At 49.9% G+C, this 116,540-nt stretch overlaps 2 protein-coding genes and 1 long non-coding RNA gene across 3 annotated transcripts; 2 read left to right on the top strand and 1 right to left on the bottom strand.

Moving 5' to 3' along the window:
- The first annotated feature begins 5,607 nt into the window (after positions 1 to 5,607).
- Positions 5,608 to 16,377, top strand: LOC122374840. The gene is made up of 4 exons (XR_006255296.1): positions 5,608 to 6,565; positions 8,247 to 8,348; positions 14,649 to 14,824; positions 15,308 to 16,377. It is a non-coding gene; the product is annotated as an uncharacterized LOC122374840 (long non-coding RNA).
- A 5,691-nt stretch (positions 16,378 to 22,068) lies between these two features.
- LOC122374839 (nephrin-like) lies at positions 22,069 to 57,987 on the top strand. The gene is made up of 12 exons (XM_043353846.1): positions 22,069 to 22,269; positions 22,890 to 23,044; positions 23,412 to 23,556; positions 23,899 to 24,029; positions 26,119 to 26,290; positions 26,866 to 27,023; positions 35,844 to 35,979; positions 51,162 to 51,494; positions 54,477 to 54,591; positions 55,765 to 55,937; positions 56,439 to 56,557; positions 56,996 to 57,987. Exons 1-12 carry the CDS (start codon positions 22,164 to 22,166, stop codon positions 57,128 to 57,130), a joined length of 1,878 nt encoding a protein of 625 aa, XP_043209781.1. The 5' UTR covers positions 22,069 to 22,163; the 3' UTR covers positions 57,131 to 57,987.
- A 6,487-nt stretch (positions 57,988 to 64,474) lies between these two features.
- On the bottom strand, positions 64,475 to 112,999 carry LOC122374841 (potassium voltage-gated channel protein eag-like). Its single transcript, XM_043353847.1, has 12 exons — positions 112,905 to 112,999; positions 96,709 to 96,841; positions 95,729 to 95,857; positions 95,247 to 95,371; positions 87,708 to 88,103; positions 83,054 to 83,256; positions 81,554 to 81,774; positions 77,753 to 77,952; positions 74,961 to 75,213; positions 68,590 to 68,786; positions 67,827 to 67,987; positions 64,475 to 67,567 (listed from the first exon to the last, which is right to left on the bottom strand). Exons 2-12 carry the CDS (start codon positions 96,836 to 96,838, stop codon positions 66,589 to 66,591), a joined length of 2,994 nt encoding a protein of 997 aa, XP_043209782.1. The 5' UTR covers positions 96,839 to 96,841; positions 112,905 to 112,999; the 3' UTR covers positions 64,475 to 66,588.
- Between the last annotated feature and the right edge of the window lie 3,541 nt (positions 113,000 to 116,540).

The raw sequence follows: 116,540 nt of genomic DNA, 5'->3' as shown, positions 1-116,540 counted from the left end.
TACTAGGTTAGGTTGTAGATTTAGGTGGTTTAGGTGGTAGATTCTAGGTTGTAGGTTGTAGGTAAGGTTAGGTTCAGTTTGGTTTGGTTTGGTTCGATAAGAAAGCAACTTTGGGTAGAGCGCCTTTCCTTGGTTGAAAAAAGAAGTGTGACGCCTGCTTTACGACTACCTTCGTAGATAACCTGCATGGTTAAAAAACTTAAACAATTTTGTTTTTACTGCCTGTAATCATTTTATTATTTACATTAAGTTGTATGGATAGGTTCTGAAATCATGCTTACAAAATGTCATTTGTATTTTCTTACCCCATCAAAGAAGATAAATGAAAATCTAGCAATGGCTCGGAATGCTCGGAATTGCCTTTAAGAAATCCACTTAGCTCTTGGACACTGCTGTTATTGCTATTTTGACATGTTTGGCCAATTTCTTAGTTGTGACTTATGCTACTGCACAAATTAATTGCTTACATTTCTCCTTTACTAAATTAGCACATGGTCACTCCCTATATGCTTATAAATTTGGCATTGGTAGGGCAGACATAGCACGAGCTACCATATGTGATGCTGTAGATTGTAGGTTTTAGGTTGTAGGTTGTGGTTGTAGATTGGGTAATTTCTTCCAGTGATTGAAAGACTTTACTTTCGGCGAATTAAACTTTGTGATTGTTGTGGGCTGTGGCTGGGTAATGCTTGTTTTGTTACATTACATTTATTTCTAACTCAGTGGACACTTAACTTTTGACTGGCATGCTATCGTTATGGGGTTTACCCATTGATTTCAGTTTCCCTGAAAAGTGAGTACAAAATTATATTTTTTTCTATGATGAGTACTGAGTACAAAAATCTTTGGTGTCTGGAGACACCAATCAGCGGCAACTTTTGCAACACTGGAACATAGGGTACACCAATGGTGGGCAGGTGGGTAAGTGCCCACCCACTTTTCGAGTGGGGGCCAACCATGTGTTTTGGCCCACCCACTTTTTACTCTAGGCCCTCGTCTCGATTTGAGAGGACGTCGTCACCTCCCATAATAAACAAACTTGGTAAAAATAAGTTCCACGAATCCCCACGCACGGACTCCAAGGTGCCGTGATGGATCCAAGGAGGCCCTCTATTCATACTTGACAGTCGAAGCGCCTGAGACTGATGGCCTGAGAGGCCCTAGTGGATCTGAGGAGGCCCCAATATCCACACTGGTCTGGGGAGGCCACTGACACCGGCGGTCTGGGAGGCCCCTTTATCCACACTAGTCGGAGGTCTGAGACTGGTGGTCTGGGAGGCCCCTCCCCTCCATCCACACTAGTCAGAATAGGCCCCTGACACTGGCGGTCTAGCCGAGGCCCCCTACCCTCACTAGTCAGAGGAGGCCCCTCTATCCTCAATAGTCAGAAGAGGCCCCTGAGACTGATGGTCTGGGAGGCCTATCCATCTACACTGTAGTCAGAGGAGGCCTCTGAGACTGATGACCTGAGAGGCCCTTATAATCACACCAGGCAGAAGAGGCCCATGAGACTGATGGACTGAGAGGCCCTTCTATTCATACTGGCCACAGGAGACCCCCCAAAACTTTCTGTCTGGGACTGGGAGGTCCCTCAATCCGGCACCAGTCTGAAGAGTCCCCTGAGACTGATGGCCTGGGAAGCCCTTATATTCACACTAGGCAGAGGAGGCCCCTGAGACTGATGGTATGAGAGGCCCTCATATCCACACCAGTCAGAAGAGGCCCCCGAGGCTGATGGCTGTGAGGCCCTTCTGTTCATATAACTGGCCACTGGAGGCCCCTGAAACCGGTGGTCTGGGAGGGCCCTCTATCCAAACTAGTCAGAAGAGGCCCCTGGGACCGATGGTCTGAGAGGCTCTTATATTCATACTGGCCACAAGAGGCCCCTAAGACTGATAGTCAGAGAGGTTCACACCTAATGAATCTGAGGGGGCCTTCTATCCACATTTACACTTTTCTAGGGAGGCCCCCGAGACTGATGGTCTGAGAGGCCCTTTTATTTATACTGTCCACAGGAGCCCCCTGAGATTAATGGTCTGAGAGGCTCTTCTATTTATACTAACCAGAAGAGGCCCTAGGATTGATGGTCTAACAGGCCCTTCTATTTATACTAGCCAGAGGAGGCCCATGAGACTGATTTTCTGAGAGGCCCTTCTATTCAAACTAGGCAGATGAGGCCCCTGAGAATGATAGTCCGAAGAGCCAGGTGGCGGCAACTTGCCGTGGCCATATTTCGGCTCGGTAGAGCCCCACAGAGCACATGAGAGCACCTCAAGGGGTCCTAAGTAGACACGCTTATTCCCATAAGGGTGCCACGCCGGCTTCTGAAGGCTCCTTGTAGGCATCTAAGGGCCCTTTCCGGCCTCTAACGGCTCCACCCGCCTGTGATGGCTCCACACCAGTGTTTATGAGCGCCACACAGCGGCGCCTTTGAGGGTCATACTAGTGTCTCTTAGGGCCCTATATCGGTGGCTCTGGGGGCCCCACACCGGCGCCTCTGTGGGCCACCACACCTGTGCATCTCAAGGCTCTATAAGTACATATGAAGGACCCACACCGACACCTCTGAGGGCCCCACACCAGTATCTCGGAGCTCTGAAGGCCCTACACCGGTGACTCTGAGGACTCACCGGCTCCTGAGAGCACCATGTTGAATGTTGATGTCTAACGGCTCCACAAGGCCACTGAAGGCACCACACAAGCCAAGCTCTCACTGAGCTCTAATGTCCATGTACCGGCCTCTGAGGGATTTAAGCCAGCGCATTCATAGCTCCACACCAGCAATTGTAAGGGCTTCACACTGAAGTATCTGAGGGTTCCACACCGGTGTCTCTAAGGGCCACATACCGGCATCTCTGAGGGCCCCATACCGGCGTCTCCGAGGGTCCACATCTGGCGGGCACCCATCATCGACTGAAGGTCCCGACTCCGAGAGCCCCATCTGCGTCTGGGAGTAACATGCCGTCTTAAGAACCACAGCGGCTCCTCTGTCGAAAGATGGGCGTCTGCATGCCAAAGGGGAGCGGTTCTGAGACAGTAGGGCACCTACGTGCAATAGAAGGGCGCCTATGAAGCCCTTAGGTGTGCCTTAATGCGAAAGAGGGGTGCCTCTGAGGCCTACATATATGGGCGTCCACATGCAATAGAGGTCTGCACTGCAATGGATCGATGCCATGAGGGTGCATTCATAAGAAACAGGGGCGCCGGCATGGCAAAGAGAGGCGCCTTCAAGTGTCCATAAAAGAGAGACGCCTATGATAAGCGCACATTGTATGCGACAACGGGGCGACTGTGGGACATATAGGGATGTCTCTGATGACTATACATAGGGCGCTTATATGCCAAAGAGGGCGCCTATAAAGCTAATGGGGGCACCTGGGAAACGAGGAAGACATTTGTGTAAGGGTTTTCAGGGGTCATGCACCGTTTGCGGCATATAGATTCTAAAAAAAAATCGGAGGGAGAATAAGTTTTAAAAATGGTGCGGACTTCCCGCACTGTTCGCTGAAGCGGTTACGCCCCTGGGTACATCTGCTCGATCTCAGAAGCTAGATTTGGAGGTCATACTTGAAAGCAGCCGGCAGGACGAGGCAAAAGTTGGAGGCCCCTGAAAATAGGAGGCCCCCTGGAAAAGGAGGCCCCTTGACAGGGTGGCCCACCCACTTTTCATGACGTTCCTACGCCCGTGTTCCCATCAAAAGGTTCGGACTAAATTTATTTTTAAAAAATCAAATCAACATGACAAATAGTTGTTGGATTAACTATGCACGATGTACGTCAGACACGTACCCAGGATTTCGCCCACGAGGGGATCACCTGCTCTTGAAGGGGCCCGCGAGTCACCCGGGGGCCCGGGGTCAGCCCAGGCAGGGACGTATCCAGGACCTTTCGATGGGAGGGGGGCACGGTGGGTCCGGTCCCACTGGCAGACAGGCCTCTTTAAAACGGTCTGCCCTGAGAAAATGTTAAAAATTGGCACGTAAAAATACCATTTATGCCCAAGGAGTGTGCCTAATGTGCATGGTATTTTACGAGCAAACGAAGCAAGCGAGCTCCTCAGTCACCGGTGTGAAAGGCCGTCAGATGCGCTGGTGTTGAGTCCTCACAGCCGCCGTTGCGGGCCGCGGGGCCTTAGGGCTTAGAGACACTGGTGGGGCCATCATTGGCATGTGCGTGGCCCTGCACAGTGGCCTGAAAGTGGAAAGTGGCCTTTCATAGTTCATAGACTAAGACTGGCAAGGACACTCAGAGGCTGGTAAGAGGCCATCACTGGTACTGGCCCAGTCACTGGTACGTGGCCCTCAGAGACGCTGGTTTGGGGACTCTCAGAGCCGCCGATGTAGGCCCTTAACCCACGTTCGTGTAGGGGAGGGGTCGAACGGCCCCCTCGGTTTTTCGCGAATAACTCGCGTAAAAAGCGGCCGATCGCGACGAAACTTTCAGTACCCTCGGGTTATTCAATTTTACACCTACCCTAAAAATTTCATGACCCTGACCTAAATGACCTTTGACCTGTGACCTACTTTTCGAGCCCATGTTTGGCCGGAATCGCGGTTCGGCGTATGTCGGCTCGCATTAGCCGCGCGTTTCCAGTCTTTTCGTGGTTTCAGGCGTTCAAACATGTGATATGATGTTGCCCCCATGCATTAGGGTGGGTGTCAAGGTCACCTGAAGGTCTGGTCAGGTCATTGACCTTTGATGACCTCGGTTCACTTTTTCGAGTTTTACATGTTTCTAGGCTAGTTTTTGGAGCTGAATTCGAATTTAGCAACCATATGAACATTAAAGGAAGGGTGCCACCTTTTGGACACAACGCAGTTTTTACAAGATTAGCCTCACATGAACCTAAAAACCGGCTTCACTTACCTATGCTCGAGACGGTCAGCATTGAATCCGCACGTGAAGTTATCATTTGCGAGTTTTGCTGCCAGCATTCGGGCAGGCAAAAATCTTCAGCACTATTTCCTCGTCGTGTTAAGGGTATTTTATAAAACATGAAATCAGCAAAGGTATGTATAAAAGTTATACTTTTGAAGCATGTTTTATCATTTTGAAAGGGTATATTTTTTCTTTATGGTATACACTTAAGTTTTAAAATTTTAATTGGGAAGTTTTTCTAGTAAGTTGCATGAAGGGTGAAGGGTTCCATAGATCTCTTAAACATTGTAAAGGAAAAACCTTTACTCGACTTATTTGATGTATTTATTTGATGTATTTATTTATTATTATTATTATTATTTGATGTATTTATTTGATGTATTTTATTGATGTATTTATTTGATTTGATTTTTGTCTCAGTTGCGCCATCAATGCAAATGGCAGAATGATATGTTGCCATGACAACAGGATATGCCAGCCGTCCTAGCTGCCACATCAAACGACCTTGAGTTGTAGTGGTGATATAAACAACGATCTTTTTTTTTGGCCAATGTATTAAATGCAATGTTTCGGTTTTTTGTATATTGTGGACGCGCTAACCACGTCTAAAAATTCAAATAAGTAAAATAGATTCATAGAACAAAAATTTCGGAAGGTGGCACCCTTCCTTTAACGAAGTAGTTTTGGTGCCTTCGTAACATGTTACGAAGCTGTCAGAGGCGGTTGACACCTACTGCGAAGACCCGGCAGGACCCCTACTGGTTGACCTGACCTGACCTGACCCGGCCCAGTTAAAATGCATGAGGACATCATCTGTGATCAAAATTAACATGATATTCGTGATCAACACCCCGAAAGCCCCCATATCAGCCACACTGCCACACTACGACGTTCTAACAGGTCCCGATTTTCCCGACTTCTGGGTCTTTGACCTGACCTGGAAGGTCAACCAATGAACTAGGACCTTAATATTGGGTGTCATCGGTTTCCTCTCGTCACGGGCAACACGCTCGTTTTTTTTTCTGCGAAACTAGCTCAATCATAGGCGAAACGGCAAGGGGGGGGGCAACGGGCCCCGCCCCCTTACCTATACGTTCGCGGCTGGAAAAACACCAATACGGGCGAGGGTTAATGTTACTACAATACGGCGAGGGTTACGGGCGATGCGCTGATGTGGGTCCCTTGGAGATGGCGTGAGGGGCCTCGCAGGTGCCGATGTGGTGGCTTTTAGAAACACTGGTGTGGGCCGTGGGGCTATCACAGACGGGTGTGGAGCCATTGCAGCTGATCCCTCATTGGCCGTTACTAGGGCCCTCAGAAGCCGGCAAGGTCTCTCAGAAACCGGCGCATTGGTCCTTTATGGAGATAAGTGTGGCTACATAGGAGCCCATCTGACTCATTGAGTGGTCTCCAGGCCTTGACACAATTCTATTCGACCGACCTCCTCGTACAGGAGATTCTTCTCCGTCTGACAGCCCTCGACCGAGAGGGAACATCAATCACTTTTTGCTGGATCCCTAGTCATGTTGGTGTTGCTGGCAATGAGCGGGCGGACGGATGTAAAAGTTTCAATGATACAAGCGGCAATATTTAGTGTATGCACCTCTCACACCTTGACTGCCAATAACACTTGTTTTCAGGTTGGCGTCAGTCTCCACTATCCAATCACAGATGGATACCAAACGAGGTGAGTTACAGTCACTGTCGAAGTATTCCTTGGTTTGCAGAATATTGGAATCCATAATCTAGGGGAAAGTGGTAGAATCTTTGGATGAAAACAGTGTGATAGGCAATATCCAGCATGAGTTAAATAAAGGCTGTTTATGTTTAACCTAGACTTTTTTGAAGCTGCGACAGATACAAACACTTTTGGCAAAGAAAGCAGTTTGATGTAGGTAGCATACCTTGACCTCAATAATGCGTTTGATAAAGTACCACACATAAGGATAGTATTGCAATTGAAGCTGCAAGGCATGAAGGGGAATATACTAGACCCGGTTGACAGGACGCCAGCAGCGTATAGTGCTAAATGGGTGAAGGGCAAGGTGGGAAAAATGTTCTGATTGGGGTTCCTCAGAGCTGTATTAGGTCTCATGTTCAAAATTTATGTAAATACAATCGACGAAGGCATAGCTTAGTAGAGTGCTCAAATTTGCAGATGCTATTAACCTGCGCCGTGCTGGTGGTCTGAGTTTTTAATGTCATGCTGGGGGCTCAGCGGTCAAGGTGGGCGCATGACCGCCACTGAGGGACCCTCAGAGGTCATTGTAGGACCCTCAAAGACCGGTATGGGAGCTGTGCGAATAGCTGGCGTGTGTTTCTTGAGCCTCGTGATAATCGAATAAGGGCCAGGGCCCATACCCCCATGGGGGCTCATCGGTTAGTTTGGGGGGGGGCAATAAATGCTATGATGCCCATGATTTGCCTTGGGGGGGGGGGGCAGTGGCGCGGGAGCCGGGGGGGGGGGGGCTAGGGGGTGCTGAGCCCCTCCAACTTTTCGGCTGGGAAGGGGGGCTCGTAAGGTATTTGAGCCCCTCCAACTGGAGGGATCGAAATCGGAAATATACCAACATAATTTCATAGATTCATACATAGGCGCGGGAACCGGGGGCAGTGGGGCAGCTAGCCCCCACAACTCTGGGGCCGTGGGGGCGGTGCCCCACAACTTTTCATAAGGTCAGGAACCGTTGGGGCAGCTTGTCCTCCCCAAATTAGGGGTTGTGGGTCACAAAGGAAGAAAGCATTTAAGTGAAAAATCCAATCACATTAACGCATGACATTATCTTATAGTTAACTCCGTAACGTTGTCAGCATCGTGTGCTTCATTCAACTCAGTGTTGGCTGCCTAATTATTGGCCGGCCGCCTCTCTCTCTCTCTCTCTCTCTCTCTCTCTCTCTCTCTCTCTCTCTCTCTCTCTCTCTCTCTCTCTCTCTCTCTCTCTCTCTCTCTCTCTCTCTCTCCCCTCCCTCCCCTCCCCCTCCCCTCCCCTCCCTCCCCTATGTCCTATTCACCGATCCTCACTGCTCGCTCGGGCCGCGTAGAGTGAGGCTCTGCCGACTCGCTCTGACCGCCCGCCGGTGACGTCACGGCCCCCTCCGGCAAGGTCAGGTCAGGCCACCGCTCGCTAGTGCCGGCCGGACTTGTCGGTCCGAAGCCATACTAGCTCCGGAACGCTACGGCAAAGACTGGTTAACCGGAATAGAGCCATATCGACCCAAACTCTTATTCCGACGGCGTTCCGTTTACACCGGCCCAAATCTGGCGTGCCGGAGTCGCTAGGGCAAAACGGACTTGAGCCAAACCAATTGCTGGCTGGGAAACTTCCTTTAGTATTTTATGTTAGCTAATAGCTATCAATATTTGACAGGGCGCATAGCTGGATCATATGGGAAGAGGATGCTGCTTGCTGCTCTCCACTCCCGTGGCAGACATAAAGGCGCGCAGCGTCACTCACGTAAAAATGGACGAGGTAAGACGTGACTATGGTGCCTACATTTGTGTTGTTACCAGTTACTCAGTCCACCCAAATCTACTTGTATCTATGCTAATCAACACATCATAATTCAATCATTTTTCTGGTTTTTCTTTAGACATTGTTCTTTTTTTGGCTCACTACCTGATCCTACATTTTAAAATCACTCGCCGAATCACTGGTGATGGTTAAAAATCAAGACAGCATTCATCCTCCTACCGCCATGCTTCCTTATGCGTTGCCATATCTTTTCTTTCCAGAAGTCCTCCCTTCATCTCCTGGGTCAGCCGGCCGCGTGGATGAAACCCCTCCTCACACCACTGAGTATCATGTATACCACAAATATCCTGGACTTGACTTGACTATGACGACTCATGAGCTGCGACCGGCTACCCATGCGATGGACGGAGCTCCGCCGCCCGTCCTGACCCCGGACGCTAGAAGGTGGGATGCTCATCATCTGCGTGAGACTTCTGAGACTGCGACCGGAGCCCCGCCGCCCGTCCCGACCTCTGACGCTGGAAGGTGGGATGCTCTTCATCTGCGTGAGACTTCTGAGACTGCGACCGGAGCCCCGCCGCCCGTCCCGACCCCGGACGCTGGAAGGTGGGATGCTCTTCATCTGCGTGAGACTTCTGAGACTGCGACCGGAGGCCCGCCGCCCGTCCCGACCCCGGACGCTAGAAGGTTGGATGCTCATCATCTGCGTGAGACTTCTGAGACTGCGGCCAGAGCCCCGCCGCCCGTCCCGACCTCTGACGCTAGAACGTGGGATGCTCATCTGCGTGAGACTTCTGAGACTGTGGCCAGAGCCCCACCGCCCGTCCCGACCCTCTGACGCTGGAAGGTGGGATGCTCTTCATCTGCGTGAGACTTCTGAGACTGCGACCGGAGCCCCGCCGCCCGTCCCGACCCCGGACGCTAGGAAGATGGGATGCTCTTCATCTGCGTGAGACTTCTGAGACTGCGACCGGAGCCCCGCCGCCCGTCCCGACCCCGGACGCTGGAAGGTGGGATGCTCTTCATCTGCGTGAGACTTCTGAGACTGCGACCGGAGGCCCCGCCGCCCGTCCCGACCTCTGACGCTAGAAGATGGGATGCTCATCATCTGCGTGAGACTTCTGAGACTGCGACCGGAGCCCCGCCGCCCGTCCCGACCCCGGACGCTGGAAGGTGGGATGCTCTTCATCTGCGTGAGACTTCTGAGACTGCGACCGGAGGCCCGGCCGCCCGTCCCGACCCCGGACGCTAGAAGATGGGATGCTCTTCATCTGCGTGAGACTTCTGAGGACTGCGACCGGAGCCCCGCCGCCCGTCCCGACCCCGGACGCTGGAAGGTGGGATGCTCTTCATCTGCGTGAGACTTCTGAGACTGCGACCGGAGGCCCGCCGCCCGTCCCGACCCCGGACGCTAGAAGGTGGGATGCTCATCATCTGCGTGAGACTTCTGAGACTGCGGCCAGAGCCCCGCCGCCCGTCCCGACCTCTGACGCTGGAAGGTGGGATGCTCTTCATCTGCGTGAGACTTCTGAGACTGCGACCGGAGCCCCACCGCCCGTACCGACCTCTGACGCTGGAAGGTGGGATGCTCTTCATCTGCGTAGACTTCTGAGACTGCGGCCAGAGCCCCGCCGCCCGTCCCGACCCCGGACGCTAGAAGATGGGATGCTCATCATCTGCGTGAGACTTCTGAGACTGCGACCGGAGGCCCGCCGCCCGTCCCGACCCCGGACGCTAGAAGATGGGATGCTCATCATCTGCGTGAGACTTCTGAGACTGCGACCGGAGGCCCGCCGCCCGTCCCGACCCCGGACGCTGGAAGGTGGGATGCTCTTCATCTGCGTGAGACTTCTGAGACTGCGACCGGAGGCCCGCCGCCCGTCCCGACCCCGGACGCTAGAAGATGGGATGCTCATCATCTGCGTGAGACTTCTGAGACTGCGACCGGAGGCCCGCCGCCCGTCCCGACCTCTGACGCTGGAAGGTGGGATGCTCTTCATCTGCGTGAGACTTCTGAGACTGCGACCGGAGCCCCGCCGCCCGTCCCGACCCCGGACGCGGAAGGTGGGATGCCTACAAAGGGGTGAAGGTGACATGATCTTGGGAAGGAAGTCGGACCAGGCGTCCGTGGACGACTACGTGCCATGTCCTTACTGCTATCTTTTTGTGGTTAAAACCAACATGATGCAGCACATAAAACATCACTGTGTGGCTCGCAAAACAGAATGCCCAGACATTCCCACGGTGCTGGCAGAGAGCCGGACGCTCCTGAGTGACGGCCAAGAAGAAAATACTGGGTATCACAAGGACATATTGTCTCGTATGCACGACGATGCAGTTACGAAGACCATAAAGAACGATGAACTCCTGAAGAAGTGGGGTGCCAACTTGCACGCGAAACTTGGAAGGTCGGGTTTTGCGCAGATAAGCCAGCGCCTAAGGATGATGGGCGAAGTTGTCCAAGCAGCCGGAAAGAGCATGCAAGAGCTGATCAATGGCGAAGGATTTGATACGGTTGTAAGTGCCACCAAATCCGTCTGTGGGTTTGAGCAGGACAAGCTAAACGCCCACACGGGGCTGCCCACATACAAAACTCCTTCAAAGGCCATGCGGATTGGAGGCGTGTGCGGTGCCCGTGAAACACCCCTCAGGGTCCTTTACAGCTGCCTCTCGAACCTTCTTCTCCGTTAGCGGTGATAGGTGTTCGCCCCTGACGCAGATGACGACCTTTTCCTCATCGGCTTCTTCTACGGGCCCTGTAGTGGACAGCCGCTGGCGTGACAGTGCGTCAGCGACAGTGATCCTGCTGGCAGGGGCGCTCGTCACTTCGTAGACGTACGGTAGCATTCGAGCCTACCACCTAGCAACAGGTGCTCCCGCCCAGTCTGAGAACTTAGGCGAGGAGCGTGTTCATCACGGACTGGCCAGTCCGGAGTGTTAAACGTCGCCCTCAGAGGTAGACGTTCCACCGCTCCATTGCTTGCACGGCACTGAGGGCCTCACGGTCGGACAAAGAGCACCGCTCGTCAGGACAAAGCACTGAGCCGTCAGGACAGCTGTGACATGATGGCACCAGCACCCAGCAGTGCTATCAAATGAATGATTCGGATGCGCGTGGCCGTGACGTCACCACTGTCGGTAGGTCTCGGTTTAAGGGCGTCAGAACCGGGCTGCTCGGTACCATTTTTGATGGTCTGGAACCTTGACTCTTCCCCCATCCACTCGAACAGCACTCCTTCCGTAGAATCACAGCAAGTTGTCGGATGTAAGCGCAGACTGGGATGGAGCGATTCGACCAGCAAGTCAGCGAGAGGAAACTTCTGAGCTCCCTAACAAGTTGTGAAGGAGATTCTGGCAAGCAGAGTCTGTCGAGACCAGGCCGGAGGTGATTTGCAGAAATCGTATCAACTCACCGTGCGAGATGAACGCTGATGTTCCTGCTCTCCGGATGGGGTTCCAGTTGCTCACATGCCGACCGGAGATCGATGTTGCTGTAGACTCTGCCATGAAGTCGAGCCTGGTACTCTTCGATTGTCGAAAGAGGATATATCTCAGCCACAATATGTGAGTTGGGCCACCTGATGTCAACGCTGCCCGTTGAATTTGCGAGAGAAGACCTGCGGGTTCACCCATGAGGACGCTTCAATCTTCTCCACGATGTCTTCCGCTCCTCCTGCACCTCATCTCGAACAGAGAGCAAAAGACGGCGCAGCTTGTAGTCCGTGGGCTTAGGGACGAGGATGGGACATTTGGGACGAGGATGCTGTAATGCTGGTAGCCATTGATGGTCGGGAGAATCGCATCCCCCTCCTCTTGTATGGTGAAGACCTCACCTGATGTTGGGAAATGGTGACACCCAGCTTTGCATCAGACCCAGGCCTGTGATGGCTTCCGCAGCGGCCATGTATCCACCAGGAAGAGGCTGGCATCCACCGACTGGTACCGGGCTGTGGCACGCAGACGTCGCAGAGTATTTACCTGTCACGCTGAAATGCATTCTCCCGAACCTGAGGAGGTTGGATGTGGATGGCTCGTAAGTGCATCCCTAGAGACGGCAGACGTACTCTGCACTAAAGTCTCAAGGTCGAGCAGGTTTCACCAGCATCCACCGTAAGTGTCATCGCTTGCCTACGCCTCTCTGCCTCCAGGATGACAGGGCCGGTCACCTTACTTACTGCAGGTGTTTACCTTGCACTGCAACACATGAAACGCCATGGTGGCCTTCTTCACTCGTGTTAACTTCCTCTTTCCGACTGCAGCATAGTGACTTCCTTCCACAGACGCGTCAGGTCACTCGTCTGGCAGGACACTGAGGGGCCCTGGCTGTTGGCATGGTCAGCGAGCCCCTAGCTCCCGCATGGCCTTCTACAGATGCTGGGTGTTCTGTCAACCGCGGCTGTCGGCTGATATTAGCCACTGCGTTGTGTTCATGACGAGCCATCAGACGACTGGAGGATTGAACGCTCGTAGGCTTCACACAAATCGAGCACCTTCTCCAGGGTGAGGGCACCGTCTTGCAGGAACTTCGCTAGATGATGATGCAGGATCTGTTCCACCACGAGGTATCTGATCGTCTTATCTTCAATCGTCCTGAAGTTGTTGCTCTTGTTCTCCGCGGGTCGGCTCATGGCCGGCCGTAGCCCAACGGCTCTCGGTGACTGAGGTAGCCGCGGCTGAAGGCCGCCACGACACCGCCGTCCCAAAGCTGCGTAGGGTCCGATCATATGTTTCCGAGTAGTTGGAGCCTCGCTCCGGCCAAGCATGGGCACCCGAGCAACACGCGCTCCGGTGTGTCCGGACCCTCGCGGCACACCAGGCAGCGCGCCACTGCACTGGGCAGGCCAGGTCGCTGCACTGTGGACACTCGCGCTCGGGGTGGCGTCCGATCCTGCGCAGATAACTCTACGAGTGGCTCCAGTGTCCCGCCCGCAGCTGGTGGACGTTAACCGCCTCGTCCCGAGACACCAGAAGCACCGGCATCGGCATCCGGTCTCCCATAATGTTTTTTGAAGATGCTGTCTGTCCAGCTGCGATGCCATGCCTTGGTGGCGGAGCGGCCAAGGCTGACAGCCTTCACGAAATTAATTCGTATATGATTGTCCAATTCAATTGTCCAATTCAAACAATCAGCCTTTACGAAGCAGCGGACGTCCATCGGGACGGCGGCTTGCGACATGCTGGAGGCCACTTTAGCCAGCACGTCCACCCTTTCGTTGCCGGGTATTCCGCAGTGTGCCGGGATCCACTGTATGAGGACTCGGAGTCAGGAGCAGTCGCCATACGGCGGCACCGAGTGCCGTCGGTCGTCTGACTCCCAGCACCACTCGCCAGCGTGGCGAGCGCCGCCTGCGAGTCTGAGCAGACGATGACTGGGCTCTCCGCCGGGCCGCCTTCCAGCTGTAGCAGCATCTCCAGAGCCCCGCGGATCGTCACCAGCTTAGCGCGGGTACTGCTGCATATCTTGACTGCGGGGGCTCGGAGCTCGTGTTCCTCGCCCGAGGGGAGGATTATCAACGCTTCACTCCCTCTGGCTGAGACACCTCCCTCCGCCGAGCCGTCGCTCCATACCTACACGGCGTCGTCTGGAAGGGTGGCCAGATGTTCCTCCGTTTCCGAGCGCCGGACGTCGGCTGGTGCTGTGCGGCTGATGTGGCTGCCGATGTCTAATTTATCGTCCTGAAGTAACATATATTGGCTAGTGCTCGCAAAGCGGACACATATTCTGTAGTAGTCTCACCAGGCTGTTGGCCTCTCCGACGGAAGATGAGATGCTCTACCGCAACACTGTTTGGACGCTCTAGGTAGGCCCGTTTACCCGGTTGATGCCCGCTAAGCAGTGCTGAACTAAACAACCATGTCTGCTATTTATCACTAAATCACCCGGAGCAGACGAAAGTATATCATGCGGGTATAACAGATGTAAAGTCGGTATCACACCGGGCGTCAGTGTTTCCGAATAAGTATGTAATTAGAAAGTTAACTCTTTGAAACAAAGGTGATGGCCTGAGGTTAAATATTTTGTGCTGTGAGAAAATCATTTAAAGCAACCAGTAATTGGTTGTGTTTTACCTTTTTGTCTATCAGGAAGTTCGTCAACGGTGTCACAATAGAATAATTTTCACCTTTGACAACGTGTATAACTGTAGGGCGGCCCATTACCTGACTAGAAAGGTTGTGAATGCACCCTTGTCCTTCCATCGATGTATTGTGATTGGAAGAGCGTCACGGCGCTGGTAAAAAACTTGCCTCAGGCTAGTCAAGGCGTATAACAGGGTTAACATTTCTTTATTTTTTCAGAGCGATATGTAAAGTGGTCTGTGCCCGAAGTGCAGAGACTGCGGGCGATACTGAAAGCCCGCGGTGGGCGGGTACCCAGTATGGATGACCTCAGAGACCTGTACAAGAGGGAGCCGTTCAACGGCCATAATCTGAATGACATAAGATGCAAGATGTACAAACTTAAACAGAAGGCAGTAAGTATTGACAATGTATTGATGCACTTCTTTGTACTTGGCGCGTATGTTTGTTGCGATGCGCTATATTCGGTTGCTTATTTTAGGCGTGCAAGGGATGATTCCTCCTTGATACTAACTGAGTCAATCGTCAGTTAGTTCTTCAATGTTCATTGTCATAACTATGTAAGTGTGGATAAGGTGACCTATTTTTGAGTTCATAGAACTGGAGCCAGCAGAGCTCCAACCGCATTTTTTTACTTCAATAAGCCAAATTCCAGCGGTATTAACCCTCGCCGGACCTATTGGTTTTCTACATACGCGCCGGCCGAGGGGGGTACTACGACCCCCTCGCCGTTTCGCCCCTGGTGGAGCTAGCGCGTCGCTGAAAAAACGCTTTTGAAAACCGTAATAGGCTCAATATTGTATTTCCTTCACATAGCTCCATGACTCCGTCCGATTTCACGGCGTAACTAACATCAGTTCGGTGGTCCCTGCCCTCAGGAGTGAGCTGCTGGAGCGGCCGGGCCGGGCTGTTCTGGGTTGGGTCCGGACGGGACTTGGGGACCGGCGCCGCCCGCGGCGTCAAATACATGTGTCTGCCCGCGCCCCAATGCCGCCCGCGGCGACAATACATGTGTCTGCCCGCGCCCCGATGCCGCCCGCGGCGACAATACATGTGCCTGCCCGCGCCCCGATGCCGCCCGCGACGTCAGCAGTGCTCTCTGTGGCAGCCAGTGAACAGCCGCCACATGGCCTATGTCAGGATCGCTCGAGGCGCTGCAGTAGGTCCTGCTGGCCGTGTCCGGTGTTTGGTTGTCAAGCTCTGAAGCACCGTTTTTGTTGAGTTTGGTTATCAAGCTCAGAAGTCAGAGGCACCGTTTTTGCTGCGTGATACCGATGGCACGGACGCATGTACCATGTTCGGTTGTGTCTCGTGTGCCTGGTGTAAGTCTAGTGATTGTGTTGATCCGATCGAGTCTGTGCTAGGGTCCAGTGGCAGCGCCCGATGCCGTCGGTCCATGTGTGGTCGGCAAAGGGTGGCCAGCGGCCTAGCGTACGTCGGAGTCGTGAGCGTCAAGATGGCGTGTGAAGTGTGTATGGGTTGTTGTGTATCTCGATAACGTGTTTCCTCATAATGGTTTCGATGCTGTAAGTTCTCGTAAGTCCGTTGTCATCAGTTGTTCTCTGGTGTCCGTCCTTCCCTGTTCGGCACTGGCAGCGGTGCCCGGTGATAGGGCTGAATCGGGCCGGGGGCTGGGCTGTGCTGGGTTGGGTCCGGATGGGACTCGCGGCCCGGAGCCGCCCGCGGCGTCAGTAAGTACATACATTGAGTTTTACATTGAGACAGAAGCACCGTTTTTGTTGAGTGACACCGATGGCACGGACTTGAGTACCATGATCCGTTGTGTGTTGTGTGCCTGGTGTAAGATTGTGTTGATCCGATCGAGTCTGTGCTAGGGTCCAGTGGCAGCGCCCGATGCCGTCGGTCCATGTGTGGTCGGCAAAGGGTGGCCAGTCCGGCAGCTGCATTTTTGTGTCCTTATTGAAATACACTGTCAGTCGTCAGAAAATGAACCTTTTTGCACCGTAGCGGCATGCTGCCGTTGGCGTGACGCTGCACATGTCCACACGGAGCCCGTCGGTGGGCGAGCTGCAGGCGGGGCTGGCGCTGACGGGCGGCGCCAGCCCGCGGCTCGACGGCGCGCTGGCCGACCGGCTCGGCTCCTGCCGGACGCCGCTGGTGGCCTCTCAACTGCTCTGCGCCGTTGCATACCCGTTATTGTCCATTATGTTTTACCGTTCGTGTCTGATTCTGGTCTCCATGGTTGATCCTATGTCGTTCGTGCCAGGTTATGGTAACGTTCTTTCCTGATGTACATACCATCGCGCCATATTCTGGAACCGTTCGTGCCTGGTGACGGTACGCTCTCCAGTCCAAAATGGTGCCGTTTGTACCAGGTTCTGGTGCCGGGTCTCATAACTGTTCGTGTTAGATTACGGTAGTTACTAGTTATGCTTGACTGTTCTGTAGTTCGAGCCTGAATTGCCTCACCATTTGTACCAGCTTATGGTGCTGAGCCTGACGCTGATGCCGTTCGTTCCAGCATTGGATCCCGTTCGTGATATACAGTTGCGCCAAATTCTGGTCCTGCTCGTGCCCGATTTTGGCCACATCCGTGCCAACGATTATCTCAGTTGGACTTTATCGTCATATTGCCTTCATTATTGACCGCAGAAATGGTCCATTGAACTTCGGCACCTTACAAACATTTTATTTGTATGTGCTTGGATTGAATTTATGTGATTTGATTGATTTTATTTATCTTGGATTGAAGCACGCTTTACTCCACTTCGAATGGCGTATCGCCTCTCTCGTTACACATGGGCTCGCGTCGTTTTTTTTCAGCGTGACATTGACCTTGACCTTTGATTTTGAGCACATTTTCGAAATCCTCAGGTTCTCTTCTTTCGTTTGACACCCAATTTTTCCGGTTTGATGCTGCCTGCGGCCTGCCGTCCTCTAGAAGGCTTACTTTGAGATCACTACACATGTGCCGGTTTTTGCCTTTGACCTTGACCTCTGACCTTGAAAATTGACCTGAGGTCAAAATTTTAGGTGCTTTAGAATCGTCTCGTAAGGACCTTTCGTTTGGTATCGCTTCTGTTACCGTAGCTCCCTTATTTACGGAGTTAGACAGGGGGGGGGGGCGAAAAACGCCCCCCGGGCTGCGGTGGTTGGGATTACCCCCCGGGCCCGGCCGGGTTAAGGTGTAGACCTCGAGTCAAGGTCAGGTCATGGAGCCCCTCAGGCCTCAAGTCACGAAGTTGATCAAAGGATATCATATTGCATAGCATTCGATTCTGCAGGTCTTCCCGAGTCCAATGGTGTCTTTCCCGACTCTCTACTTAAATTTGATCGGGAGTTATTGACGAAAAACTCTTATGACCCTAGTGACGTCGTAAATGACGTCACGCAAGGTCAACAATGCAATAGTGAAGCATCGGACCTTGCAAGGAGTGCATGAAATCACGATTCCATGCAGGGACGTACCCAACGGGGGGCGTCCGCCCCCCCCCCTTGGGTTTTTTAGGAGGCCCCAGATGGAATCAGGGCCCCGTGGGCCGAAGGTCCACGTTGGTTAAAATCACGTCGGAGGCGAACGAAATTCACGGGAATCCCCCCCCCCCAAAAAAAACACGTCAGGACAATCAGGGCCCTCTGACCAGCCTGACAAGTGACAGCTAGGGTCCTTCTTACTTCCTGGGGCCTCCTGTGAATAACCGTTAGTGTCTGTGTCTGACCGCTAGGGCCCCTCTGACTCCTCAGTAGAGAGGAGGCCTCTGAAGGTAGGAGGCCCTCTGTAAAGAGGAGACCCTCTGTAGAAAGGAGGCCCCCTGTAGAGAGGAGGCCCCTTTAGAGAGGAGACCCTCTGTAGAAAGGAGCCCACCCGGGATTCCTCCGCCCCCATCCCTTGGCAAAATTCTAGGTATGCGCCTGATTCCATGTGCTTGGGATAGTTTTAGATCATTCCCGGCGCCAAAATAGCAGTTTTCATATTTACCCATTGACTTAATAATGGTGAGGTCACGTAACCGACCTAACCACGTGTGACCTTTAGGAAAAGATCAGAGATATATACAAGTTGTGAGACCTCTGAAGGTCTCACAGATAAAACTTACATCTTCGTAAGTTTCATCTCCCTGTGAAAGTTCCTCTAGCACTGAGGGCGTTGCGAAGTTGCGACATCTGAGGACCGTGCATAGGTTCACTTATGTTATAGGTCACGTCACTGACCTGACCTGAGCTGAAAATACGGCTGATCTCACAAGATCCGGCTTGAGTCAAAGGTCAGGTATGCCAAGTTTCAGCTCTCCATCGCGGGCGTGTTCCGAGCTATTGCCAAAAAAAAAGTATGGGGGCGGCACCCGCCCCCCCCCCCCTTGGCCGGCGAGTGCTCGACTTCGACTATTAATTGATGGGAACATATGCCACAATATGCGAATAAACGTAAGATAAGCACCGAATCTGTCCATCGTGCACCTGATAGGTACACCTCAAGAATTATTGCATGTCCGTCCCTCCAGCATCTCAACCTCCGTGCCTCACCGGCGAGCGACGCAGCGATTCAATCCATGAAGGAACATATCCGAATTTTTTCTTCCTAGATAGGCAAAACCTTTCATTAAAAGATGCACAAGTTTATTGCAACATCCTAGATGATGCAATAAATCGAGGCAAAAATGTTGCGATAAACATGTTGCGATAAATTGAAATTTGTTCATCTTGTGTTACGATAAACGCGAGAAACTAGTATGTATGCTTTGGTACCTCCCAATGCAGCAATTATTTGAAAGCCGACTCAATAAATCATGTGTAACTGTGCTGGTAATGGTCATACAGTTATACCCACACTTCAAGGACAATCATGAACAGAGGGTCCCGACACGGTTTTATTTGCATAGCAAAATGTAGCCCCGTAATGGAATCGACTCCTATATAGTTGTTTTCTTGGCAGTAAATCACCAGTAAGTCCGCTGAACGTAACAGAGTTAATAAAACGACTCCTTTGGGGCGATAAATCCCAGACTCATCACAACACGCCAGTGATTGTCTCATTGTTCCATGGGTGCTGAGATGGTAATTGAATAATTGATGGAATTGTCAAATATTCTACTAGATCTGTCGTAAAATTATGTTTCATCATAATCATATTGTCTTCACATGTCTTGAATGATAGAACAGAGCTGAATTATAGAGTGCTGAGTGAACGAGACTTTGACGGGTTGAGAGGTTAGTGGACGCTACTCAGCTGGTAACCCTCCTTCTTCTGGCACTTATAATTCCAACATGTTACCCCTCGACTTATTGTATGATAATATCTCAGCTTTAAAAAGCTTCTAATTGATTGAATCGACAGAAATGTTAATAAATAAGTTTTCCACACCTAAATTCGCCATCCTCTTATTGTGTTAGCTGTTCCTACGTGACGAAGTGCAGCTTTAAAAGTCAGTTGTTTTGCTGCCATCTCTGGCGAATGGAGATAAGGTAGGCCTTTAAGTAGTTGGTAATGTCTTTTAACTAGCCTGCAGATGAGAGCGCAAACTTCAACACTAAATTTTGGCGTGTTTGTATTGATAACTTTTATATTGGTTGGTAGGTATACGATGACAATTTGGCAAGACGTCGGACTCGTTCAACGTGTTAACAGTTGAACATCAGGGCCGTCAAAGTTGAGTTTGTCTGTACCTAATACTTTATTATGAAACATTGCAACATCGAATAACGAATCTCTCCCTTTCTCGCTTTCACTCTCTCTCTCTCTCTCTCTCTCTCTCTCTCTCTCTCTCTCTCTCTCTCTCTCTCTCTCTCTCTCTCTCTCTCTCTCTCCCTTCCTCCCTCTCTCCCTTCCTCCCTCTCTCCCTCCCTCCCACCCTCCCTCCCCCTCTCTCTCTTTCTCTCGCTCTCTCCACAGTGCCTCCCGGAGACCCAGTCATCACTCTGGAGGGGCGGCCGGTGACGGGTCTGCTGGGTCCGCTCCGGCTCGGAGAACCACTCACACTGGTGTGCTCGTCTCGTGGAGGTGGGTGAAAAGTCACACTTATGCGGGATTGTGTGTTTGAGCACCCCGGTGTACACTGTTCAGTGTTCATCGAGGTATGTGCTAAAGCAGACTCTCTTCTCTCGAGGACTATAAATATTAGAATCTTCGAAAATGTGGAGACGTGGAAAATGTGAAAATGTTCAACTGAAAAAGGCGCAAAATGAAACATGATGTCAGCCTGCAGACGACTCCAACTTCCGACATTTTCTATCAACTTTCACGTTATTCCCAGCGTGAAAATCCTCACGAAGTGAGTGGCGACTACCTGCAATGTCGACTTACCGGCCCAGGTGCCACATCTCGACGGCCTTGCCACCGCCGAACCAATGCATAAGCTATGAGCTGCTGATTGAGACCCGATGGGTGGGTCGCCGGGCCGGCGGGCAGTCGCCATTTAACCCTCAGTCGCCGGCGCACAGTGTGAGTCCGTGGACCGATGGACTGTGGGTCGAGCGACAGGCCGTGGGCCGACGGGCCAGGTCGCCGCAGGTCGCCCGCCACGCCGCCCCGGTCGGCCAAGAAATATGGCAGTGGCCCCCCGGGCGGACGGCCGCGAGCGCGCCGCCCAAAGAGACGCATTCGTCAGCGTCGCTGGGGGCGGGTGGCGCAGGACGTATCGGCGTGCGCCGCCGTCGACCTTTTACGGCCGCCGAGTGGCAGGGGGCGGTACGGCGCGGCACACGGGCCCGCGGCAGACAGAAACCGGTGGTAACTGATGGCCAGAGCGACCGCCCGCGGCCGGAGCGCCTCAGCATTACTGACGCTTGCCATCAGACCTCTCAGCAGCTCCGGAGACCCAGACAAACGCGCACTGACCTGGCCAACGGGGTCTGGTTATGAAACTAGCCCGCCGTGATGAGTTTTCAGACTGAAAGTGGCGTAATTTAATCAGCGCGGTCGGCTACTCAGCCGTCTTGAGGATACACAAGTGGCTCATTAGTTCCACTCGACTGGGCGTTTCGAGCGTTCTGTGCACTCCAGGGAGAGCTTACCTGAACGGCTATGTATACCCAATTATATACTGCGTCCGGGGCTCACAATGCGCACTGCACTTTGCGCAGAAACTGAATCCGTGCCATGTCGGTGTTCCTCAATGTTCCTTATTGCGATACCATCGGTCACCATGGAGTTCATGCTGACTTAGATTCCACGCATGTATAGTTTCATATCAACGCTGCACACTTGCTTGCTTATTTTTTTCCGAGTAATGCTTTCCACGAACATGCCAATCGGCTTACAGCTATACTCACAACATCCGACAGAAGCCGTGTTCAGCTGTTTTTTTTTATAGACTAGGCTCCGGAGCAATAAAAGATATTATTAAGTAATTTAATTCAGCTAGAAAGATGTTCGTGGTGCTTTCGTCGACGGAAGGTCCATGCCTCGTTGATTTCGCGACGATGTCGATTGGCGTTGCAAAGAACAACGAAATTTCTGAATGCTGGTGAGTGGTGAGCTTATGTAGGAATGTTATGGTATAACCTCCACGAGCAGGTTTAAATGTCTGTCGTTCCTACTACATATCAATCACGAAGAGAAGTACAAAATAATGCTTTCCATTTTTCACCATGATGCAGATTTCTGTCCGCTGAATTTTGGCAAACAGTACCTGAAAGTTAGACGGCCCCGCTGACCTCTCTGACCTGATCTCAGGTCGGCCGCGACCCCGGTTACGCTGGCTGCGTAACGGTCGTCCACAAGAAGCAGAGGTCAGTAGTGACCCCGGGTCAGGTCAGGTCACTAGCGTGCTGCGGATGGAGAGGCTGACCCGAGATGACCTGCACGCGCGCCTGCAGTGCTCGGCAGAAAACAGCAACGTGACCCAGCCGGCCACGACCGAGGTGCTGGTTGACCTCAGCTGTGAGTAGATAAGGGTGGCCGGGAAACAAACAATGAGACTGGCCATTGAGTGAGCTCCCACGCACCGTTCGAATCAACTACATCTTATCCTGGCTTTGGATTTTTTACTCTGTTGTTGCCTTTTGCTATTTGACTTTTACATGGCATTTTACTCGACATTCGTGAAATTCTGACTGACTTTTGAATGTTCTCGTCATTACATGCAGAGACAGAGACCTCAACAGACCCCATGCCCTTAGGTTCCTGATTGACCTCTCTGTCGACTCTATTGTGTAGGGGTTTTAACAGCTGAACGATAACGAATTCGTTTAACTTTAATGGATATTTATTTTTCTGGACCTACAGACCTTTGAACCCCAGTGTACAGAAGCCTTTGTTAGACCACACAACTAGTTTTCTGTCGATTATAAATTAAATAAACTAATGAAACGACGTCATAATAGTCCATCTACTCTAAAGCTGTAGAAGAAGCAAGTATAGAAAGTTGACACTTTCGAGATGCTATTGTTTTTCTTTTCTTACAAGCTGACATATTAGGAGCTGTCAATTAACAGGTGAAAGCTTCTTTGACAGATGACGGATTGTTTCTTACACTTGCTCTCGGTCTTTTCAACTCACAGTTCCGCCACTCTCTGTGACGATCCTTGGCTCGCACCTGACACCGATGACGGCCCAGTGGAACTACAGTCTCGTATGTCGCAGTCAGGGCTCTCGGCCAGCAGCCAACATTACCTGGTGGCTGGACGGGGAGCGGCTGCGCGGCCAGGCTGACACGGTACGAACCGACACGTGCGCGGAAACCAGAGATCACCTGGCGGATCGGTAGCTACTTCATTACAATGAGTTTCTTATGTGATTGTGTATGCTTTTAGTTGTGATCACATTTTGCATTCGTACAAAATATGATCATAATAAGGAATATGATCATAATGTATGAATAACAAGGAAAATGTGAACATAAGGGACAAGGAGCAAAAACAAACTTTCCGAGAACAAGAAAGTAGCTAATTACATTGTTATCGTTGATTATCAACAACAAGCGGATCAAGATAAACCGTAGCGAAGTATTTATCTTTAAGCAGAAGAACTCGCCCTGGTAGAAGCAGTTTTTACGTTTAAATAGCGCCCGACTTCTCCGTCAGGTTTCCAAGGACGGTTCAGTAACAACCAGCACGGTGCCATTCAGACCAGAAACACGTGACCACGGCCGCCAGCTAGTGTGCCGGGCCGAGAACAGTCACGTGACCCCGGCGGCCATGGAGGCGAGGCGACTGCTCGACGTGCGATGTGAGTTTCAGATGCGCCAGTATCAGCTCAAATATCTGCTCTATGTCCTTCTGATTTAAAAAACAATTTTTTTTTCACGAAAGGCCGCGATAATAAGATAATATTCGACCAAATTTGTGCCCAATATTTTCATATTAGATACTTTTATATTTCAATTCGACAGTGCTGATGGTGCTCCAAAAGTTCAGCATATTTTATCGCAAGTACCATCGAAAAAGATGGTGAGGAAAGCAGAGGGTATGCTTCTACGTTGACTTCTCACCCAGCTGTGCAGAGTTATGTCCCAGTGTCACTTCAAACAAGTCATACATACCTATACCTAAGTCTGCTCATTGTTTTCAGATCCTCCTACCGTCAAAATAAGTCTTGGAAAGGCTCTTGACCCGACCGGCATTCGGGAGGGCACTGACGTCTACTTCGAGTGTAGCATTACCGCCAACCCGGCTGCCTTCACCGTCACCTGGCTACACAACGTGAGTGAAGTCGGAGAGTGAGTGAGTAAGTGAGTGAGTGAGTGAGTGAGTGAGTGAGTGAGTGAGTGAGTGAGTGAGTGAGTGAGTGAGTGGGGTCAGATAGCGGGTGAATGAGTAAATGAATGAGTGAGTGAGTGAGTGAGAGAGTGAGTGAGTGAGTGAATGACGCTGGTCAGTAGCGAGATAAGACGCCAGTGCAGAATGACCCAGTGACGTCTACCCTGGTCGGGCTCACTGGCAAGGGCACTGGTGACTGGACGCAGTCAATAATTGCGCCATCATTCATAGCATAAGCATTAAACACAGCTATAATCTCTGCCACATGTAGAACAGCATGCCGTTTGCACATATTCATATTTCATTCATCTAAGTCCAATAACTATTCTTGCACATTCTTGCATGTATTTCATGGCAGGTAGTTTGCACCCACGTCCCACATTTCATTTTACGAAAGCCTATTCTTGCAGTCAGATGTTTGCATCGTGCATGTTTTTCCAGTCACATGTGTTTTGCCAGCTCATTCTTTTCGCTGCGTGCCGGTCCACATAACCACCGGTCTGATTAGGCGTAGTTGGCCCTAATTTGGCCAACTCCAGAGTCACAACCGAGTAACTACACAATAAACCACGCTTAATGGGCCCAGTGGGCAATTGAAATTATTCACTATCGTGTTCACTGCTAGTCTTGTTTGTAACATTTACTAACTTCCGTGTGTGAACAATGCAAGACGACGAATCGTTTCCGCTTGGCTAGATTCGGCTCCCTTATAATTCGTTTTAATTTAAGCCATAAACAAGCTCGGCTACAGGGACAGTGCGATTAACTTATAATTGTAAATTTATTTCCGTAGCAACGGGATAAACAAAGGATCATGTTTCCAAAGTGCTGTTCGCTAAACTGACCCTTGGAAGAATGACTTGCTCCTTTAAAGCTCATATTCTAAGTTCATATATCATACATTTTGCGCCGGTGCTATAGTGTACTGATCGGTCTGTCAAGGATTCGACACCGCGTGCCGCGCGAGACCCGTAAGCTCCTGATTGAAGCGCTAGTCTTCCCGCTAATAACGTACTGCATGTCTGTATGGGGCGGTTGCACAGTCACACAGCTCAGGAGACTGCAGAAATGCATAAACTTCTGTGTCAGAATCGTAACGAACCTCAGGCGTTGCGACCGTGTGACAGCGTCCCGCAAGGAACTGGGATGGCCTGCTGTACAGGAGCTACTGCGTGAGCATGATCTGCATGTTATATTTAAACTGATGCATGACTCGCATGCCCCTGATTCGATCCGCAGCCGCATCGTCCACCGTACTGCGGTGTCGAGCCGCAGCACTAGGGCAACCAGTGACGGTCAGCTTCATGTCCCGCGCGTGCGAACTGAGCTTGCCCGGCGCTCATTCATCTGTCGCGCAACTCGTTCATGGAATGAGTTGCCTGCGCCTGTTCGAAGCTGCACCGGTCTGGCGGCGTTCCGTAAAAAGGTTAAGAAACGGCATGTTTAATCCGGCTGCGCTAGGTCAATGTGGTCAGTTTATTATGTGTGGTGTGTTTTAACCTCTATAGAATCTGTCCTGTATGTATAGGTGTGATTGAGTTTTATTCACGATCGATGGCAACACAAGTCAAATTCCTAAAACCAAATTGGTTTCGTATTAAAATCAAATTGGTTTTAGGAATTTGACTTGTGTTGCCATCGATCGTGAATAAAACTCAATCATGTCTGATCATTTACAAACGTATAGGTGTGAGTTTTGAACTACTGAATGTATGACGTGGTTTACTGAAAACCCAATTTCTTGGATGTAACCGAAATATATGAGTATGAGTATGAGTATGAGTATTCTTTACGGTGCCTCTTGTCTGATATCGCTAGCGACATTGCTGTTATATCGATAATATTTCGTATCTTGCACCCGAGACGATTAATCAATCAAGAAGTATGTACAACCGAGTGTCAAAGCCCCATATACCAGTCGTGTACCTTCAGATGCTCGTCTGCAATCATTGAGCCATATTATGATCCCAAATAGCATCATGTTTTCCAACTGTGTCAAAACAGCTCCCCTCTCCCATCCTGACGCCGCCAGGGTGAGAAGCTCCAGCCGTCTCTGCGACCCGGCGCCGGTGACCAGGTTACCATCAACGCGCGCAGTCTGGTGATCAGAAACCTGACGCGCTCAGCGGCAGGCAGCTACGCCTGTACGGCAGTGAACCCCGAGGGTAGTGGGGAGAGTCCACCGGTGCAGCTCAGCGTCCAGTGTGAGTCTCACTCCGGCTGGGAGGAGTGCGAGCATGGAACGTGTGTGTTGGTGGTTGTAGTGAGACACGGGGTTCAAGTGAGATGAGCGGAACGAGTGATGACCCAAAGAGAAGCCAGGCAGGGAGAGCAGGCTGCCTAACATTTGTCGAGGGATGTATTGTTGCCACGATGGCTTTGTATCGTTTACTTAATTGCTTACCTTTAATGAAAGGACAAACAAATGGGATTATGGGCATACGAGTATATTTGGTGCTTTTTATTTTAAAGGCTTTTATCATTTTTTATGAATAGTCGGGATTAACTGTTTTGTGTGTGTGTGTGTGTGTGTGTGTGTGTGTGTGTGTGTGTGTGTGTGTGTGTGTGTGTGTGTGTGTGTGTGTGTGTGTGTGTGTGTGTGTGTGTGTGTGTGTGTGTGTGTGTGTGTGTGTGTGTGTGTGTGTGTGTGTGTGTGTGTGTGTGTGTGTGTGTGTGTGTGTGTGTGTGTGTGTGTGTGTGTGTGTGTGTGTGTGTGTGTGTGTGTGTGTGTGTGTGTGTGTGTGTGTGCATATCACGCCCCTACCGTCCCGCTCGACAGACGCGCCCGTGTGCTCGCCCGGTCAGCGGCTGCAGTACGCCGTGACCCTGCACCAGACCACCCGGGTGACCTGCCAGGTGGAGGCCGTACCTCCCGAGGTCACCTACAGATGGCAGTTCAACAGCTCTCTGGAGACACTCGACCTGCCGTTCTCTATGGTAAGGAACGAGTGTAATAAAACATCCACTTGGTAGCTACATATGCTGATGCTGTGATTTGGTTCAGCCAAGCGGTTGCTGATTTTGCGACTATATCTCTATCATTTTACGCACGCGAGTCATGATACATGGCTAATGCATAGCCTTAATAATCCATATTTCCATCACAGCTCCGGATTGCGATTACGCAGACCGACCGTAAATCGGCACTGTAGCCGCCTGTACACCCAGACGATGGTTGTCGGAACTGGTTCTTGTATTGTACCGTTTCTGCAAGCGAAAATATGGCTCACAATCGACACACAGGCCACATACACAGAAGTTCTTGCGGCCACCATCATCTATTATCGTGTACACCAGCGTCACTATCGTAACACATCTATCAAATAGACGCTCAATTTACCAACACGAGCATTTATCAATGAATATCTTACCGACTGTCGCGTTTCGTCGGGCCTGCTCGCCTCCCACTACTCCGACAAGGGCAACCGCCTATATTAAGGCGAATCAAAAGACAAACAAGTTCTTCATCACGGCCCGTGACCGATCTTGGACCAAAAATGCCTGCACTCGCCCCGCTCGCCAACATGGCAGCCAATAGAGCGCGGCGGCGCCGCTGGATCTACGCAAAACAAATACCAGTACTTCGAAACATGAACAAAGCTTGACGAATCGCGCGCTATTGGTATTACAAATAAGGCTCAAAGGCCCAAAGTTCGCAAAATCATAGGCATAGAGTATCAGATACCCACAAAAGAAAAGAAACAAACATTGCAGCCTCACAGTACTTAGCTCATCCCCGGCACAAGCCCCCCGCCCACCACTAGGGCGCGGCCGGCGATCAGCTGATCGGCAAGGTCAGCCACCGGCCCAAGGGGGGAGGAGGGATGCGCCGGGGAGGGGAGGGCCGGCCGCCCGCAGGAACAGGCTACTAAACCGCATGGCGCCTACACCGCCCCCTTTGAAGGCACGCGCATTCAACACTGGTCTTAGCCTATTTCAACAACCCTAAACTAACACATGAGACGAGACACGCGCAGTCAAACACAGTCCTAGCGTTCACAATACTCGTTTTCGCACATGAGGACCAGTTTGTTGACAGGGCGGAGTATCTCTGCGCCCTTTGCTCTCAATCTAACACTACGAACCAGGCCATCCTTGCCCGGAAAAGTTTCAATGACGCGGCCCAGGGGCCAGCGAGACCTGGGGAGCTCCCTATCGGCTACCAGGACGACGTCGTTCACCATGAGTGATCTCGTAACACGAAAGGCCTTCTGCCTCTGCTGCAAGAGTGGAATGTATTCTTTGATCCACCTGGACCAAAAAATGCCGGCCAAGTATTGCGCTTGGCGCCACCGTCTCCTCAAGTACAGGTCACCCGCTCCGAATACTCCCACCGGGACGGATAGCGCGCCTCCCGCCAGCAAGAGATGGTTGGGAGTCAGTGGCTGTGGGTCACCGCTATCGCTGGACACGTACGTCAGTGGTCGACTATTTATAATAGACTCGACTTCGCAGAGGAGAGTTGTCAGGGTCTCTTCGGTGAGTACTTGTTCTGTCATCAGTGCATCTAGAACCTTCCGTATGGTACGAATGACTCTCTCCCAGACACCCCCATGTGACGAAGCTTCTGGGACGTTGAAGTTCCACTGAATCTTCCTCTGCAGCAGGTTCTCATGTATGACGTCCTCACTCCTCGAGAGGTGTTCCCATTCTGCTTTCAGTTCATTGTTTGCTCCCACAAAGTTCGTGCCACGATCTGATCGGATGGTCTTAACTTGCCCGCGTCTAGCAAGGAATCGTCTCAGAGCGCAGAGGAACGAATCGGTAGACATCGACTCAACTACTTCTATGTGTACTGCCCTCGAGACGAGGCACGAAAAAACGATTCCGTACCTTTTCTCCTGTCGTCGTCCCTTCTTGACGTAGAAGACGCCAAACATATCCAGCCCGGTGTTTGTGAATGGTGGCTCATCCGGGGTCACCCTGTCCTCAGGCAGGTTCGCCATCTTCTGGTTCAGGAACGGGCCCTGACGACGACGACAGCTGACACAGCGACTGAGGACGCGTCGGACAGCCGAGTTTCCGCGCAGGATCCAGAATCTCGAGCGCAGCAGCGACAAAGTGTGCTCTCTTCCAGAGTGACCTGCTTCTTCATGGATGCTCTGAATAATCAGATCGACAACATGATGACGTCTGGGGAGGACAGGAGGGTGCACCTGGTCTTCCCGGATTGGTGCGTGGCGTAGACGTCCGCCTACCATGATCATCCCGTCGTGCAGATACGGGTCCAGCCGTGCGAGAGGACTGGTGATTCCGACGGCGCCCTTCCCTTCCAGCGAGGCGAAATCAGCGGCAAACTCACTTCTTTGAATCCTTGTGACTATTGCCCTCTCAGCTGCTTCAAGTTCTGGTACAGCAAGCCGCTGTCTCACCTGAGCCTTCGGCTCGGATCCGAGTACGGACACCTTACGGCATCGTTCTACCAGGCAGCGCTTCAGGCGAAGGATCCATGCTACAGCGCGCACGAGTTTGTACCAGACAGAGTAGTGAGAAAACAGCTCCTCCAACGGGTCGCAGCCAGCGTGTGCGACTGCAACGCTGGTGATCTTCACCTCTGGGTCGTTTTCTACTCGACGATCGAGTCCAGCCGGGGGCTCAGGCCACTCATCCCGTCCCTTCCACAAAAAGGCCGGAGCATCGAACCACCGCGGGTTCGCGATGAAGTTGTCCGCTAATTGTCCCCTCGATGCATCGTCTGCCGGGTTGTTCGCTGAGTCAACGTACCTCCATTGTGCCGGAGAAGATACGTCCCGTATCACGGCCAGACGGTTGGTGACGAACGTGTGAAAACGTGTCGTTTCGTTCTGGAGGTAGCGAAGCACTGTTGTGCTGTCCGTCCAGAACACACTTTCATCAATCTTGACTTGCAGAGCGCGTCGCAGTGTGGCTTCAATGCGAGCAGCCAGAGTGGCTGCTGTCAGCTCCGCTCGTGGGACGGTGAGCTTTCCATTCAGGGGCAGAACCCTCGCCTTGCCGAAGACGAACGCACAGTGAACTTGTCCGTCACAACAGACAATTCGAAGGTAGGACACCGTGCCGTACGCGACAGAGCTTGCATCTGCGAAGTGATGGAGCTCTCGGGTCTGAATAGGTCCAAGGCCAGCTGGCTGTACACATCTAGGGACGCCGATGGTCGAAAGTAGTGCTCTGCCGCGGATCCATTGCTCCCACTGAGCTTGAATGTCCTCCGGTGCCGGGTCGTCCCAATCGTAGCGTCGTCGTGTTAGTTCCTGTAGAATGATGCGACCGCACACGACGAATGGTGCAGCCATCCCCATCGGATCGTACAATGATCCGATGACCGACAACATTCCCCTCCTCGAGCATGGCATACTCCGATCTTCCGTGGTTGAGAAGCCGATGACGTCCGGGTTGACTCGCCACTCAACCCCCAGTGTCTTCTCCAACGGAAGTTCTTTCTCGAGGTTCAGTTGCTTCACGTTCTTCCCTCTGTCTTCTGGTGGGATCGATTGTAGGACTTTCCTCTGGTTACTGACAAATTTGGCTAGGTGGAATCCACCCCGGCTGCACAACTCTCGTACCTCCCTGACCAGGTCGATGGCTTCGTCGATCTTCGTCACCGACTTCACCAGGTCATCAACGTAGATGTTGCTTGCGATCGTCTCACAGGCTGCAGCAGAGTGTAGGTCGCCAAAGTCGACGGCTGTCCGTAGAAGGGCGTAGCTCGCACAGCTCGGGCTGGATCTCAACCCGAACGGATGCACCGTCATGCGCCAGACTTCCACGTCTTCAGCAGGGTCACCGTTTCGCCACCACAGAAAGCGGAGCAGGTCGCGCTGGTCGGCTGGTACAGACACCTGATGGAACATTGAGTTGACATCGCCCATGAAAGCTACTTCTTCCTGGCGGAACCGCAGTAGAACGTCAATCAGGGGTGTGCAGAGAGACGGGCCCTGCAGGACTGCGTCATTCAAGGAGACGCCCCTGAAGGTGCTCGAACAATCAAAAACAACTCGGAGTTTGTCTTTCTTCCCGAAGACACCGTGGTGGGGAATGTAGTTGACAAGTCCATCGTCTCTTGTCAGGTCTTCTGCCCTCACTCTCTCCACGAATCCGTTCTTCGACATGTCCTTCATCACCTCGCTGTATCGGTCGGCAAACTTCTGGTCTCGGAACTTCCTTTTCAGTCCTTGTAGCCGTCTCGTGCAGATCTCTCGGTTGTCTGGTAGCATGGTTCCCTCCTTCTTCAGTGGGATGGGAACCTCGTAGTGTCCGTCCTTCATGATGCAACCAGCTTCCACTTTTTCCATCCACATATGGTCTTCGATCGACCATCCACGTTCGTCAGCTGCTAGACCCTCGTCCTGGTAGAGTTGCCTCTCCAGCAGCCTGATCCTGTTTGACGTTGCCCTTACTTCAGTCAGTTTTCTGGACCGGACGGGGCCGTTCACGACCCAGCCGAGGCGAGTTTTGACAGCGAAGGGCCCACCGTCACAGCTGGGAACGAAGTCGAGGGGTTCAAAGGCCTCTGGTACGTTCACGCCTATCAGAAGGCCTACTTCTGCTTCGATCTCCTCTGGAAGCACGTCCCTTACGTGAGGCCAGGGTTCCACGTCCTCGGCCTTACAGAGCTCCGTCCTACTGACTGGGATCTTGTCGATGACGAACACTTCCGGAAGCTGCATTTGCTCGTTTTCGTCCATGTCACACATTTGGAGGTTGTCGACGGCTGAAGTATGAAGCTCGACTGGTTGTTGTGCCATCGTGGTTAGAGTAAGCTGATACTTCTTTGCTGTTGTGATGCCCAACTGGCTCAAAAGCTCCTTGCTCAGGAACGTCAGGCTACTTCCACTGTCGATAAAAGCGTACGTCTCCACGATAGGACCATCTCCATACCGCACCTTCACTGGTACCGCCGGCATCCTCGTTGACGTCCCGCTGTTGGACATGACGCTCACAACGGCTGGTGCAGGTGGCGCTTCCCCTGCCGTTGGTACTCCCATTGAAGCCACCTGGAAGACATGAAGTACAGACGGGTGCTTCCTTTCACAGACGCCACAGGTGAGTCTCATTCGACATTCCCTCGAACGGTGCCCAGGTTTCAGACACCCAAAACAGAGGCGTTTATCTCTGATGAGCTGGCGTCTGGCATCGAGAGGGCGCTTCGCATACGCAGAGCAGTTCTCCAACGTATGAGCTTCATCACAGCAGGGACAGACTGGCTTCTTCACAATCTCTCTTCTCTCGCTCTCTTCTTGGCGAACAAAATTCACTTTGGCTTCTTTCTCTCTTTGCTTGGTGTTTCCTGTTTTCTGGAACATGTGTCTCCCAAACGCGGAATTTGATGCCACTCTCGCTTCGATTTCGACGAAGCGCACCAAGTCAGAGAAGCGCACGGCACGACCCTTCCGAACTGTAAGATCGTCGACCTCCCTTCTCCACCTCTCCTGTAACGCGTAGGGCAACTTTTCCAGCAGTTTTCTCAACGTCTTTGGATGGTCCAACTCGTTCAGGCCTTGCTGGAGACTTCCGACTGCGTTTTCACACGTCCGGAGCTCCAGTGCGAAGTTGTCGAGTGTCGTGACGTCATCAGCCCTCACAGTAGGCCGGTTCATCAGCTTGTTCACGAATGAATCAGCTATCTTGTCTCGCTCTCCATATCTCTTCTCGAGCAGAGACCTCGCTGTTTGGTAGCCTCCAGTGGCCATGTTCATGCAACTTCGGACGATGTCGCGTGGCACTCCGCTCGTAAACTGCTCCAGATAGAACAATTTACTGTCGTCTTCCTGGACAATGTGTGCAACTCTGTTGTCAAAGGCTCGGAGGAACTGAGTGAATCTAGTCACATCTCCAGAGAATACTGGGATATCAGGTCTTGGGAGCAGGCTGGCGGTCAGAAGTTTCTTGATTACCTCCTGCTCTCCATCATGCTGAGGTTGAGGGGGCTGAGCTCTGGTTGGTACGGGTTGAGGGTTTAGCTCAGCAGCGCCATTCGATCGGGGCTGCTGTTTCTTCAACTTGTGTGCCACACCAGAATGGGAGCTCGCTTGGCTTGCCATCGCAAATGCCTCCTCCTTGGCCTCTGCTTCTGCAATCTCCTCTTGAAGTTTGAGTTCTTCTCGTTTCATCTCCAGCTCTCTCTCTTGGGCTTCCAGACGATGCTTTTCCTTCAGGAATCGAAGCCTCACTTCTGCAGCAGCACGTTTGGCAGACTCCTGTGCACGTAGGGATCGCATCGAGCCCCCTGAGCACCTCGATCCACATGCAACTGAATGTTCCACTTGGGGTCCAGCTGCCAGCTGTGAGGCGCTATCACCAACCTCTGATACATCTTGAACGTCTCCATCTGGTGGCTTGGTTTTCACGTGTGAGGCACCATCTTCAGCCCCCTCCACGGTAACTGCCCGCAGCTCACCAGCAGTTCTTGGGTCAGTTGCCATTTCAAAGGCTTCTTCCTTGAGGACCAGGTTCAACCTCTCTTTCAGAACTTCCTTTGATCCTCTTGTATCTTGTCCTCTCTTTTCAAGCTCATCCCTGAGCTCTTGCACTTTGAGCCGCTCAACATTCAGGTCCATGTTCAATGAGATTAAGGAGACAAGTTGAAGACCAAGCAAAATGAAGATCAATGGGTGACACGCCTTCAATCTCTGAGAGCTCATGGATTATCAATGTGCAAGTTAAACAACCATGGAAGTAGACTAAATAGGTTCAGCGTGGCCAGCTTCAGGAATGTGTCAGGAATCCGAAGCTATCAGTGAGTGCCCTTAATCAATCAGTTCTGTTCTTGCTTAGCAACCTATAGCGAATGTATCCAGACTTTAACTATCAAATTCAAAGCAATCTTCTGAAGCCTGGTGGTGTGAGGTCCAACTTCAATGCGAGGTCGACGTAGCAAGATAATAGTAACAAATGGACGATCAAGATATTTGTCCTGGACAGGAATGATGTCACTCGCCCAATGGCCAATGTGATAACAGTCAAGGGTTCCCCAAAGTTGGAAACTACGTTCAATGCTATCACACCAGTACCCAATAGCAAGTTCAAGGTTCGAATCCTACCCAACAATCAACGGCAACAGGCATAAACAGTAACACAAGTCAACGTCAATACATTTACAGATGCACTTCTCGTGTCGCTGATTTACTCAATCATGTGCGTAGTGATAGCACACCCCCTAGCACAGTTCAGCTGCAAAAGCTCTAGAGTCCAGGGTTCAACCTTAGCACCATACCCACTGCTCACTGTTCTCCGAGCGGGTGCAGTGCCAGCCGCCAGGATGCAGATCTGCTCGTCCACGTCCAGATGTGCAGCAGTTGCAGTAAGGTGTGTGGCAGCAGCTGCTGTAGCTGTAGCTGCTCGTGGTGCAGAAGAACTCTCCAGAAGCCAGGAGGGAGCAGAGGTGCAGCCGACTCAGAGGTCGAGTCGAAACTGTAGCCGCCTGTACACCCAGACGATGGTTGTCGGAACTGGTTCTTGTATTGTACCGTTTCTGCAAGCGAAAATATGGCTCACAATCGACACACAGGCCACATACACAGAAGTTCTTGCGGCCACCATCATCTATTATCGTGTACACCAGCGTCACTATCGTAACACATCTATCAAATAGACGCTCAATTTACCAACACGAGCATTTATCAATGAATATCTTACCGACTGTCGCGTTTCGTCGGGCCTGCTCGCCTCCCACTACTCCGACAAGGGCAACCGCCTATATTAAGGCGAATCAAAAGACAAACAAGTTCTTCATCACGGCCCGTGACCGATCTTGGACCAAAAATGCCTGCACTCGCCCCGCTCGCCAACATGGCAGCCAATAGAGCGCGGCGGCGCCGCTGGATCTACGCAAAACAAATACCAGTACTTCGAAACATGAACAAAGCTTGACGAATCGCGCGCTATTGGTATTACAAATAAGGCTCAAAGGCCCAAAGTTCGCAAAATCATAGGCATAGAGTATCAGATACCCACAAAAGAAAAGAAACAAACATTGCAGCCTCACAGTACTTAGCTCATCCCCGGCACAAGCCCCCCGCCCACCACTAGGGCGCGGCCGGCGATCAGCTGATCGGCAAGGTCAGCCACCGGCCCAAGGGGGGAGGAGGGATGCGCCGGGGAGGGGAGGGCCGGCCGCCCGCAGGAACAGGCTACTAAACCGCATGGCGCCTACAGGCACTGTCTCGGACAGCTGGACCGGCGGCGCTGAATTAACCTTGGCTAGCCGCTATGGGAGCCATATAATTCGCATCGAGCGAGGCCTGTCAACGGGCGAGACAGAGCCGCAAATTCTGACGCAATAAATTAGTGGCATAGTTCATCATAACTGTTTTCAAATGATACTAACATTTCTTAATGTTGGCTGTTCAATGGACCGTGAATATGTCTCATTTATCTCATCTTAGTCACTCTAGCTGATTTATGTTTATTTACTTGCCATACATGCATCTTCTTTCACAATAGCCAATGGTGTGATTTTGCGGTCAGCGGCGTTACATCGAGCTGACCCGCATAATCATCATTGATCTCTGTCAACTGTCCTTAGCCAGTCCAGTTGGCCACTATAATCGTGTCATCATCACCAATTTCTGGTCTCCTACCCACCTCTAGTCCCTATTCCTCTCTTTCCATCTCTCTGTCTCTTTCTCTCAAGTCTCTGTCTCTTCTCTTTCTATCTCTCTACGTCTCCATGTCTTTCTATCCCCTTGTCTTTCTCTCTTTCTCTATCTATTTCTATCATTTTCACCCTCCTTTCCTTATCCATACTTTCTCATGCCGAGTGTTCTGCTCTTCCCACAGAGTTCCGCACACGGCCTCAGCAGCACGGTTTCCTATACACCGACCACAGAGCTGGACTTTGGTCAGCTCCTCTGCACGGCGGAAAACAAGATCGGCCGCGCCGCGGCGCCCTGTGTGTTCGACGTTGTTCTGGCAGGTCAGTGTGTAGGAGTAGAGGTCATTCACTCGGGTCGTTAACGATAAGCAGACAGTGCAGAGTGCAAGGTGCACACAGTGCACACACATCTTCAAACTTCTGTTACGGCATTGTCGTTACTGCGTTGTCGGGCGCAAAGTCCAGCTGGTGTTTCACCGCGTTTAGAGTAGGTAGTGTGTGCCGCCATACACGGCTCCGCTGCGGCACAGTCTAACCTCCAGTTTTAGATCACCGGCAGCACGGCTCGGCGCCGAAGGTGTATCAGCTGCTTACCATAGGTGGAGCTTTTCCAGGAAAGTTGATTTGGCAAACAGTTGTCAAACAGTAGCGGCGGAACATCTTCAATTAAGGGGGGAGGGGGAGGCACTGCCGACTTTTGGTCCCATTCTTTCCATGCAACGCCCATAGGGCTAATGTTAACCCGCGCCCCACTGGGGGGGCTATTTATAACCCCCCCTCCCGTTTTTCTGCAATAACTTCCAAACCGCTTGACGTATCGACGCCAAACTTTCAGTACCTTCGGCTGCATCAATTTGACACCTTGTGTCAAAATTTAAACTTCGTACCTACCATAGGTCGGCCGGAAATGACGTCAGAGTGACGTCATGTTCGGCCGATTTCGACGCAAAACATTGAACCACGGCAATCGCTCCCAAGAGCACAGTTTTTAAGCTAGATCCAATTTCTTTGCATGAGAGGACTCAGAATAGACTGCGCTATCAAACTGCTATCTCGGATTTTCGAAATTTTGAACATTTCGAAAATTTTATATAATAAAATTCAAAATTTATATTTTTACACTTTTTTCAAAAACTTTTTGACTTTTCGAAAAAACCGGAATATATGTGATAGAATGCATTATTATGACTAACTCTAGCAAGTTTTAGCTAAATATCTTCAAAAATGACCAAGTTATACGCATTATTGCAAAGAATTCACAATATTAATTTTTCAAATCAATTTTTCAGCACGAATTTGACATCGTACGCCAATATAAATAGCACCATCGTGTTCCTGAGCTCAAACTGCATCCAATAGACACCTTTTTTGTTGAAAAATTTTAACTTCAAAATTTGACCTTTTTTGACCTGAAAGTGACCTGACCTGAGCTAAATTTGACTCAAAATGACCTCGAATGACACAGACGACATCAAATTCGAAATGTTTGTCCTAAATGGACCATAAAACATGTGTCACGTGACCGACGGATGATATAATATTTTCGTGACCTGTGATGACCTGACCTTGACCTGAAAATCAAAGTACAAGTTTGGTACCCTCAGAGTATCTAGAGCATCTGTTCACGAGTGTGTGAACCAAAAATGAGCCTGATCTGACATGTAAGACAGCGGCCAGAGCCCAAAACGTGAAGAATCCAAAATGCTAATAATTTTTACTTTGACCTGACCTGTGACGTCATCGGTGACCTCGAGGTCAATGAAATTAGGTTTCGCTCGACAGTTTTTCCGGGGCTATCAGACGCCGTTTGAATTTTGACGATCGGCCCAGTAGTTTCGGAGTTAGGAGGGGGGGGCTATGAATAGCCCCCCCCCCCCCCCAGTGGGGCGTGTTATACGCAGACCCCAGTGGGGCGCAGGTTAATGTAGCACGCTACATCTTGAACATTTAACGTAGTATCTTTTCGGCACGGCTCGGTACGGCAGTTCCCCCCCCCCCCTCGCAGTCCGGTCACAGGCCTAGCCCTCCATTCACACACCCGTCGCTGCTACCGGGTGACGCACAGCTGAGCGGAGCGCTGCTGCTGCGCTCTCCTCCCCTCTCATTATTCACTACCCCCCCCCCCCCCCGTCACCAGGCCCGCCATCCCCATTCAGCACTTTTCCCCAACTCCCTCAACGAGCACTGTCCGTGAGAATAGCCCGCAGTAGACACATCTGCGAGAAGACGATGCCGGTCACATCAGTACGAACCGCCGAGGCACAGCTGAGTCAACAAGCTACGTCAGAACTGCGGCCGGCGGCGGCGGCGAGCGAGCACGTTAAGGTACTCTGTCACTTGTCACGTACTCTGTCAGGTACCACAACAGCTGCGCCGCGCTGAGTCCCACGGAGGGAATGGCAAAACCAGAAAGATCCTACGGCAAGCAAAAACGCTGAAGTTCCAGAGGTCTTCGCAATGGGCAGCCGTTAAACTCTCATTACGACGCTCGCCTATGGAGACAGCTACCGCAGGATGAGCGATCCGAGCCTCCTCAAATAACGCTGGATCAGTAAGATATGTCAACAGATCATGGAGCAGTGTCAAGGATGGATGCCGGCTGGAGCACACAGCCTCCTTTGTCGGGCACAGCAACCCAGGGTGAGTGAACCTGGCAAAACAGCCGGGTGACCGACCTCACAATGGCCTCATGAGGTAGTTCCAGAGATCTCCGCAGAGGAAGAAGGCGCTGACTTACGGCCACGCCCCGGTACGGTGGGCGGAGCAAGAGTGACGTCACAGGGGCGTTGGCGGCAGACGAAACGGAAGGAAACAAAAGTTTGAATAAAATGAAATTGAAGAATCAAAATTAAAACTCGAAAATCACAAACCTTTCGGGGATTGTTTTATGCCAGCGATTACTAAAATGATAAAGCACTCAACACGAAGACGATTCGAGGGCCAAAAATTGCAGGCACAGAGGAGCAAGGTGACTAAACAGGACAGAGGGCGCCATCTTACGGCCCCACCCACCAGAAGAAGGCAGAGGAAGATGACGTCGCAAGGGCGTGGCAGTCACCCCTCCCCCCCCCCAACTATAAAAGGGTGCGCCACCCAACCAGAGGGAGAATCACAGTCGAGCAGCCGAGAGTCACAGTCTGCAGCTGGAGCCGGGGACGCCTTCTGGGAGCCGCCGTCAGTCCGGGGTCACCCGCGAGAAGCCTCTTCAGCTCGAGCGATCAGAACCGAGGACAGCCGCCGACGCTTGCGACCACACTGAGAAGCGGAAGCACAGAGAAACTCCAGAATGTGAGTGTTGTTGAAAAGTCTGCTCAATCCCGATCCTTGACCCCCCCCCCCCTCTACCCAGCCTGCCGTGCCGTGACGACTGCCAAACATTTTCGGTTGCCATAAAATGCACTCTCAATTGGAATTGGGAAACTTAAATTACTTTGAACTTATTGGTCCAGACACCCTAGTAGCACATTAGAATCTGAATTGTGAAGTCATGCAAGAGCCGCCAGCAAATACCTATGTTATTGTCAGTTGGAGTTCACGATTAGGCCGGGAGCGAGATGCTAAAATTTGAATAAGCAGCTCATTGTCACGAACGTTGAGATTGATGACATGATGCGTGTCAGCATTGAATAATGAATATGTCTTTGTGTTTGGCCAAGCTGGTTCGTTTGATTTATTCTCGGCGGTAGTCAAGTGCGATTTGAGGTTGGAATGTTGGTTAAAATAAGGGTGTAGATTCGTGCTGTACTCATTAAAAGTTGCACTGCGAAATCATTGGTAATATTGCTATAGGAATTAATTGTGGAGTCGAAATCAATTATAGAACAGGTAAATACGGTTGGAAAGAAATGTAATGGTTTAAGGTGGCGACTGATTCATGCAATCGATCTATGAATATGGCTATGGGTTATGATTATCGACAGATACGAATGCTTGAGTTTACGGCGGAATTTCTTCTGTTACTTAGGTGCAGAGTTGAGAGTAGTGGTTTGAGGTCGACGGTTTGACACTTTACGACTTTAGATGGTTTTTGTAGTTTGCGTCATTGCAGCTGCGAAATGTCGAGTAATAAGTAGATGTAGAATTGTTTGTGGTTTGAATTAATATGCGACTAATATAGGTAGCGATCGTTGCGCTTTTGTAGAATAAATACTAGAAAAAAACCATCTTTGTTGGGAACGATTAAATGGGACAGGAATTTAATTATTTAAAAAAAAAACTTACGTGGAATGGAGCTGATGAGATGTCGAACAGGGAGATATTACAGCGATATTTTACCAGATTCACACTCACTGACACATCCGGTGAATCTACCGGCCAGAAGAGCCAACACGCACGAGCACTGTACCGCGAGTGTTGACGCGCCCATAGCGGCGTGACTGACTGACGGGGTCGACGCGGCGCCGGCCGGCGGTCGTGGTAATCGTCGTTCCCGACGCGGGCGTTGAGCCGCCAGAGGGCGCGAAAAGCAGCCACAACAGGGGCAGTGGGTTAGCCGTAATTGGGGCGCGGGCGGTAGGTGAAGGTCACGTATAGGAGCCTGGTTAGTTGCGGAAAGTTGCAACGGGATAAGAACGTAGACAGTTAAATATGACATGCTATATGATATCTAGGATTGCACTTCGTTTGATGCGCATTGTTTACTGCTAATAGGATGATTTAAATTAGATTCCCTATGAAAGGCTAGGGACCCTATGACAATATTCTGGCACTCTATAAAGATAATTTGTTTAGGTAACTAGTAGCCCATCAGAAGCTATCGAACGAGTTTCAAGGAGTCATTTCCGTTTGAGCATTCAGCAATTCACTATGATACGGTGGATCACAACCAGACGACAGATCGGTGCGTACTAATTGGTTCTAGATCATTTGATTAAATCAAGAACGGTTCAAGGTTTGATAGGATTGCATACGAGAACTGATGATTAGGTTCACGCGTGCAGCAGCAATTAGGGCTTGAGATTACGATTTGGTTGGATAAATAATGCGTTTTTGTTCTTCGCGTTCTTGCGAGTTAGCGCCAATAATTACTCCACCAATATTGGCACAGGGCATTTTGAGGCACAGACGGCTTGTTTGCCCGTCTCCTATGGCGTAACGTTTACCAGCATGACCGTATGAGACACAGATGCACTTCTCTAAACCCACGTCCAGACCGGAATAATAAGAGGGACATGCCGTCACGTACGCAGGGCATATGCACGTTTTCCGCCAGTGGTACCGGCCACTGTTAATTTTCCCGCTTAGGTAACACTGGGTGAGAAGGCAGTGAGAGGTTTCTACGGCAGGGGAGAGGGGGAAGATTGGCACAGTATGCAGTGGAGAGTAAGTTATGCCAAAGGCAAGAAGCCGAAGGTCAGGGGTGAGTCACCCAAAGGGCGGATAAAGCGAGCCGTAGTGTCCCGAATAAGTCCTCATACTTATTTCGTAAAGGTACTCTAATCGGTACTGGACAGCCTCAGGGGAGGGAAGAATGTACTCCAGGACACGTAAGGCCTTGAATAGTAAATCCCATGGTTTAAGGATAGTTCCAGGATATGAACTGTGGTCCCTGGGTCGTGAACGGGAATGTTACACGCGGACCGGAAGAGGGCATAGGTAATCTCTCCCGGTAGAGAGATAAGTCGGATATAAATCGTGTATATGTGTACCATAAGTCTATCGGACGTGTAGTGAATTCCATAAATTAGTAGGGTGGATATTTGTGCAATTATTCTGGACGGCCCTGCGATAAGTATCTTTGTCGCCGGTTAGCGGAGCATGCATATGGATTTCGGAAAGAGACATTTATCTCGCCGGGGAGATCGTTGTTGATCCGACGCCTAACACTATCGGAGGGAATTTCGAGGGCTACGAATTAAATTTGGGTGAATGCATGAAAGGTGAATGTAACGCGAACAAGGGTGTGAGAATGGTGAAGGATGAATCTTAGAATAAGGCCGATAGGAATTGCGTAGAATTCGGTTACGGCAGTCGAGCTAGCAACCCTCGAGGGCAACTAAACTATCGCAACGCTAATACGAATTAAGTGGGCAATTTTCGTAATGGGGAGGCCAGTGATATAGGGATGGGTGACTGGACGAATGATCACATTCAATTTATCAATGTAATTACCACCCTTAAGTTTGGCAGTGGTCATCGGGACTTCGAATGCCCTGTCCTTCACCTGCCCAACTGTGCCGCAAACCCAGCTGATCGGATCCCTCTATCCCTAATCCGAGCAGTGAAGAAGCATCTCGTACATCATGGTCTATACAATGAACAGAATCATCAAGCCTCTAAATTAAAAAGCATCTTCCATCAGATGTATTTGTATGCAAGGTGGATCTGGACTTACATCTCTCCCAGGTGGACGACATCTCAAGATCTCTATCACGATCCCTATCTCGAGATCTCATCAGGTGGATCTATATCTACATCTATCTCAGGATCTCATCACTATCTGGATCTCTCTCTAGATCTATCTCGGGATCTCTTCAACGACTCTCAAGTTCCCCTGTATCACAAGCTCTACTAACGAGTTCCTTCCAGCAGCGAATTATTCTCCGTCTTCTTGTACAACCAGCTGAACGACAGAGGACCGCGGTGCAACGACAACCGCAAAGATGCATAAGCAGTTCCTTTCTCTTATTTCCCTTGCTACAAATGGCGCCCAACGTGGGGCTTTGATAATTCTCAAATTGTGAAGCTGGTAGACTGGCACAAGCCGCCGAACCCGAAGTTGATGAATTGAAAGTCAACCGTATGGAGAAGAGGAAGAAGTTGAAGAATAGAGCAGGTGTTCGAAATACTGGCAGCAGTGGAAATGAGCGTGCTGCAGGGGTCGATATGAAGAAAGAGGATGAGCTAAAGAAAGCTGTGTGAAGATGATGAAGCTTATGATGGTGGCTGATGACAGGAAAGTTGAAGAATTGAGCAGGTGTTCGAAATACTGACAGCAGTGGAAATGAACGTGCTGCAGGGGTCGACGTGAAGGAACTGATGAGAGGAAGCGGTCTTACGAATACTGAAAAGGACATAGAAGAAGTTGTTGAAGATAAGATAAGGAAATGAAGCTGTCTCATGAACAAAGGATCAGACTAATACAGAAGACAGGCCGAAAATGCTTGACAATTGTTTGCATCAGCATATCAATTCTTCTACGTTCTGCTGTACAACAAGTCCAAGTCACGGTCAGCTGCTGTATTGCAAAGGAGAGCTCGAACTTTCTAGAGTATTGAGGATAAAAGGACAGCAATATCAAAAGCAGAAGAGGAAGAAGAACAGGCGGAATGCTCGTGTTGTACTGAATCAAAATCAAACACGGTCGTCTTCACAACACAGCCAAGGCGATTATCATGTTGGTGAACGAGGAGAGGGTGCCAGGATGCTGCAAGACCAACTGCCAAACGATCCATTCAGATGGGCTGCTGCAGAGATCACCCACCTGGGCTGCTGCGACGGCTGTCACCTGGTCCGCCGAAAGGTCGCTACCTGAGCTGCCACGGAGGTCACCTGTGCTGCCACGGAGGATGCATTGCCCTCGCGTGCTGCCTCGGAGGTCACTCATCTGAGCGGCCGCGGAAGTCGCCTACCTGAGCTGCCACGGAGGTTGTCACCGGGTCTGCCACGAAGGTCACCTACCCGGGCTGCCATGGAGGTCACCCACTTGAGCTGCCGCGGAAGTCGCATACCTGAGCTGCCACGGATGTAACCTGTGCTGCCACGGAGGATGCATTGCCCTCGCGTGCTGCCCCGGGGGTCACTCAACTGAGCTGCCGCGGAAGTCGCCTACCTGAGCTGCCACGGGGGATGCATTGCCATCGCGTGCTGCCTCGGGGGTCACTCACCTGAGCTGCCGCGGAAGTCGCCTACCTGAGCTACCACGGAGGCTGTCACCGGGTCTGCCACGAGGGTCACCTACCTGGGCTGCCACGGAAGTCGCCTACCTGAGCTACAACGGAGGCTGTCACGGGTCTGCCACGATGGTCACCCAACCGGGCTGCCACGGGGATGCATTGCCCTCGCGTGCTGCCTCGGGGGTCACCCACCTGAGCTGCCATGGAGGTCGCTCACCTGAGCTGCCACGGAGCCTGCCACCCGGGCGGCCACGGAGGTCGCGGCAGGGCCGGCCATGGAGGTCGCCTACCCGGACTGCCACGGAGGTGTCGTCCACCTGGGCTGCCACGTAGGCTGCCCACGCGGGCCGCCGTGCAAGCTGCCCACCCGGGCTGCCATGGAGGCTGCCACCCGAACTGCTGTGGAGGCCGCCCACCTGGGCTGCCACAGAGGTCTTCACCCTCCTAAGAAGCCGCTTACCGGACGACAACCGACGACATCGGGCTAACCAAAGTGGTTGGTGCCCGTGACCCGGATCTGGTGAACGACAAACTGAGGTGGGGACGAGGAACAACAGGTGCGTGTGTGTACTGTACTAGGTATACGATGTCATGTTGTGGGCATTGCGGAAGCTCACATGATTGTGTAAATTTAGATGAGTAAGGGGTGTGACTTTTTTTGTATGAGTTGCGAGGACGCAACTAGGGTTGTTTGGACTGAAGATGTAGCACGCTACATCTTGAACATTTAACGTAGTATCTTTTCGGCACGGCTCGGTACGGCAGTTCCCCCCCCCCCCCTCGCAGTCCGGTCACAGGCCTAGCCCTCCATTCACACACCCGTCGCTGCTACCGGGTGACGCACAGCTGAGCGGAGCGCTGCTGCTGCGCTCTCCTCCCCTCTCATTATTCACTACCCCCCCCCCCCCCCCCGTCACCAGGCCCGCCATCCCCATTCAGCACTTTTCCCCAACTCCCTCAACGAGCACTGTCCGTGAGAATAGCCCGCAGTAGACACATCTGCGAGAAGACGATGCCGGTCACATCAGTACGAACCGCCGAGGCACAGCTGAGTCAACAAGCTACGTCAGAACTGCGGCCGGCGGCGGCGGCGAGCGAGCACGTTAAGGTACTCTGTCACTTGTCACGTACTCTGTCAGGTACCACAACAGCTGCGCCGCGCTGAGTCCCACGGAGGGAATGGCAAAACCAGAAAGATCCTACGGCAAGCAAAAACGCTGTAGTTCCAGAGGTCTTCGCAATGGGCAGCCGTTAAACTCTCATTACGACGCTCGCCTATGGAGACAGCTACCGCAGGATGAGCGATCCGAGCCTCCTCAAATAACGCTGGATCAGTAAGATATGTCAACAGATCATGGAGCAGTGTCAAGGATGGATGCCGGCTGGAGCACACAGCCTCCTTTGTCGGGCACAGCAACCCAGGGTGAGTGAACCTGGCAAAACAGCCGGGTGACCGACCTCACAATGGCCTCATGAGGTAGTTCCAGAGATCTCCGCAGAGGAAGAAGGCGCTGACTTACGGCCACGCCCCGGTACGGTGGGCGGAGCAAGAGTGACGTCACAGGGGCGTTGGCGGCAGACGAAACGGAAGGAAACAAAAGTTTGAATAAAATGAAATTGAAGAATCAAAATTAAAACTCGAAAATCACAAACCTTTCGGGGATTGTTTTATGCCAGCGATTACTAAAATGATAAAGCACTCAACACGAAGACGATTCGAGGGCCAAAAATTGCAGGCACAGAGGAGCAAGGTGACTAAACAGGACAGAGGGCGCCATCTTACGGCCCCACCCACCAGAAGAAGGCAGAGGAAGATGACGTCGCAAGGGCGTGGCAGTCACCCCTCCCCCCCCCCAACTATAAAAGGGTGCGCCACCCAACCAGAGGGAGAATCACAGTCGAGCAGCCGAGAGTCACAGTCTGCAGCTGGAGCCGGGGACGCCTTCTGGGAGCCGCCGTCAGTCCGGGGTCACCCGCGAGAAGCCTCTTCAGCTCGAGCGATCAGAACCGAGGACAGCCGCCGACGCTTGCGACCACACTGAGAAGCGGAAGCACAGAGAAACTCCAGAATGTGAGTGTTGTTGAAAAGTCTGCTCAATCCCGATCCTTGACCCCCCCCCTCTACCCAGCCTGCCGTGCCGTGACGACTGCCAAACATTTTCGGTTGCCATAAAATGCACTCTCAATTGGAATTGGGAAACTTAAATTACTTTGAACTTATTGGTCCAGACACCCTAGTAGCACATTAGGATCTGAATTGTGAAGTCATGCAAGAGCCGCCAGCAAATACCTATGTTATTGTCAGTTGGAGTTCACGATTAGGCCGGGAGCGAGATGCTAAAATTTGAATAAGCAGCTCATTGTCACGAACGTTGAGATTGATGACATGATGCGTGTCAGCATTGAATAATGAATATGTCTTTGTGTTTGGCCAAGCTGGTTCGTTTGATTTATTCTCGGCGGTAGTCAAGTGCGATTTGAGGTTGGAATGTTGGTTAAAATAAGGGTGTAGATTCGTGCTGTACTCATTAAAAGTTGCACTGCGAAATCATTGGTAATATTGCTATAGGAATTAATTGTGGAGTCGAAATCAATTATAGAACAGGTAAATACGGTTGGAAAGAAATGTAATGGTTTAAGGTGGCGACTGATTCATGCAATCGATCTATGAATATGGCTATGGGTTATGATTATCGACAGATACGAATGCTTGAGTTTACGGCGGAATTTCTTCTGTTACTTAGGTGCAGAGTTGAGAGTAGTGGTTTGAGGTCGACGGTTTGACACTTTGCGACTTTAGATGGTTTTTGTAGTTTGCGTCATTGCAGCTGCGAAATGTCGAGTAATAAGTAGATGTAGAATTGTTTGTGGTTTGAATTAATATGCGACTAATATAGGTAGCGATCGTTGCGCTTTTGTAGAATAAATACTAGAAAAAAAAACCATCTTTGTTGGGAACGATTAAATGGGACAGGAATTTAATTATTTAAAAAAAAAACTTACGTGGAATGGAGCTGATGAGATGTCGAACAGGGAGATATTACAGCGATATTTTACCAGATTCACACTCACTGACACATCCGGTGAATCTACCGGCCAGAAGAGCCAACACGCACGAGCACTGTACCGCGAGTGTTGACGCGCCCATAGCGGCGTGACTGACTGACGGGGTCGACGCGGCGCCGGCCGGCGGTCGTGGTAATCGTCGTTCCCGACGCGGGCGTTGAGCCGCCAGAGGGCGCGAAAAGCAGCCACAACAGGGGCAGTGGGTTAGCCGTAATTGGGGCGCGGGCGGTAGGTGAAGGTCACGTATAGGAGCCTGGTTAGTTGCGGAAAGTTGCAACGGGATAAGAACGTAGACAGTTAAATATGACATGCTATATGATATCTAGGATTGCACTTCGTTTGATGCGCATTGTTTACTGCTAATAGGATGATTTAAATTAGATTCCCTATGAAAGGCTAGGGACCCTATGACAATATTCTGGCACTCTATAAAGATAATTTGTTTAGGTAACTAGTAGCCCATCAGAAGCTATCGAACGAGTTTCAAGGAGTCATTTCCGTTTGAGCATTCAGCAATTCACTATGATACGGTGGATCACAACCAGACGACAGATCGGTGCGTACTAATTGGTTCTAGATCATCTGATTAAATCAAGAACGGTTCAAGGTTTGATAGGATTGCATACGAGAACTGATGATTAGGTTCACGCGTGCAGCAGCAATTAGGGCTTGAGATTACGATTTGGTTGGATAAATAATGCGTTTTTGTTCTTCGCGTTCTTGCGAGTTAGCGCCAATAATTACTCCACCAATATTGGCACAGGGCATTTTGAGGCACAGACGGCTTGTTTGCCCGTCTCCTATGGCGTAACGTTTACCAGCATGACCGTATGAGACACAGATGCACTTCTCTAAACCCACGTCCAGACCGGAATAATAAGAGGGACATGCCGTCACGTACGCAGGGCATATGCACGTTTTCCGCCAGTGGTACCGGCCACTGTTAATTTTCCCGCTTAGGTAACACTGGGTGAGAAGGCAGTGAGAGGTTTCTACGGCAGGGGAGAGGGGGAAGATTGGCACAGTATGCAGTGGAGAGTAAGTTATGCCAAAGGCAAGAAGCCGAAGGTCAGGGGTGAGTCACCCAAAGGGCGGATAAAGCGAGCCGTAGTGTCCCGAATAAGTCCTCATACTTATTTCGTAAAGGTACTCTAATCGGTACTGGACAGCCTCAGGGGAGGGAAGAATGTACTCCAGGACACGTAAGGCCTTGAATAGTAAATCCCATGGTTTAAGGATAGTTCCAGGATATGAACTGTGGTCCCTGGGTCGTGAACGGGAATGTTACACGCGGACCGGAAGAGGGCATAGGTAATCTCTCCCGGTAGAGAGATAAGTCGGATATAAATCGTGTATATGTGTACCATAAGTCTATCGGACGTATAGTGAATTCCATAAATTAGTAGGGTGGATATTTGTGCAATTATTCTGGACGGCCCTGCGATAAGTATCTTTGTCGCCGGTTAGCGGAGCATGCATATGGATTTCGGAAAGAGACATTTATCTCGCCGGGGAGATCGTTGTTGATCCGACGCCTAACACTATCGGAGGGAATTTCGAGGGCTACGAATTAAATTTGGGTGAATGCATGAAAGGTGAATGTAACGCGAACAAGGGTGTGAGAATGGTGAAGGATGAATCTTAGAATAAGGCCGATAGGAATTGCGTAGAATTCGGTTACGGCAGTCGAGCTAGCAACCCTCGAGGGCAACTAAACTGTCGCAACGCTAATACGAATTAAGTGGGCAATTTTCGTAATGGGGAGGCCAGTGATATAGGGATGGGTGACTGGACGAATGATCACATTCAATTTATCAATGTAATTACCACCCTTAAGTTTGGCAGTGGTCATCGGGACTTCGAATGCCCTGTCCTTCACCTGCCCAACTGTGCCGCAAACCCAGCTGATCGGATCCCTCTATCCCTAATCCGAGCAGTGAAGAAGCATCTCGTACATCATGGTCTATACAATGAACAGAATCATCAAGCCTCTAAATTAAAAAGCATCTTCCATCAGATGTATTTGTATGCAAGGTGGATCTGGACTTACATCTCTCCCAGGTGGACGACATCTCAAGATCTCTATCACGATCCCTATCTCGAGATCTCATCAGGTGGATCTATATCTACATCTATCTCAGGATCTCATCACTATCTGGATCTCTCTCTAGATCTATCTCGGGATCTCTTCAACGACTCTCAAGTTCCCCTGTATCACAAGCTCTACTAACGAGTTCCTTCCAGCAGCGAATTATTCTCCGTCTTCTTGTACAACCAGCTGAACGACAGAGGACCGCGGTGCAACGACAACCGCAAAGATGCATAAGCAGTTCCTTTCTCTTATTTCCCTTGCTACATTAATATGCCAAAATCAAAGGGAGCACGGTACCCCGGTGCCCTCCCCGTTCCGCCGCCTATGTTGTCAAACCTACAATCTCCGATTGCTAAAGGTTAAAGTAATAATATAAAATACAACAATTAATTTTTAATTACAGAGATAATATTTTGCATTAAACAGACATTTCAAAGCTCCTCAATTCGAAAAAGGTTGGTTTGCTAAGCAGCAAAGTCCTGCAAAGCAGCTAAAGTTGGTGGGGCAAATCGCTTATTGGTGGGGCAAAGTGGCCAGCCCCACCAACACTATAGGAAGCAGGGGTGTCGATTTTTCAAAATGGTTGGGGGTGCTCAACCCCTGCACCGGGTGAAAGATTGTAGCTTTGCCATGGGGCACAACCGTACCTACAAGGCATGGTTGTGTATCCCCATAAGGTACTGATAAGCCCGGGATTTCCACTAATATTTCCCAAAGGTTGAACGTTCTTCAAAATCATTCTGCTCGTCCCAGTACTTGGCTACCTCATTACATAAACATCTTTCCGAAAAAACGCGTACATTTGCCGGCAGCTCGGCAGCAGCCCCGACACCTCTGTAATAAGGTGACAGAAACCGATGGCCGCGATTAGCACCGGTGCAGCAGCCCCTGCGGTCCGCAGGGGCGGACATTGCGCGGGAGGCAACGGTATAGCTACGAGGCTCTGGCGTTTATCAGACGATCACAATAATCGCTGAAAAAAATAACAAGTGATTGCAATTAGATATTTATGGGTTTACGATTTTCCTCAGTGGCGTAGCCAGGTGGGCCCGTGAGCCCCCCCCCCCGCCCCATCAGGTTCAGGGGCCCATCGGATTATTCGGGCCTGAGGGGCACTGCGGCGCCAATTGGCCACTGAGGGTCCACGTTGGCTATATTTGGACTCAGAAGGGCCCCACAGGGCTCGTAAGAACACCTCATGGGCCCAAAAGTACTAACATTAAGATCTCCATAAGGGCCCCAAGCCAGCCTCTGAGGGCCACTTGCCGGCCTCTGGGGGTCTTAACCGGCCTCTAGGGGGCCAGCTCTAGGAGCTGCACACCCGCCTGTAATGGCCCCACACCCATTTCTCTGAGGGCCCCTATAACGGCGACTGTGAGGGCCCTCACCGGCGCCCCTGAGCGCCACACCGGCGTCTCTGAGGGCCCCACACCCCTAACTCTGAGGCCCTATACCAATGCCTTTAAAAACCCTACATGGGCGGTTCTGAGGGCCCTTGACAGTTACCAGCGACCCTGCGGCCCCACACAGGTGACACGGAGGGTCCCAGCGGCGTCTGAGCGCACCATGCCAGTCTCTGAGAACCCCACAAGGCTCCTGAAGGCACCGGTGACCTCTTGATATCTTCTTGTCGGCCTATGAAGGATCCGTTCCGTAACAGCAGTTCTGAGGGCCCAACGCGCGCCTGTGATGGCCCTAAACCAGTGTCTCTGAGAGCCCCCACACCGGCGCCTACAGTCCGAGGGCCCCACATTGCCATATCTGAGGGCCCCACACTAGTGCCTCTTAAGGCCCTATATCGGCGGCTCTGAGGGCCCAACATCGTAGCTTCTGAAGGCCCCACAAGTGCGCATGTGACGGCCACCCTGCCACCGGTGACATTTGAAGGCCCCACACCGGCGACTCTGAGGGCCCCATCAGCGCCTGAGCCCGTTCCGGTCTCTAAAGATGACCCCACAGGATTTCTGAAGGTACATACCACCGGCCTCTGATGACCCTTTGCCGGCCTCTGAGGGCCCGTCGCCGGTCTCTGGAGCCCCCTGCCGGCTTGTAAAGGGTACGCGCCAGCAGCTCTAAGGGTCCGACACCCGTGTACGACGGACCCACACCATCTTTGCAACTTAACGTTTTTTTTCGACCTTCTTCTTAAATCTAAATTTTCTTTTCTTTACATCTTTATTTCATGCCTTGTAAATTGCGTAATTGTTTTATTTTTAGTAGTGAACTACTGCAGAACAATTATTTTCCTCAAGCAGAGTTATTGAGGGACAAAACCATTGGGGGTGCCCGGAAAATCATTGGGGGTGCTCATTTGAGCATTGGAGGTGCTGCAGCACCCCCACAGGTATACAAATCGACACCCATGCTAGGAAGCTCCGCCCCTGCTGCTTATGTAACCGGTGTAACCATTAGCATGATTGCGGCGCTATTCTCTGCATACCAGCGCCACACCCGTCTTCATTATGCAGTGTCGGCCAGTCACATCTGGCCCGTACATACGTGTGCTACAGGTCCTCCGAGTGCTCCGGCCAACTGTTCGCTGCTCAACCAGACGTCCGAGTCACTGCTGGTCGCCTGCTCCGGAGGAGGTCCCGGTCACAGCGACGGCACCGCGGCCGGCGCTCGGGAGAGGTCATTCGTGGCCGAGCTGTATGCCGTTCCCGACGGCCGCCTTCTGCAGAATGTGAGCTCGCCAGTACCGAGCTTTGAGCTGCGGCGGCTGCCGGCTGGCCTGGAGCTCCGGCTGGAGCTGTATGCGGTCAACAGGCACGGAAGGAGTGCGGCGGTGCTACTGGATGGATTCAGCCTCAAAGCTGCAGAGAAACGGATGAGAGCCGAGACTGGTGAGTCGGGAAGAGAGAGAGAGAGAGAGAGAGAGAGAGAGAGAGAGAGAGAGAGAGAGAGAGAGGGAGGGAGAGAGAGAGAGAGAGGGAGAGGGAAAGAAAGAGAGATAGACTGATAGAGGGATAAATGCTCTGAATTAAGATATATTTAGTTAATCGAACGGAGAAGTTGGAGGGAATGATAGTTTTGGCCGTTGATACGATTTCGATTCTATTACATACATTTGTATCCTCCATTGAGGGACAATCCTCATGATTCAAAGCAAAATTCTAACTTCTACACTGTCTGAAGGAAAATGGATTAATTGCACTACTGTTTTGAACAAAGCAATCATGCTCCGTACGTCATTGACATTAAAAACAACGGTAAGTAAATTTTATATACTATATATAGGTAACAGGCTTATAACTTACGTATCTATAGCTGACCTCTTTGACCTTTGACATGTATCTAAGTAGCTAGCCCCAGAAATGGGGACAATGAGGCTCATTCACGACAGACTATAGTAGACGAGTTCCACTGTCCGAACTCGAGCAAAGCTCAACACTGCGAGACGATCACAAATGGTTCGGAAAGCTCGGGCCATAAAACTGAAACTCGACATTAGGCAGGTGCAGTGGTATCATTTGTTCGCTGGAGTTTGAAATGGTAGCAATGATTTCTTGCATTTCACGATGCATAAAACGGCTCTAGAAGACTCTTCAAACATACATGCCATGGCTGAGGAGCAATGGTCTTACTCAACTTCAGTCATTTGCTGTCTAGTCATGATGCTACCTCCTCTCAAGCTCCGAGTTCATGCATCGAGGAATGTAGTAGTTAGCGGATCAGACTCTTACCAATCTCTCTTTCTCCCTCACTCCCCTTTCTCTTCTCTCTCTCTCTCTCTCTCTCTCTCTCTCTCTCTCTCTCTCTCTCTCTCTCTCTCTCTCTCTCTCTCTCTCTCTCTCTCTCTCTCTCTCTCTCTCTCTCTCTCTCTCTCCCTCTCCCTCCCTCCCTATCTCTCTCATTCTCCTCCTCCTCCTCTCTCTCTCTCTCTCTTTCTATCTCTCTCTCTCTCTCTCTCTCGCTATGTTCCTACTCCACCACTCCTTTGCCGCCCCGCTCTCTCTCCCCCAGCCTCAGTTCTACCTTTACTCTGGCGTGACGTAGTTCCGCACTCAAAACTTTTTTACTACCTCCTGGAGAGTTCATTTTCATCAAACCCGCAAGATAATAGTATATTGAAAGGGTAACTCGCTGCTACCATTATGTGCATAGTAACGGTACGTGGTTAATATGAACTTATTCGCCAGCGAAGAGCATTATTACCATGTAAATATCAATATTACTCTCGCGATCCAGAACATCACGAAAACTCTTTCCTCCTGGGTATCGTGACTCGGGTACAGATAGTCGTTTCATGCGTGGATCTTGTTTACCCTCGAGAAGATGATATTTGAAATGGAAACAATCAGCCAATCAGAAACGAGATCGGCCGTTTGCGGTTTGAAGGCCGCGCGCATCTGTCAGTTTTCGGCCGTTGGTCTCCGAGAGCGGATGTGAGCAGTGTCGGTGCCGCGCGGCGTGGCCGTTGGTGATTGTGCTTGTGTGTTGTTCATCGCCTATAGAGCCTCTGTGGACATTTTATTGTAAGTACCGATGTGCTAAGAGCATTGCGTGCCGTTGAGTGGTGCTAATTTGACCTGGTTAACAGGACCCCGTGCACGGCCACGTGGCCTAGTGTTGTGAGTACGTACATTAATTTTGTTGTGATGCTACAAGTTTATGCATTTTGTTGGTGACTTTGAAAAAGCCTTGCACTGTAGTGATCCAGTCTCATTATCTCACGCAGACGGGCGACCACCCAGGAACGCCGTCGCTCACTTCAAATATTGTGCGCTCTGCCTAATCCAATATGAGGGCGCTGAATGTCTTGTATTCATATTCAAATTGCATTCAAGTTGTATCGTGGTGTTTATTTACCGCTTGTGCATTGCTGAACGCTTTGTATAAATTTGTATGAATAAGTGAAGAGTCTCACAATGTTCATGGTTGGTGTGCCCCTCGTATTGTTTGTACGGAAGCCAAATATACCTACATTGTTGCTCTTGAAACATTTTTTTTTTTTAGTTGGTGAGCTCCGGTTAACAGAAGCTTCGTGAAGCTTCTGAAGGAAGCGTCTGTGGGTCTGTTACCATCCTCTGGGGGGTTTACACTAAAGGAAAGAGTAAACATTACCATGTGACAAAGGGTAGGCCATAAGAATATACTCTCTGTAGGAGGGTAAAGCACAGAGTAGATGATGCGTTACTCCCTAAAAAAGGGTTCCGTTAAAGATTTACCCTTTCAAAGAGTGTAACCCAAAAAATCTTACACTCTAGACAAGAGTAAATCAAAAGAGTTTACCATTCAGAAGATGGTAAAAAACGTCTGTGTGTCATGTTACCCCTCCCTGGCGAGTTTACTCTTCATGAAAGAGTAAAATTTACCATCTGGAAGGTGGTAAAAAACGTCTGTGTGTCAAGCTACCATGCTATGGCGGGTTTACCCTTCAGGAAATGGTAAAAAAGTTTTCAGTGCAGCCCATTTACTGTAACCAAAGGCTGAACGTGGCCACGAGCACGCAGGTACACAGTTACACACATTATAGTACACACGTAAATATATAGCCTGTATCGGACCCCTGATACGCACACCTACAGGGCCGTGTGATTGTGGAGATCAGAGGTAATCGGAGCTAATTGGAGTATCGCGTGGTAGTGCGCGGGAATTGTTGACGCAACCGCACGCAGCCCGATGGCACATATTGATTACGCAGACGGCAGAACACCCTTTCATCTTAACACTGATATTTACTGATACCACAGCTGAAAGTTGATACTCTCACAGGATTACAAATCAGCGATGACTCAGGCTGTTATGCCACTGATCCCAGGGAGCTGCTCCAAATATCGCCGTTCAGTGCGCTAAGTCTCCGTTTTTTCCTCGTTTTGTCGCAGGGGACCAGGCCGAGTCGGTTGTGCCCCTGACGCCGGCCCTGGCCTGTCTGGCCGGTGCCGCCGTCTCGCTGGTTCTCGTCACCGTGGGGGCCGTCATCTGCACACGAAACAGCCGGTGAGACAACGGCATAGAATACACCAGTAAAACGCCTTTTGGGCGAAGAACGAGCGAGCGAGATAGTGAGCCCTGCAGGCTGCACGTGCGGAAGGGCGAGAGGGTACTTCCAACGGGCTTACGCAAAGCACCCTTCTAACCGGTCGCTAGCGGTGTACCAAATTTGAACGCAATCGGCCCAGCCGTTCCTGAGATCTGGAAGCGGCATTCTGCACGTGCGCACGTGCAAACGGGGTCCAAACTGACTTTTGCACGGCACCCTACTAACTGGTCCCCAACCGTGTACCAAATTTGAGCGCAATCGGCCCAGCCGTTCTCGAGATCTGGAAGTGCCCCCTGCACGTGCGCACGTGCAGTAGCACCTTAACCGCAACACATGGGAATGCATTGCCTGTTGGGTGCCTACCTGTATGTCAAGTTTCAGCGCAATCGTCCCAGTAATTACCGAGTTATTAAAATGGGAACAAATTTGACACCTCTTATTGTTGTATTTTGCACGTGCACTGGGGGTGACCCACATGCATCGAGAGCATCCTATTTTTGGTAGAAGGGATGCTGCTACCCTACAAAAATTACCGCAAGTTAATCGCCCAAGCGGCTGCTGAGATATGAGCCTCTCAAAATCACTACTTTTGCAAAACAGCTTGGACACCCTTGACTTTTCACGTGGCACGTGCCACGACGGTCACTGAGATGTATCAAAAGTAGTCAATTACGGGGTAGAAGGGATGGGGCTACCCAGCAAAAAAGACCGCAGGCCAATCGGTCCAGCGGTTGCTGAGATATAAGCCTCTCAAAAGCGTTACAGGCCGGGCTGGGCCGGGCCGGGCCGCTCATACTGAGATTTTTCCGTTTTTGAGATTTCATACTGAGGTTTTTCCGTTATATTGAAAAGACTTCGCTTCGCTCGCTGCGCTCGCTCGCTCGTAATAATCCTACTCATCATTTTCGTGTAATGAATGCTCCTGTGCGTTGCGGGCTGTCTTTTTTTCATTCCGCTGATATTTGTGTGCCTGAATCCAGCCTCGTCAGGTGGCAGCTGACCAAACCAGTCGAGTCGTTAAATGTCCGGACGCAGAGCTGAATCACCCAGTCTGACAAAGTTTCACGGGTGCTGACCATTCCCCGTTGGCTTTTCAACAACCGATCTGAGAGCGTGCTCTGGTCTTTCAGCCGCAGGTCGCACCACACGGTGGCCGACAGAAGTTCGGACCAGCACATCCTGCAGAAGGCGCTCAGCAGCGGCTTCGAGCGCGGTATGGACGATGCCGAGGCCGAGCCGGCGCGGGTACTGACTGTCTGTCAACTGGAGGACAGCAGTCCCGACGTGGTGCCCTGTCGACCGGGTGGGTAGCCGGCTGGGCACTTCTTTTTTCTCTCGCTCCCACTTCCTCTCTGTTCCTCTTCCTCCCTCTCCCTCCTCTCTCTCTCTCTCTCTCTCTCTCTCTCTCTCTCTCTCTCTCTCTCTCTCTCTCTCTCTCTCTCTCTCTCTCTCTCTCTCTCTCTCTCTCTCTCTCTCTCTCTCTCTCATTTTTCTTTCTCATCGTTCCTTCCTTCATAGCCTCTGGATTTTCTCCCTTCCTTCCATCAGGTTAGCCAGAGTTCGATGCCGTGCTTGGGATCTCTCATCAATTTTCTTGGTATGCAGTGCTCTTTCTGCATTGAAGCTGGCTTTCTGGAAATTTTGGCATCTAATGTCTCCGTGTCAAGAGCATTTACCGGAAATTGAGACTGGCCGGATACCTTGGAGTAAACCAATAATCGAATGTTCTAAAAACTGTTTCTGAGTGTACTCATTCGTCGTAAAATGAAGCATTTCATCGATCGAAATTCGATTTTGTTCACAGAACACCATCACGGGCCATGCGAATCGGCCCATCTGTTGAACCACATCAGTACAGAGGCCCCGAACAGCTTCATACCGGAGCAGGGCGTCGCAGCCAGCAGCAGAAAACTGAGGCACACGGTCAGTTTTCGATACTCGTTTTCCATCAGACCGCCGATCTGTCCTCTACACGACTAGAACATCGGAATAGACAGGACTGAAAGATAGTAAAATTTAAAGCTTATGTACGTACATACATATAGCATTCAACCCACAATAAGGATTGGATGCCTACATTTCTAATAATGACATAGGGATAGCCGACATGGCTAACTGTTGAACAATCTTCCATTCTTTAGATTATCGCATACCTACGTCCTGCGCTGGTAAAAATACACGTAGGCACTTCGAGTTCCCCTGCGTAAGTCAGCCCCCTGTCTTGCTCTAAGCATGGCATAACGACCGACCTCATTACCGATTCCCGTCGTCAGGGCACCAGGCGGGCAGCCCCGACACCCCTGATTGTCGGTTCGGGTGCCGGCTCGCCCGCGTGTCCAGTGACTGTATACTTACCCGCAGGGTGGTGGAGGTGGGGGCTCACGCGAGCGGTCGGCGGTGCGGGTCGAACGCAGGACACCGGCTGCGCACGACGCCGGAGAACACAGTCACCTGGCGGCTGCCCTGCTCAGCAGCCAGCATGAGAGCATTGTGTGATACGGCAGTGACGAGATTGAGTGGATGGGGAACGGGATTAGTGTCAGATCTCAGTGAATATGCGAAACTCAAACTCATATGAGTGAACAATTGGACATGTGTTTGGAAGGGGACCGTGAATGGCGCTAAAACTCCGTGGACATGAAACTCTGCGGTCTCTCGGGAGCTGAGGATCGGGAGGGGTGCCAGAAGTTTGTAAAAAAATGTTTAACTCAGTGTTGATTATTTCTGAACAATGTAACGGCATGGAGTCGTGTGATACTGACAAAAGACAATGCTGAACAATCGACGTGATACTCGTCCTAGTCACCAGTAGCGGCGGAACACCTTCAATTGGGGGGGGGGGGGCACTGCCGACTTTTGGTCCCATTCTTTCCAAGCAACGCCCATAGGGATAATGTTAAAATGGCAAAATCAAGGGGGGCGGGGGGGGGGGGGGACACGGTGCCCCGGTGCCCCCCCCCTCCGTTCCGCCGCCAATGCTAGTCACCAGCAGTGATTTGGTCACCATTGACTGCCAGTGACCCGAAAGGTTTGATGCATAGCTTCTGGAATAAAATACAAATTAGGAGCAAACTGTAATTGGGATTGGAATGATATCTAACATGAAATTACAAACTCTCAATAGATGACTTAAGACTAGAGCGTTTTTCTTTATAAATAAATGTTTTGTGTGCTCTGTAATAGGCATAATTTAGTGTGGTGATCACGCGAAGATATTTGTCACAAATGCCATACAGTTGGTAAGCTTGTATTTTTGTGCCTACTGCCTAGTTCATTGTGACGTGGATGAACTTCATCGTTGCTGTTACGTGGCGCTCACCCGTTTGTATTTGTAATAAAAGGATGAATTACTTCATCGTTTGATGCTTACGTCTCACGTAAAAGCAAGCGTGCGTATCATTGCATGTTAACTACCATGTTAAGAGGAGAAAACAGCACCTAGCAGTGCCGCCAATTGTTCGGATGAGGAGCTATTCGTCCAAAGCCTACCCTCTCAACGATCCCAATTTTCCTCTTCCGGGCTGGAGGTCACACAACAGATACCACCGCGTTGACGGCAGCCCCCATGGGAACATTTCACTTCGAGGTGACTGTTTAACTATAAGCTGTGTTACCCATGGTCACCGGCAAACTTCTGTCCAAACGGGATAGGCTCAGCCTCTGCAGCGCACCACCCGCGCGGTGGCCGGGCCAGCCCAATTAGCACATGAACTGAAGTAAATCCTTAATACGAACATATTTTGTATTGTGCAATGTATTGTGATGTGTTCATATCTTGCGATACGGATTGACCCCAGCGCCATGCGCCAAGCGCAAACCAAGGAACGCCCTATTAGACCGATAGTACTCATATAATTGATAAGAATCATGATGTATTTTCACATACTGTCTTACAAGATTCGAGCCATTAATAACGAGTAAACGAGGAACTAACTGCGTTACAGTTCCCTTCGAGAGACATATCTCCGCGGCTGCATTAATCACTTGGGCGATAATTCTTGATGAAATGATTCCAAACGGAACTATAGCAGCCGGGACATAAAAGGAATGGACATAACTCGGTCATATCTTATAGGGATGATTATTCTCAGTGGGCGACACGATTCAAAGCTGTATGTAGCAATGACTCTTGACCTGGCTAGAAGAAGTCTGGAGACAGGAGCAGAAATCATGCTGTCATGGCACAACTTGGCTAACACTTGTATCCTTTAAAGGCATAGCCCTGGTTAGTCTTAGTCATATTTATACGGCTATTACTCTTCATTTCACATAAGGACGTCAATGCATGCCTCAGTCCCACGCAAAAATTCACCACGCCCGAAACATTGTCTTTAACCTGCGCATGACTAGAGCCCCCCCCCCCCTTCCGTTTTTCGGCAATATCTTCTAAACCGTTTCACAGATCAACACGAAACTTGTAGTAGGGTAAGTGGCTCCTATGACGCACACTTCCTAAAAGCGCACACCAAGAACTTTTTTTAATGTAGTTCCTTCAGCAGAAGCCAGGAACGAAAAAATCAGCTGTCAATCACTTCCAGCGACATTTGTGCTGCGTGTGGACGGCGGTGGGGTGTTGTCGGCTCAAAAGGTGAGTAGTTATGGCGGATATTGTGATTGAGGTGCAATGTTTCTTCAGCAAAAAAGTGCCTGAAGCAATAATGCATGTTTTAAGACGCATGCACTTCTCGCGTAAACCTGAATAGGCCGGAAAGATCGATGGGCACTGACCGGATGGCAATGAAACGGGGCTCAGTTTAGGCATGCATGCACTGGCGGATCCAGGGGGGGGCCACGGGGGCCATGGCCCCCCCAAAGGCCTAAAGTGGCCTGTTTGCCCCCCCCCCCAAAACGTAAGAAAAATTGCTATATAAGAAAATATACCTTGATGGAGGTTTTTAGCCACTTGGTGAAGTGAAGCTTTCCACAGCATAATATGGAAGCAATATGGTAGCAGTGAGGGTCAGTCAAAAGTTGCGCGAGTGGAGTCGACCTTCAAAAAAGACTTGTTGGCACGTGTTTATGGCGCGGTAGCTGGGAGTTGGCGGTGTTTCGCGTGGTGTGGCATCACTGGCGGATCCGGGGGGGGGGGGGGGCACGGGAGCCTGAGGTGCCCCTGACAGACCCGTGGTGCCCTTGGTAGGTCTGTGGTGCCCCTGGACCCTGGCAGGCCTGTGGTGCCTCTGGCGGGCCTAGGGTGCCCCTGCTAGGCTGCTGATGCCCCTGGGACCTGACAGGACTGTGGTGCCCCTGACAAGCCTAAAGTGCCCCCAACAGGCCCGTGATGCCCCCGACAGGCCCAAGGTGCCCCTGCGTGATGCCGTGATGCCTGCGAGGCCGGTGGTGCCCCTGCGAGGTCGGTGGGGCCCCTGACAGGCCCATGGTGCCCCTGCGAGGCCGGTGGTGTCCCTGCTAGACCGGTGGTGCCCCTGGCAGGCCTGTGGTGCCCCTGCTAGGCCGCTGGTGCCCCTGGGCCCTGACAGGACTGTGGTGCCCCTGACAGGCCCAAGGTGCCCCTGTAAGGCCTGTGGTACACCTGCTAGGCCTCTGGTGCCCCTGACAGGTCCATGGTGCCCCTGCAAGGCCGGCGGCGCCCCTGGCAGGTCTCTGGTGTCCCTGACAGACCTGGGGTGCCCCTGACAAGCCTAGCCTGTGGGGCCCCTCACAGGCCCGTGGTGCCCTTGTTAGGCCTGTGGTGCCCCTGGCGGGCTGGTAGTGCCCCTGCTAGGCCGATGGTGCCCCTGACAGGCCTGTGGTGCCCCCGGGCATCAAGGGGGGTCATGACCCATGTGGCCCCCCTTGGATCTGCCACTGGTACATATTATATTGATTTGTAATGGCGTTATGGCTTATGCAATATGCAATTGCAGGCACTTGGTATCCCTCACTTATCCCTCATTGGGGGCTCTGGCGGGCTCCTGAGGGCCCACGTCTATCTCCGGGAGCCCTAGACAGGCTCCTTTGGGTCCTTTCAGTCCACTATAGCATAAGAGGTCTCCATGCGAGTCCTATACATCTGAGGACGTACCCTGACGTCTGAGGTACTCAACTGCAGCTCCAATGGTCTCTTACACTGGCGGATCCAGGGAGGGGGCATTTAGGGCCATGCCCCCTTCCCAGAGGCCTAAAGTGGCCCGTTTGCCCCCTCCCCCAAGCGATAATGAAGCACAGTTCAATCAGTGCCTGGCCCAGGAGCCGAGTTAGACCACCTCCCGTTTTACCACCTCCCGGCCCGCAAAGGGACCCAAGCACTGACTCGAAGCGGGTTAACTGGTCGACAAAAGCAATAGTAAGTGTTTACAAAGTAATATAAAGGCATGGGTCGGGTGGGCTACCATTTATATATTTTTATTTTTAGTTAAAAAAAAATATTCATAGTGTCAGGGCTGTGACGAAAAATAAGTGGCCTAAATCCGATGAGAAAACAGGATTTGGGGGGTACCCTAGGTTTGGCTCCTGCATGAGTTGGCCCCCCCAAAAACGCAAGTCTGGATCCGCCAGTGCATGCATGCTTTACCCAGAATGCGTCAGTGCTGACGGGAGGGGGCTGAATGTCAGGTGTGCGTGTTTAGGGCAACTGGTTCTGCAATGACGCACACTTTCAGTGCCGCAAATGCGCACAGTACATCTGATGATTATCTAGCCTTCTTTCTTACAAGGAGCAGCTTATATCACGATGAATTGACATGTTAGGCATTGGCACAGTGTAGAATGCGGCATTGAGCTCCACTCCCGGCGGTGGAGCTGGCAAAACGGCGGTGGAGCTGGACGCCGGGCCCGCGCGCTCGGCTGGTGACGCCGGACCCGGGCGCTCGGCTGGTGACGCCGGGCCCGGGAGCTCGGCAGGTGACGCCGGGCCCGGGCGCTCGGCTGGTGACGCCGGGCCCGGGAGCTCGGCAGGTGACGCCGGGCCCGGGCGCTCGGCATGTGAAGCCGGGCCCGGGCGCTCGACTGGTGACGCCGGGCCCGGGAGCTCGGCAGGTGACGCCGGGCCCGGGCGCTCGGCTGGTGACGCCGGACCCGGGCGCTCGGCTGGTGACGCCGGGCCCGGGAGCTCGGCAGGTGACGCCGGGCCCGGGCGCTCGGCATGTGAAGCCGGGCTCGGGCGTTCGACTGGTGACGCCGGGCCCGGGAGCTCGGCTGGTGACGCCGGACCCGGGCACTCGGCTGGTGACGCCGGACCCGGGCGCTCGGCTGGTGACGCCGGGCCCGGGAGCTCGGCAGGTGACGCCGGGCCCGGGCGCTCGACTGGTGACGCCGGACCCGGGCGCTCGGCTGGTGACGCCGGGCCCGGGAGCTCGGCAGGTGACGCCGGGCTCGGGCGCTCGGCAAGTGACGCCAGGCCCGGGCGCTCGGCTGGTGACGCCGGGCCCGGGAGCTCGGCAGGTGACGCCGGGCCCGGGCGCTCGGCAAGTGACGCCAGGCCCGGGCGCTCGGCTGGTGACGCCGGGCCCGGGAGCTCGGCCGATGGAACATCTCGTGCTGACTCCGTATCCATGCGGGACGACGAAGAACTAGATAGAAGTCTGCATGACGTGATGCCAACCCCTCGCGTGCAGAGCAAAGTTAAGCGAAGGGCAGTTAATAGAGATGCTGTGCTGGGAAAGAGGGCATTGTTTGAGTCCGACGGTAACAAGGAAAAAACAAAGAAAACAGCCAAACATGGACACGTGAAAATAAAACAGGTACCTAAAGCCCAATGAAGACCAGTCATCAGGAAGTGAGACGACATGCATATACTGCTGCATGAAGTTCTCACGATCGTGTGAAGAGTGGATACAATGTCAAGTGTGCACTGGCTGGGCATGCGTGCCATGCACTGACGCTGAAACAAAACAGACAAGTTTCACTTGTGACCTCTGCCGACAGTAGATACTGAGTCAATGAAAAGGTTTCGAGTTCATGATGTGTTCATGATGCGTACATGTTCATGGTGTGTTTCATGATGTGTCGAGTTCAAAGTTCATGATGTGCTCATGGTGTTCAACTTTAAAATAAAGTGATTTGATCAATACCTCGACATGTTTATTAAACCTAAAACCTGTTGGAATTGTTCTTGTGCGCATTTGAGGCAGCTGAATGTGCGTCATAAGAGCACCGGTGCTCTATTAGCGCACGTCGGACGTTGGTGGATGTTTTGCCTTATATGTCATAAATGATGAAGGAACGCTGGAACGTAAAAGTCAAATCAAGAAAGCAAATGCTTATGAAAACTGCTTGTGACCATTTTGTCAGCAAAACAGGTTTCAGTAAGTCTCAAACAGGGGCGTCGACGCGTAAGGAAAACTGGTCCGACCTTTTCTTCGGGGGCCCCCACCGGTGGGGGCCCCCAGGGGCCCCCGTGGCCGCAGCAGGGGCCCCTGGCAGGGGCCGCAGCAGGGCCCCCCGAGAGCCCCAACAGGGGCCCCCCGCGGCCGCAGAAGGGGACCCCGCGGGCCGCAGCAGGGCCCCGCGGTGTCTAGCAGGGCCCCAGAGGCGCAGCAGGGCCCCGCGGTCTCTAGCAGGGCCCCCGAGCCGCAGTAGGGCCCCCGCGGTCTGCAGCAGGGGCCCCCGCGAGTCACAGCAGGGCACCGCCTAGTCGAAAAAGTGGTCCGACTAGTCGGAAAAGTCGGACTGGTGTCGACGCCCCTGGTCTCAAAAGCAGTTTTCCTACTAGGTGTGCGTGATAGGAGCCACTTACCCCTCAGCGACATCAATTTGACATCTTGTATTAAAGTTTTAACGTTCTAGCTACCATATTTTGGCCGAAAATGACGTCAGAGTTACGTCCTGTCGGCCGATTTTGATGCAAACTATTGAACTACGGCAGACGCTCTCAAGAGCTTAGTTTTATTAAAGCTAGATCCAATTTCTTTGCATCAATGGACTACAAATACACGTAGCTATCTAACTACTATCTCGAAAATATGTTTTACAATTATAAAAAATATATTTTCTGATTTCTTCAAAATGTTTTTGCTTTTTCGCAGAAACCGGAATATATGTGATATAAAACACACTGATGAACTACTCTAGCAAGTTTTAGTCTAATATCTTCAAAAATACCCAAGTTATTTCCATTAGGTATTGTCAAAATTTTACAATTATATATTTCTCAAAACCATTTTTCAGTACGTTTTTGACATCCCACAACAGCATAAATGGCACCATCGTGTTCCTGAGCTCAAACTGCATCTGATAGGCACCTTTTTTGTTGAAAAATATCATTTTCAAATTTTGACCTTTTCCGACCTGAAATTGACCTGACCTCGGGTAAATTCAGCTTTAAATGACCTCAAATGACACAGACATTGTTTTCGAAATCTACATGTAAAATGGACCATAAAACATGCGTCACGTGACCGATACCTGATATACAATTTTCGTGACCTAGGATGACCTGGCCTTGACCTGAAAAATTCGAAGTAAAAGTTTGTTACCCTCAGGGTATCTAAGGCATATATCAAGGAGTGCGTAAACCAAAAATGAGCCTGATCGGACTTGTCAGCCGGCGGCCAGAGCCTAAATTGTAAACAAGCAAAAATGCCGATAATTTTTACTTTGACCTGACCTGTGACGTCATCGGTGACCTCGAGGTCAATGAAAATAGGTTTCGCTCGACAGTTTTTCCGGGGCTATCAGATGCCGTTTGAATTTTGACGATCGGCCCAGTAGTTTCGGAGATAGGAGGGATAGGAGAGCCCCCCCCCCCCCCGTCAGTCACTCGCGTTATGGAAAATACCCAAGTCATGCACGGATTCATCAGTGTTCCAGGACCGCAAAACGAAGAGAGGGAGGAAGAGTGCGGAAAGGGGAATGTGATTTGTAGGAGAGGGGATAGGACTTAATAAAACGCACCACGGAATGTATCGATAATCTATTACAACGGTGGTCAAAGTATGAATATATACAGTGACACGATGTAATCAAGAACTACATGTCAACAATTGGTAAGGGCGTATGCGTCCACTTCAGCACTTGTATACCAACGCGGGCGTCATTGTTTATGTCTAAATCACAGATACGTTTTGAATATTCCACATCAGACATCGTGAGTATTGGGACAGCCCGGTACGGGCGGTGCACATGCAATTCGACAGGTTCAATTACGGCACCGAATCTTGGCCGGGAATACAAGCTCAAATGTAGTAACGGGTCCCCACCAAAACGTAGCCAGAGTAGCCTTTTCTTACCAATATTTTCCTATTAATAATGTCACCGTTTTCCAGAATAAAACTGTACATTTTCTTTCGCAATTAATGTACACACACACTTGTCAGGTCTTCGAATGGAGTCGCAGCCCCGGCGCAACTCCCCGTCTGAGATTGTTATTGCTTATATCCGTTTGTGATTTGGATGGGTGTGCCTGCCGGGCGGGGCGGCACCCAGTGATATGGCGTCTGAGGAAGCCGCACGGCCCACCAGCCACATCGTGACGAACCGACGTCCTGCCACGCACCTAACACACGCGCACGCTCACCGTTACCCCACGACAGCCACGCACCTAACACACGGGCGCACGCTCACCGTTACCCCACGACAACCGCTCTCACACAGCCGAATCACTTATACCTTCACAAACGGACACCTTCAAACGGTCCAAAGTCCAGCGCACAGCGGATGTCGGGCATAATAAATAATCCTAAATCAGCTGCCAACATTCAATTATTTAAACCAATAATCAAATAAGACGACTGCTGACATGTTCAAAAATAACTAAATAAGCGCTTCACTTTCCTGTAATATCCAGAACAAAGTTAACCGGCAGATTCACATCCACCTGACCTGAAATTGTTGACTCGTATCACACCAGCATGTAAGCACATTTCACATAGGATCAAAATGTACCTAACATATACGCATGGAACCAACAGCAAGAAGAAAACAACCCTGGACAATCCTGCAAAATCAGTCCACTTGCCAGCTTTCCGAAATGTTTCGCCGATGGCGAACCTAAATTGTCAAAGTCAGTGCATACATGCAACGCGTCCTGAGGCAGCTAACGCTTTTGTTCGGCCTTCAAGGAATGTTTCAACTATTAACTCACAAGTTTAATAGGAGCAAATATTCATGACATGGTATCAATATACGAGCAGACCAAAATTGCAGGACCAGCATGAATGTTTCCGTGTGACATTCCCGAAAACCGTCAAACATAAACGAATCTATAAGAAAATAACGCACAGGCAATAGGCATGCATACTATTTGGTAGTAGTTCATGTCACGCGCACTTTGAGGGGAAGGTGATCAAGTTAAGCATCATCGTTAACAGTATAAGGAACATGCGTCGCAAATTACCCATCCCACTTATAATACTATATAGTTGTGCACGATGCTTGGTGTATCGTATTGTGATAACAGAGACAAAGTAATTAAGGGATTTCTCTCTTTCTCTTTCGAATTAAAAATGTAACAAAATGTGTCAGTATTCTGCCGTTAAGACCGGTATACAATTCGTCATGCTTCAGTTAATATATCTTAACGGTGGCCATCGTAATGTTGAAGTCGCAGTACTAAATTTCGGACACCCTGCTTTCTGGAGAAGCCGAACGTCGCAAGCGGACCTTGGGAAATGTTCTTCGCGTAGTCATGCAAGATCAATCAGTCCGATAAGTGATCATATCTCTCCTAAATCTCATGGAAATCCTTCAATCATATGACATCAAAATCTCCCAGAATAATACTTCCTATCAGTAATCAACATGGCCGATATTGAAACGATCGGCGAAAATTCATTCGATATGAAATATACACTCGACCATGTTCAGAAGAATGAACATGGAGGCAAAAACGAATGTTATATACCTACAAATCGCCTTAACAACAGAGTGAAGTGTGAACGCGTTCGTCGCAGTCTATCGTTGCTCCGTCTAGCGGACAGACTCGGACAACCTCGAGGACTTGGTGCGGAATTGCAGAGAAGGCAGAAGGTGCTGAGAGGCTGGCGTATACTGACACCTGGCGGCGATCGGCGGCACTACAAGTACTCCTCGGGCGAGCCGGGCCGATCGTCACCGTAAATGGGGTGCCGCCGCGGCGAGCTGTCGCCCGGCCGTCCGATCTCGTCCTCCAGCATTCGCTGCACCATCGAGTCCGTCGGACTGTCCTCACTCACCCGCGCCGTGGCCGACTGACACCGCGGCCTGCTCGGCCGTTTGCCGGCCGCCGCCTCGGCCCCCGCGACGGCACCGGACGGCCGAGTCTGGTTTTGCACAATCGCCTTGTCCGCTGCGGCGCCTCTATCGCTCCGCCTGCCGGCGCCACGGTCTTTGGATGGCCGCGAGCCCGGCGCCGGGCTGGCCGCGTACGGCACGCGTCCGCACACATCGGTTAGAGAGTCCTCTAGTCGACCGATCCGCTGGTGCAGCTTCTGCATCTCCAGCTTGAGGTCCACCTTGAAGTCCATCAGACTGGAGAGCAGCTGCTGAAGCTCAGACGGATGCGTGGCGCCGGCTACCAGTTGCACCGGATCGACCACCTCCAGCCGTTTGGCGGGCGCCGCCGGAGGTCGAGCAGGCTCCTCCACCGGCGGAGGTCGCGCCGCCTCGTCCGCACCGGCCTCAGTCCGCTCCGGCGGCGGCGGCGCCACTTTCGGTCCCCACTTGATCTTGGGTTTCTCCTTTTTCTCCTCTGACGGAGTGGTGGCAGCGGCAGCGGCTGCTCCGGCGGCAGCTGCAACACTGGCCGAACCCCCGCCGCCGCCGCCTCCCAGGGCGCCCCACCTCGTCCGCGCGCGTTTGCTGATGGCCTGCTGTTCTCCAACGCTGGGCAGTTTGACGGAGGACAGTATTCCTCCTCCTACAGTCCCACCGGTGGCTCCCGCCGCACTCACGGCACCCAGAGCGGGTGGTGAGGGATCGTCGACGCTCGTAACCGCCGCGGCTCCCGCACCACCACCGCCGCCGGCAGCTGAGGCAGGCGTGTCGGGCTCCGTCCTGTGACCGGCCTCCAGGTCCCTGGAGGAGCACACCGCGGGGAAATTAGCAGAAAGGTCGCCAGGTCCCGCAGCTCAGGAAATGACAAGACGTGTCATCATTGTTTAAATACGATATTCTTTCATCTGGTGCATGAATGATGGGAAAATGAAACACATCTTGCACTTGAGAGTTGAGAAGAATAACGTGTCATCCATTGTTCAGAAGTAAGTGACACTGCCTTTCAATTAAGTTAAGCTGACGATTACACGTTCACTATGAAGACGAATTCCCCGCATACCTCAGTCCCTGTTGGCTGTTGGATCTGTCACTAGACTTTTTGAACCGTGAGAAGATCTTCCGAACCAGATGGTCCTGACTTATATCGGGAGGCGGGTCGTTCTTCCTCCTTTCGGCCAGTTCCTTCTCCCTCTTGACGTCGGAGACCTTCCTGAATATTAACTGAAATCCAAATGCGTCGGTCAAGAGTTGGCATTTAGCATAAAGCACTTAAACTGTTGCGGCTCTGAGTTTCGACTGAGTTACTCAACAATGCGATGTTGAGTTCATTACTTTTGTTCGTTCATTACTTTTGCACGAAACTTTTCGAAAGGTATTCAGGACATCGCCTATCGTCTGGGTAGTATCTAGAGAGCACACAAATGTCATCAAGCACACTGCGTTTTCCAGGACGCTTCCACGAACGATCTCGCGTTATGGAAGGCACAGATGGAAACCGCAAACAGTATACGATTAAAGTGACACGCCACGCCAGATAGCAGGCGCGGGCGAATAAGGCTAGACCAGAATGAAAATGAGAAACTAGTAGGTCAGAAACGGACCACGAATAAAGAACATATCAAGATGGAACTTTTAGAACATAGTTTGAATGCCAAAGGCAAACGAAGCTCAGTAAATTTTAGGTTATATCAGCATAAATTCAAAGAGATGTCAATAATGACTAGGGGTTAAGGGATGAGAAGGAAAGGGTGCTTTAAACATTTAACGCCTTTTCAGCGTTCGAGCCACAAAACCATCCATCGAGGGTGCATATAAACACCTACCCGATGTCGGAGGTTGTAGGTGAGCACCAGGTTGCGTGCGAACGAGTTGGCGAACGCGTGGTAAAAGTCGAGCACCTCGAGCAGCTTGTCCCGTTTGATGGTGTGCAGGTCGCAGTAGGTGAGCGCTCTCACGTTGGCCGCCGCCTGGCCAACGGTCGGATCCTTCCAGAACGTGTCTCCAAACACGTCACCCTGACCTGTGGGACGGCGAGGGGGGGGGGGAGGTCAGCTGGGGATGACAGAAAGGTCAGCTGGGAATGGCAGGGGTCAGGTCAGCTGGGGATGAGTGAGGGTCAGGTGGTCAATTAGGAATGAAGGAGAGGTCAGGTCACTTGGGGCCAGGTCACTTGGGGATGACCGAAGGCCAGGTCAGCTGGGGACGACAGAAGTCAGCTTAGGATGACAGAGGGAGGACCATTTCTAAAAAGTCCGTCTCATGTTGGAGCAGACCTGTCATAAAATGTGTCTTGGGAGTATTTTAAATGCCTATCGGATGAAACAAATTGTTGTATACGGTACAGTGCATGCGCTTTCAAGATGGTTTATTAGAGAAAAAGTTGATAGTTATGAAAGCGATGACGTGGATAAAATGTGTGCTATAAAATTGCTTACAACTGAAGATGACCAAAGTACTTTCTTATCGCTTAAATGAAATTGAAATACACATCATTTGTCATAAGGAAACGTTCCTTCGAGGTTCATTCAACACAAACCATATCCATTGACTTGCGAACATTGACCGACCACTAATAAAACACCCAATATAGTGTGCGTGTGAGGAGAACTGTGCCAAGTCCTTGATGGCCTCCTTGTGTAAAAGTTCCACCCTCTGTGTCAATACCGGCCACTGTTTGATTCCGCTGAGATGGGCTGCGGCACGCCAACAGGGACGGGGAGGGGAAGCAGTGGCGGCGGAATAGGGGGTGCAGGGGGTGCAGCTGCACCCCCATCGAAAAACATGGGGGTGCAAACATATCTTTTTGCACCCCCAAAATCCGTACAAGGGGCCCGTCGCACCATCCAATACATTTCTCCTGAAAACCAGTGATCGGGAAACGAACACTGATGTGGAATCATCCGGGATGTCCCATTATGGTCAGGAACGCCCCATGCTAGTCTTTGGGGCCCCCACACCGGCTAGAAGTGTCCCGAGCCGCGTTTGGTGCTCCACGCGGCATCTGAGGGCCCCACGATGGCCTCAGAGGGCCCTTTTATGACGATCTCTGAGGGCTCCCACTTGAGGGCTTTGTCCCCCGGGGCCCTATAACGGTCACTAAGGGCCCTCATGAAGACCGCTGAGGGTCCCACAGAGACTCCAGGGCCCCAAAGAGACTCCAGGGGCCACGCTGGCCTCTGAGGGCCCCTATGACGGCCTCTGAGGGCCCTTACGATGATCTCTGAGGGCTCTCACGACGAACTCTGTCCCCTGGAGCCCTATAACGACCACTAAGGGCCCTCAGGACAACCGCTGAGGGTCCCACAGGACTCCAGTGGCCCCACTGGCCTCTGAGGGCCTCTACGACGGTCTCTGAGGGCCCTTATGACGGCCCTAGACCCAAATCAAGTCTGAGGGCCCATTTGGCTTCAGACGGCCCATAAAGACCCTCAATATGGCCAAGGACCCTCATGACGACCTCTGATGATCCTCTCGAAGGCATCTAAAGGCCCTCACAACAACTTCTGAGGACCCCAGGACGGTCCCTGAGGGGCTGAGGGCCCTGACGACGACCTCTCTGGGCCCTCACGATGGTCTCTAAGACCCAACGCAAGCTCCAAAGGCCCACACTGCCTGGCGTCTGAGGGCCCCACGACGGCCTCTGAGGGCCTCGACGCAGGCAGGCTCCAGGGGCCATGCTGACCTCTGAGGGCCCTCTTGACGGCTTCTAGGGCCTAACGAAGGTTTCAAGGGCCAACGCTGGCCTCTGAAGAACCCTACGACGGCCTCGGAGGGTCTCAACTCAACGCAGGCAGGTGCCAGGAGACATGCTGGCCTCTGAGGGTCCCGCAGAGTTCAGATTCAGAGGATCCAACGACCTTTGTGGACCTTACGAAATACGAAGGTCTCCGAGAGCTCACGCAGGCTCCTGGAATTACACACTGATTCTCAGGCCCCATGTCGGCTTGTTGAGGCACTTTATCTGCTCTTGGTGCCCCGTCGCCGACCTCTGAGAGTCTCAATGTCGGAACTTATGGGGCCATGGGCCCTACACCGGCTTTTATGGCCCCTACATCGACTCTTGGGACTCATGACCCATGAAATGTGGGTCTAAGCGGCTTCTAAGAATCCCCATGCTGGTTCTAGTAGCCGCCAGCCGAATATTAGGGCTCACACGCGAGCTCCTGGGACCCCGTGCATAGGGTGAATAGGTCAAAAACGCCCCCCTTAAGCGCGAAACCTTCTGACACTCAACCCAACACAGATTACTTAAACCTTTGGGCACCATCATGTAGCTCATTCTTTTTACTACGCTTTGAGACCAAGAAAAGACACCTGCGTGTGGTATTTAACCCCCCAAAAAGGTTTTCGCATACCCTTACAAAAGGGCGTTTTGCCCCATACCCTGGGTAATACGCCCACACCCATGTGCAAAGCGCCCCCACCCCATCCATCAACAGAAAATGATGAACATGGCAGAACTTGACGTCATTCTGACGTCATTTGTGGTCAACCTACCATAGCCTTTGGAATAAAATTTTGTTGCAATGTGTAAAATGGATGCCCAGAGGAGTCCTGAAAGTTTGGTGACGATATCTGCAGTCGTTTAGGATATATCAGCAAAAAAGGACAGGGAGAGGCCTTTTCGGCCCCGACTTACAGGGCGCTACCCTGCACTCTCACCACCGTGCAAAACGCCCCCTTTCAGAAAACTGGGGGCGTCTTGCCCCATGCATCGAGTAGGCGTCTTGCCCCATCCACTCCATTTCCGGTCAACAAAATATTGACAAAAAACGCGCCACTAACGCCGCAGCATAATACATTCAACAGAATGACAATAAAACGCAGTTTTGAGTGATGTGCACAATAGCAAGTTTTGTGATGTAAAGAGGGCATCAAAATATTAGGAATCTTCTGTAAAAACAACAAAAACCACACCCAAAACCAACATCAGCACCTACCCACGCTGCTCCTCAAGACGCAGAACCGGAAATAGAGACCTACGTAAACAAGCAGCTGGCTGTTCTGACAGACAGGATAAAACACCTATCCGTCGATAAGAAATACGATTTTTTAGGGGAGGCGTTTAACCCAGGGGTGCGTTTTCCCCACAGTTACCCTACCCCAGGGGTCTACCTGCCTCTAAGACCCCACACATACTTTTGGGGCTCAAACGCTTGCCCCTGAAGGCCCCACTGAGACCCCTTTCCTCTATTCAGTCCTCCATACCAGCTCTTTAGGCTAAACATCGGCTCCTGTGGCCTCCATCCCGGCTTTGGAGGGCCTCCATATACAGGCTTTTTTGGGGTCGGATGCCGGTTTCTGAGAGCCCTCAAAAGACTTTCGAGCCTATACTGCCTTCTGAAACCTTTCAGCAACTTTCAAGGGACCGACCCTGATCGGAGGGCTCATTCAGTCTGGGGAGTCATGTAGGTCTCTGGAGGAGTCTCTATGTGGTCGGTTTCCAAGGGGCTTCTAAACACGGTCTTCTTGGAACGGTCTCGTAGAGCCCTCAATGGTCCACTGCGGATCCAGAAAAAGTGGTTTGAGACGCTGCGGGTGGTGACTAGACTAAAAGATTAGCCGATAAAAACTAGCTGCATTTGCTTCTTTATGCTTTCATTATTTGAGACAGGTAGGTACACTGCAATTTTAAACCTTTTACAGAACTTGTGCGTATGGGGAGAGTTTTCCGAACTCTTCGTTTTTCATAAATCAATAAAAATCACCCCAAAAAAACTGAAGGGGGCCCAAAACTTCCAGAGGGGCCCCTTCAGAAAACTTTGCACCCCCATCCAAAATTACCTTCCGCCGCCACTGAGGGGAAGGAGGGGAGGCTGGCGACCGTGACCCCTTCCCCAGGCGGCGCGGCGCGGCGGGACGCTACCCCCCCCCCCCCACACACACCAGATCGATCGGGGAGCCGGGAAACAAACAAGGCGCCAATTTGGGTCAAGTTTGGCGCCTCGAAAGTCGACTCGGAAATGCAACAAATTATTCAGGTGACGGTGTGGAAGCATTTCTTCAAGGTCGACCGGGATGAAGCGAAAATAAGCCGAGCGACGTTCGTAGCACACCTTTAGTGAGCAGGGACACACAAGCCATTCCAAATTTATAAAGGATATACAGTGGTCGAAACAACCTTTTCTGCAAACAGCATTGGGAATGGGAGCACAATGGATTAAAATCCATTTTTACGTGCATCATTATACCGGCGATACTGCTGAATTGAGGAGCATGAGTATGCAAACTTATTCATAATGAGTTGTGATGGATGACACGCTACAGAGACTCGCCGCTAGAATGACCATTATGTAAAGTTCCGTCTAATGTGTTGCATAATTATGCTCTAAGACGCCACGAAACGCTGCCCGAATGGGAGCGTATGAAACTTGTAGGCTAGGAAAGTCAACCAAAAGTGCGCTAGATTATTGAAATGAGCAGTACCGGAGAATAGCATTATTCCCACAAATCAATAAAGATTTAATACCAGCCAAAGCGGCAGAAGGAAGAACGGATCAATGCTAAACTGAGCCCAAACGGTATCGAAGTGTTGCATCGCTTTGTCCTTTGACCATTGCTTCTAGCTCTATATTGCTATTATAGTCGTACTTTTGAGTAAAACGATCGACTTAAATCCGCGCGAATACGGAAGTTATCCCATGTAAAGCAGACGTGCACTTGCTGCTCGTAATGTTTCCAATGGCTGCAACTTCACAAGACTGATGGAGGAGTCTTTATTATCGTGGGCCCAGCGCGGGTCGGTGCCTCGATGGCCGATGTAATCGCTCTAATCCATAACGAGGCGTGCCTGTTTGACATGCAACGCTGCAAGCGCTGCCGACGCCTCAGGTCGTCAGGTCTATTTTGGCACACTTTGCGAGCGAACTCACATACTGAGAAATACCTGGGTAAGCTCACATCAACTTTCGATCGATTATTCAAGAAGGTATAGAAAATTCGAAACGATTTTATTTTGCTCGCTCGTCAAATTACCTTCAATCAATCTTTTAGTGGAAAAGTACGTAAACTAAAAGTGATTTTTTACGTACTCCTGTTGACGCTCAGTTCGTTCGAATACCGCATTTTCGAATGGTGAATTTCCATCCATCCATCCCACATAGGGATTTCGTATCCTAGCGGCCGCCCGCTTTTCTTCGCTAATGAGCACCAAACACCACAAATAACGACAAAAATTATAGCCTTTCGAGGCAAATGGCCCTTTTCGCCCAATTTATCGCTCTCTTGGATCCAGAGGCGCGTGGGGTTGGTGTCAAGGAGCCTGCTGTAGCCGCCGACACACTCGAATAAGTGCTAAACGTCGCGGCGGCGGGACTGAGTCTGACACAAGCGAGAGTCGGAAGGGGCCTCCAACCTTGCTATAGAGTCCTCTAGAAGATGCAGGGATTTAGCGCCTTGCGTGATTGTACTGTGGTTTTCACCGCGCGTATGACTATTCCACGGAAGACAGTCGACGGATAAAGATTAAGGAACGATTGGGCACTCAATGTTCGAGGGATGTAAATACAAATCAATGGGTATCAATATCTAATGATTATTGGGAGTTGAAATAATTTATACTCAATGACCAATCGAGCGCACGGTTCACCTAGCCTGCTGGAAAGATGGGCTTGGTGTTCTTTAGCCTATTTGCGTGGACGGGAAGTCTCTATATGCCCCAGTCCTGTGCGTAACGCGCATTCTCCTCTCCGTCCCGAAATAATATGTGGTGCTCTTCAACTGTAGCGCAGCCGTGAGCTCAATCCATCCCATTTAAAGTGGGTCTGACAAGAATCCACGACCATTTTACTGGCGAGATGTGCAGTCGGAGAAAAGTGGCTTTGGATGAGCTTGCTGGTTAGCCCTTCACAGCTCAGTGGCACTTGACGTGAAGCGGTCTGTCGACTGATGCTTCGCTTCGTTCTTTTGCAAAGCTACTGCTGCGAAGTGAGCAGTTATTCTATTATCATTATTTTTTAAAGAATATTTACGATTTATGTAAAAAAATGTCATCACTTGAGAGCACGAATCAGTATGCTCAAGTGCTCGGCTCCATCAATCAGTCACTCATTTGTGTCCAGTTCATTTAGCATAACATTGAACACCTTACCTATTACACTTTTGATACCATAAAAAGTGATGAGCTGGAAAAACTACGTTTAGGTTTAACAATACTCAATTGGTGTCAGCCGTTTCTCTTTCACCGGCTACTCACCCAAGATGGCCACCACCTCGTCATCCTGGATGACCTCCAGCGACCCGGAGACGATGTAGCACAGCGTGTCGATGCTCTCGCCCGTGTGGAAGAGCATGTCGCCCGGAGCGCTGTGCGACATGGTGAAGTGGACGGCCAGCGCCCTCAGGCAGCCGTCAGAGGCCAGGCGGAACGCCGGGTGCTCGTTGAACACCTTACGGTTCAGGTGGACGCATATGTCTGCCCGCATGTCTTTTGGACAGTAGTTGAGAACCTGAAGAAAGGGGAAGTTAATGTTCAGCTGGCGAAGGAATTAATGCTTTGTTACGACCAAACCATGCCTAATTATCCTTCCTGGTAAAAGTTATCATTTGTCATTCAGCAATGTAGGTACAGACGTCAGAAATATGTGCTAAGCTTTTATAAAAAAAAATAATGGTTTCATAACTTGTAGAGAGCATTTAAGTCAAAGACAAAATTCTATAAAACGTAAATCGGCAATAAATATCTCTGGATAGAATGTCAGCAAATGTTCAAAAAAGATACCTCAAATGGCATTATTAACAGGCACATAGGTAGATTTACAGGTCTCAAGTTCTCAACGCATGCCACAGCTTACCAAATGAGCATCATCCGTCCATGCAGTCTCCACGACACAAACGGTGGACAAATACAAGCCAGCCTGCGTGCGCAACAAAAACGATTCAATATTTCAAGCTCAACAACAGCTCAAGCAATCAAGGCCGACACGACTTCTACATATAGTTATGCAATGCTGTTGTCATGCCAAAACGGTAAAACACAGATTATTTCTATCAGTGACCTCTTGCTGCAAGGGATTCCAAAAAAGACATTCAGGTGCGTGCCACGGTGCGTACAAATTATAAGGAGTATTTTGTAAGTTCCATGTTGCGAAATATTATAAATAGTGAAAGTGAAAGTGAAAGTGAAAATATAATCTAAAAAAAGCTCAGAAAACAAATATCAGCGATATTAAATGGAAGACTGGATAAGATTGGAAAAGCGCATTAGATTTTAGACTGAAAGCAGTTGCCAGATAAGTATGTAGGTACATAGAGTTCCTTAATTATGCCTATACATACAATTAGATACAAATTTATGTACTTGTGAGTTGAACTAATTTTTTCATTGGGTACCCCCCTGCCCGCTGCTGAGAAGTTTTTCCTTAAAGTTCCCGTACATAAGGAAGTATGTACGGGTTTGATCCGATCAAAAACATAGTGCATGTTAATTAAGTTTTCATTAGGTACGAAATGTGTTTCGACAAAATGTGCGTCCATGCGCATGCAAAACAATTAACGTGGCCATAGAAAAGCAGATTAAAGGGCGTTAGTTCGTACAATGGCCCGCAGCGACCGCGATTACCCCTCTCATCATTTCCGCAAATACTAAGAAGTTTATTTTCTTGTCAACCGGGCTACATGTCCTAGAAACTGGGCACACTTTTTGTTAAATGTTTAATGTTTATGCAATTAATGTTTTGTCAACCGTAACGTGCCCCTTTTTTCGTGAAGATCTATACGAAGAAAATTAAAGAGATCAGACGCATTTCGTTTCAACCCTCACAAATTCAACAATGCATCCCTGTAATGCATATTCAGCGGCATGATGCTTTGATCAAATATTGGACCCAAGGCCGTATGAGATTGGACCTTTGTTAAGTCTAGCTGAAACAACTACGCTTCTGCGAAGGTCTCTGATACAGAAGGCTGATGCAAATATAAGTGCAACATCTACACAGTAACCGTCCGAAAGGTCTGAGCTGCAATAGATCAAGGAAGAGAACATCCAACATGAAAGACATTGAGGTACACACAAGTGCACATATCGTTCCGCGTCGAAGCACCAGGATAGGTTAAATTCGTTTTAATAAATGCACTTGATAGTGGAAAAAATACTCTTCATTCATATGTTTGATTAAAAATAAAATGGTAAGTCGATAGATGACGGCGAACGAAAAATCGGGATCTCGTTTTTTATGATTCGGATAAAGTATATCATTTTCAACACATAATAAAACATAAATGAAGATATCAAATAATGTTCAGGAAGGCGACAGACAATATTATGAAGAGATGTTCGAGCTCTTTAATTGTCCTCTTTTTCGTCATAGAAAATGGCTTGTCAGTGTTTGATTGCGCGAAAGCCTGCCTTCAGTTTGCTTACCATTCGTTTGCACGACCATCCTTACTCGCCAAGGGCCACGGTATCGAACGCAAAGGGCAGGTGCAGAAAAGCTGGGGATAAACGGAAAATCAAGTCATAGCGCAAGCCATGTGAGAAAGGGTTGCAAAACAGTAGAAATACTGTAATCGAGAGGTAAGTCGTATCGAAATAATTTCGCTGAAGCCCGCGGGAACAGCGACAATGAGACTTCTCCGATGAGACGAGACCTCATGGTTACGTCTCTGTCGGCTCGTCCTCCGCTTTTGGAGGCGGTCGAGCGTGAGCCCCTGCCCCGGTGCCCGCCCTGAAACATGCGAGGGCGGACTCAGGGGCGCTGGCCGGCCGGCCACGGAGCGAGAGGAATAGCAGAGCAAAAAGGTCACCCGCCACCGCTGGGGAGCTTATTGCATGAGACTCAGAGGTCATGAGATGCCTCAAGAATTCATCACTCTGGGCCCTGGGGTGGCCTCGGCACTCGCCAGTCTCGCTCGGCAGCTGACACTGACCAGCACTGGGACACGCCGGCCCAGAGCGTCTCGTCCGTCGGTGTTCCCGGCTGGCCGCTTCACGTTACCCCGCCTGGTGCCGCCGCCGGAACGGAGTCATACACTCGCCTCGTTTTCTACCTTATCCGTGTCAATGCCCTTGGTCATGGCCCACGTGCTAACGACGTAGTCCATGACGCGTTCCGAGAGCGCCTTGGGCACCTCGTGCAGCTTCATAAACTCGCGCACGTTGTTGAGCATGTCGTGGTACTTGGCCGTGGCCGAGGTCATCTGCTGGATGATGGTCGTCACGTGACCGAAGATGGTAGCGTACAGCAGCGCTGCGGGACAAAACGAGAGGGGTCAGAGGTTGGCATGAGGGTAGAGCAAGAGAGGGAAAATAAGAATCGACGGAGTGCTGAGGACAGAGATACACAGATAGAGAAAGAGGGAGAAAGAAAGAGAGAAAGGCCAGTGATCAACGGAGATCGCTCATTTCTCTCTCTCTCTCTCTCTCTCTCTCTCTCTCTCTCTCTCTCTCTCTCTCTCTCTCTCTCTCTCTCTCTCTCTCTCTCTCTCTCTCTCTCTCTCTCTCTCTCTCTCTCTCTCTCTCTCTCTCTCTCTCCAAGCATCCCCGCCGGAAGCACGACTGATCGCCGCAGTATCCGCGCCGACCGGACGACGCACCCGCCCCGGCTGCTCTGCGGAAGGAGGTGCCGCCGCGCGTGCCGATCCACATGGGTCGCTCTCCGGCAGCACAATACGGCCCAGCCCGGGCCACGACCGTCCAGAGAGGATGGGGTAAAGTGGCCGACGGCGAGCGGCCGTGCGTCCCGCTCTGAGCAAACAGTCGTCACGGCCAGCCCGGTCAATAGCGGATACTGCGTCCAACGAGCCGGGCAAACAGGCACTCCCGCCCACCCATGGCGTGACGTATGGCCGATATGACGTCACACAGAGGCGGATTGACGTCGCGCACAATAGTGACGATGACTCGAATGTTCGTGATGGGTCATTTTGTTGATGACGCGTCAAGCTGGGCAAATTGGGGACAATGAAACGATTTTTTTCAGTGTAGGTATATGTACCTATTGCCTGGGGCTAGTCGTAAGAAGCGTAACGTGCGAATATCGAAACTCTTGGTCAGAGAGCATGGGCTCTTTGGGCCTTGCTTTAGGCACGGTGACTATAAACAGGTATGCTGATACACGCCCACGACATAGCCTTATACCCCTCTCCCGACTCTCGGCAAATGCTTAGTAGTGAAGATATCTCATCAATCAATCTATCTACGTAACGTTCCAAATGTACCGTTCATAACGGACGCATGGGTCTATTCTCAGTCTTCTCAAATTCCCTGCTTCGATGACCGTGAATATTGTAAAACCGGTTTGAGCCGGGGTTAGCCGGTCGGCCGAGCCTCATAAGGTTCTGGTGGGGTGAAAGGCCACTGGGCAGGGGCGGCGGCGGAGTGGGCGCACCTTCGGGGCTTCGGGGCGGTCCTGGCCGGTGCTTCGATCCGTTCGTCGGGGACGGCTCGAATCGATGGCCGCTACGACCGTGGCCGCTTTATGGGCCGCCACTGACAGAGCCAGTGGCGTGCTCTCCAAATTATCGCCGACCCCGGCCAGGTGCAGCCGCGCCCGCCGACAGCCGATCGGCCTGAATACTGCAGAGTGATGCCAACAGATTACGCCCCCGCAGGCTGCCTATCACCGACATATATACCTATCTGCGTCATATCGCCGCTCAGCAATACCCCGCCACCACATGCCTACCTACCACATATCGGTACCACAGCCGGCCTCCACCATCCTCGAACTGCAACCCATTTCCACTCCCACCAACCCCACGATTTTGCACGCCCGACCCAGCCGCCCACCACTATCGTCCATGCAGCTAATTAAGTCTTATTATCCTCCACCTAGATTGCAGCCAGGTTGACACAGTCCCCCTCCCCATCCAAGTCCACGCCGCTACGATAGCCCCGCGCGGACGGCGCAGAAGCGGTAGCGAGCGCGGAGGAAGCCCCAGTATACGATCAGTCAGCAGCGCGGTGTCAGGAGCCTCATCTGACGAAATGAGCCGGCCACTGCAGCGACGACAGCGGCCTCGGGGCTCGGCTCTTAACCAGATTGTCCTCCCTCGCCGGGATATTGCCGCCGCGTCTTCCTGCATGTGAGCCGCAGTGCGCCGAGTGTGTTTGGTCTTATTTTGCAGGTAATAAGGCGGCCGAGGAAGGCAAATAGCTCTGTGAATATTACGAAGCAGGCTATATTTCAAATTATGCGCAGATCCAATTTTAGCAAGAAATCTCGCACCATTTTTGTATTATGCAATATAACACTTTCATTCGTTGCACTTGCATCCCGCATGTTCAAACATCTCAAAGAACGCAACGTTGACTGTCTATGTAATTTACCTGAATAGTACCTAATTGACATGGTCTCACCTTCCATTTCCATTGCCAATAAGAAAGAAGGACTGTGGTGATTTCGTAGCAAAAACGAAAAGACAATTCCTCACAACTCGTAAGCTCCACGCTATCAGCAGCTTTTAATTCCGAGTTGATTTATTCCGACACTTGATCGATTCAAAAGAAACCTAATCCAACTAAAACAGGCCGACTAAAGCGATAAGAACTCTGCTCGGCGCGTGGTAGTTCTTGTTGCTTGTCGGCCGACCACACCATATGCTTCGAACACATTTAAGTGTTAAAAGACCATATCAACCGACCTTAGTTGTATGGCTGGACCAAGCACACACTGAGTCAATTCAGACAGAGCAGCCGTGTGTACGAAGTGAAGCGAATTGACTGCCTGGAGACCGGATATTGACACACTCACTGCTACATCTCTGCACCGTTGAAAAGGACAGTAAAAACCGGACGGAAACGCGAATAGCGATGTTATCATCAACAAGTTTAAAAGCTTCAACATTGAAGTTATGTCAAGCTTACAGACGATTTGGCAAAAGTCTCAAGTTGTAAGAGAAACCTTCATAAGTCAGAAACGAAGTTCATAAGGTAAGCATTTTACGGAAGATGACAACCTGTAGAGTGCAAGCACAATTAAACGTTGGCGAGAGAGATGAGGAGAGCCTGTGGATGCAGGGGGAGTTCCGTCGAGTTACGAGCTGTCTGTGCTAACGCAGAGGGACCCCTACGATGGACAGTCCTGAGACAATGAACAGGAAGACCGCTCCTCCGTTCAGTAAGCGCCGTTCGTGCTGGGATTTGATCACGACACTGGCGGGACTCACTGGCCACTCGAGGTGGCTGCAGAGACGCACAGCGGTCCGCTGAGGTACACCATCGACGGTGGGTCAGCCGACGATACGACAGCCGAATTAACCCACTATAGATTGTGCTGGAGGTCGTTTGTCCCGTCACCGCCGACATAAGTGACCCCGGGCGCACACGAGGTCGTACATAACGAGGAACACGAGATAAGCCGTGGGAGTTGGTTAACCGTAAAGCGCAAAACATTTTCATATTTATATTCATACTTGACAAGGTTTTCCACGAATTATTTCAATTGTTAAATTTTGCCGCAATGCGGATGTTCAATCTAGCGACATTGATAACACATTTCGTCAGTATTTATGAGAAAGACTCATAAAAAGCTCATAAAACGTCAGATGGTGTTGTCAGCATTCCGGTGTTAGAGCTGAGGGATGAAAGGAGATCACCATTTAATTCTTCAAACCAGTTTCAATGTGTGTTGCAACGTGAAATATATGACAGCATGATATGCACTGATGTGTGTTTGGACAGTTCTGGAACACTCCTGGCATTGCGACAATTTTCCTCCACACAAGACAAGACAATTTTCCAACTGTTTGGGTGAGGTAAATGTTCGATACCATCCCACGTACACCCCAAAAACAGCTATTCTCTTTCTCAAATCATCTCCTTCAGTCGCTGTCTGTCCGCCCACTCACCTGCAATGATCATCATACAGATGGTGAAGATCTTCTCGTTGTCCGTCTCGGCGGCCACGTTGCCGAAGCCGACGCTGGTCATACACGTCATGGTGAAGTAGAGTGACGTCACGTACATGGTCTTCCTGGAGGGACCACCGACCAGGATCGGTGACATGGTCTCGTTGGACCACAGGTACGAATAGGGCGTCTGGGTGATGTTGCCCAGTTTCCACAGCCAGCTGCGGACGGCGCAGGACGGACGGTCACACGGGGGGTCGGCAACCTCGCGGCCGAGACACGGTGAGGGATGTTTATCCATTCGCGTGCTCTGTTCTGTTTAATGTCACCTCGATATGATTTAAAAGGTGCATGCTAAACATTAAGCCAATACATAAAAGCTTGTAAACGTCTAAAGAATGAAAAAACTCATTATTTCACAAATACAGTAAAATTATTACACTTGAAACACTAAGATCGTTCTAATTCTCTTCGTAAAAATATGCGCATTGCTCAATGCAACCGTGGTGGTGGATTCCGGAGCAGCCTTCAAGGACAGCCAAAGAGATTCCCTCATTTATATGCTTGAAGAAAGTCCAAAGGAAACTTTGCTCTGTCCCAAAGATATGTGTGAATAAAACACCCGGAATGTGGCATTATTTCACCACAGCTACACATTTTGCATCTACCTCAGAGCTTTTCCAGATTCAAAATCAGAATGCAAATCAGAATGCCACTGTTGAAATCAGCCACCACTGCGCGCAAATAAACCCCACGTGCAGACAAAAAGAACATTCCACTAAGTAAACATTGTTCTACACGACCACGCGCTCCGTGGCCTAGCCTGCCCGCTATATCAGGGCGGGAGGTCTATCAAAGCAAAGGACGAGCTAGCTGACAAAGGAACCGAAGCTACCATACAGCTGCATCGCTAAGTCGCCGCGGTATCTAATTACGACACAGCTTTGGCTCATCAAACAAACAATGGTTACGGCCGAAATTTAGTATGTGGATAGTCGTGACGTGATCTAAATACACCAGAGTTACGTATGAAGGGGCAACACATGCAACAAGAACTTTAAAGAGCCAATGTGATTTGATTATCAATTAGTATCCTTTAGATAATTCTGACTTGCATATTGATACAAAATACAAACACACCATCTCATTCGCTCAGCTGACAACAAGGCAGAACCAGAAAAGTGACAGACTGTCAAGGGATTTACCAATAAAGCTGTCATGCATTGAAACCATGGAATGGCATAAGCAGCTTCGCTACACATCGGCCGTGTCGTGAGATCTACATGATATCTACACACATTCCGCGGCAGTCGGTTCACTGAGCACGACGTCGCTGCTGACCGGCGCGGCTCCGGCCTTCGATGTGGGTGTGTGTTTGTGAGTAGATGACCAACGCCGACCCGAGAGTCATCCCGTCGTCAACTCTCCCCGCCTTCATTGACCTCATCGTCGACTCTCTTAAGTCTCAACCTTCATTATCCCACCGTCGACTCTCCTCACCTGTATGTGACTCCATTATCGGCATCCGAGAGGCCGATGCTGTACCAGATGCAGGCCAGCCAGTGAGCCACTAGCATGTAGAAGCACAGCAGCAGGATGAGCATGGCGGCGCCGTACTCGAGGTAGCGGTCCAACTTGCGGACCACGCGGCCCAGCCGCAGCAGACGGACCACCTTCAGCGCGCTGAAGAGGCTGCCGATACCCTGGGGGTCATAAATGTGGGGAGAGTCATGTAAAGAGGCTGCAAATATCCTGAAGGAAGTGGAAGAACATCTGGACAGGCTGCCGATACCCTGGGGGTCATGAGGGTGGGTAGAGTCATGTAAAGAGGCTGCAAATATCCTGAAGGAAGTGGAAGAACATCTGGACAGGCTGCCGATACCCTGGGGGTCATGAGGGTGGGTAGAGTCATGTAAAGAGGCTGCTATTATCATGAGGAGAGGGAGGGGTATTTGAACAGGCTGCCGATACCCCGGGGTTCATGAGGGTGGGGACTGGGGAGAGTCATGTAAAGAGGCTGCTGAAGCTCTGAGGGAGGGGGAGGGGCTTGTGAACAGGCTGCCGATATACCCTGGGGGTCATGAGGGTGGAGAGAAGAGGGTCATGTGAAACTGCCGTTACCCGGAGGGAAGGGTAACCAAGGGAAGGGTCCTTCCCGGAGGGAAGAAGGGAAGGATATCCTTTGCAAATGGAGAGGCTTCCGATATCTAGAGGATGGGGAGGGAAGTTCACGTGAAGGACTGCTATGGGGTGTAGTGATGAGACGCAAGTATCAACACGCTGCCGATACCCTGGGGACATAAAAAGGATCAGGTCAGGTCATCAGCGTGTCAATACTGTGAAGAGAATGGCAAAGGACTGTCAAGGGTCAAGAATGGCAAAGAACTGTCGAGACCAGATTCATAGAGCGTCCAACAGACATTGTTGCAGCTCACATAAGGAGTTGCTTTATTTGACTTGAAAAGTTTAGGCACAGAAAATAGCATTCACAGATAATGAAACTCATTTCATGAAATTGTCAAAACCGGTAAGCTTATGGATGTTACCAAACAGTGGAAATACTGGCTACAACAATTGGTAAGACTGTCTAGCAGACTCCAGCCCGACCAATTCTAGACCACAGAAGCTATTACTTGTGTGTGCCATGGAATCGGCAATATCTATATCCCTCATCACGCATAAGAAACATAATGCTGCTGACGTTACAAGGAAACCAGTGCGTCACTGCCGAGGTCAAAGAACTCTGTGCTTTTTGTGTTGGTTATGTGCCTTACATGATGTGCTGTACATAAGTAATTGACCAGCATTGCGCATTGCCTGAGTGCCTATCATGTGTCTCGGACATAATTGCACCGTCAAACGACAGACTTGTTTTGTTGTCAGCCCTAGCGACAGTAGCGTTCCAGAAATAAAACAAGAGCTATATTCTTGTATGCATTTAAACGAATTTGCCTACCTACATGTAAATATGACAGGCAACTATAGGCAAGGATAGCTTACATGGGATATCCTCAAAAATGTTAGTTTCTGGTAGTTTGGAATGGGCAAATAACTACTGAACATATATTCTACCGAAAACAATTCAATAACTGACAGTTCATTTAGGCCAAGCCATCAACAAAAATCCACCTCAGCAAATTTGGTGGTCCTCTAGCCATTTGTAGATAGCTCTTCATGTCCGGTGGGTATTTTCGGTGACATTAGCCGGCTGTATATCTGTATTACCTATCAGGAGCTGTCATACTCGGAAGCCAATCGGTCAATCTATGAATAGAGCCCTTTGGTTGGGCGTCAAGAATAGGACATTGGCTGAGCTGGGTTGGCAGCTGAGTCTATCCCAGGGCGGCTGAGACCGATAAAACAGATGTAAGGTCCGCGGTGTGGCGACGTTTTGCCGAACACAGGCTGGCCAGTCGGTCACTATTTCTGGCGTCTGTGTGTGTAAATAACTATATGGGGTAGCTTATTATGGAATGGATGTCAAGCCAGACGCACCCATAGAGCTGCTACGATTTAATTTTGCCGACGATATTTTCGTACAGTCCGCCATGGAATGCAAAAAGTTGTCCCATAAAGGAATATGAGAGTCTGGCGCGTCCTGCAGTTCCAGCCCAAATCTGGCGCTGGGGGTCGCGCTAATAACGCTAATGCTGTCGCGAGCGTCCGTTATCGTTACCGTGACGCCGTTACCATTACCGTGACGGTCTTCATGACACGACACAACGGTCCCCGATTGTGTAACGAGCCACCCGACCCACCTAATGGCTCGGGGAACCTATCCAGCCCGGGTCGCCCCGCCCTCCCTTCTCGGCCGAAATCTGCAGAAAGACCGGCGGTAATATCCAGTGACGCAGCCGCGGGTGCACTTTACTGATTATTCGTCCGTGCATGCACCCTGTCCAAGGACGGTAGCGGGCGGAGCGAGCCCGAGTCCGGTCCTGGAGTGACCCTGACGGGCGTTGGCTGTCCCAGGAATGGTGACACGCTATGACAGAAGCAGAGGGTACGGACGTCAGGGTCAGCGGGTTACTGCCACGGAGCAATCACAGCCGGACAGAAAGACAGTCACTCCCATGTGGGATTAGAGAACCGACGCTGAAGCACGCAATTATAGCGACTGCAAATGTGTTCTGATCTTGATCAACGAATTAACCGAGGAGTGTTCAATGTTTGTATTTAGAACATGAATATTGAATCCAATGGCAAATCAAGCGGAGAAGAGTGGAAGAGGGTTTGAGAAATGTGCTTTAAAATAGTCGAGATTCTGCAATGAGGTGTACACAAGCACACCTTCCCAGCGATACTTAAAACCTATCGGAACAAATCAAGAACTAAAATATTGTATTAGTATCTTCCTTCTAAAAGATATCTCTCCGGCCCCCACAGGTTACACTTATGTAGCTGAGTAGGGTTCTCACAGAAAACCAAGTTAACCCACAGCTACACTAGCAAAAATGAGCCAAAATTAACTACAAAACCATCTGAGAGCCAGTGTCCTTTTACAGCCCATCCTCCTGAATATATGTCCACGATAGCGCGGTCACCGGCGCGGCGGACGACCCCGGTCACGTGTCCGTGAACGTGTAATCAGGCGCGGGTAGATATGGCCCGGCAGATGACCGCATGGCGTGACGAATGCCGGCGCAGTGGATTCATTTGGCAAAACAGATCAATACCGCCGTGTCGGCCTGACCAGACGTGATGGCCTATACGCCACAGCCTCCGTCACTCTCACTGACTGAGAAAGAGAGTGCCATTCGAGCAGCACCCGCCGACGTATCGCAAGGTTAAGCGTTCTATTATTGTATTAATTTGAAAGGTTTGCCGTATTTCTTCACATGCTAAATAAAAAAAACTGTAATTATTTATACTTTTTTGCAATTCAATTAAAAAAGCTATCATCTGGCACAACGCCACCCGACGCAGCGCAGCGGTACGCGGCGCTCGACTGGAAGGTAGACTGTACCGCAGTACTTGAGTGTCATGCGGAACAGTCGCGATCCCAGAACGTAGGTAAGCGCGCTGGAAAGCACAATACCGCCCATAATCGCATACCACATAATCGCCCATACTGCAAGTGCACAATAACTGTCGTTTTTTCGGGAGCCTCGCCTGTTCCTTTTTTGAGAATACTGAGAAAACAGCTGCCGTCAAGCAAAGCAAGCCTTGTGGACAAATTTCGATTAATCTCACGTAAATTGTCTGGCACTTATATTTGGCTTCCTCCATGATAAGTGTTTTTTTTCTGGGTCATTCTGGGTAGTTGATGGAAGGATTGTTCGGTTTACATTTTCACGCCAAACGACATTACTGGTACTCACCTGAAAGTTGTTAGCGACTAACATCAAATAGAGCTCGCCAAGATACCTCAACCGTCATGTGGGCTGTGTTAACCGACTTTTGGTATGTCTACTACGGGTCGACCAATTAACTAGATATCCTACAGGTGGAAAATAAAGGAATATACGACATTGGACCAGAAATGAAAGCATAAGAAGGTATTTCCCTACTCAAGGGTATTCAGCTACGTGCTTAGGGTCCTAAAGTACAAAAACCTGTCACTATGTGACCCCCTAACACATTTATCGCACGTATAGAGGTTTTGATAAATGTACAGCATTCGTTAAAGTTGTGCACCACCTATTCTAGTGCCGTGAGAAAAAGAAATGGAGTGAGTATATACCTTAAGATTTACTGAAGCCAATAAAATATATCATGACAAACAAATTAATAAAAACCCGTGAAAGGAGCGTGGTGTAATAAAATCATTTCATTCCCGGGCATCTACCGCGCTGACGAAGCTGATCAGCTGGAGAAGTGCTGGTGGCGCTGTCTAGAGCGTGTGTCCGACCTATCTGCCAAGGCCTCCAGCACCGCAAGGTTCCACGCCAAGGTCGGGTGTATGTCCCACGGCCAAACTTAGCCCACTGCACGTGCGCAGTGCCGCACCACCCCATGCATATGTGCCTGGCGGTCGGGCGCCGGACGGCAGCTGTGCCCCTACTGCGTGCGACTGGAGGTGTCGCTGCAGCCTACTGGCGACTGTCTGGGCGCGCGGTGCAGGGGGCAGGCGGCAGGCACTGCGGCTCCGGCCCGCCGCCGCGATACTCACATTTTCACTGCGATCCGTGACGCTGACTGCGCAGCTACTTACATCTTCGTCATGATCAAAGGCGTTGAAGACGTCGTACGGCAGGCAGGAGAGCAAGTCGATAATGAACCACGACTTGAGGTAGTTCATTCGGATGATCTTCGGGTCGCTCACCACCTCCCCGCCAGGCCCCACAAATGTCGTGTGAAAGTTCAGCACAATGTCTATAAAGAAAATAACGTCCACTATGGAATCCACCACGAGCAGGCTGACGTCCTCCGACGTCTTGTTCTTGAAGGCGACGTTGTACGGCACCATGATGGCGGTGTAGAATGTGAGGCAGAGAATCACCCAGTCCCAGATGGCTTTGAAGGCACAGTAGTGGAGGAGAATGTGGGGCGGCGTCTTGGGCGCCTCCTGACGGTACTGGGGCAGCACGTCCGAACTGAGAGACATCATCTGCGGGCAGACAGCGGCGTCAGAGGGGCGGCACGGCGTCATATGAACGGTGTTAAAGGGCGACAGGGTATTCAGTATTTACATACGTTCATCTGCGCAACAGCGACACGACAAGGACTGGGCGGTGTTCGGGGCACATGGTGTGACCTACCGATATGGGACGCTAGTCTTTTGGTGACACGCATTTTCCGCCATGGTGCCAGAGGTTATGAACAATAGACAATGCAACGGAAGGGGTTACATGCTGAGAGCTCGTGATAAAACGAAGGTTTATTTACCTTAAAGGGACTATCCCACCTTTAACATGGGGTTTGAGTTGAGATAGCCAATTGTTTGCGGCGAGGTTCAGAAACCACTATCTATCTAGGTTGCAACCCCCGCGGCCTCTTGGTGTTGAAGAAATTCGTTCCCTTCATTTGAAAATGGGCCTTGCGCAAGGCCCTATCTTCAACATGGAGCGACCGTTAGTGTGACGTCACCTCGTTTAGTCATTCTGATTTAAATGGGTTTGTTCGTTGAAAAATCGCTTAAAACTTGGTCTGAACTTTGTTGTGGTGCCTACAGAGTAAAAAGAATGAGCTTTATGACAGAAATGTGGCCTGGGGAAGGAGGTAATTTTGGGCTGTGACGTCACATATTTGAAAGTTTGTGTTTGGAATATGGGAAGCCTAAGATGTTTAATGAAAAATAAATGCCAGAACCGTGTTCCTGGTCATCCAATCTATAAAGTCGGGCACAATTTAACTGGTTTTAACAACATTTTAGAAGGTGGGATAGTTCCTTTTAAAAGATATGAACGCTCTTGTTCAAAACATTACCAAACGGTAAACATTATCTGTATGTTAGAATAACCACTTGGACAATTGAACAATGAGTGCTGAGATCGTCTGAAATGTATTAAGTCCAAATGAGAGGCGGGCAGCTTAAAGTTTTATTTGGTCGTGCGGTAGAGATGCGTGCTAGTAAGATAAGAACAATTTCTCGTGTGAATAAGATAAATGAAATTCGACAGCTACTTAGAACCAAACTCGTTCTACAGACTATAAAAATATAATTAAGGTAGGTAGGTATAAGATTATCGTGCAGAGTGGTGCAGAGCATTCATTTAAAACAACAACAACATTGGAACTTTAAATGAAGAAGCATTACAATAGTGCAAATCCCTTTTCTGTTACATTACTCAGCACTAGTTATCAACAGGGGTGATGATTAGGTATAACGCGCTACACTGATCCGGCGGCAACGGTGTTTTTAGTGTTAGTGGTGACAGCTCTCACAAACTCCCACAAGATGCAGCCTCGGATGTCCACTTTGTCCCATGTAGCATGGTCTCAGTGCCCACCGTGTCCCAGGTAATACTCTCTCAGCGCCCGGGGGTCGTGTCTCTGCGTCCACTGTATTCAATATATCACAGTCTCTGTCCACTGTGTCCTGCAGGTAGAAGAGTCACAGTGTCCACCGGTAATACGGTCTCAGTGCCCGGCGGTCGTGTCTCGCGGTATAGGTACCCGCCACCCGTATCCCAGGTAATACTGTCTCGGTGCCCGCCGGCCGTGTCTCACTGTGCCACCCGGTCGATGGACGGGTCGACCCGGCACCGACCGCTCTCTGCACAGGCTAATATGGCCCACGGGATCGGCGCCGGCACAGCAGACGGAGCCGGAGCCGACGACAGAGACGGAGACGGAGACGGAGACGGAGCCGGAGACGGAGACGGAGCCGACGACGGAGCCGGAGTAGGAGACAAAGTCGACGACGGAGCGGAGAAATGTGGCCCGGAGAGCCGGAAAAGTTATACAGGAGTCCACAGGTGCGCTGGTATGCATGCATGCGCAAAATAAGTGAATCCCTTCGTGCAAGATGCCAGTTTGACGTGCGATTTTCTGAGAATGTGACAGAGTGGCGAAGGGAAAATCTCGCTCTGAATTCCCGTGAGTAGTGGCTAAACTATGGAGGCGCGGTATTACCTGCTTGCGAATAGGAACACATCGATTATTATTTTGTAGGTGGCATGCAGAAGCTGCTTCGCCTATTCCGATCTTTAATTTGAAGAATAAGTTCACAAATCTCCGTGTCACGCGCGCCACCGCCGCGGGAGCGGCTGTGCTACAGCCGCCTCGTTTCCGTATGGCGGTGACACGGCGGCTCTTCCCTCATAGAGCCGCTGTGTCATGGAACGCGCTGCCGCGGGAAGTGACAAGCACGGCGTCCCGGGTGCCACTGGAGCGTCATTTTTGTCCCGGCTGACGCTGCGGTTTTATACTGACTTGTAAGCTTTACTTTTCATTATGTCGTGTAATGTATGCTGTCTTTATTAATGTAACTGACTAGGCCGTAATAGCCACTCAATGGTGGATAAGCCTTATAATAAATGACAATGACAATGACAATGACAAAAATCTCTCCTAGATTTGAAAACCATGCTGTCAAACTTGTGATGCTTCATCTGCAAGTAAATGATTTTACTATAATCCAAACCGGTCCACTGCCTATATCTGTGTTCCACATTCCTGAATTCGTCCCTGTAACACTTTGAACGCACCTCACAGCACGTGAGGGAGCATATTGGGCTGCAAGCTACTATCGACACGCACCTCCATATTGGCAAAGTTTGACTCGCGTTCCCCACTTGCCCCACAAACAGGCTCCCAACTTCTGACGAAAGATGAGGGGACATCGCCAATAATGAACTGCCGACAAGCGCACAAACTCGTATGAGCCAACATCTAAACTTGTCTGGTGTATTAGCATCCTGGCAGCACTGGCAAAAATGTCGGCTGCCTTATCTCGGTTAGCCTGTAGACGGTACTTAACTCCCTTGAGGCCTTCTTGTTTTATTGGGGGGGGGGTCTCCCCTAAGGTCTATATCAAACAGAGTGGCTCTTTCTTTAACCCCTATTGTTCATTCCATCCAGTGGGTGGACCCTCCCTTTGGGTTCAGCCATTTATCTCATTCAATGGGTGATCCCTCCTCTAGCGTCCATCTCATCCAGTGGGCAGTCCCTCCCTAGGGTTCATCTCATCCAGTGGTCCGTCCCTTCCCCTGGGTTATCCGTCCAAAGATCCGCCTCTCTCCTGGGTATAGACCCCACGTCCAAATACGCCTGCCCGTGGGACGCGGGGTAGGTCGGCCGGCGTGGACCGGCGTTGGTCGCTGTGTGCTGGACGCTGCTCATGGCCGTCTGTCCTCTGCAGCGACCGACGAGGCCGATCGACTAGGTCTCTTCTCAGGTGATGCCTCACTGTGGACCTCTGAGGGCTTCACACCGGTTTCCACTGGTCCAAACCGGCTACTAGGCCTCTTGCCTCAGGCGAGGAAAATACATCGCGCCAATCCTGAACCTTGCCGAGGGCCATCTACGCCTACAGGTCAGCTGTCCCTGTCCCACGTTGGCTGCCCCTGAAGGCTGTCCCTGTCACTGTCGACTAATTCTGTCCATGTCTCTGCGCTTGTCCCGGTCCCTATCGCTCGTCGCTGTTGGAGCAATACCTGCCACTGCGAGTCGAACGCAGAAAACGACGGATGGAGTAAAGGACTCGAGGCACGTGTCAGCGGTCACACGCAGTGATGAGACGGCTGGTATGTGGAATATGGCCGTGGTGGACTCCACTGGGCCCGACTTGGGCCTTTTGATGTAAGCCCATGAGATCGACGAAGGTAGAAGACTTCAACTGTACTTAAAGATATTGTTGTAATGCGATCAAAACCAGTATCAGTGCCTATTTTGTCTCAGCTATTATCGTCACTATCCTTTCGCAAACACCGAAAATATTCCGAAAATATGCCCGGTACAGGTGAGCATCATTTCAGCGACCTTCCAGATCGACCACACCTTAGCTGATAGCGACCTCACGGGGAACATCACCTCAAAACGACTCTCCAGGAGCCTACTTTGGTCTTGTTGACCCGAGAGTAGCCGTGACCTCGTGTTTGGTCCCCGGCGCCCACTTCATGTGGCTCTCAAAGCCTGCTTAGAATATCGAGCACACTGATCAGAGGCTTCGTCCGCATTTTTGGTGCCGTTTCGCTCAACTGACTGCCGGGAATGTGCAGTCATCGAGCATCCTTTCATTATGTATGGGCGCTACATTTGGGAGGATTGAGGGTAAACGAGCGATAACGATATAATAGAAAACATACGCAGAAATACTGGGCATCATTGAGGTTGCATCTTACTATTCCTGGAGAAGTCCATTGAAAGTAATTAAACTTGAATTTTAGACTCATAAAAGCTAACAAGTAGAATCGGATCCATTCTGTTTACTGTGACATCCTAGGACAAATTAAAACATCACACTGCTCTCGCTATCTTTAAACAGCAACATTTCCGTTAAAACAGTACCGCCGCACGCAACCATTGGCCCTGACCTCCCTGGCAGCTTCATATTTCAGTGTACTGCGTCACGCGGCTGCGGTGGCACTTGGGAGGCCAAATCAGGCCCGGGGCAGATTTACGCGGCCCTAACTCGCGCCGGCTCGGCTCTCTCCGGGCGAGTGTCGGTCGCCGTTTGACCGTCGGCCGACACCGCCCCACTGTCGGCGGCCCACGCGCCCGAGCCGAGTCACTGGAGCCAGTCGAGCCGACATTAACATTTCACAGAGAAATCGGCCTCCGCCAATCCGGATCAATCAGACGCCGTGTAGACCACGACACGAGAAATTTGTCCGTGAAATTTTCAGGGCTTCTTCTGGAAACGAAGATACCCGCAATGTGCGAAGAAGTCTATTGAATCTGACTTAAATGGAAACAAAGGAAAGCATTGGAACTTTCCATATGTAAGGATGACTATGGACAAAGTTGGAAGCAACTGAATCGAATGTTGAGCTGGGTACTGAATATACTGAACATTAGGTGGGCAATGGGCATGCTGTACGAAAACAGCAATACAACCCTTTGAATGTTGATCAGCCGACACACTCTGGAATAATTTCACACGCGTATGTAATTAATTATTGAATATTCAAAGATTAATAACACAGTGGAGATGAACATTGTACATGTCACGAAATTAACGTAATTCGCATCAAACACATATCTACAAAATTGTTGCAATTAGACTGCCAGGTAATAAAAAGCAGCAAGTGCATCATTTTATCATCTTCGGTCTTAAAGTGGCTATGATCCGGGTATACGATAATGAGGTCTTATTCAGACATCTTGAACCCATCATCCGACCGTGCCCACACCGGGTTTACGGCTATACCGAATGTTCGAGGTAACACACATATGTCGATAACGGCACGAATTAATACGTGTATAGCTTCTTATGGGGCCAAACGACAGACCGAAGACATTCTGCAGCCGCCACCCCTTGGCCTCAGAGAACATGTGTAGATACGAGCGCCTTATCCACTTAGCTGGAGGAAGATCGTAGGTACTCATTGTCTCACATACAGTTAGACTGGCGCCGATGCAAAATGAAAGAGATATATTACAATACGTGAGCATGCAATAAACGACATAGAGATAGAACAGCTGTAATAAGAAGACATATGTCTAAAAATTAATTATAGCGGTTTATAAAGCTAAACGTGCATTGATTAGCTGAATGCACAGGATGCAAAAAAGAATGCTATGGCTAAGATGGGAAAATCCGTGAGTGCAGTGCAACGAGGGCAAAAAGTGACTTTGGGGCCTCATTTCCATGTCAGTATTTATTCCCCTAACAGACTAATGTAAAAAAGCACACATGCGCCTCAATTTTCTTTGCAAACACCACTGGCTAACACCATTGTGGTAAACAAGTGCTAGCATCGTTTTAGGAACTTACGAGTAATAGGAATGAAACTGAAATAGCTGTACAGTGTACACACTAGAGAAACTTGTTTTAACACTAACAGTTTGCTCTGTTTATCACCGACACGATCACTTTTGCACTGACAATAAACTGGAACTTTGAACTACAAGGATTAATGAACGGAGCTAATGACAGGGTTGACAATAAAACACGATACAGAAGTGGCAAGGATTAAAAAAAGAGACGCAAAACTGCAATAAGAAAAATGTTGTAGCCCTGTCAATAAATGGGTGCTGCCTATAACGAACGTACTAACAAATGTCGCAGTATGTCGCCACTTAAATAACAATTTATATATCCACCATGCTGTTCTAGGCATTCCAATTATAAATTTACCATGCAGACACTTGACAAAGCAAATCTAACCCACTACGGCTATTAAAGATATATCTGAATAGTCAGTGGTAATACCTACTTGATACTGGCGGCAGCAATCAGGAAAACATTGAGTAAAGACACACAACACTCAATTCGCTTGAGTACACTCTATGTCTATGTAATACGTCCAAAGGGTCCACAGATGCATCTATCACATTGCGTAGCTATTGGTTTGGAACATATATCTATATGAGGTCTTGGAACAGATATCTATTTCGTACACATTCTCCACAACGTATGCCTTTTGGCTTTTTGAGCACAGAATTATTTGCTCCCCGAAGATACAGAGCATAAAACTACAATGAAAGTCAGCGAAATACAAATCAGTCTTGGGTCATTGGAAGTTATTTAAAGTATAAACTAAATTTTACTAAAAAATGTTTAAAAAAATTTGAATCCCATTATTTTTATCAGTGCATGTGTGCTAAAAAGGCGCACTCTGGCACTCTGGTTGATGATGCACGAAACCAGCGAATGTGTAAAAAGCACGTTATTGCAAACTGATGTTGGAAGGCCAAGCAAAACGGAAGCACACACGAAAAAAATATTGCTTTGAAGGGAAAACAATTTGTATGATTAATTTTAGGCGCATATGAGTCATACTGTTGAGTGAAAAGGTTGCAAAGAAATGAATGCACATTGAAGTAACAGGGAAGATAAGGTTAAGCACACACAGGGGAGGGGCCTCACAACTAACATCCGCGAGACAAGGAGGGGTGAAAGACCAGTTAGGTCATGTGACAACAAACATTGCGTTACCACTACTAGGGAACATATAGCTACTCCGAAGACAGCTAACAACATCGTTCTTACCTACAATCAGTCCCTCTGGCAATTCAAACAAACATACGCAATCCATTCTGGATCTACCTATCTTTCAATCTCCATTTCGAAAATTCAGCCAGATCCCGTAGAGCGTGGTTCACCTATGATGGAGATAGGACACAAAGAAATAACTCGACTTACATGAGCGATGTTGGACTGTTTGCCATTCTCCTTGACGCCGGACACGTTGGAGGCGAACTGGGAGGCCAGCACGGTCCGGGACCGAGTCACCGAGCGGGCCAGCTTGGCGAACTTGGACAGACTCGCTGGAAACCGACAAACAAACGACATAAATATATAGCACAGTGCACTGAGCAAACAGCTAAGGGTTTCACAGACAGGCTACTGGTTATGGTTATATAAAGATCGTTACGAACTACTCGGTACCTTCAGCTGAGCCTCCTGATTATGAGGAACATACACGGATGTCGTATCGTTTTCAATAACTTCCTTCCGTTCATAAATTTCGTAATGGGCGAGGCAGCAGTATGATGCCACTGATGCCTTCCTTACATACATATGTACTGACCTTACATATGTACTGACTGACTGATAATTGACTGATGCCCAGGCTGCGTGACGGCATTCGCGTGTATATCATTTTTCTCAACACCCGGACCCACCTCTGTTGTCATCTGCCTCGATGGGCTGTTTGAGAGCGGTTATGTCTCTCAGCGTCAGAAGGAACAGAACCACCACCTCCTTTTCGTTCTTGATGGGCGCTAAATGCAGCAGCAGCCATAGTGGAGTACCTGCCGGAGAGCGCAGCTTGTGGGCTACAGGAGAGCGCACCTCGTGGCTCGTGAGCTACAGGAGAACGCAACTCGTGAGCTACAGGAGAGCGTACTTTTGAGGCGGCGATACCGTGACGCCGCAGGCGAAATGGGTTAGTGAAAAAGGGTGACACAGCCAACATTTTAAGGCACAGAAAGAAAAGACAAACTTCAATCTTGCGCTTAGAGCTGAGTAGCAAGAAAACAATTGTAAAGAAACCATTTAAGACCTCAGGACATTTTAGAAACACCTCTCAATTTACTTTTGGTTGATGCTAGCAAGAAGCATCAATTTGCGTAAAACGCAAGGCTCCATCAACACAACCAATGTTAAAAAAGAGCGCCTTGATCTGGATCTATCTGAAATAAGTCGTTCATAATAGAGCACTTACTGATAGTACACTATTCCGTGGACAACGCTTAATCCGTTGCTATGACAATATCTGACAATAAAAAGCTAAGCAGGGCACAAGGTTAGGCTTTCTTAGCATTGATAGAGAAGAGGAGAGTCATACTTTGGAAGTATGATTTCAACTTACCTTACTGGCCGACACTCATACATTTATGCGTTGGATGCCATCAAAAAGGAAATCAAGACATTGGTAGCAAACTAATCAATGAACGACTGACCAGAGTGCGCGAATCGAAAGACCTTGTCAGGTGGAATGGATATACCATTCATCACATTTCACAGCGAAGACCGAAAATCTACATCGTGCCACGCTTGTATTATCGTTTCGTTTTCATTCGCAAAGACTCATGCAATAAGCGTGTCTGACATACTGCCGCATCTGCATGGATAGGTGTACTCATGCAGTGTAAATACTCACGGTTTTTCTTGTAGAGCAAGATCTCGAACTGGTCCTGGTTCTGGTCCTCGAGGCTCTCCTCGAACCGTGCGATCGTGTCCTTGTCGGTCAGGTCGCCGTACATGAAGCTGCATCTGCACGATTTCTGCATCACCTGCCGACGACAGAAAGAGGCAGTTGGTGTCAACAATCAGCACTACAGAGCGCGCCGGAGGACACGACACACAAGCTTTTGAAAGGACGCATCAGTTGACGAAAGGCTAGTTCGCAGAACATAATTGATATGTGTGGCTCGACATAAATACGGAGCAGAATGATTCCCGCTCTAAGTCGCATACGTAATACAGATGACAAAAAGTGGTCTCGACGTGACCAAAATAGCCAGAATCAGGAGCGTATCGGTGTGTGTCCCGCTCCTCCCTCCCTCTTAAACTCTGTCTTTCCCACCCATTGCTCCTCTTCCCCTCTATCTCTCTCTCTCTCTCTCTCTCTCTCTTTCTTTTTCGTTTCTTCTTTCTCATTATTTTTCTCTCCCCTATCATCTCCTCCTTCCATCCACTCTCTTTCTATCTCGCCCTTTTCCAACCTTTCCCTCTCTCCTCTCTCTCTCTCTCTCTCTCTCTCTCTCTCTCTCTCTCTCTCTCTCTCTCTCTCTCTCTCTCTCTCTCTCCCACTCTGAATTAAATATAACTTTGTATCCCCCTTGGCCCAGTGTCCGGCGTCAGTCAGGGTCAGCCATATTACTGGTTTACGGGCAGCCAATGTAGTTGGTCTTCGGGCCGTCGGGTGCCAAAGGGACTGTGGACGGTGGTCGCTAGACGACCAATGGTCCGGAAAGTGAGTCAGCTTAAAATAGAGCACCAAATGGGGCGTCCGTAGACCGACAGAGGGTCGCGGTAAACAGTGGTTTACAAATAGGATGTCCGCCATTTATGATAGCGACATCACGTTCGCTATAGACAAATTATGCGACTAAAACTGAGAATGGGTGTTTATTGTTTAGCTATCATAGTGTGTTGTTTATAAAAAGAAACATGCATATACATAAATGAATCTTCGCAGTCAATAGCACTGTTACGGAAAAATACGGCAAGACATCTAAGATGACATATGTGCTGAAAAGTCCGTCGACGCAGTTATGCTTAGAATAGCGAAACACTTCCGAGCATACCAATCATCATTCTTGAGATATCTACCTTCCACTGAACCTAATCGCATGCCATCCATTTCTCACCAAGCCAAGCAATCACTCTGACGGGGGTTAGCGGTCCGCTGAGCGAGATAGACCGCCCCTCGGCCATCAGGGAAGGCTGTCACGCGGAGGTGGCTGGGGCGGCCCTTAGGGAGCGTCACGTCACACACCGTGACGGGACCGGGTGGCAGCCACTCTCAGGGGAGTGTCACACACGGCGTGACGGGAGAGCTCGACAGTGGCAGTAAGAGGAGACTGACACCGTGACGGTTTCTCCTAAGGACGGCGGCCGAAAGGAAAATCCGCCACACAGCAAGGTGGGACAGTCCAGCGGTCACTGTCTCCCAGAGGGCGAGCCTAATGAGCGCTTTAGTGACGCCGGGACGACGGCCGCCCACGCACAACGCTGACGCAACCATAGGACTTACTTCCTCGGTGATGTAACTTGCCTCTGGTGATTCGACTAACGAGCTATTAGATTTTCAAAAGTTTAAAAACCTGATGAAAATAAGGATTGAAGTAAGGTTGCGTCGCTTTTTAATCATAATCGGCACAAATACCACATCACCGCATAGGACACACATTTCATATCTGTCATATCACGGATCTTCAAAAGTCGAAGCACCACGTCCGCTCGGGCCCTTCCCGTTTATCCGTCATCGCCGAATTAACTTCGCCGCTGTAGAGTGACCAATGGGAAACGTCTGTCAAACACCATATCTTCACCAACTGACAGCTTTATGGGCAGCGCACTGGCCGAATCCGACATCAGATGAACCCCACGCCATCCAGCGACGACGCAGTAGTGCGATCTTATCGACCGTGGGAGTTTGTCGCTCTTCACAATTAGGAATATATATGACGGAAAACAACAAAATCGATAACAGTCTCCATATGACCGTTCCTTGTGTAGGTATTGGACGAAATCGTTACTACCATGCGAGCTGCGATTTGGAGGTCCCATTATGGCAATTTGTATTGTGGTCGGAGTACGTCGGAGAAATAATAAACCAATGTGCTTTACGAGAAAAAACACTTTTAAATGGCCTCCTTACAATGAAATACCGAAAGATGAAATAATGAAATAATTATTGATGATTTCGACCACAGGTCATTATCAAAATAAGCCAGACAGAACTTTTGTCAGACACAATGGGAAGCTCACAATATCGGCAGAAAAATTCACATTTTCAAACATTTCACGTGAACACATTGCATGTAGAGCTCACCTAAAATGCTGCTACAACTAACGAATGAAGTATATGTTATTAGGTTAAGTCCTATAGCCAAGACAAAGTTTAAGAATGTTCCCTATAATATCCCCCCCACACACACACACACACCCCAGAATAAATGACAACAGTGATCCCACAATCATTTCTAGATACGTTTACAACAAGTATCAGTAGGTAGATGTGCCACATACTCGATATGCACGTCTATGAATAGGCACCTAAGCGATGACATGTAGGTACTTGACACAGTCTAAAATATGAACCAGGAAGAGACATTTCTATTTAGGATTGGTTTTCGCTCGCGAATGTACAGGGATTCCATTATCTTTCGATTCGGGTGATCTTTGGCTTTGTGTAAGATTTCCACTGACAAAGGGTGGTCAGGTAAGGTCTCACCAGCATGACATGCTCTAAAATGTTCACCCAAGGGGGTGTCCCTAGTCGCGTTCTTTGCATTGAGCACATGCTCATTGAAACGTAATCTTACTGGACGCTTACACTCCCCTATGTACTGTACACGCTCATCAGTTGAAGTTGAAGTGCATAGGTTGCAAGTGACGCAGTAAACCACCCCTGGTGTGGTACACTTGCCCTCGATTCCTGAACTGCATGCATTGCATCTACGCCTGCCAGACGGGCACTCAGGACGCGTCAGGTCAGATTTGATCAGAGTATGTCTTAGGGTGTTTTTACTAGTCCATGCCACTTTTACGTTGAGTTTCGATTGTCTGGCTATGTTATTTATCTTTGCACAGAGGGTCTCGTCGATTTAAGGTAAGGAAAGGTAACCATCAACGTCACTTCGATTTTGTCGCTGCCCCTGCTGCTGCTGCTGCTGGTGGTGGTGGTGGTGGTGCTGCTGCTGCTGTTGCTGTTGCTGCTGCTGCTCAGGCGGTGGTGGCGGCGGAAGCGGTGGAGACGGCTCCTGTGCCTGCTGCTGTAGCCGAGGACCTGGCTGCGCCGGTGACTGCTGCTGCTGCCGTGGCTGCTGCTGCTCCTGTGGTCGCCGCTGATCCTGTTGGGGCCGAGCGCGTCCAGAATTGCGCTGTTGTCGCATTATTTTAGTCCGTTGTCTTGACACTTCCCTTCTAATGCCTCTGATCATCTGGTTGGGATACCCATTCTGCTCGAACATTTTCTGAACTTTGTCACATGACCTTGACATTGCCTCTTCGGTTGATGAAAGCCTTAGCGCTCGTTTAAACTCGCTTCTAATGACAGCCTTCTTCGTTGTCATCGGCTGTGCCGATGAGTAATGAATGATGATTCCAGAGTGGCTGGGCTTGATGAAAAGCTCTGTCGACAGTTGTCCGTCCTTGTCAACCGATATGAGGGTATCCAGATACGGAATGAAACCGGAATCGAAAGAGTCCTCCATCGTGAACTTGATACACGGATGGACGGAGTTCATGTAGTCGAGGAAGGCTCGCAGCTCTTGATGAGAATGAGTCCACACCCCGATAGTGTCATCTATGTACCTTGCATACAAGTCCGGTTTAAGTGTCGCGTTTCGGAGGGCAGACTGTTCTAGCTTGTGCATGAAGATGATCGCTACTGGTGGTGCTACTTTGCAGCCCATTGCCCATTACTTTGCAGGGGCAGCGACAAACTCGAAGTGACGTTGATGGTTACCTTTCCTTACCTTATGTCGACGAGACCCTCTGTGCAAAGATAAATAACATAGCCAGACAATCGAAACTCAACGTAAAAGTGGCATGGACTAGTAAAAACACCCTAAGACATACTCTGATCAAATCTGACCTGACGCGTCCTGAGTGCCCGTCTGGCAGGCGTAGATGCAATGCATGCAGTTCAGGAATCGAGGGCAAGTGTACCACACCAGGGGTGGTTTACTGCGTCACTTGCAACCTATGCACTTCAACTTCAACTGATGAGCGTGTACAGTACATAGGGGAGTGTAAGCGTCCAGTAAGATTACGTTTCAATGAGCATGTGCTCAATGCAAAGAACGCGACTAGGGACACCCCCTTGGGTGAACATTTTAGAGCATGTCATGCTGGTGAGACCTTACCTGACCACCCTTTGTCAGTGGAAATCTTACACAAAGCCAAAGATCACCCGAATCGAAAGATAATGGAATCCCTGTACATTCGCGAGCGAAAACCAATCCTAAATAGAAATGTCTCTTCCTGGTTCATATTTTAGACTGTGTCAAGTACCTACATGTCATCGCTTAGGTGCCTATTCATAGACGTGCATATCGAGTATGTGGCACATCTACCTACTGATACTTGTTGTAAACGTATCTAGAAATGATTGTGGGATCACTGTTGTCATTTATTCTGGGGTGTGTGTGTGGGGGGGGATATTATAGGGAACATTCTTAAACTTTGTCTTGGCTATAGGACTTAACCTAATAACATATACTTCATTCGTTAGTTGTAGCAGCATTTTAGGTGAGCTCTACATGCAATGTGTTCACGTGAAATGTTTGAAAATGTGAATTTTTCTGCCGATATTGTGAGCTTCCCATTGTGTCTGACAAAAGTTCTGTCTGGCTTATTTTGATAATGACCTGTGGTCGAAATCATCAATAATTATTTCATTATTTCATCTTTCGGTATTTCATTGTAAGGAGGCCATTTAAAAGTGTTTTTTCTCATAGAACTTATACCTATGCCTTACATACAGCAAGTGCTTCAACAAGTAAATGTGCTTTACGGTTGCATCTTGGCGATAGATTTGTCGATAGTTGTTCGACCTCGATTGAGTTAGCTCTGTTCAAATGTCAGTCGTGCGGCAGTATTTTCGATGCCGATGCTGTAAGACCGATCATATATACGAGACAGCGACGACAGCCGAGGACACAAAAACATCCGGCGCCGGGCCGATTTTGGAGCCGCGGTGGCACGCCAGACACCGCGAACGCGTCGGAGCGTCTCGTCGGACGCGACGGCGTGGCAGGCCGTGACAGGTAGGCGCCGATCGACCGCAGCCGCCATGGGCGACGCGGCCGACAGCTGGCACGCCGCCCCCGCCCGAAAGGTCGCCGCCGCCGCCGCCGCCCCCGCCCCGGGCCGGCGGGTCCACCGTCCGCACCCGATGGCAGGCGACTCACTCCACTCCACGGAATGGGCAAATCAGCCAAACCGGGAGGTCAGACGCATCCTAAATGGCTAACGGCACATATCACAGATGAGCAGGTGACGCTCCACGGCCCCGTGCGCTCAGTCCGCGCCGTCATATCAGCCCGTCACCGGAAATGAGGCGCCACTGCAGAGATTGACGCTGACAAGGGACGCTATTGCACCAGAGGCGACGTAGGCTTAAACGTTATTAAGTAAGTTCAGTGAATCCCTAAAGTTTCCATCAAATAAGCCGCAAGACGCATTTGGAAACACTCAGCAGCGGTAGCTATCTCAGAAACAACGCACAAAGAGCCGCTACCCGGCAAGAATAGAACAAAATACTTTTTCTTTACAATAAAAGACGCCAAGACTACAACTGCAGACATAGGCGGCGGAACGAGGGGGAGCACCGGGGCACCGTGCCCCCCTTGATTTTGACATTTTAACATCAGCCCTACGGATGTTGCATGGAAAGAATGGGACCAAAGGTCGGAGGTACCCCTTAATTGAAGGAAGGTGTTCCGCCGCTACTGACTGCAGATGATGGTAAGGATGATGTAGTGTAGGTCAATTACAGTAGAATTACAGTAGAAAGTTAAAAACTGACTATCGTTTTTTTTGTTAGTGACATATGTCCAAGAGCTGGGATACTGTACGAACAGCTCACGCAGGGGCAGTGTCCATTATTTACCACAGTCTCATCGGAATAAGAGTATATTTTGTTTATATCCTAAAGGGCGTGCTTGGACACAAAAATATGGACAGAGCACACAACTTAGCATAAGTTCGGCGATTGGAAATCCCCGCAGATTACCAATGGAGTGACGGCGTTCTAAGAGTACCTACGTTACCGCATATACAAGTATGTACAGCCAGCCAGCTGAAGGCTGCCAACGGAACTGACACCGACCTTCACCGAATGAAAGGACGACCGTTCAAAGTGCAAAACGGCAACCTTTGTCAGTACGGGTCGGACGGTGACCTTTCGGCGGGTCAGACGGTGACCTTTCGGCGGGTGAAGTGGCGATCTTCCGGTGGGTCAAACGGTGACCTTTCGGTGGGTCAGAAGGTGACCTTTTAGTGGGTCAGGTGGGGGTCGTTCGGTGGGCCAGGTGGTGACCTTTCGGTCATCGGTAGGTCAGACCATAGCGTGAACAGCTCTTGGAATGGAGGGTTCCTAGACTGTGCTTCACGTCACCAAAGACGTCAGAGACCTAATTCATGGGGCCTTTGGTCAGAATAATCACCTTTAGACCGAACTGCTGCTCGATTAATCAGAACCAGTTTAAGGCCTACTTTCTGATCGGTCAAAATTCAAACAGCGTTTCTCCATCCTCGATTTCAGCAGTCGTTTGTCAGCTCGCAACTTGGGTTGAGTCAACTCCCATCTGAGTGACAAAGCGACTCGGTCACTAGGATTAGATGACCCGTGTTGCAGCACCACACTACGGTAATTCCCTTCAGGCCTACGCCTCCCTGTCATCTTCTCAACCCATGGCTCTGCAGGCTGTGCTAGTATTACTAGACCGAAAGGCTGTAGCCGAACAACAAAACAAAGCGAGAGGTTTTCGTGCAGCATTCCAGCCAAGCCTTACCAGGAGGTCAGCCACATATGTTTCATGGCACCCTGCAGCATACCTGACGCAGTTCCTTCCCACATAACTGAATCTCAACACGGAATGACAAAGAACTTTATTGCCTCCTGTCATATAGTTGGGTATTACTGCAACGACCTCGCCGGTGCCCCTAATGACGTCATCAGTGGTATGTACCTGTGAGGTCATTACACGTCCTGCGTGATGTCGCCTCGTGCCGGCACCGTATCAGCCGCCCTAATTCTGCGGATCGATAACTGCTCGAGAAACACGGCCATACCGGCGGGTGGTCACCGGTACCGCGGCATTTGGTTAGAGGTCGAACAGGTATGCCACGGAATGTGGCAAAACATGGTGGTTAATGACGATACAATAACCAGCAAATCGCTTTGGGGCCGTTAGTCAGAGCTGTTTGTTGCCCGGTTTACATACCCACACATTTCTAGGCATGGCTGCTAGTTAATACATTCACGAAGCAGAGCTGACATCATACCAAGCCTTGACCTCCCGATTACAACCCTTTCCAGCTAAAATTCTAACCTCTCGGACGCCTCAGTTCACACCGCGTGGATCTATCGCTCGGGGCTGCGGGGCAGATTGGCCGTCGGTCGGTCCGTGTCGACGTATGCAGCGCACATCGTCGACCGACGCTTACTCGCCGCCGGCAGGTGCATAATAGATCACCCATCGCCACCGCGGCCTCCTCCGCCGACGAGGGCTCCCGGCCGATTGGCCGGAGGGGAGCACCGCCGCTGCTAGAATAACCTGGTGGGGTCAGACGACGAATGACTGGGGACGGTCAGCGGAAGGATGGGGACGAATGAGCAGTTGGGGTCACGGGTCAATTGACCGGTTGAAGGATTGGGGATTGTCTGGCTCATGTAGGTTGGGGATGGTGAGCGGACAGCTGGGGTTGGCTTCTTCCCGCAGACGCCGTCGAGAAGAATGTCAACGTCCTAAGCCTGATGAAATACTTATCCACTGCATCTGGATACGAGAGCAGGCCTACCAAGGCAAGGGGAAGAACAGTTTGACCACTGCTTCGATCTAGCGTAAATCATATCAAGTTGGCAGTTCATTGATTCAGATGGTATCGTGGAACAATGTCCTTACTTATTAAAAAGATAAGAAGTTCCTTTTTTTGTCCATCGAGAGCTACACACCCGCGGGCATTGACTCCTGATGCATCAATGTGTATCAGTCTGCACGTCACTCTGTCGTTATTTAGCAGCCAACTTCTCAGCCAGTTGCAGATAAATGTACGGTAATAAATCGGTGCAACTTGGGCCGCCAACAGACCGTCCGGCTGATAGCGGCCACTGTCGGCCCCTCACGGCTGCAGTTTCAGCTCGCCCACCGAGTCAATAGCCGCATATATTCGATGACAGACGTTTAGCGCGGGTCATCGCGGATAAGTGTTCACGATAGTTGGATTTCAGTTGTCCAGCTGGATGAATATTCAATGTCAATATGGAGGCCATATTCAGCTTCGGATCGGGTCTCAGAAATTCAGGCGCATTTCATCCTCCTAAAATGAACGAGTGCCATTAGGTACGGAAATATGGCTGACGATAATCAGCGAGCCCTGGCGTGGTTATCGCCTTCTATTCCGGCAGCTCATCAATCGACTGCAGGGCCGCACCCAACCGCTTCGCCATTGTGGGCCTGTGTCAAAGGCCAATTAGGCAATAAGCCGTGCTTCTATTGCTAGCCGTTGCTAAAAGGAACATTAACACAATGCCCTGAATGCTGAATGAATCTCGTTCTTAAATACTGCTTAGCGTGAGCTTAATACATTATAACTGCATCATTTTTGTACGCATAATGTTCATTAGGGTGTGTCACTAGAAACAGAACAAGCGCTTCCGCTGATTTTCCTTGTCCCTGTGTCTATGGAAGCCCATTGGTGCAGTTCTTTTTCCCATGCATCGAAAATTCGATCGGCGCCGGCTGAAAGAAGTTCGGGATTTATCGTGGCGCCCGGCGTTGCAGTCTCCATGTTTGGCGTAATGCGTTTGATGACACTAACACCAGCCGCGCGCGTCTTCGCCTGTTAGCGTCGACAGACGCTGTCAATACGGATGTAAGCAATGCAAACGGGGCAGTATCCTCTATTTAGACAACGGTTACACAGAAAAGATGCATCTTTGCCATTCAATAGCAAACTGAATTCAACTCAATTAGCATTTGCTTACCTTGCATGGTTCAGGGGACCGATTTTCTTGCAGGCCTCCTTTGCGGAGATGTTGCCCGTCCGCACGGCTCTGGTGAGCTGATACAGCAGGAGCTTGTCGCTGCTGAGGTCGGCGATGATGTTGTCCGGCAGATCCAGCTCTGGGCCGCTCACCGGTCGGAACTTCACGGGAGAAAGACGGTGCACGGAGGCGCCGGCTGCCTTGCCCAACGGCCCCGTGAATGATCCGGTTCCACTGGTTTTGCCGTCCAAGTTCTGGAACACTTCCCTGAGTACAAGCTCATTCGAGTGCAGCTGGCAGCTTGTCTCATCCGGCATCTTTCTCTCCATACTTTTTTTCGGGTCGACCAGCAATTCTGTTTTGCCGCTCGCTACGCAACCGACATCCATCTAAAAACCATTGATGACGGCCGCTACAGCACGGTTGGATAAACCATACCTGTCAGTCAGCTGCCAGTGCAGTGTTTGTCATATCATCGTTTGAGTCTTTGATGCATTCCTTCATCTCAAATTCACTTGTGACGTCTTCATTACTGTCGTTGGTGTCAGTTGTTGCCGACGAGTCTACCTGGCCTGTCTCGTCGATATTGACGCCGTTGGAATAGGTACGGAGGTGGGAAGGACCAGCTTGACCCACGTCGCCCCTCCCCTCGTTCCGCTCCCGTCTCATTCTAAGGCTCGCAGTCTTACGTCGTTTCCTCGTCTCCTCGTAGTCCACACCAACCAGTCTCATCTTCCAAACTCCTCTCTGGTCTCGAAGAAATGCTATTTCCGCTGGCGGTACCCGGTTTGAAAGCGGACAGGTACAGCTTCGCCGATCTTTACAGCGGCAGCGGGCGATGTCAAAAAGCTTACGAAACAGACTCGCTTCAGAAACACTTTGTTTCGTTTGTCCCTCCCACATTCTTTCGGATACCTTGTTCGATCGGCGAAATCTTTCGTAGACTTGCTTTACCTTCCGAACCACATTGTGCATTTGTATCGATGGTATGCCCTCACTCGACCACATTGCAACCACCGCTTCCGCTGCTTCACGTAAACATGCAGTGACTGTCCGCTCACTTTTTCTATCCTCTGCCAAGAGCCTCACATAGTTCACTACATTTCTGTTGGTAGGCAGCTGATTTACCCGCAACACACTGGGAGACCCGATAACAAAATGTTTCGCCTTGCTTCACCACGGCATCACTGCGGCACGGATAGTCTGATTCGATTGCATCACACGCACTTCTGCTCACGCCGCAGCTGAAACCAGACTGACTCACGTTCTTTGCAAGCTCGTGTGTCTCGGGGAGACAGCATATGACTCGAAAGCCGACACATTGTGTTGCCGACGGAGGGGTAATACCCGAGACCCCGCTCACGTTGCCCTCTGTCCATCCGTGCTCTCATTCTCCCTGCCCCACTCGTGATAGTCTTGCCAAGGCTGCAGCGTGATCCTATTACCTACATACAGTAGCGGCGGAACACCTTCAATTAAGGGGGGGGGGGCACTGCCGACTTTTGGTCCCATTCTTTCGATGCAACGCCCATAGGACTAATGTTAAAATACCAAAATCAAAGGGGGGCACGGTGCCCCGGTGCCCTCCCCGTTCCGCCGCCTATGTCATTATATGGATCATCTGTGGGTCCCTGAATGGCCTCAATACATTAAGATAACAGTATGTTTCGTCCGACGTCCATTTAAACAAGAAATAGCAACCGAATTTTAACCGTCAAACGGTGTTGGCCGCTACAGGCCGACGGCGAGTCATATGGCTGGTGTTAGCGCTAAAGCACGCATTGTGTTCAGTATGGAGACTTCAACGCCGGGCGCCACGGGAAATGCCGAAATTGATTGGGCCCGCGCCGCCTGAATTTTCGGTGCAGCGAAAAAAGAACAAAGCCAATGGGCTTCAATGAACCCAGGGACAAGGAATATCCGCGGAAGCGCTTGATCTGAGACAAAAATATTTGATATGACACACCCTAATGTTCATGTACCTGCATAGATAGGTGTTGTAATTTTCGAAAACCGGGTACATACATACAAAAACGCGCATAAACAAATCAGACTCGCACCAATACATGGAACACGAATGTCTCGGCAACCGATCCTCTGGTAGCTTAAATATATTCTAAGATCAACGAATCATTCCAATCCATTTTCTATAAATCACCGAGCATTTTCAATCCGATCAGACCGATCGGTAAAATAAATGACATCAAAGAGCAAGAACTCTACGCGTTTCAAGCTCCTGTTACCCCACCTAAACCTTCTTGAGAGCGCCGGGCCATCGCTCTAAAACACTCGCCCCTTCAATCCATGGTGAGTCACCCGCGGCCCACCGTCAGCTCTCTGTATCAGGTCACTGCCACGGGGGCTGACCTCACCCCGTACATAGCAGCCCCATTCCGTGACGGATAATCGGCTGTGTTGTTACGCGTCACAAACACAGACCATTAGCTGAACGACGAAGCGACAAATCAGAGCTCGCTAGCGTCTAGTGTCTATATTAAAGTGTCACGACATACCACGTGCAAGCGAGGAGGCTTTCTTTATCTGATCAACTTAGCGACAATGTAATTGGTAAACCTGTGGGACTGTACGACGGACGCGAAGTGAGGCCTCCACTTTACAATCAGTCCAGTACACGTCACTTGCAATAATTAAAACAGGGTGGAGAGCTTTCGGGAATGAGGAAATACTTTTACATCTAATGCCTATGGGAAATAAGTAAGCCACCGACGCACGCAAAACTAAATAAGTAACTATCAAATCACATACAAACTACAGCTCAGGGGATTTAACAAATGGTGCTATTAGTATCAACACTTTTGGAGTTTATTAATTTTCCATTTGCCAACAACTGCAGCCCTATCCATGCAGTAGCAAGCCATGTTGCCACAAATGATTACATCTGTCTCCGAACAGTGACCCAGTTACAATAGGCGCTTCACGCTACCGATTCCGGAGGCTCTCCCCTTGCGCGTCTCATTCGCCTTCGGTGGTCGTTCGCTAAGTGGCGCGGTCAAGGCAATCGATGGCGCACCAATAGTGGTCGGAGAAGTGGCACATTTCTCGGAAAAAGTCGGGGCGAGAGCTGGTCACCAGCCGGTAGCAGCTGCGAGAGTTAGCGAGGCCAATGCTGGGGCTAGCTTCATGTCGGCCACGGATGTCAGAGTGTCTAACGATATACCAGTAATGAAACCGACGCGGAGTGTCACTATGACTCGGGCAACGGCAACGTTCTCCCTCCCAGACCAATAATCTTCGTGATCGTGATGTAGTGATAATCAGCCTTAAGTTTCTATCCAGACCATTCAAGCTAATGCGTTCTTACGCATGAAATGGCAGCGAATGGCGATATGTGCCGCATCTTTAGCGGTATACTCCCCATCGGAAATGCATGCAGGCCAGTCTATATATCCTGCAGCTAATCATCTCTCTGACGTCATCAGCGCCACTGACGTCACCAGTTGGAGATACGGTATTAGGACGAACGTAAGACAACTGGTAAGTGATGGCCGTTGGGGCACTGCGAGTCGCCCCATGCCGGGGCGCGGCCTCCGACCGGCCGCGACCGGGTCTCGGTGGCTATCCTACGTCACATCAATCACTCCGATAAACAAATAATATCGGAAATGGGCAGCTACCGATGGATCTCCAGGAACGCTAGTTATTCCCCGCCATGATGACCCCTGTTCGCCACAGCGGATAATGAAACCAGCCTGAACGAATCAATGTTGTAGTGGTTGCGTGATAAAGTTGCATGGTGCTGACTCATGCTGAATTAACACTTCAGGGGTAGTAGCCAGAGACTTTTGCTATAAAAAGAACGCTACTTACTTCTGACGGCAACAAAAAGTCTTTTTAGTTGTACATACCTACGCAGAAGTAATTGTCAAATGGTTTCTGAAAATTTCAGCAATGACCAAATGTCACGCGCATCTGAACAATAGATCGAATCCAGGGGGAAGCACTCGCCTTGGCCATATATGGGCCAGAATGTCTAACGATTTCGGCCATGTTGTGTATACCAAAGTCTTGAAAAGTTGATCGCTGCAATCAAACTGCAAGCATGAAGCAGCAGCACTTTTGAGAAGTGTACCTCTCACTAAACTGCACCTCTGCTACCGTAATGCAATTTATATTTCTGGTATACACAACATGGCGGAAATCGATAGACAAAAACAAGCCACCAATGGTCCTTCCAGTATATATTAGAGTTCAGTGATCGAATCGCACTGAAGAAGGTCTTCGACACCATAGAGATCTCGTAAAGTGGGGCTATTTGAAACGGATTTTACAGTTTTTGGCCTCTCCCTTTAAGACGGTTCATATTTCTTATAGCATGTAAATTGCAAAAATGTAGTTCTCCGTAAGCTCTTTCATATAGGTGTATTTTGGTTCAGCTAGTAATAATGATTAAGGATATTTTTTTCGTTAAAGCCTGTCTCAAATAGCCCCATAGGGTGGGGCTATTTGAGACAGTTTTAGTTACGAAGAAATGGAAGAAAATCGGTCACGCTAGAGATAATTTTTTAAATGCCATGCGATTGGAAATTAAATTTTGATCATTCTGGCAAAAAATGTTTTTGCAAAGACAGTTATATTTCCTTTATATTCAATCTTTTCCTTTTTCGTAGAATGCTTCATTTCGGAAGGTTATAAAATTGCATCACTATATGCTAAGGCTATCATAATATGATGTGACCCTAAACTTTCAAATTTGCAGAATGATCATCAAGGACTATTCTAAAGTCAATAACAGTAAAATTTTGAAAGAAAGTTTTTGTATATAGCCCTGGTGGCGTGAAAACATACATACTGAAAGTCGATGGGGCTATTTGAGACAGGCTCGCTACTTAATGAAGCACACCGTAATGAATCAAAAGGTTTCCCAAAACATTTAAGTGATTGGTCTGCATGATTCCTTGTTCCATTGCACATCTTCATGCGAAGAAATAACAGAAAAATGTTAAGTGGTTTTGATTTTATGACGGTTTTCCTCGATCGCTGCATGCTGTATCAATTGGCCGGTTACCCTACCACATCAAGCCTACTTGCATAGGCTCACCTAACAGTACGTTCATGTGTTAAGTAATCTTCAATGGTGTTTTTTGGTCAACCAAGGTAGACATGTGTTGATTGTCGACTAAGTCAGTGACTGATGAAGCACATTTTAAGCGCATATTCATCAGAATAACTAGTTTGGTCACCAGCTAAAGGGTCATTATGTTACACTACGAACATGTAAATATTGCTTGCTGCTACATAAAAGTACCTACCATGAACCCACTGCACGTTTATGACCACGACCGATTCATCGGTGTTGCTCATGTCGAACGTTCGATGCACTTCAAGTAGATGGTGGTAAGTCTTCTCTGGTGCAATCGCATCGCCATTATCAGTAGCTATTTGGCATATCGGTTGAGGTTTGACCAGGTGGGCATCGTCGGGATTCTGAGACAATGGGTTACGCAATCGGCGGTAACGTTAACAATATATAATATTTTCATGAAAAATATGCTTAGCCTATAAGTAAAACGGTAGTAACGATAGATGCAGTGCTTAAGCTGTTAAAATTTCAACTATGTTAAGCGGCAGGTAGGGGTCCTTTTCGAGCAACTTAAATTGTGCGTTTTTTTTGTATTTCATATTTTACACCAAATTTCTTTCAAAACTCTTCGAAACTTTTCAAAAAGGGTTTTCAGGTCATTCACTGTTCAATTCCACATCAGCCTAAGCAAAAATGACGAAAAAATATCAAACGGTTTTCATTTTACAGCGATTTTACTAAACCACTACCTTACTGTCTCAAATAGCCCCACTGTCTCAAATAGCCCCACTTTACGGTATATACATAGATATTGTATATAAGATCTCTATGTTCGACACTTGGGTGTATCCTAGCAATAATTGATACAGCGACTTTGTTAGTACGCTCTGGAATGAAACACCTTATAAAAGGCAACAAAGAGCACCACCTACTGTGCAAACATCGACTCATGTTTTCCAGATATCTTTATGCCTTTCCCATTTGTTCGGCTGGCGAGAAGGAAACATATTGTCTGCTGTATTCACCTTAAACGAAAACAAACTGCCTCGGCACCGGGCTCGGATGCCGGCCGTATGCGGCCATCCATCTGTAGCTGGCGCAGAGGAGGATCTGGAAGCCGGCCGCAGAAGTGACACGCCGTAAAGCAGCGGCGCCCACAGCCGGCGCCCCGCTGCATCGCTGCCGGGGCGCCGCGCCCGCTCCAATCGCCGCGAACCGAGCGGATAGTGAGACAAGATGGACCGACTCCACCGGCGGGCTGCAGAATCCCACCCACACGCGAAGGCGAGGCCAGCGCCGCGCCAGCCGTCAGAAGATTGGCAGTGAAGCACTGGCTTTTCGGATGTTTTTAAGGTGAAAGGAGGTAAATGACGGTCCCATTGCTTTTTCTCCATTACATGCATACGGATGTCAGTTGGTAGCTACAAGGTGAAATAATGAAAATGTACCCTATCATTTTTTGTTGAGTGTTTCATGTAATGAGTAAATTTTTATATATGTATGATTGGCGTTAACGTTTTTACGACTCTTAAAAGGTTTTTGTGACGGCGAGATATTTTAGACGTGGAATAACGCTCGAAGCAGCTCAAGCAAAAATGAAATAAAAATTGTTTAAAACACGTCTCTACGTGACATTTCAAACACGTAATGCTGCAGTTGTGAATTAATTTATCTTTATGGCATTGGTGTTGCAACACCGGAGTTTCCATAGTCAACAAATACCGATATCGTTATAGCAAAGAGCCGCAGAAAAACACCCTATCTTCACGACTTTGGTGCTCCTGTTTTGCCTCGGGTCGATTGAAGCCGGATACATTTCAGAAGTGCTTTGTTGTACTAAGCTGAACGGTCACCAGTTTATTGTTCTTACCTCAGCTCGGTTGAAGCCGGATATTTTGCAGAATGTCTCGTTGCAGTAGACAATTGGGTAGTCGACAATCTGCGCATTGGCCAGTAAAAAGCTGCTGTCCGCTGAAAAAAAGACAAACGAGTTGTTTGGTTGACATAGCTCCAAACTATAATGAGATCACAAAGCGCAGATCCAACCAGCACCTATTATGCACCGCACAATTTCACAAGATATAAGACACCGGGGACCTAAATGGATCGGGCGCTTCGGGCAATTTTAGCAATGAACTAGGCATCGTGGAGTTTAGGTAGGCACGCCAATTAGGGGATAGTTTCGATTCCCTGCAATCTCCATCCAACTTACAGTGACCTAAGCTGACACAACCATGTGTTCACGATCGTATTAATTATCTTTGGCGGGGCTGGCGAGTGGCGGTCTGGTTGGAAATGATTCAAGTCGAAACGGAATAAAAACGTGTTCAGCTGGATCAACTATTGCCAAACACGTTTTCCACAAGACGAGGAAAAACAGATAGACGAACTAAGAGAGTGTTACTATACAATGCTGCTGTGGTGTGTCGACGGGTTGTGCTCGCCGTCCAGCCCCTAAGCTAGCAGAGCCACCGCGCTTGTCACCGGCCGTCGCCTGGCACCAGCGGGTCAGCCTACCTCCCGGGGGCAAAGTCCGCCAGGTGACCTTGACCGGCCGGCCCGTCGGCTCCGGGCGGCGGACCGACAGAGACATAGCCGGGTCGCTCGGCGTGTGGATGGTAGCCGTCTGTTTGTAAGGTTTTATTTCAGTGACATCGGTACCGTAAACGGGGGTGACTTTGCCTCGCCGGGTGACTTTGCCATGCTTCTCGAAAAATGCTTTAGGGAGATCTCCCATGATATTTTACGAGGAATGTAGTAATGTTATGCACAAATGAAAGGTAATTGATGGGCCTCCCAATATAACTAACACTGATAGGTAAGTTACCACTTAATAACTAACTGGGCTCCATTTTATTGGAGTCATTGAAATGGTCAAATTTGAAGAGTTTCAAACTTTTTATTATCTAACCATGTCTTAGACAACCTGCGATGCTGAAGCTTGGTATGGTTGATCATGACAAGGCTGTTAAGTTAGCATATCCAACAAAACTGGCATTTGTCACTTCATTTAGCTAAAATTTTTGGTGGCGATTTTTCCAAGTGAATAGCAGGCCACATGGGTTGACTTTGCCACCATGTTATTTATGCAAAAATTGACTACCTACTTATCCAATGCAATTCAAAATAATCTTTAATGTAGCATCTGGTTAACTGGTTTTTATGGGCTGGTTTTTAAACTGGTTTTTAAAAAAGTGAGAGTTTATACGTTTAAAATTAGCACAGGAATGCACAGTGGGAGTATAGAAAGGCAAAAATTACCAAACTAAAAAAAAATGGATGAAGCTGGGCCCAACTTTTCAGCACAGTCATGATCATCTACAACTCCTGAGTTTGCCAGTAAGACTAGCTGAAGAAATCGGTATAATTTTATAGATCAAAACGCTGATAATAAGGGTGCCGGTAATTTGCCGCAAGAACGTCTTCTTTCTGTTCCTCTCAATGCCGCTGGAGGAATGTGGCGCGGTCCTAGAGTACCGATAGAATCATATTTTGCTTATTTGTCTATTCTGAACCATTTTTCAGTTTCTATTTACTATCAATGTCAATAATTTTCAACAAATATAATGTATTATAAAAGTAATGTATCTCTCCTTTTTTGTACATCATTTAAGAGCAAAAAACTTTGAATTGCTTCATTTTGTCCTATTAAACAATTAAAGATGGTTGGCCTCCCCATACAATGGAACAAAAATACTTAAAAATTATTTGCAAGCGTTAAAAAACATTTTTGACATAGTGGCAAAGTCACCCCTTTTTCAGTTTAACTTTGCCACGACTCATTTTCTTTAAAAAATATATTTTTAGGCAAGATATAAATACGATAATAGCAAAACCAAAAGAGCTAATCTTCATCCGTGTTTTGAACATAGAGTCATCCCAACAAGTTAAGAAGTGTAAAGAATACAAGCGTCTAAAGTTGAAAACATGGCAAAGTCACCCCCGTTTACGGTAATTGAAATAACCCGACTTTGAAAGTTGCTGCGCGTTATTAAATGCGTCTGTTCCTTAGCAAAAACTAGCCAAGCTTTGCATGTAACGCGTAAGTAGGACCTAAAATTTTATGGCAATAGGTATCAGTATGCTTGTTTTTTTTTTAGTTTATACTCTATGAAATGGGATGGCCTCCTTCCCATGTCAGTACATCGGCCGGTGTTTGAGCATCACCTACAACGAGAATAAGCTCTTGAAGCCACTTATTCAGCTATAGCCTTTTCTGTCGGTGAAATGATCTGTCAATAGTTTCCCTACGTCACACGAGCAGTGCACCGTGCATAAACCATCGACCAGCCACCATGAACTAACAAACCGTGCTGGTTTAACGTAGAAGCGATGCCCATTTTGTCGCTGTCCAATATTCATTTATTATTATCTTTATATATTTTCATTATTAACCGCTTTTAGGCATATTTTAACATTCCACACAACACCCATCAAGACCAAGCCAAATACCCATAGGCTGAGCCATCTACAATGAAGAGCAGCGCAGTGCAGTGTCCCCTAAGTGCCGCCGGCACTGAAGTAGCTCTCCTTTTGAGAGGATGTCGGACATGTAAAACGGCGGCCACGTGTCGAGAGCGACGATCCGTCCGACCATCGGCCGACGACCGACGGTGTTCATGACAGGATTAGGTGAGGACGTTGAAACCATGCAGGAGCTCGGTCAGGCAAAGCTGCTTAGCTCAAAGCCGTGAAGCAGGTAGGCCGTAGGTGATATGCGTTCAGCTTTCTGTCAACTTTCTGTCAGTTGTCGCTTTTTGCTGCGCTCGCTTTCAAGCCAAGCACTATAAATCGTAAGTTCATTAAGCTTCTTGATAAGTAGGCAATAGCCTACAAGCTTATGCTAGAACAAAGGAATGTGCAATGTGCATTTGCTATGTGGTATACTTGGCATGCACAAGCTGTGTGCATTCGGACTATTATGTAATGTATTTAGCACCTACGTTTCTGGGAATCCAACCCCTCTCACAAAGATTGCATAGGGGAGAGCGGGGAGAGTTGTATCATGTCCAAGTTGTATCAGGGCGAATTGTGCCAAACTTATCCAATGGATAGCGCTCGCGACACGACCAGCCGACGAGGTTTTCCGGGCGCCATCTTTCCCTGTTCTGTCTTGTGGCTGAGTGGAAGCGTCTCGAGGTGAGAGCCGATTTTATGTTTTTTTAATGTCATTCTAAAAAAAAGTTTGCAAGAAAATGTGTGTTTTGGGCATTTAGATGTGCACGAATTTGAAAGATCTCCGTAGCGGTGGTGAGGTAGTTCTAAGGCTGCGCGAGTGAAAACGGATTTCTCCAGCTGTCCGCTGTTTTTTTTAGCACGAGGATTTTTTTTTCCAAGATGGCGGCTAGGTACATGTTGTATCAGAGCCGGGTGGGGTATGTTGTAACATGTATGTGTGTATGTATGTATGGGTATGTTGCTTTTGATCGCGAAAGCTAAGCCCTGGCTCGCGTTCGTATAGGTAGCTAGTCAATGCTCGTTCCATTTCGGCACATGTGTTGGCTTC

The sequence above is a fragment of the Amphibalanus amphitrite genome, unplaced genomic scaffold (assembly GCF_019059575.1).
Source record: "Amphibalanus amphitrite isolate SeventyFive unplaced genomic scaffold, NRLGWU_Aamphi_draft 001724F_arrow, whole genome shotgun sequence".
NCBI lineage: Eukaryota > Metazoa > Arthropoda > Thecostraca > Balanomorpha > Balanidae > Amphibalanus > Amphibalanus amphitrite.
This window is presented reverse-complemented; position numbering and strand designations above follow the sequence as displayed.

Excerpts from the sequence above, each read along its gene's own strand:
- LOC122374841 (XM_043353847.1), bottom strand. The coding sequence starts at position 96,838 with ATGCAGAAATCGTGCAGATGCAGCTTCATGTACGGCGACCTGACCGAC. Across the intron at positions 75,214-77,752 it reads AGGGCATTGACACGGATAAG|GTTCTCAACTACTGTCCAAA; the intron begins GTAGAAAACGAG and ends CCCTTTCTTCAG. Across the intron at positions 67,988-68,589 it reads CCTACAACCTCCGACATCGG|TTAATATTCAGGAAGGTCTC; the intron begins GTAGGTGTTTAT and ends TTTGGATTTCAG.
- LOC122374839 (XM_043353846.1), top strand. The coding sequence starts at position 22,164 with ATGGAGAGGCTGACCCGAGATGACCTGCACGCGCGCCTGCAGTGCTCG. Across the intron at positions 27,024-35,843 it reads TCGACCTGCCGTTCTCTATG|AGTTCCGCACACGGCCTCAG; the intron begins GTAAGGAACGAG and ends CTCTTCCCACAG. Across the intron at positions 54,592-55,764 it reads ATCTGCACACGAAACAGCCG|CCGCAGGTCGCACCACACGG; the intron begins GTGAGACAACGG and ends CTGGTCTTTCAG.